Genomic DNA, 144,179 nt, shown 5'->3' on the forward strand with positions numbered 1-144,179 from the left:
ATTGTGGCCTACAGTGTTGCAATATAGTCATAAAAACTAGCATTGGTGATTGGCTGTAATTAGAGGATAACTATTTCCTTGTACTTTCAGCTTTAAAGTTATAGGGAAGTTAGCACCCCACTTCTAACCATTGTAAATGGAACTTGCCCCCTTTTTGCTCTGGGAACGTTCCTGGGATTGGAGGATTGGGGTGGACCTAAGACAGCAATTCCCCAATAGAACAGATCATGCAAAAACTGATTGAACTCACAGGAGTGCTCAGCCACCCAAAGGAGAGAGAGTGCATGGTGCCTTTTCAGGACTCACTACGCTTGACGTTCTTTCTTAGTAAATGATAAATTCTGCCACATTACCTTGGATGTAATTTGCATCATTCGCTTATGCCTGATATATAGATGCAGCAGATTTATCTGCCACGCTAAGTTCCCAGAATAATGATTTGTGCACAAGCACAGAGGGTGGCTTTTTAAAAAGCATTTCATTCTCATTCTGACTAAAAGTATGCTTCACATACAACGTTTTGGAAACACTGGGATGTTGACAATACTAGCTTCCTGGAAAAGTGGGATGGTTGCATTTTAATTTTCTGTCTCACCTTACACTATATGTGCAGGCTGTCTCTGACTCCACCCAACCCCCTGGACTTCATACAAAAGCAGTTGTAAGATTATTGCATGTCCATACAATAAAAATATGGCTGAAACATGTTAGAAGTATACATTGGTACTGTGCTTTTCACTAGGACGTCGAGTGATGGAAGAGAACAGGAGAAGACGAAGAGCGCCGCCTCTGAAAATGAGTGAATGCAGCCTAATTTTTGTAAAGTACATATTAAAGAGGATTATAAGGGTTTGCATTTGATAACTAGATCGTGGAAAGTTTAAAATAATTTTATAAGCATAGTATTTTAATGTGTACAATTTTTGTGGAGTTGTGAAGAGAATCTCTTTAACGTTTGTCTTTAAATATTTAAAATCCTGATAGCATTTGGCCCAGTATTAACAGGCAATACTCACTTCATATATAAAGACCAAGTTGATTTAGAGACTGAACAGTGCTTGTATGTTTTGGATTAGTACCGTAGCATATGTTTACCTGACTACTGTATGTTCACTTTTTAGTTAATGACAGAAAAATAACATTCTTTTAGAATTGCCAAATTGCTCCACTTGTATAAATCTATTTTCTTCCTGTTGTCTGTGCATAGTTTTCAGAGTTGTTGTTTGCCAAAGTGTCTGTTTGCTGTGTTTTGTAAGAAGCCAAGAGCATTTTGTAGCAGCTAAAATGTTACGTACGAGTATATTCAGTCAGTCCTTTATAAAGAAGTTGGTTTTGTTCTTGAAAGCTAATTGTGCCAATTTAATATGCTCTGACTTTCTGTGGTATGCTTTTGGTATTGTAGATATCTTACTAAGGAAACTCAAGTTTCCATTGGAATTATTGATGCACATTTGTCGCAAACACTGTCTTGAAGCATTTTGTTTTTAAAAAAATAAAGTTTATGCAGAAAAGGCAGCTCTGTATATTTTTAATGAGAAATCTTCCCTTTAGAACAGAGTCAGAGAGACTGCTCACTCAGTGAAAGAGGCTAATTTACCTATTTAACTGGTTCCTCATCTTTCATAGACTGCTATTCAAAAGGAGCCCTCAGAGGCACACATTCCTTTGCTTCGTAGCTGAGGTAAAGATTTGAACACGGTCTTTCTGGGCGCTGTGAGACATTCTAAGTACTATAACACTTTAGCTCTCATTTGGCATTTCTTTTCACAAAACTTAATATTACTGAAATAGTTCTGTATATCAGACAGTTAGAAGAACTTGATAGGAAAAAAATTCATGATGCAAGCATGTAAATTTACAAATCAAAATTCAAGCTAGAATGGAGGTTGCTAACCTTTCTGGGCAAGAGAGCATTGGGAATTTTGAGGAAGTGGGTGCTAGTAACAAGATGGCTACTGTAGGGTGTAGCAGAACACAAAACAAGTGTTGTGGCCATAGAATGGTGCAAGCATTGCCCTGGTCAGTGGAAAAAAGAGCCTACAAACTACTACTGCTGCTGCTGCTGCACTCGCTGACAAAGAGAAGCTCTTTGCACATTTCATTGCTTCAGAACAGAAGAGAGGGTTGGTGCCCAACCAGTGAACTCTGGGCATTGCACAATCATTTAAAAAATGTTTAAGGGGGGTTGTTAAGGGTTGAAGAGGCCGAGGCAGCACAAAAGAAGAAATAAATACTGAGAGCTTTTGTGAGTGCCATAGGAGGTACCAGTGGGCGTAAGGTGCCTGAAGGTCCTATAAAAATAAAAGGTAAAGGACCTGTGCTGGTGGCCCCAGCTTACAGAGCCATCTATAGGAATCCCAAGCTGAACACTTAGGTCTGGATTCAAATAAGTTGTTGCACTAGCAGAAGCCTGCACAACAAGTGCTGTTAGCACAATGAGACGTTTTCTTCCTCTTCTGCAAAACACTCCTCATCATCTCTGAAGAATCCCAGAAGAGCACATTGGTGATTCTGTCTGGCAAGCAGAAATGCTTGTGCTGATGGAATGATCTTACCATGACCCCAAATAATTTCCAAGGCTTGAGTAAACAGCTGTGATTTAGGCAGACAATCAAATGAAGAGTGTCAGGTTCAGTTCAGAGTGGAGGGGATTCCACAAGCACTGCAACCTCCTCTGCCCTTCCTGGTGACCTGATCCAGTGGCTTCATTTAGCTCAAGTGTGGGGAACCTCAAATGAAGCTCTCGCCCAGCACTGACTGGACTCAAACTTTCATAGCTTCATCGTGGTTGCTGTTTCATTTAATTTCAGGCCATCTCCTACAATCAATGTCTGATAAACTGTTTCAGGAAACATCCTAACGGGGTAACCAATATGGTGCTCCCCAGATATTGTTTGGACTCCCAACTGTTATCTTTGTTGATGCCGGCTGGGACTTTGGGGACTCTAAAAAAAGTTCTAACAACTTTTGGAGATCCAGAGGTTCCCCAGCCCTGATACAGATGTTAAATACTATGTGCATATTGATCACAGGTATCCCTTCAATATATGTTACCTTCAGCCTGTAACATGTTGGGGCACGTTACACATAGTTCTACATCAGTGATGGCCAAACTTGGTCCTCCAGCTGTTTTGGGACTACAACTCCCACCCCTAGCTAACAGGACCAGTTGTCAGGGATGGTGGGAATTGTAGTCCCAAAACAGCTGGAGGGCCACGTTTGGCCATCACTGGTCTACATGCTGTGAAAAGAAAACCGCGGCTAAAAGATATTAAAACAAAGTGAGATTCACTTGGGATAACACAATGCTCATATTACAGTTAAAATCTAGTATTCTGTTTTTATTTGAATTATTGTGATGTAGAAGTTGAAACACTGCGAGAAGGAAATCAAAGCTTTAGGGTTTAACAAATATCAAAACTTTGTGATGCCTGAAACCTTGGATATATTTCATCAATGCATTCTGAACAGGATTATATTCTGTAATGATATATAGTCGTACCTTGGATCTCGAATGCTTTGGCTCCTGAACAATCGAAACCAGGAAGTGATTGTTCTGGTTTGCAAACATTCTTTTGGAACCCAAATGTCTGATGGGGCTTCTGCAGCTTCCAACTGGCTGCAGGAGGTTCCTGCAGCCAATCAGAAGCTGCACTTTTGTTTTCGGACATTTTGGAAGTCAAACGGACTTCTGGAATGGATTCTGTTCGACTTCCAAGGTACAGCTGTATTCTAATATTGCTTCTGAGACAGCAGGTGGCACCATTACATTATAAGAAGTCTGTGCTTCAAAATACACACCCAGTGCCTTGAAATAGCAGCCATTTAAAGTAATTAAAATTTCCAACAAAGCTTGATTGCAGGTCAGGTTTTGTCTTCTCATCTCTAGTCAATTGCAGATGGTTTACTTCTCTCAGTACTCCATGGGTCTTGATGGATTCTAGGTTAGCTTCCATTTGTATAGACCCCAGCCTGTAATTGCATTGCTTATGGAACCGTGGAGCCTGGATTTTATGCATAATAGACTAGTGAAGAATATCCAGCAGCACTTTCTAACCTAGTTTTTCCACGTCCTGCAATCTCAGAACGACCAAATTTTTCATCAATTACTGCCTAAAGCTGGGGTCTGAATAAGTACTTCCATTGGCCTGGAAGAGAGACTTGTTATCTATTTCCATGGCCAGCATACGCAGAATAAATGGTGAAAACTTTAGAATCATAGAACACTGGAGTTCAAAGGGACCCCAAGTGTAAGTAGTCCCCCGAAAAGCAGGAATCTCAACATACCGTCCCCCATCCAATTTGACACCATGCATGTCTTCACAAGGGGCGCGGGTGGCGCTGTGGGTTAAACCACAGAGCCTAGGACTTGCCAATCAGAAGGTCGGCGGTTCAAATCCCCACAACGGGGTGAGCTCCCGTTCCTCGGTCCCAGCTCCTGCCAACCTAGCAGTTCGAAAGCACCTCAAAGTGCAAGTAGATAAATAGGTACCGCTCCGGCAGGAAGGTAAACGGTGTTTCCGTGCACTGCTCTGGTTCGCCAGAAGTGGCTTAGTCATGCTGGCCACATGACCCGGAAGCTGTATGCCGGCTCACTCGGCCAATAAAGCAAGATGAGCGCCGCAACCCCAGAGTCGGTCACGACTGGACCTAATGGTCAGGGGTCCCTTTACCCTTTACCTTTTTGTCTTCACAGAGCTCTGAGATTATATAGCTCTTTGTGTATAGACTGATTTGCAGTGAGAGGACACTCAGCCATGATTAGGAACAGCCATAGTTGTCAGGTGGACAGAGAAAACTCAACTGACAGTTCTTGATGAACCCAGAATATATTTTTTAAAGGTGCTATTTTCCCACTATATGGGCTTTGACTTTGTGACCACTTAAATGGTCATTAAACAAGTAGCCAAACACTAGTACCCAGCTGGTGTGAGAGAAATTTAATTAGAACCTGGCAGCTGGGTCCAATACCAGGTTTGACTCGGTGGACTCGTTCAAAAGAAAATACTAAATGAAAAACAGACCCATCTGTCCTGCAGAAGCTCCAGGGATTCATGGAATTAAGGGAGCAATGTTTCCCCCCTGTAATTTATCATTCATTGTGTAAACTCAATATAGCACTGAAGGTCACCGTATCTGGGGTGTAACAGGCGCAGCAATAAAATATGATTTCAGAAACGTACCCCTTTCGCCTTTAAGGTGATGAACGGTCCGATACAAGTGATTCTACCTCAGCATTCTAATGCCACGATTTACAAAACGTAAAGCGAGCTTCCCTGCAGAAATGTATTTTTGCCTTTTCCAGGTTTCTGATTTGAGAGGCAACTTGACTGGACTCGAGATGAAGAAACTCAAAATGTAACTTGAAAAAAGACACACTGCACATACTTTTGTAAACCAATAAATCTTTAATAAAAAATACGTTAAAAAAAGAAGATGTAGATTCTTCCAGCTTGTGTAGCAATTCTAATGAAATTCTAGCTGAAAAGAACAACAACAGTTTTAAGTACAGCACTTGGGCTGTTCCAGCAGCTACAGAAGCACATCACGACGCTGCCTGTTATCTTCCTTCTTGACAAAGCCTTAGTTAAAAATCCCTGGATCAACATAGGGATAAGCAAGGAAATCCCCTAATTTTTTGCCCTCGGCATCATAGTGCAGCATTCGGAAGCAGACGTCACAGAAGAAAGAGGGGTCTTCTGGAGCGAGGCTGTCATCGTTAGTCACCCATCTGTAAGTTCCAAGACAAAAAAAAGGGTTAACAGGCAATCTGTAACACAAGCACAAAACCCAGGTTATTGCCACTCCCTGAAATTAAATTATGCCCCCAAAATTAATAAAGAGCTCCTGAACAGCTAACAGCTGAATTAAGGACAAGAAATGAAGGTAGTACCTCCTAGACGCGGGTGGCGCTGTGGGTTAAACCACAGAACATGAAATTACATTGTAGTAAGGAGTGGTGACTCCTGCCAACCTAGCAGTTCGAAAGCACGTCAGATTGCAAGCAGATAAATAGGTACCGCTCTGGCAGGAAGGTAAACGGCATTTCTATGCACTGCTCTGGCTCGCCAGAAGCGGCTTAGTCATGCTGGCCACATGACCCAGAAGTTGTACACCAGCTCTTTCGGCCAATAAAGCGAGATGGGCGCCGCAACCCCAGAGTCAGTCACGACTGAACCTAATGGTCAGGGGTCCCTTTACCTGGTACAATTGCAAAATTAATAAAAACTGAACCTGTTAAGCCTTTTGCACTAGTTATTCATGGCACTTGTAACTTAACTAGAAAATGGAGCTTTAGCTGATGCGGATTTCTCCTGCCTGCTCAAGGAAGGTGGTGATTATAATGAGAGCTCTTAAATATCTAACTCAATAAACAAAAGTTTTAATTCCTTGATTGCCTGCAAATTTTGAAGCAAGGGTCCCAAAGGACTGAAATGCCAGCCTCACTGACTTTGCCCACAACTCGTACCCCTTCCCACTAAGGTGCAGAATTTTCAGCCATTGAATGTGGTAAATACGTAGCACTTTTTGTAACCTGCAGCTGGCTAGAGAGCAAGGCCGCAGCTCCACGTGTATAAAACGAAAAACTTGGCGTATGTATCCTATATTAGAGGAGCTAGTGCAAATAGTTTATTTACTAGCCATAGTAAATAACTGCAAAAAAAGATAATGGTTTGTTTTATTTGTTCTGGCACTATCAGAAGTCTGTAGCAGTTTGTGAGTGGTATTAAATGAAATGAGCAAAACCTTTAAAGAGCGCCGTGATCGAAACTTTATGCCTGAAGGTGAAATGTACTTCTGACCACTTACCTTGCTGTGTACATCTTGCACACAAAGCATTTCTTGGTCCAAAGCCAGTGTTTCTTGGTTAACAAGGGATAGAGGCTCCTATCTAGGCAGTCGTCCCGGTGAATAAGCCTTGTACAGAGAAAGACTGTGTTAAGGGCCGACTTAGAACACAAACACTCCATTGGTATCTATGTCTCCTCCCCATCTTCTATCTTAACATTTCTATGTTAAGAGAGTGGAGTGCTGACTGATTCCAGCAACAAAAGCTGAGGCTGTTGAACAGATTTTTGGGCTGGAGTATTGTTCACGGGAGGTCGACCCAGAGGCTACAGCTCTCTCACCGGTTTCCAAACCATCTAAAATCCTTCCTTGGAGGTTTGTACGCAGAGGCTGTGTGGCCATCTGTCCAGGATGCTTTAGCTGAGATTCCTGCATTACAGGGGGTTGAAATAATGACCCTCGGAGTCCCTTCCAACTCTCCAATTCTATGATTCGATGAGAATATGCTGCAATATTTTGTTGCAGGTTCCATTACGTCTATTCTGATGGCCCATGATGGATTAATAGCCCAATCCAGGCATAGGCAAACTCCGGCCCTCCAGGTTTTTGGGACTACAATTCCCATCATCCCTGACCACTGGTCCTGTTGATGGGAATTGTAGTCCCAAAGATCTGGAGGGTCAGAGTTTGCCTATGCCTGGCCCAATCTATGGATCGCCACTGGCACACAACAGCAGCCTATACACCAGAATCTCTGCAACGCCAACAAACTGGAATACCTGTGTATGGGATAATTATTGCGGAAGATTGTTGTGATTTCGAGGAAATAATGATCTGACACGGTCAACTCCTCCTGTCCATCTCTTCCTGGTTCTGTTTATCTATGTGTATTACATCCCTATCCTATCCTTTGTGAATGTCTTTGATAGATGCCTTTGATGTGTGGTCTGGTGGCAAATGGCTACAGGACTTCCCCGTGGCAGACTGATGTGCTTGCTTAGTAATGTATACAGTGGTATCTCGGGTTAAGTACTTAATTCATTCCGGAGTTCCGTTCTTAACCTGAAACTGTTCTTAACCTGAAGCACCACTTTAGCTAATGGGGCCTCCTGCTGCTGCCGCGCCGCCGGAGAACGATTTCTGTTCTCATCCTGAAGCAAAGTTCTTAACCCGAGGTACTATTTCTGGGTTAGCGGAGTCTGTAACCTGAAGCATCTGTAACCTGAAGCGTATGTACAGGTACCACTGTATACGGTTTGCTGTTTGGAATAAAATCTGTAATCTTCTCACCGCTTGCGTTTGTGTTTCTTCTGAATCTAATTTTAAAAGAACCACCTTGCATTTGGCAAGACATCATGGGACGGAGAAGGCAAGCTAAGGTATTATTACGAAGGGAGTTCCTAGCTGAAAGTGTTTCAGAGGCCCTGGAAATGAACGGTGATTTACCTGATATCTGTGATGATGACAATGTGCTCACAGTCTCCTTGGTGACAGTAAAGGTACGGGAAACCTATTTTGATGTTCAAGTCATTAAATGTGAAGTCTTCCATTTTAGCGGCCTGAAGATTCTCATAGCCTCTTTCACGAGATTCTGCCCACTCAATGATGGTCCTGGAAATCACGGTAAGCCAGTATTACTTCCGTTACATCAATGATACGATGCTGTCGGTGACAGAAACCATTTCTCTCAAGATACAAGGCAGGGCAAGCTCCCAGAATCCTTTTGCATTCTAAATAAGCCCAAGACCATGCAAACTATGCACCGGTTAGGCAGAGGGATATGTGCACACATTTATTATTAATGGCAGTTTTGTTGTCTTAGGGGCAGGCTCTGTATGACAAACCGAAGGCCCTTTGGGTCCCATCTCACCCCAAGAGTCTATTAAATTTTCTCCACTGCAGTATATTCTTGTGCTTTCAGAAACTGCTTGGGATGAATTCAGAGAGGCACTTGCTGATGTGCCTGGGTCATTTTATAAAAAATATCAGAGCAGGCACTGGGGAAGGGGACAAGATTTTCAGGGGAGATTGGTGGACAGAAGAAGGCTGCTGTTTAATCCTTCTGTCTGCTGACTCCTCCCTATAGATGTCCTCTTGTGGGGTTAGGAAAGGCAACCTCAAAGTAGGATGGGGCAGACAGGATCCTACCAGGCAAGCGCCCCCATTGCTCCCTTTCCCAGGTCTGTTGCATCATTAGTCAGGATGACATCTAGTTCTGGCTTAGCTTGGAAGCGTTCCAACTCCTGGCATCTCCTCAAGTCAACAAGTCAGTCCTACAAAGGCATACTGGGCCCTTGAGAATGGGATCTAACATATGAAAATGTAAAGGCTCTACCTGCTTAAGTCCCTGCACTCGGGGTACCTTCTGTCGTCGTAAAAAACACCTTCAAAATAAAAGAAGGCAGACTTGTAAAGGTCCTGGGGGAAAGGGAGAAATACAAAGAGAGAAGAGGGGAAAGTATTAGCTCGGCAACCAGCTTACCTCAAATACCACATCCTTCCTAATGTCTCATCTATATTCTCAAATACCAGTTAAGCGCATTATCTTAGCTGGGGGTGAGGAACCGGTGTTTCTCCTCAGGTTGTTGGACTCCAAGTCCTATCAGCCTCATCCAGCATCGCCCGTGGTCAGCAGGGATAGGAGCTGGGAGTCCAACTATAATTGGAGAACCGCAAGCTCCTCATCACAGCAACACCTTCTACAGCTCAAGTTGCAATCGCACAACTTTTCAAATATTTTTCTGTGTTGTTTTATTAGGCCCTTTCTAACTGTTCATTAAACAGTTGGTGCTGTGGGTTAAACCACAGAGCCTAGGACTTGCCGATCAGAAGGTCGGCGGTTCGAATCTCCGCGATGGGGTGAGCTCCCGTTGCTCGGTCCCTGCTCCTGCCAACCTAGCAGTTCGAAAGCACATCAAAGTGCAAGTAGATAAATAGGCAGGAAGGTAAATGGTGAGTCTTACCTCCAAATACTACAGGACTTTAAAAGACTATTTGATGCAACCATTAATGGAGGTTTGCAACCAGATTATGGGGGGAGGGAGGGCACCAGATACGTGGAAAGAAGCATTCATCACATTGATACCTAAAGTGGAAACTGAAAAGACTCAACTTAAGAACTATCGCCCCATCTCACTCCTAAATGTGGATTACAAAATATTTGCGGATGTCTTGGCTAACAGATTTAAAAAGGTATTAAATGCAGTAATCCATAAGGACCAAGCAGGCTTTCTCCCAGGTAGACATTTGTATGATAATACCAGGAACATTATCGATATTTTGGAACTTTTACAAACAAATATTAACACCAAAGCGGTGTTAATTTTTATTGACGCGGAGAAGGCCTTTGACAACATTTCTTGGAAATTTATGAAGAAAAACTTGGAAGGGATGGGAGTGGGAAGGGGGTTTGAGAATGGAATAGAGGCAATCTATTCTGAACAAAAAGCTAAGTTGATAGTGAACAATGTGGTGACAGAAGAACTTCATATTGAAAAAGGAACACACCAGGGGTGCCCCCTATCCCCTCTGTTGTTTATTTCAGTCCTGGAGGTTTTGCTGAAAATGATAAGGGAGGATCGGCAGGTACAAGGAATACGGGTCGGAGCGAAACAATATAAACTGAAAGCATTTGCAGATGACTTAGTTTTAACATTACAGGAGCCAGAATCTAGCACAAAAAGAGTTTTGGAATTGATTCAGAAATTTGGTCGGGTGGCGGGTTTTAAGTTGAATAAACAAAAGACTAAGGTGTTAGGGAAAAACTTGACGGTTACTGAAACAGAGGGGTTTCAGAGGGAAACAGAACTAAACATTGTTAAAAAAGTGAAATACCTGGGGGTCAATCTGTCCTCCAAGAACTTGAATTTATTTAAAGACAATTATGAAAAATGTTGGTCAGAAGTTAAAAAAGATCTAGAAATCTGGTCAAGATTGAAACTATCCTTGTTAGGCCGAATTGCAGCTATAAAAATGAACGTTTTGCCAAAAATGTTGTTTTTGTTTCAGGCTTTGCAGATCGTGGACAGAGTGGATTGTTTTGGAAAGTGGCAGAAGGATATTTCTAAATTTGTCTGGCAGGGCAAAAAGCCCCGAATAAAGTTTAAAATATTAACTGATGCAAAGGAGAGAGGGGGGTTTGCCCTGCCGGACTTAAGGTTATATTATGAAGCTGCGGCCTTCTGCTGGATGAAAGATTGGATTTTATTGGAAAATACTGATGTCCTAGATCTGGAAGGCTTTAACAATTCGTTAGGTTGGCATGCGTATTTGTGGTATGACAAGGGGAAAACACATGGAATGTTTAAAAACCATATTGTCAGAAAAGCAATATTTATGGTCTGGAAAAAATACAAAGACTTATTGGAAAGTAAAACTCCGAGGTGGATTTCACCAATAGAGGCCAAAGCTCGGAAAACATCCAATATGGAGGCATATTGGCCGAAATATTGGGAAATAATAGAAAACATTGGAGGTAATTGGAGGTTGCAGAGCTTTGAAAAATTAAAGGATAAGGTGCAAAATTGGTTACATTATGCCCAAATTAATGAGGTTTTTAAGCAAGACAAAAAAATAGGATTCCAGGTGGAAAAATCGAAACTTGAGACAGAGTTGCTAGAACCAAAGACCAAGGTAATTTCGAGAATGTACAACTTGCTGCTTAAATGGAACACTCAGGATGAAATAGTTAAAACAGCCATGATAAAATGGGCTCAAGACATTGGTTACAATATCATGTCAGAAGACTGGGAAAAGTTATGGACCACCGGTATGAAGTTTACGGCATGTAATGCCTTGAAAGAAAACATTATGAAAATGGTATACAGGTGGTACATGACCCCAGTCAAACTCGCTAAGATATACCATTTGTCTGATAATAAATGTTGGAAATGTAAGGAGGCTGAAGGGACATTCTTTCACCTCTGGTGGACGTGCCCAAGATTGAAGGCCTTTTGGGAAATGATCTATAATGAGTTAAAGAAGGTGTTTAAGTACACCTTTCCCAAGAAACCAGAGGCCTTTCTTCTGGGCATTGTCGGCCAGAAGGTGTTAAAAAAGGATAGAACTTTCTTTATGTATGCTACAACTGCAGCAAGAATTCTTATCGCCAAGTATTGGAAGACCCAAGATTTGCCCACACTGGAGGAGTGGCAGACGCAACTGATGAACTACATGGAACTGGCTGAGATGACTGCAAGAATCCGGGACCTGGGAGAAGAGGCAATGGAGGAGGATTGGAAAAAATTCAAAGACTATTTGCAAAAGTATTATAAGTTGTATGAAACATAAGATGTCGTATGATTTAGAACGTTAGCCCCAGCAATGAAGTTTAATTATTTAGGAAATTGTTAACATTCGGGAAAGAACCAAAGTTTAAATGGGTTAAATGATATCAGGTTATATTTTTAGAGTAAACGGAGAACAAGAGATTTAAACTTAAATTGCAATTGAAAATATAAAGAAAAACACGAAATAAGGGTATAATTTGCTGATGACTTTATTATCAAGAATGCACTATGCGGGAGACGTGGGGAAGTCCAATGGAAATCTGAAATAAGTTATTGAAATGGATGTTATTTTCTGTTCTTTTTTCTTTTCTTTTCTTTTATTCTGTCTTTTCCTATTTGTAATTTGGAAAAATGTAATAAAAATTATTATAAAAAAAAAGGAAGGTAAATGGTGTTTCCGTGCGCTGCTCTGGTTCGCCAGAAGCGGCTTAGTCATGCTGGCCACATGACCCGGAAGCTGTACGCCGGCTCCCTTGGCCAATAAAGCGAGATGAGCGCCGCAACCCCAGAGTCGGTCACAAGAGTACCTAATGGTCAAGGGTACCTTTACCTTTAAGCTTCTCATCACAGCAATACCTTCTACAGTTCAAGTTGCAACCGCACAACTTTTTAAATATCTTTTCTGTGTTATTTTATTAGGGCCTTTCTAACCGTTCATTAAGATTATGCTGGCCCTCTTGGCGACTGCCCCACAATTATCTGCCTCCCCTTCTTCAGGAAAGCCACCAGGGGGCAAGGCTGAGAATCCCTGGCAACAAAGGATCCTGGAACACTGTGTTCAAAATTAGCCAGGCGCCAGGCACATTTTGACCACTTGCGACCACGTGAAGATGACCAGGTGCCAGGATGGAGCCTGACATCTCCAGGATCTGGAGCTGCATGCCTGGGCAATCCTTGGATCCTGACCAAAATGCTTTTTTTCCTGTGCAGCCTGAGAAGGAACGGTGAGCAACGTTATATTTCATTGTTGTCGCTTGTCTTCACTTGCCTCGTCCAGCTGCAATGCTCACATTTGTGAAGAATATTCTTACGTTATGAATGATATGTGTCACCATTAAGAAAAAGAGGCCGGAGTTGGCCAATACAGTGGTGCCTCGCAAGATGAAATTTATCCGTTCCGCGAGTCTCTTCGTCTAGCGGTTTTTTCGTCTTGCGAAGCAACCCTATTAGCGGCTTAGTGCTATTAGCGGTTTAGCGGCTATTAAAGGCTTAGTGGCTATTAAAGGCTTAGCGGATTAGCGGCTAAAAGGGTATTAGCGGCTTAGAAAAGGGGGGGGGAGCAAAAAAAAATCGGAACACTCGCAAGACGTTTTCGTCTTGCAAAGCAAGCCCATAGGGAAAATCGTCTTGTGAAGCAGCTCAAAAACGGAAAACCCTTTCGTCTAGCGGGTTTTCCGTCTTGCGAGGCATTCGTCTTGCGGGGCACCACTGTACTGTATTGGCCTGAATATGAGCCTCATTTCCCCCCCTCAAATTCTGACCGTGAAAAGTTAAACTGGCTAAAAGTTAAACTGCGGCTGAAATTCCCAACCTTACAAAAATTGGCTTTTACGATATCGCTGCTGAAACAGTCATACGGTAAAACATAACAGGTGTGCCTGCGAAATTTTAAGGGAGCGGCTTATATTCAGGTATTGTCTCCCCCCCCCTTGAATTTTAAAGGTGCCGCTTATATTTGGGTGCGGATTATATTCGGGCCAATACGGTATATATGCAGACTGTCCCCGGATCAAGCAACTTTTCTTCTTTAAGTTCTCAAAGTTCCTAACCTAGCTCAAGGTAGTCCTCTGAACTAGCCAGGTGTTTAACTGAGACTTAATCGCAGTCAGTCTATCATTTGAAAAATAAAGCTTTACAGCTGTCTTGCCCCAAAATGGCAACTAGACCATCTGTTTGGCAACTGCAACCTTGGTTTAAGGAGCCATTTGCTAGCTGCAGTTCTGTAAGCACTGTACAAATATTTCACAATGTGGGTTACTAATAAGTAACTGTTATGTAAAGAGAACTGTGCAAACAAGTGTTTCAGAGAGGCATTGTCCTTGCTACATCAGCACTGAACTATCTTAGCTAACCCTTTTTTATACGACAGTAAAGGAGTTCAATAAACTCTAAACATCATTTTCTGTTGTACAATGGTACCTCAGGTTAAGTACATAATTCGTTCCGGAGGTCCGTACTTAACCTGAAGCTGTTCTTAACCTGAAGCACCACTTTAGCTAATGGGGCCTCCTGCTGCTGCCGCGCCGCCGGAGCACGATTTCTGTTCTTATCCTGAAGCAAAGTTCTTAACCTGAAGGACTATTTCTGGGTTAGTGGAGCCTGTAACCTGAAGCGTATGTAACCTGAAGCGTATGTAACCCGAGGTACCACTGTATTACTATTAATTTTTAATCTAATGACACCTTAGGTATTGAAGCTAATAAAAGTTCCAGTTCTTTATTCCAGTCCTCTTATAGTCTGCATATTGAACTTGAGTATTGCTAATAGATATCTATAAAAAGGAATTGCTGGATTTTTGTTTTTGAATGAGTTGCCAAATTACTCCAATATCTCAGGTATCTCAGAAGCTGAAAGGGCTGCCGGCCCAAACACACTTGTTAGGAGATGTTGTAATTGAAGATATCGCCACTGGGCTGCATTTGATAGATGATATTTTTTTACTTAAAATAGCAGAAGTATAACATTCATCTTCCCCATCTACCAGTTGGTCCAGTGTCAATACACCTGCTTCTATCCAATTTTTCCATATCACCCTCTTTTTTGCAATTCTTAGTACGGGGTTTCCCCACAGAGTAAATTTAGCATGTGAAAATGGATCAAATTAGTTTTTAGTAGCCAATATATTCCATATTGGAATATATTGCGCCTAGGACTTGCCGATCACATGGTCAGCGGTTCAAATCCCCGCGGCGGGGTGCGCTCCCGTCATTCGGTCCCAGCGCCTGCCAACCTAGCAGTTCGAAAGCACCTCCGGGTGCAAGTAGATAAATAGGGACCGCTTACCAGCGGGAAGGTAAACGGCGTTCCGTGTGCTGCGCTGGTGCTGCCTCGCCAGAGCAGCTTCGTCACGCTGGGCACGTGACCTGGAAGTGTCTCCGGACAGCGCTGGCTCCCGGCCTATAGAATGAGATGAGCACACAACCCTAGAGTCTGGCAAGACTGGCCCATACGGGCAGGGGTACCTTTACCTTTACCTTATATTCCATATTCTTCTAAGTGATTTAACTGTTTCCAGAGTCACCTGAAAGTTGAAATATTTCGATCTTAGTACCGTCCAACCAACCAAAGGAGCCATGTACATATATTCTAGGGTTGCTCACATTGGGAAATTAGGGCCAACTGTAGGATTCCAATATTTAGTACTTGACAGTAAGGTAAAGGTAAAGGGACCCATGACCATTAGGTCCAGTCGTGACCGACTCTGGGGTTGCGGCGCTCATCTCACTTTATTGGCCGAGGGAGCCGGCGTACAGCTTCCAGGTCATGTGGCCAGCATGACTAAGCCGCTTCTGGCGAACCAGAGCAGCACACGAAAACGCCATTTACCTTCCCGCCAGAGCGGTACCTATTTATCTACTTGCACTTTTTGGTGTGCTTTCGAACTGCTAGGTTGGCAGGAGCAGGGACCGAGCAACAGGAGCTCACCCCGTTGCAGGGATTCGAACCGCCAACCTTCTGATCGGCAAGTCCTAGGCTCTGTGGTTTAACCCACAGCGCCACCCGCGTTACCTACTTGACAGTAGGTAAGCATAATGATATAATTCCAAATTGGGGATTCCGAAACAAACGCTGCTTTCTCTGCAAGGATATTCTTGGTGTTGCTGAGCCCCAAAGACATTTCCTAAACCGTTCATGTGCTGTTCTTAGAATCATATCTCTGGTTTCAGTGCAGAGATTTCCGCCAATTAAGGCCAAGAAGTACTGTGGCCGTGAAGAGGCCCGCCATTTTCCACCCCTGCCTTCCTGTTAAGCAAATTTTAACCTTTCTATCTGTTTACTAACTACTCATGAAGATTCTCTTGGTCTTTAGTCATGGTCACAACACATAACACGCATGCTTTTTACATACGTCAGCACTGAAATACATACAGCACTTAGTGGTTCCACCGAGTTTCTTTGTGGTTCCAGCTATTCATAAAAAGTAGGCCTTTGTATAATTAAAACTAGCTTCATTGTCAAATTATTTTGGAATCAACACAAAAACCACACTGTTTCCAAAGCAATCAGTTTTCCATTCGCCATAACTATCAGCCTCCAAAGCCTGCGAAATCTTGCGGTGGCTAGAGAAACACTCAAACTAACCACTGAACATTCACGGTTGATACTGAAAGTCAACGCTCTAGAGCAAAGTTGTTCCCATTTTTCTCCCTCACATACAAAGGAGCTAGGATGAAGAAATCTGACAAGAGGAAGCCACAAATCATTGAAAACATTGTGCCCTTTCCACCGTGGCTGGCAGCAAATGAACACTCAGAAGGAAAGCTTCAGTTCATCAGTCCTGACGCAAAGGATTGCCCACATATATGCTTGTTAAGATGGGGCTAAAATATTAGCAACTGCTAAAGGATTTCAGCTGATGTTTAGCCTTGCCAAATGTCATAGAACTGTAGAAAGTAGTACATAGTAGAAGTAGTACAGTGGTACCTCAGGTTAAGTACTTAATTCGTTCCGGAGTTCCGTTCTTAACCTGAAACTGTTCTTAACCTGAAGCACCACTTTAGCTAATGGGGCCTCCCGCTGCTGCCGCGCTGCCGGAGCACAATTTCTGTTCTCATCCTGAAGCAAAGTTCTTAACCTGAAGCACTATTTCTGGGTTAGCGGAGTCTGTAACCTGAAGCGTATGTAAGCTGAAGCATATGTAACCTGAGGTACCGCTGTACATAAGAAAATGGAAATTTTCCTACCTTACTGATATTTTCTGGGGCCTGATCAGGATGACTGCTGAACTCCCCGCCAATCTGAAAGTCACTGACGCAGGAAATGGAGTCTCTCAGCTCTGTAAGTTTCTGGCTGCCTAGAACCAACATGGTCTGGTAGGGCTTGCACAGCTTATGCTGTATAGGACACAAAGAACGAAGATCAGCTAAAAATCGAGCATTTGTGGAGCTGTTGTTGCTACTGAATACCTAAGCGTGCAGCGGGCAAAAAAAATGAGAGGCACAAATACAAGATGGGTGACACCTGGCTTGAGAGCAGTACATGTGAAAAGGATCTAGGAGTCTTGGTTGACCACAAACTTGACATGAGCCAACAGTGTGACGCGGCAGCTAAAAAAGCCAATGCAATTCTGGGCTGCATCAATAGGAGTATAGCATCTAGATCAAGGGAAGTAATAGTGCCACTGTATTCTGCTCTGGTCAGACCACACCTGGAGTACTGTGTCCAGTTCTGGGCACCACAATTCAAGAGGGACACTGACAAACTGGAACGTGTCCAGAGGAGGGCAACCAAAATGGTCAAAGGCCTGGAAACGATGCCTTATGAGGAACGGCTAAGGGAGCTGGGCATGTTTAGCCTGCAGAAGAGGAGGTTAAGGGGTGATATGATAGCCATGTTCAAATATATAAAAGGATGTCACATAGAGGAGGGAGAAAGGTTGTTTTCTGCTGCTCCAGAGAAGCGGACACGGAGCAATGGATCCAAACTACAAGAAAGAAGATTCCACCTAAACATTAGGAAGAACTTCCTGACAGTAAGAGCTGTTCGACAGTGGAATTTGCTGCCAAGGAGTGTGGTGGAGTCTCCTTCTTTAGAGGTCTTTAAGCAGAGGCTTGACAACCATATGTCAGGAGTGCTCTGATGGTGTTTCCTGCTTGGCAGGGGGTTGGACTCGATGGCCCTTGTGGTCTCTTCCAACTCTATGATTCTATGATTCTATGATTCTATGAATGTTCCAGCCTAATTAAAAATAAATAAAGGGTGATCTCTAAAACTCGCGCAGCAAGGCACTTAGCCAAACCTTAGGCCAGGCATCCCCAATCTTTGGCCCTGCAGATGTTTTGGACTACAATTCCCATCATCCCTGACCACTGGTCCTGTTAGCTAGGGATCATGGGAGTTGTAGGCCAAAACATCTGGAGGGCCACAGATTGGGAATGCCTGCCTTAGGCTTTAGACTGGGCTTTTACTGGCTAAGTACGTCCAGCTTATCTCTTCAAAACTAACTTATTTGACATATACTTTTACTTTAAGGAAACCAGGTAAACTCTTCCTTCTAACCAAAGCAACTCCACTTTCTTACAAGATGTGCTCCAAGAGGAGTTTGACTTCACTAGTGAATGATGTCAAGCCACCCAACAAAGACATGAAAATAAGTAAAAGAAGCCACCAACCTTCTGTAATATAACAGGGTAGAAAATATTCAGGGTTAAAAGAAGCTGTCCCTCCTTGACTAAGTTTTCTGGATCCTTTGGCCTCTTTCCAATTGCTTGGGACTCCTGGCAAGGCAAGTTGTTAGAATATAATTCTAAAGCTTGCTGGATGCTTGCAAAGCAACTGAAGTTCAATATACACACATACAAGTTTATAATCACTGGGCACAATGCTAGTCATGTTTGGCATAGGCTCATTGAAGTCAACAGGCATAACTATCTTTGCTTCACTGCTTTGAGTAGGTCTATTCTGAAAATAACCTAGTTGGGATACAACCCCGTTTACCTTGCTAGCTTTAGAACTGGCCCATCTTGTTTCAGCAGAGTCCCCCTGAATTTTAATTACAGCTATCTACAAAGAGAGGTGGAGTCAAAGCATCGGGATTAGGAGACATTCAGACTAGAAAGGGATTAACAGAAGGATGTTCCTAAGCCATGGCCAATGAATGAACACCCCTGTTGGAGCAAACTGAGGGATTATCTGGTCCAGTACCCCATGTCCCATCGTGGCCAACCAGATGTCTATGGGAAACCCACAAGCAAGACACAAAGGCAATAGTTATTCCACAGCAACGGCCTCCGACCTTGGAAGTATAAACAGCCATCATGGCTGGTAGTGAATTACAGCCTTATCCTCCTAGATTCAGGTAGCTACCTGTGTTGGTCTAACACAGTTAAAATAAATAAAAATATTAAAAAATTGTCCAGTAGCACCTTAGAGACCAACTAAGTTTGTTCTGGGTATAAGCTTTTGTGTGGTATCTGAAGAAGTGTGCATGCACACAAAAGCTTATACAGTGGTACCTCGGGTTACAGACGCTTCAGGTTACAGACGCTTCAGGTTACAGACTCCGCTAACCCAGAAATAGTACCTTGGGTTAAGAACTTTGCTTCAGGATGAGAACAGCAATCGTGCTCCGGCAGCCTGGCAGCAGCAGGAGACCCCATTAGCTAAAGTGGTGCCTCAGTTTAAGAACAGTTTCAGGTTAAGAACAGACCTCCAGAACGAATTAAGTACTTAACCTGAGGTACCACTGCACCCAAAACAAACTTAGTTGGTCTCTAAGGTGCTACTGGACAATTATTTATTTATTTATTTATTTATTTATTTATTTATTTCGAGCCTTATCCTCCGTGAATTTATCAAAGCGCCTTTGAAATCTGTCTCAGTTGGTGACCATTGCCACACTTTGTGGCAGCCAAGACAAGGTTCAGATGTGCTATGTGAAGAAACTGTTCCTTAAATCATGCAAAGGATTGCATCATTAGTGGCGTTAGCCAAAAGTGCACTCAATAATGGAGAGAGGGAGAACACATAAAGGTAAAAAAAAGGTAAAGGACCCCTGGACATTTAAGTCCAGTCAAAGGCGACTCTCGGGTTGCAGCGCTCATCTCGCTTTCAGGCCAAGGGAGCCGACGTTTGTCCACAGACAGCTTTCCAGGTCATGTGGCCAGCAGGACTAAACAGCTTCTGACGCAACCGGACACTGTGACGGAAACCAGAGCACACAGAAACGCCGTTTACCTGCCCACCACAGTGATACCTATTTACCTACTTGCACTGGCATGCTTTCGAACTGCTAGGTTGACAGGAGCTGGGACAGAGCAATGGAAGCTCACCCCGTCACAGGGATTCGAACCGCCAACCTTCCCATCAGCAAGCCCAAGAGGCTCAGTGGTTTAGGCCACATAGTGAATTTATCAGCAAGGAAATTAACAATGTGCAAACAATGTCAGACTAGCAGACATGCTACTGAGGCGCCAACCCTGCGCTTGATAAGATGATTTAAATGCAAGCCGAAGGGGCTCAGTCATTTAGACCACAGCGTCCCTAGAGAGAACAAGTACAGTGGTACCTCGGGTTAAGTACTTAATTCGTTCCAGAGGTCTGTTCTTAACCTGAAACTGTTCTTAACCTGAAGCACCACTTTAGCTAATGGGGCCTCCTGCTGCTGCCGCACCGCCGGAGCACGATTTCTGTTCTCATCCTGAAGCAAAGTTCTTAACCTGAAGCACTATTTCTGGGTTAGCGGAGTCTGTAACCTGAAGCATATGTAACCTGAGGTACCACTGTACTCTAGGATGAGAGGGTGAGAAAAACCTCCCTCTTTCCATTGTGACTTGTTGAGTGCCCTGTTTGCCAACAACACTAATGGCAGTACAACCGTATGCAGGTCTAATCAAAAGCAAGCCCCACTGGCTTAAATGGGGCTTTCTCCAAGGCAAGTGTGTTGAAGACTGCAGCCGTCGTGTCTACTAAACTGCATCGAGGTGCAGGGCAGGCATGCAATATTTCTACTAAGCTTGACTAACCTGAACACTAACAGGCACACATGCCAGTGAAATAATTCTGACGCAAAGAGTTGTGGATCGCAGTACACAATAAAAGGCATAAATATAAACGCCTTATCGGGAGTTTTGCAGGTTTAAAACATTGTAAGCATTTTTCCATTTTAAAGGCATTATTTGCAAAAACAGCATTCGGCGGGATTTTTCCACTAAGGCTGTTGTACCTGTTAAGTTGATAGTCTAGACCACACGAAGTCCAAAGCACTCCAGTTTATTGCATTTGCCAGTTTGCCACATTATATTAACTGTTTTATTTTAGTATTAGTATATGGAATTAGGGACGCGGGTGGCGCTGTGGGTTAAACCACAGAGCCTAGGACTTGCTGATCAGAAGGTCGGCGGTTCGAATCCCCGCGACGGGGTGAGCTCCCGTTGCTCGGTCCCTGCTCCTGCCCACCTAGCAGTTCGAAAGCACGTCAAAGTGCAAGTAGATAAATAGGTAACGCTCCGGCGGGAAGGTAAACGGCGTTTCTGTGCGCTGCTCTGGTTCGCCAGAAGCGGCTTAGTCATGCTGGCCACATGACCCGGAAGCTGTTTGCTGGCTCCCTTGGCCAATAAAGCGAGGTGAGTCGGTCACGACTGGACTTAATGGTCAGGGTTCCCTTTACCTTTTATATGGAATTAGAAATTCTTTGTCTATAAATGATCAAACTCTGGCTCTGCTTTTTTAAAAAAACAAAAAAAGCACTTGCAATGGTTTCTTTGCTAGTAACCGGTACAATACTATCAACTCCCTTCTTTCCAAACAGTATATATTGAAAACCAAACCTATTACTTCACCCACAAATCTGTACAAATTATTACAACACCATCGCCCTAAACAAGGCAGAATGAAGCAATATCAAGAAAAGTACATTCCCATCATCTTCAAATTGCAGAAGGCTCAGCCCATGAAAGAATGAAGAAATTTGCTAACAGGAGAGGCAGAACTCAAGCGATACTGGGAATATTTCTAATCTGACGTAGCAATCAACCCGGATAGATGAGGCATAGGGAGTGGCAATCCATGCTTGCTTTCCATCATTATCCAAAGTGCTGTCCTGGCCATTACATAGCAGAAATTTCATTCTTGGCTAAGTCAAATTAAAAAAATGCAAAAAAATAATCGAGGGCAGGCTTTGTTTTTTGTGTCAGTTCTACCAAAGACATGGTAAGAGAAAAGAAAAAACCTGGTTAGCCACCCCGTGTAGGATGAATGACCTCTGTTAGGACCAAACTCTGCAACCACTGGCCTTGAGGCCCATTTTCAGTGCTAATAATAATAATAATAATAATAATGGTTGTTGTTGTTATTGTTATTTATATCCCGCCCACCACTCTGGGCAACCTCCAACCGAATACCTCTGGTTACGTACTTAATTCGTTCTGGAGGTCCGTTCTTAACCTGAAACTGTTCTTAACCTGAAGCACCACTTTAGCTAATGGGGCCTCCCGCTGCTGCCACACCGTCGTCATGCGATTTCTGTTCTCAACTTGAAGCAAAGTTCTTAACCCGCGGTACTATTTCTGGGTTAGCAGAGTCTGTAACCTGAAGCATATGTAACCCGAGGTACCACTGTATTAAAAACACGATACAGTGGTACTTCAGGTTGCATATGCTTCAGGTTACAGGCACTTCAGTACTTACGCTTAAGTACTCCTGGGTACTTAACCCAAGGTACCACTGTACAGCATCAAACATTAAAAAACTTCCCTAAACAGCCCCACAATCCATGCAGCCCCACAGGTGAAGCAAGTGTTTCCCACATCCACACAGCCTGAAAAGAGACCTTTGCTTATGATATGTCGCCATTATTCTACATGAGTTTGTCCAGTCGGCTTGAGTGTGTTGGCTGGGTGACGGCGAGGTGAGAGAAACCTTACCATCTCGTAAATAAACGTTTCCTGTCTGCATGCCCGATCGACAGTGATCGTCTCTTTTCGCCTGGTCAGAGCCTTCTGTCTAATCCTATGGAATAAGGGAAGAAAAGGGAGACGGGGAATGACGTATTGGAGTTGTATCTTCCTGGCAGCAGACAACAGAAACTTCAGGCACCTACTGAATACCTTTTTATATATTCCAGCAGGCATTTTTAATTGAAATCTGAGTTTAACGTGTACAGTGGTGCCTCGCAAGACGAAATTAATCCGTTCCGCGAGTCTCTTCGTCTTGCGGTTTTTTCGTCTTGCGAAGCACGGCTATTAGCGGCTTAGCAGCTATTAACGGCTTAGCGGCTTTAAGAAAAAGGAAACAAACTCGCAAGAACTCGCAAGACGTTTCGTCTTGCGAAGCAAGCCCATAGGGAAATTCGTCTTGCGGAACGACTCAAAAAACGGAAAAATCTTTCGTCTAGCGAGTTTTTCGTCTTGCGAGGCATTCGTCTTGCAGGGCACCACTGTATTTTTTTTGCCTTTTTCTGTATTGCCTTTCTTGTATGCCACTTATGGGACAACTGTAGTTAATCCCACCCGGCAGAAGAAGCCGCCATTTGGTCATTAAATAAAGTTGAGTGTTTCTCAACAGTTAGGAACTGAGACAAACCACTCAGCACCCCCAAGCAAGGCTTTGACATCCTCTGTCCCAAACAGGAGCCTGCAAATTGCTGGCTGGCGTTTCAAAGCGTTCTCCAAAAGCGACTGTCATCAGGGAATTAGAATAAAAACCAAATAACCAGAAAGTCTTCTATAAGCACCCACAACTCCTTGAGCACAGCTAATTAGGCGCCGCAGATCCCTGCCCAGATATGTTATTAAACTGGTTCAGAGTGGATGGCCAGCATATCTAAGTTATCTGTTGTTGTGTACTTCCTTAGCAAAGTTAATGAAGCATTCTAAACAGGAACACGAACTCCCGAGAATATGAAAGCTCTGTGCGCCTGATTACTCGGCGCAACATCAGCCCGGACTAGAGGATTTAGGGGGGGCAAGGAGATGTCGCTGCAATTCATAGAAGTCCGTTCTCTCTCACTAGACAACCTCTCTTCTTCACTATCTGAGCAAAGTTGTCTCCCGTGAGATGTTGGAGGAACTCAGGTCCTGGGTGACTTTGACATCCACGCTGAGGACATCTGAGGAGACTAGCCTCCAACTGTCTAGGACCACAAATTCCAGGCCAATTGTCAGGAATAATGGAAGTTGCAGCCCAAAGCACAAGGGCTCCAAACTGGGAGAAAGCAGAGCATGAGCAAACACATGTGGTGACAAGCAGTCACAGTTCTGATATGATGCTAATGTATCAGACAGCTGCCTTGTGGACTAACTGCAGTTTCTGAACTTCAAAGGCACCCACAGCCATAACTACAGATTGAAGTAATTACCATAAAAGGGCAATTTTCTCCAAATTTTATTACTGTGCTTTTCAAATGGGCAGCACAGGGTGTCACACGTTCCATAACCTGAATGGCCTAGTTTATCTTGATGTTACGTGATGTACTCAACTTCACATTTTCACTTCCTGAAATGCACAGTGCTCAAAACATCCCATTTTTAAGACGAGACCCAAAGGGACGGGACAGGATGTGAACTTTGCAAGAAGATCTCAAATTGATTGGATTTGCTTCTAAATAGATGGACCTAAAAGAGAGGTATTCAAGTCAATTTTATCGTAACGCTACTGATATACACACGGCAATCATTTTGCGTGTGTCCAGTTGATGCACGACTGCCAATGCACGGATCACTTTGGACCCAGAAGAGGGCAGAACAGGCTTATGCACACTCCGGTGGGACACGCAGGGGCTAGGAACAGGACCCCCGCAAAATGGCTGCCTCCTGTATTTTATAGAGGGGAAATTGGCTAACAACACTTTTCAAAGTGCATTTACTTGGCGCTGAACCTCAGACCAACTGCAGCATTTTGTGAATCCTATAAAATGCTGTTAACCGTTTAGATTAATTTTTTTAATCTGTTTCGTTAATAGTGTTTTATAGGCAGTTGTTATTTTGCTGATGATTTGTAATTGTTCTACAGATGATTTGTTACTGTTTTACTGACGATTTGTTAATTATTCCATAGGATTTAAGCCACATTTTCGATGTCCAATTATGTTTTTGCTAATTGTTTGTTTCCGTGGCTTTGCGATTCAAGCAAATGAACAGCAGCGTACAGATATAATAAATTGAATCAAACTTCAAGGACTGTGTTTCAACATGTTCCAAACTCTTTATGAGGACATGCAAGGCTTACTTAAGCCCATCAAAAGTAAGAGCGCGGATTAGAAAATGCCCCCATCGCTCCTCCTCTCCATCAACTCCAGCGCTGACATATCTTGAAGAGCAAAAAAGAGGTCAGCCCGAGACGCTGCCAGCCTGAGCTGGGGCACGCCTCTTTCCCTGGCTCGGGCTGGCAGCAGCGACAGCATGCAGAGCTGCCCGAGTCCAACCAACCAACCAATAAATATTAGCATCTAGATCAAGGGAAGTAATAGTGCCACTGTATTCTGCTCTGGTCAGACCTCACCTGGAGTACTGTGTCCAGTTCTGGGCACCACAATTCAAGAAGGACACTGACAAACTGGAACGTGTCCAGAGGAGGGCAACCAAAATGGTCAAAGGCCTGGAAACGATGCCTGATGAGGAACGGCTAAGGGAGCTGGGCATGTTTAGCCTGGAGAAGAGGAGGTTAAGGGGTGATATGATAGCCATGTTCAAATATATAAAAGGATGTCGCATAGAGGAGGGAGAAAGGTTGTTTTCTGCTGCTCCAGAGAAGCGGACACGGAGCAATGGATCCAAACTACAAGAAAGAAGATTCCACCTAAACATTAGGAAGAACTTCCTGACAGTAAGAGCTGTTCGACAGTGGAATTTGCTGCCAAGGAGTGTGGTGGAGTCTCCTACTTTGGAGGTCTTTAAGCAGAGGCTTGACAACCATATGTCAGGAGTGCTCTGATGGTGTTTCCTGCTTGGCAGGGGGTTGGACTCGATGGCCCTTGTGGTCTCTTCCAACTCTGTGATTCCATGATTCTATGAAATAAATAAATAAATACACCCCCAAATCCCGGACATTCCCTTTAAAACGTAAGAATCCACCCAGATGGGCCTGTTTGCCCTGCCCCCCCCCCCCCGCAAACAGAAAATGCAGGAATGCAGCAGCTAGACTGGCGACTGGGAGCGGCTGCCAAGACCACATAACACCAGTCCTGAAAGACTTCCATTGGCTCCCAGTACGTTTCTGAGCACAATTCAAAGTGTTGGTGCTGACCTTGAAAGGCCTAAACGGCCTCAGTCCCAATATACCTGAAGGAGAATTTTCCACCCGCATCGTCAGGCCTGGACACTGAGGTCCAGCTCTGAGGTGGTTCCTTCACTGAGAGAAGTGAGGTTACAGGGAACCAGGCAAAGGGCCTTCTCGGTAGTGGCGCCTGCCTGTGGAACACTCTCCCACCAGATGTCAAGGAAATAAACAACTATCCGACTTTTAGAAGACATCTGAAGGCAGCCCTGTACAGGGAAGTTTTTAATGTTTGGTGTTTTATCGTGTTGGGAGCCGCCCAGAGTGGCTGGGAAAACCCAGCCAGATGGGCAGGGTACAAATAATAAATTATTGTTAATAATAATATTTCCCGGACGTATGGCAACCCTAAGCAACTCAGAGTTGCGCAACATCCAGCATGTGTCTTCTTTGGAGAGCACTAGCCTTGTGCAAAAGTGCCAAGGGAGGAATTTAGGGAGGACAAACTGAGAAAGGAGAGCTACCAAGGAATGGGAAGGGAGAAGAAAAACAAGGTGAACAAGGACAACAGGGAGTGCAAAAGGAGGTGTGGGCGAGGAAAAGGAAAGAGAGAGAGAGGAAAAAGAGGGCGTTCTACTTTTAGGAGATGTGGGGATCCTTTGGCCTCCCCAATATTGCTGAGCTGCCATTCTCGCCATCCCTTGCCATCGGCCATGCTTGCTGCAGCTGATGGGACTTGGTATTTCAGCAACACCTGGAGGTCCAGAATTTCCCCACACCTGCACCAGAGGGTGGAAAAGAGAAAAAGGAGGTTCCGTGGGGTGCAGAGGGATCTGGAGGTGGGGAACGAGAAAAAGGGGAGCGACAGATGGAATGATGTAGTAAAGAAATAATAATCATTACATGGGAGAAGGGGAAAAGAGGGGATTTGAGAAAAGGGACTCCAAAGACACACAGACATGAAAAGAGAAGCAGGTAACAGATATCTAGGTACACCACCTGTTGTGGTGTAAAGAAATGTATCCCTTTTTTCCTACCAATTCTAAAACATTCCTATTCTCACACACAGTTAAATGCCACCATAGCATCTTCTCCAGACATTTGCTAAAAGAACGCCCTAAACAAAACTTAGTATAGTTACCAGAATTTTTCAGGATTGTGACAGTGATAAAATTCAGTATTACCTAAGAGTTATTAAGCTGGTGTCTTCAGGTATAACTTCTGTGTCTTCTTTCCCAGAACTCTTTAGTGCATCAATTCTAGAAGAGAAACAGAAAAATAAAAATCCCAGGTCTATTTCCATATAAAAAGTCATCATGTAAAAAGCACAGGAAAAGCTAGTCTTCAAGAAATAACTATTTGTGGGCTAGGATGGGAGTAAACACAGACAACTGCAAACAAAATGTTTTCAGGGCCAGGTGTTTGATTCTTCTCTCTACTGCAGACTTTGTATCTTGCAAATAGACATTTTATACGGGCTACAAGCAGAACTACAGCGTAGTTATCACTAAGAGCCAACAAGGAGGTTTTTAACATAATAGTAATATAATGTGGGTGGTGCTGTGGTCTAAATCACAGAGCCTAGGGCTTGCTGATCAGAAGGTCAACGGTTCGAATCCGGACGGGGTGAGCTCCTATTGCTCGGTCCATGCTCCTGCCAACCTAGCAGTTCGAAAGCACGTCAAAGTGCAAGTAGATAAATAGGTACCGCTCCGGCAGGAAGGTAAACAGCGTTTTCATGTGCTGCTCTGGTTCACCAGAAGCAACTTAGTCCTGCTGGCCACATGACCCAGAAGCTGTCTGCGGACAAACACCGGCTCCCTCGACCATTAAAGCGAGATGAGCGCCGCAACCCCAGTTGTCCATGACTGGACTTAACGGTTAGGGGTCCCTTTACCTTTACCTTTAAGATAACTGTAGAGACGTTAAATTTTGGAACAAGAATGTTTTGACAGCTGAACAAGACAGAAACCTGAGAAACCAAGAAATAAAAGAGTAGATGACTGAATACGACACGGAAAGAATAATGGGAGGAGCAACAAAAGATTAAAGAAAATTAAAGGCCTCTATTAGATTGGATTTTCGACGTTAAACATCATTAAGACAATCAAATCCGAAGAAAACAGCATGATGGACTGAGATAAATTTGGCTGTGGACTTAAGATCTCCAGGCCGACAACATACAGACAAATGGACATGGGGAATCAAAACCGGGGAAGGGAGGGGGAACCTTAGAATCCAAAGGCTTTGTAACCAACTTTTTGAATTTCTCTATACTTTCTATCTTATATTCTTTATAACTTTGATACTTTACGTTTCTGTTTTTTCTTTTTTTTTTAGAAAGGGGGAACTCGTGGAAGAAATGAGAGCGGATCTTGGGGAAAATTTTGTTCTATTATAAGACGAGGAGTGATGCTAAGATGGTGTAAATTTAAATTGGTTTATGAGTATAATATATTAGGTTTAATTGGGGATGAGAACTTGTGGAACCAACTTGGATAAAGGGGAATACAATCGGGAGGGGAAGGAGGAAGTCCCAGAAAGAAGGTTATGAAAAGAAGGGTCTAAGTTAGTTTCTCTTTTTCTTTCTTTCCTTTATCTTTCTTATTTTCCTATTCTGTTATTATTGGAAATTTTAATAAATATGATTAAAAAAAAAAAAAAGATAACTGAAGTTAGAAAATTAGCATGCAAGGGGAAATTATTTTTACTTAACCCAACTCTGAAAAGCTAGCTTTCAACATGCAAAGTTGAGTCTGTTTGATTCCCCCCCCCCAAAGAGCAGTCAATAATGAGTCCCATCAACAATCTGAAATAGCAGAGTTGAGAAATAGACTCAGGACTCAGCTACAGTGGTCAAAAAACAGTGTTTTGAATGCGTTATAAATATGAAACATCAGATGGTGGTGGAGAGTAAAAAAAAAAAATCTGTTAAGTTTTCCATAGCATTTTCCACCTCTCTTTTGTTATGATTTAATTTCTGACTTATTTATAGTGTGTGGTTTTTTTCCTGTGTGTATATCCACCCTCTGTATAGACCAGGGGTCAGCAAACTTTTTCAGCAGGGGACCGGTCCACTGTCCCTCAGACCTTGTGGGGGGCCGGACTATATTTTGAAGGGGGGGGGAATGAATGAATTCTTATGCCCCACAAATAACCCAGAGATGCATTTTAAATAAAAGGACACATTCTACTCATGTAAAAACACACTGATTCCTGGACCGTCCACGGGCTGGATTGAGAAGGCGATTGGGCCACATCCGGCCCCTGGGCCTTAGTTTGCCTACTCATGGTATAGACACTACAAGCGCCAACTGGCTGCAACTACTATAGCCTTTACCAACCTACTAGTCTCCAAATGATTTAGACTACAACTCCAATGAGCCCCACGAAGCACATTCTGGAGGGCTCCAGGTCAGTGAAGGCTGTTTGGCTAGTATAGTGGTACCTCAGGTTACATACGTTTCAGGTTACATACACTTCAGGTTACAGACTCCGCTAACCCAGAAATAGTACCTCAGGTTAAGAACTTTGCTTCAGGATGAGAACAGAAATCGCGGGGCAGCAGCGGGAGGCCCCATTAGCTAAAGTGGTGCTCTAGGTTAAGAACAGTTTCAGGTTAAGAACAGACCTCCGGAACGAATTAAGTACGTAACCAGAGGTACCACTGTACAGTGTTCCCGCTTTGCAGTACAGTGCTTGCCATTCCAAAGAGGGGAAATGTTCTTGCCGCGTCACGCCCCTCGCATAATCTGGATGTTTGGAAAGACGGGAGACATACTCACACCCCCTGCACAAAGCTGGTGGGCCCAACATGTTAGTAAGATGCTGACCATCTTCCATGCAGGAAAAAGCATAGGCAGGCATCAAAACCCTAAAATTTAGCACCGTTTTGTGATGCATTCCTAGAAATAAGAGAAGATTGGTCTAGGGGGTAAGGGTAAAGTATGTTATGATCAGACCGAGAGGAGCAACAAAGAGCTTTTTCTAAGAAAAGTGGTGTTTTTGTAAGATGTCCTTCTTGCATAAGCGTGCAATCCATGACGGATCTGCTGAAATAATATAACAATTTGTTTCATTCACTGGAGAGGACATTCGTATTGGAGTAACCTTTTATTAGAATCTCCTTTGTGACTGGAAATAAATGCTGGATTGGTGAAGCAGCTATGATTTTGCACCAGTGGGAATGAATGAATGGGAATGAAAGCTTGCAACCGGCACTGTGTCTAGATTTGGGGAGCCCTTCGGTCCAGATGCCCTCTTCCCTTTTGCCACTGCCCATTCACTCGCTTCTCCCTCTGGACCCAATGTGCGTCTGCTTCTCACAAGGAGAGCACAAGCTACGAGAAGGCTCCCACTGTGCTTTCTCCTTGCTTGTTTACAGGGGCATAGCATGGGTTGCTGGTGCCCCAGGGCGGGGCATGTGTTATACTCCTCCTGGTGGACTGGGCAGCAGTCAGTCCCTTCGCTGGCCAGCATCTAACCAAGTGAGCCTCTCCTTGCAAACCAGCCCCAAACCCAGGAGCAGAGAGAAGGCAGAGAAACTCAAAGCCAGGCACGCCACTGTGTCGCCTGGCCCTTCCGTTCTTGCAGAGAGGTCCACATGGCTCCACCACTGCTTGTTTACTCAAGGGGGAAAGTGCAGGTTGAAGGGACATAAGAGAGACAGGGCCTAGTAACCCCTAAGGAGCGGTAGGAGCTGTCCACTGGACCATGGGCCCAATGATGCCATCCCTGGACCTCAACCCAAACTCATGTTCCAAACTCGGGTATTATGTGCGAAAATAATCTCTCTTCTTTTTGGGGGTGTGTGGATAAACTTCAAAAGACCTGGGTAGAGAGTAGGCGCCAATAACTTTGTAATGCAGCAAGTCCCCCGCTCGTTGCACGGGTCAGAGGTATGAATCGGGCAACTTTAGATTTCCTGCCCCAAATCACCCCAAACCACCTCTTCCCTGCCCAGGTTGCTGTAACAGGCAGCTGACTGCTCCCTCCAACTTCCTCTCCGTTCTAATTCAGCTGTGGGGAACAGGACTGTTCTCCTTGAAGGCCAACAAGAAGCTGTGTTGAGATTTTAAAGGGTCCCTACTTAATGGGAGAAAAGCAATGAGAAACCTAGACAGCATCTTAAAAAGCAGAGAAATCACCTTGCCAACAAAGGTCCATAGTTAAAGCTATGGTTTTCCCAGCAGTGATGTATGGAAGTGAGAGCTGGACCATAAAGAAGGCTGATCGCCAAAGAATGGATGCTTTTGAATTCTGGTGCTGGAGGAGACTCTTGAGAGCCCCATGGACTGCAAGAAGATCAAACCTATCCGTTCTGAAGGAAATCAGCCCTGAGTGCTCACTGGAAGGACAGATCCTGAAGCTGAGGCTCAAATACTTTGGCCACCTCATGAGAAGAGAAGACTCCCTGGAAAAGACCCTGATGTTGGGAAAGATTGAGGGCACAAGGAGAAGGGGCCGACAGAGGATGAGATGGTTGGACAGTGTTCTCGAAGCTACCAGCATGAGTTTGACCAAACTGCGGGAGGCTGTGGAAGACAGGAGTGCCTGGCGTGCTCTGGTCCATGGGGTCACGAAGGGTCGGACACGACTAAACAACAACCATGAAATAAAACCCACAGTAAAAGAAAGACAGAGAGCAGAAGCACTTGTTGCTAAGGATAAGGGGAGATCACTCACTGCCTAGTCACAACAACAGCCAAGGCCACCATTCATTTGGATAGCTCCATGGCAACCAGACATTCAGCCTATCTGCAGCCTCTCTAGCCTTTTGCATTGCATATCTCCATGGGCCTGAGCCTTGATTCTGGCTTTAGGCTTGCAATTAGGGTTGCCACCTGTCCTGTATAATACAGGATTATCCCGTATTTCAGTGCAAAATGCTAAGTACTGTAGCACTGGTACAGTTTTGTCCTGTATTTCAGGTTCTCTCTCTCTCTCTCTCTCTCTCTCTCTGTGTGTGTGTGCCAAGTTAGGGATCATCTCCAAACACATGTGTCGGAAAGGGCATGCGCAAGGCCATGTGTTTAAGCTCTGGGTTGTCAAGCACAGGCAAAGTTGCACATTCGTGTGTGTGTGTGTGTGTGTGTGTGTAAAAGAGAGACAATTTCCAGAGGGGCCACAAAGGGTATCGAAGGGGGACTGGGAAATGTTTGTAAAATATATGAAGAATCACCGTAAAACGTTAGCAGGGTGAGAGTAAATTCAGCAGCATAAATCCTGCCGAGATAAAACAAGAGAGAGGGGGGGGGGTTATGGAAGGACTAGAATATGCAGCAGCAATGGATAGTTGGGGGGGAGGAGGAAGGCAATGTTTAATGTATTGTTTTTATGACTGTAAAGTACCTGTAACAGTGAAAACCATAAATAAAAATTTAAAGATTCCAAAGGGGCCATCCTGTTAGGCTGCAATAGATTGCAATGGATTGCTTTGATGTCACGGGGGGGGGGGGGGCAACTGCCCTGCATTTTGCCAGAACAAAGGTGGCGACCCTGTTGCAATCCTGTTTTGGAAAGCCAGCGAGACTTCTCTCTGCAAGGGGGTTCTGTGGGGTTTGGGAAGGCTGTGCGCACCAGAGCCGGACTGAGGTTTGATGAGGCCCTAAACTCCTGAAGGTAATGGGGCCCTTTATAGGTCCAGCTGTCCTTTGTCAACAACGAATTGTCCCTGTTTTTGGTGTTGGATATATGCTATATTGTAATTTATGGACCTAACAGGTATCTCAAGCCATTTGCACATGCAGAATGTAGGCACCCTATATATAGAAATGAGCAAACCAGTGATATTTTAGGAAGCGGGCTAGCAGACGGGGCCCATGACTTAAATCATAGGAGCCTACACAACACAAAACACTCTTGCTGTATGTAGGTTTTATTTTATTTGCTTTTTATCTTATATTTTGGAGATGTACATCCAGTTTTTTCCCCATTTAATTTTTTTTTTTGGGGGGGGGGGCAAAGAGTGGGGCCCTAAACTGGAGCTTGTTTAGCTTATACGTAAATCCGGCACTGGTGCGCGCCCTAGAGTCCCGCCATCTCCATGCTGGGTGAAGGGCGGGCCGAGGAACTTTGCAGCCCAGCTGTTCGGGGGCCGGAGCCCCGGACCCGGCCGTCCCACCTGCACACGGCCCTCAGCTCGGCCGCGACCTCCGACGTGCAGCCCAGCTCTTGCACCAGCGCGGCATCGTCCTCATCTGCGGGCGCCTCGGGCTGCAGGGAGAGCTCCGCCTCGCGCAGCCGCTCCTTCCAGAGATCCCCGAAGGTTCCCACGTGCAAAAGACGCGTGTTCAGCTCCGGCGTCTCGTACTCAGGGATGTCGCTCCTCCGGGAAGCGGATCCGTTGGTGCTGCTGCTGCATCCAGCCATCTTTGCAGCGGCAAGCCGGGGGTGGAGAGAGAGAGAAAGGCCCGGGGAATTAAAAAAAAACAACAAAGTCGTAAAGCAAGAGCGCGGTGGCTTGTGGGATTTGTAGTTTCTGATTCTTCCAGCGCCTCCCAAAAATAAAAAAAATGCATGCACGTATGTTGTCTGCTTTTGTACGACTCTCGCTTGCTTTTGCAGTGAATTGCAAAGGCAGCCAGCTCGCCGAGATCGCATTCCTTCCATAAGGAAATTAGAAATGTGTTTTAGTGTAAGCGTAAAGGCGCACCCAGATTCCAGTGCGCACATTTACGGTTTTGAACTAAGGGAGGCTGGGTATTTTTTTCCAGGAGGTGGGGAGCTTGTCATTGTTTGTTTTATTCTAATTTGTTTTCTGTTTTATGTCCATTTAAGCCGTCCTGATTACCCTAGGGCTATGAGAGCCATAGAAATATTTTATAAAGAATAGTTGGAAAACACAAGCATCCATTAATCCATTAATCACACTTTGAGGAAACGGTTGTTTCATTCTGTGCATCAAAGGGGTAAAGGGACCCCTGACCATTAGGTCCCGTCGTGGATGACTCTGGGGTTGCGGTGCTCATCTCGCTTTACTGGCCAAGGGAGCCGGCGTACAGCTTCTAGGTTATGTGGCCAGCATGACTAAGCCGCTTCTGGCGAACCAGAGCAGCGCACGGAAACGCTGTTTACCTTACCGCCAGGGCGGTACCTATTTATCTACTTGCACTTAGGCGTGCTTTCAAACTGCTAGGTTGGCAGGAGCAGGGACCGAGCAACGGGAGCTCACCCCGTCGCGGGGATTCGAACCGCCAACGACCAACCTTCTGATTGGCAAGCCCTAGGCTCTGTGGTTTAACCCACAGCGCCACCCGCGTCCCATCAAAGGGGTAGTATGCTTTTTAACCAAAACAGAACATAAGAGCTTCTTCCTTTGCTCTTGAAATCTGAAAACTAAATTAAATGGAATATTTTTGTTCACTTTTTTTTTGTTAAACATGTTTACAGGTTTGAACAATTGAGTTTTTTGTTCCTAATACCACTTCATATTTATTTCACACTGATTCACTGTGTGGGGTGTTCTCAGAATTCTCTACGGATCAATCTCATTTCTTTGCTTGCTTATTTGGATTTGGGATTGTGCTATTAATATATACCGTATTTTTCGCTCTATAAGACGAACCATACCACAAGACGCACCTAGTTTTTAGAGGAGGAAAACAAGAAAAATAATAATCTGAATCTCAGAAGCCAGAACACCAAGAGGGATCGCTGCACAGTGAAAGCAGCAATCCCTCTTTCTGTTCTGGCTTCTGGGATAGCTGCACAGCCTGCATTCGCTCCATAAGACGCACACACATTTCCCCTTACTTTTTAGGAGGGGAAAATTGAGTCTTATAGAGCAAAAAATACAATATATGTTGTTGTTGTTTAGTCGTTTAGTCGTGTCCGACTCTTCGTGACCCCATGGACCAGAGCACGCCAGGCACTTCTGTCCTCCACTGCCTCCCGCAGTTTGATCAAACTCATGCTAGTAGCTTCAAGGACACCATCCAACCATCTCATTCTCTGTCGTCCCCTTCTCCTTGTGCCCTCCATCTTTCCCAACATCAGTTGAATGAGGTGCAGCTGTCCTCATAGGCAAACCTGGTGCCCTGCACTAGGTGCTGCAAAAACTTCAGGAAGCTTATCAGCTCTGGAGAAACAAACACATTAAACGCCTAGGTGTGGCAAGCCAACAGCATTTCCAAAGATGGTTTACTCACTCGTGAAAAGGATTAAAGAGCTGGCAAGACTTCTGAAGAAGATGTGGAGAACTTCCTTGTGCAAAGGACAGGCAAACTTGACCAAGACCAATTTAATTAGTTTGTAAAGAACAAAACCAATCAATGATGTTACAAGTCATTAAACGCTGGCATAATTTGGTTTGCTCAATAACCAAGGCAGCAAAGAAAAAAGGGTGTGATGAAAGCAAAGGCAGAGAGATTCTAGGGTTGCCTGGAATTTCCTGGACATACACGGAATACTGCACCCGCAAGCAGTGTCCGGGTGGGAATAAGCAAAAGGTCTGGGAAAATCCAGCCGTATGGCAGTCCACGTCGGAAGTGTTGCTTTTGCTGATTTCCCCCCAAAATAAAAAAAGCTCAGCAACTTTTCTTTCCGGATTTTGAAATATGGCAACCCTCCCAGACGCAAAATTCCATTGGTTCACAAAGAGCGACAAGAGTCACACATCATGCCAAGCAATAGTTAAACCAAGTTCTGTGAGCAACCAAGAAACCATGGCTTAAGGTTGTGGTTTGGTGGCAATAAATGAACTATTGTTAAGCCTTTGGACAGGGCTCAGGCTACCAATGGAACTATGATTTAATAAACCATGGTTTAGCATTACGTGCAAAAAAGGCCTATGGATATCTGCCAACCTGATTAAATGCCTAGCATCTCTACCTCATGTGTAGTCGTTGATGGAGCTGCCAAGTTCAGATTCTGAGTAGTGGTAACAGGGCCAGATTTAGGTTTGATGAGGCCCTAAGCTACTGAAGGTAATGGGGTCCTTTATATGTCCAGTTATCCTTTGTCAACAACAAATTGTCACTGTTTTTTGTGTTGGATATATGCTATATGGTAATTTATGGACCTCATAGGTATCTAAAGCCATTTGCACATAACAAGATACGTATTTTATCAAAGTACCGCATTTTTCGCTCTATAAGGCACATCAGACCACAAGACGCACCTAGTTTTTGGAGGAGGAAAACAAGAAAAAAAATATTCTGAATCCCAGAAGCCAGGACAGCAAGAGGGATCGCTGTGCAGCAAAAGCAGCAATCCTTCTTGCTGTTCTGGCTTCTGGGATAGCTGCGCAGCCTGCATTCGCTCCATAAGATGCACACACATTTCCCCTTACTTTTTAGGAGGGAAAAAGTGAGTCTTATAGAGCAAAAAATACGGTAATTGTTGAACTGAAATACAAGTAAGAAGAAGTATATTAATAGTGAAATAAAATTAAGAAGAAGTACAGTGGTACCTCGGGTTACATACACTTTAGGTTACATACGCTTCAGGTTACAGACTCCGCTAACCCAGAAATAGTGCTTCAGGTTAAGAACTTTGCTTCAGGATGAGAACAGAAATCGTGCTCTGGTGGCACTGCAGCAGCAGGAGGCCCCATTATCTAAAGTGGTGCTTCGGGTTAAGAACAGTTTCAGGTTAAGTATGGACCTCCGGAACGAATTAAGTATTTAACTCGAGGTACCATTTCCAGAACAGATTAAGTTTGAGAAGCAAGGTACCACTGTATATAGAAATGAGCAAACCAGTGATATGTTAGGGAGCAGGCTAGCATTACTTACATCACCATGACTTACATCATAGGAGCCTACACAACACAAAACACTGTTGCTGTATGTAGGTTTTATTTTATTAGTTTTTTATCTAATATTTTGGCAATGTACATCCAGGTGTTTTTTTCCCTTTAATTTTTTTGGGGGGCCCAAGAGAGTGGGGCCCTAAACTATAGCTTGTTTAGCTTAAACGTAAATCCGGCACTGAGTGGTAATGTCAAAACATTGGGCTGGGGTTGGGGAAAAAATACCCCATGTCTGAAATTAGTTATGCAGTTCCTGGAAACTAATTAGAAGGCATGGAAACACGCAGGTAATATATCCCATAATAAAAGTAGGGCATACACCACATATTTGAGCCTGCTGCAATCATCTGGGGTGTGGTTCCTGGAAACATCAGTAGGGAGTGTGACTGAAAAACAATGCAAACAAAGGCTGGATCTGCCGAACTATTGCAGTTGAAATTGAAGATGTGAGATTGACAGAAGCTGAACATGAAATTACATTGTAGTAAGGAGTGGTGACTCCTGCCAACCTAGCAGTTCGAAAGCACATCAAAGTGCAAGTAGATAAATAGGTACCGCTCCGGCGGGAAGGTAAACGGCGTTTCCATGCACTGTTCTGGTTGGCCAGAAGTGGCTTAGTCATGCTGGCCACATGACCCGGAAACTGTACGCCAGCTCCCTCGGCCAATAAAGCGAGATGAGCGCCGCAACCCCAGAGTCGGCCATGACTGGACCTAATGGTCAGGGGTCCCTTTACCTTTTTAAGGAGTGGTGAGGTCTTTCTCAGGAGAATTTTACTAGCCGTGGATACTGAAGTCTGCTCTTAGAAGTCTAAGACTGCACCGCTCATTTTTTTTATTTATTTTCAACACCTGGGTGAAATGAGAACTGAGCGAGAATTAGGAGAAAGCTTTCCCATAATTCCTTACTGAGTCCATCCCTCACCTGAAACAACACAGGTGTTGGATTGCAGCCTGAAAGTTTGCAAAGTAAACTATTGCCGTTTTGAAGTTAAGCAAGCCTGGTCCTTTTAAGAGAAGTGGGAAGGTTGCCTGGGAATCTTACACACGATTCCCTCAGCTGTTGGGAATTAGGAAACAGTGGGGTGTGTAAAAAGAGCTTAAAACGTGAGATAAATCAGTCTTGCACAATATAGAGTTAAGTAGCTGATGAAAGCTTGGACCTGAATCATAGAATTGTGGAGTTGGGGTCATTTAGTCCAACCCCTGCGATGCAAGAATCTCAGCTAAAGCATCTGTGGCAGACGATTCTCTAGAAGAGAGGAGAAGAAAGGAAAGGAAAAGGCTGTGCTACCCACAAGGGATGAGGGTGAATTTTATTTGTGCTGCCTTTTCTCTTCTGCTTATTTTTGATCTTATGAACTTATCACTTCAAGCGCAACGCCTATCTCTTTCATAGCTGCAGATCCAATGGGATCAAGCTTTATTATGTGAGTGATAGAAACCGAGATATGAAAGCTAGGAGCTAAATGGCAACTTAAACTTAGGTTATGGGTGCAACAACGGAATGTCTAGGTGCACTTTTTATATACAATGGTACCTCTAGATACGAAGGGGATCCATTCCGGAGCCCCGTTCGCATCTAGAAGCAAACGTAACTAGCGACGGCACGTCTGCCCACGCGCGTGTCGCTTTTCGCCGTTTCTGCGCATGTGCGTGATGTCATTTTGAGCATCTGCGCAAGCGGCGAAACCCGGAAGTAACACGCTCTGTTACTTCCGGGTTGCAGCAGAGCGCAACTCGGACGCGCTCAACTCGAAGCGTATTCAACCCGAGGTATGACTGTATATATATATATATCAAGAATACAAAGCTGAAAATGAATGAACTGCAGCTAAAATATTATGTTCGTTTTTCACACAGTCTAGGCCAGGGGTCAGCAAACTTTCTCAGCAGGGGGCTGGTCCACTGTCCCTCAGACCTTGTGGGGGGCTGGACTATATTTTGGAGGGGGAAAAATGAATTTGTATGTCCCACAAATCACCCAGAGATGCATTTTAAATAAAAGCACACATTCTACTCTTGTAAAAACATGCTGATTCCTGGACTGTCTGCAGGCTGGATTTAGAAGGCGATTCAGCCGGATCCGGCCCCTGGGCCTTCGTTTGCCTACCCATGGTGTAGTCCTTCCCCTGCTCACCCCCCTAATATTCTTAATATTCTTCTCCAGTCTTCAGAGAGTAGCTGGAAGTGGGGAGGCAGAAAAAGGTCCTCCTTTCTTTCCACTCTGCATTTTTAATCTGAAATCTTAGGCGCAGTACTGCACCCAGAGCTCAGAAACTCCTCGTGCTAATGAAATTCTCTGTTGCAAAATGCGCCCAGAGCAAGGGACGTTTTGAATGCTGGTGAGAGTCTGGTGCAGCTTGTAAGAAGGTAGGGAATGCTCAGTGGAGGGAACCTTAATGAAGATCCCTTTTTTAAAGACCTGAGAATTCCACACAGCCCGAGAGGTTCTGCTCTGGCATCAGTTTGAACTTTGAAGGACATAAAGAGCAGAAGCAGGAGGGGATCAGTCCAGGACAGCTAGCATTTAAAAATCCCAAGTTCAATATTTTAAACCACACAGTCTTTCTCTAAATTGGAAATTAGCATTTTAGATATTCGGTGGTCTCTCTTGTAAATATTGGGTCTCTTGTATGGCATTACGGAGACCATTAATAATTGCACTGTAATCTTAACAGGTGGGACGCTGCAGGCACACTCCTACAGTGACGCAAATTAAGATCATTATGAGGCTGCCACCAAAGGAATACGCAACCCGCGCAAACTGCGCCGCGCTTCCCCGCGCGCCTATAGGAAGCAATGGCGGAGCAATTCTACAGGCCGGTCCTGCTCGTCATGCAAATGAAGTGGGCGGAGCCGACATGGGCGGAGGAGTCGAACTCGGATGCCGGCAGGAAACCCACGACGCGCTTCGCCTTCTTCTTTTTTTAAAGGACACGGTGGGCGGGGCATGATTTGCAGATAACGAGCGCGGGGGCCGTTTCTATAGGTCGGTCCTGCCCGTCATGCAAATACAGTGGGCGGAGTCGGGATGTTGTGAGTGTGTGTAGAAACAGAACGTCGGCTGCCGGCAGGAGACAGACGAAGCGCTTCCTCTTTTTCTTTTCTTTTTTAAATGCACGGTGGGCGGGGCGTGAAATGGAAGCGGACGAGCGGGCGCTTCCATTGGTCGTTCCTGCTCGTCATGCAAATACGGTGGGCGGAGTCGACACGAGGCAGCGCTCGGTGTGCGTATGTAGTAAGTAGATAGAACGTCGGTTGCCCCCACTTTTTGTGTGTTTTAAATGCGCGGTGGGCGGGGCGTGATATGCAGATAACAAGCGGGCGCTTCCATAGGTCGGTCCTGCTCGTCATGCAAATACAGTGGGCGGAGTCGACACGAGGCGGAGCTCTGGGTGTGTGTGTAGAACGTCGACTGCCCCCACTTTTTGCGTGTGTGACTTTTAAATACGGTGGGCGGGGCGTGATATGCAGATGAGGAGCGGGCGCGAGCCGGGCGGGTAGGAGGACGCCGGCAAACAGCCGCCTGAGGTGGATTCAGTCAGAGAAGAGTCGCTGCCGCCAACCGACCTGACGGACTCAGAGCTGGAAGCGAAGGGCTGAGGGAGGGTCTTGCTGCCACGGCGCTCCTGGATCCCCTCACATCCTGACCCGAGAGAGAGCCTCACCGCCCTTCACACGAGACGAGCCCGGCCCCGCGGGGAATATGGCGAGTGTCAGAAATGGAACCGAAGGGACGAGCGCAGGAGGAGGAGGAGGAGGCGAAGAGGTAAAGCCGTGGGCGCGGGGGGAGGGGGAGAGGAGGCGAGAGTTCCGTGTCACACACGCGTGAACGTGTGAACGCCGTTACGCCAGTGCCGAACGCGTGAATCCCTTCCGTAGGTGATGGATGGGCAAGGCGCGTCGGGTTGTTCGTCGAGTTTCCGATATGGGTCGAAAGGAGATGGAGATGGAGGTGGGGGGGGGGAAGAGAAGGTTTTCTCCTCCTCTCACTTTCTCGCCTCCTGGCGACCAACAGGTGCTGCTGTGTTGGATTTACGTAAAAGCTAAACAAGCTAGAGCCTCGGGCCCTACTCTCTTGGAGACCCAAAAAGAAAGAAATAAAAAACAAACCTGGATGTACATTTCCAAAATATAAGATAAAAAACAAACAAAATAAAACCTACATACAGCAACAGTGTTTTGTGTTGTAGGTTCATATTTGTTATGTGAAAATGGCTTTAGATACCTATGAGGTCCATAAATTACCATATAGCATATATTCAACATTAAAAAAGACAGTGACAATTTGTTGTTGACAAAGGACAGCTGGGCATATAAAGGGCCCCATTACCTTCAGTTGCTTAGGGCCTCATCACACTGAAATCCAGCCCCGATGTGATCCCATAAATATCAAATGGTAAGTTCAATAATGGTAAATTCAAATCCCGCCCGAAAGGATTGGGGGGGGGGAGGAATAAAAAGACAAAACAGAACTCTTGCATCTTTTTTTTTAATGTGATGGTCAGCAGCGATGCTGTGTTGCAAAATTACATAGAATCATTCAGAAGTGAGCTCTCATTATCCCTCGAGGTGCTTTCGTTATTTATTAGGTGTACAACACCCTTTGTGTCATTATCATAATTTGTCTAGGGGTGTAGCCAGGATTTACGTTGGGTGTGTGTGTGTCACGGGCAGGACACCCACCTGTCATCACCCTCTGTCTGGCTCTGTCTTAGCAGATTCAAAATGAAACGTCTCGGCCACAGTTGTTTTATTTTCTTTTGAGCCCTAGTGCTCAGGAGAAAAAAAACCCTGTCAAGATCTTCCTACCGTTTCTACATTTAGTTAAGTATTTTTATTTATTCATTTGATTTGGCCCAGGGCAGCTGTCCCCTGAATTCATCTGTTCAGGAATTGCTTTGAAGCGCAGAAAAGAATTCCAGAGCTGCAGCTTGCAAATAAGTGATAGCAGTAGTTCATGATACAAAGCTTGCAGACATCATGCCCAAGTATCCTCGTCTCTTTTTATTATATTTACCATTACACATATATCCCACCTTACTTCCAATGGGTTAAGGGTAGCATGCGTGTTTTCTCCCTCCTGAATTTTATCTTCCCAACAAATCAGTGACTGAGAGACTGTGACTGGCTCAATGAGGATTTGAACCCAGGTCCTGGTTCAACACTTTAACCACAATGACTCCCACAGTCTCTTCTAACCTGATATGTTTGTGGCTGTCAGAATGCCCCTTATCTGGGAAGACCCCAAAGGTAGATCAGAGAGAATATCTCTAGCAGCCTCATGTTAAGTCGTCACTATATATGATTCCTGCAGCTGTTTTAAGCTGAAGTCATGTTGTTGCTTTTATGTTTTTGAAAGTAGTCTAGAGTGGCTCTTTTCCATTGTACATTTTATTTCCTTATGGGAACCATGACTGCAATGTTTTAGGTCATTTAGGAAGTCAGTGCTCGTACCATTGAAATTCTACACTCTGTAATAATAAACCACCTACATATGACCCCTGTCACCCAGATACTGTGCTGTAAAGAGCAGGAGGAAATAGAATGCCTCATGCTAGAGGTGCTTGCATAATTCAAAAGATAGTTTAGTAAAACAATCCAGATGAGCAAGTGGACAAATGATGCAATATGAAAAATATGGAACCAGATATAGTAGGCATCTATCCTGAATAGGAGCAATCAGAGATGAATTTTAGTTTACTTTTATATTATAGCTGGATTTCTGTGTGTTTTGTCTGAGCTTTTTATTAGTTTTAACCTGTAAAAATGTAATTAATGGCATTATGTACAACCTGGAGTTGGTACTGGGGGTTTGATGAAGGAGATGGTTCTTATCATGGGTCATGCATAGCAGCAACACTTGTGCATGAGATCCTGGCCTGCTTGTAAACTGTGCCTTGCCCAGCATAGGTACAACACTGGTATTTATCTAGATTTTTGTCAAGACTTTATCAGGAGAAGAAAGGTGACTCAGCAGTCATGCCTAAGCAGCCTTTATGGTGGTGCTGCAGGCTTCCTTCTCACTTGGCGAATTGCTTGATATGCCAATTCTACTATATCCTAGCCATTTTATTGAATGAGGATGGCTATTATAACTGTTCTGACTGCTTTTTAATGGCTATCTCATCACATAAATTTCTTTGCTTCAATGAATCTTTTAAATATTGGGGCATATAATAACACTAAGTAAAAAGTAAAGGTAACGGACCCCTGGATGGTTAAGTCCAGTGTGACTGTGGGGTGCGGCACTCATTTTGATTCAGGCCGAGGGAGCCAGAATTTGTCTGAAAACAGCTTTCCGGGTCATGTGGCCAGCATGACTAAACCACTTCTGGCGCAATGGGACACGGTGATGAATGCCAAAGTGCATAGAAACGCTGTTCATCTTTCCATCACCTCAGTGCCTATTTATCTACTCGTACTGGTGTGCTTCAAACTTGTAGGATGGCAGAAGCTGGGACAGAGCAATGGGAGCTCACCCCATCATGTGGATTCGAACCACCAACCAATCGGCAACAGTGGCGTAGCGTGGGGGGTGCAGGGGGGGGCTGGTCGCACTGGGCGCAACATCTGGGGGTTAGGGTTAGGGGGCGCAAATCCACGGGTTAGCGGGCGCAAATTACTTGCCTTGCTGACAACCCACGCTATGCCACTGATCGGCAAACCCAAGAGGCTCAGTGGTTTAGACCACAGCACCACCCACGTCCCTTTAATAATACTAGTAGATCATTTAGGAATATGAAAAGTAACAACGGGAGTATTGGTTATTTTAAAAACAGTGTCTTTTGGATACTGTCCAGAAAGATTCAGTAAATTGTCTTTTCCTTCTAAATCTGTGCAACACATATTTTTCACTTTGTGAAGTTAACCATACTGTGGTGTTTTGTTTTGTTTTAACTTTCCCCCTAATTTACCATTTTCTCTGGGATTCTATTCTATGTCAAGCTTCCCCTTCAGGTCTCTTGTAAGTTTGTCAAGCTATCCAGGGAGTGAAAGTTCAGCAACTTGCCTTTCTGCATATCTTCTTAGTCAGAATCCATTCATATGCTAGTTTTTGGTAGGCAGTTTTATGATGCTCTGCTGGAGTAGACAGTGGTCTAAATGTAGCTCTTTAATGTTAATTTGTCAAAGCTTGTTTGTAGCTCACCCTAGATCTCAGGCCTCTTGCATCTTCCTATAGGACAGACACCCACACTTAGAAACTGGTGGACTGCCTTCACCTGGGCTGGGCTAAATCAATATAAAACAGGATCATGGTGGAGTAGACCGCCGTTTAAAGCACTGCACAGGCAGGAAAGCTGTACCCTCACCACAATATGAGTTTTCTTGTTGAAAACACTTCTTCCAAGTTGTCTTTTTTGCAGATGGGATTCCCAGACTGGAAATATCCGCCACTGAGGGGAAGAACAGTTGTCTCTGCTTCCCTCCCTAAACCTGCCACAAGTTGAAAGTTTCACTCCACATCCCAACTGCCTATGGAATACTTAAAATGTACCCAACCACCAGTCTTATACAAATTAAGACCTGGTTCCTAGACCACATTTGGATTACCGTGTTTTTCCGTGTATAACACCCCCCTCTATATAAGACGCCCCTTGTTTTTGGCGACTCAAAATTAAGAAAATGGGGGGGGGAGAGATTGCCCCCGTGTATAAGACTACCCCCCCTTTTAAAATTATTTTTAGTAAAAAAAACACCCTAGTCTTATACACAGAAAAGTACGGAATATCTTATCTCAGTTGAACGAAATGAGATAGGCTTGTGACTGTCTTTTGCCATTGTGATGCTCCTTTCTTTCTTGTAGTAAGCCAGGAAGTGTTCAGTTAGCCATACTTTAAAAGTTCAGTGGTTCCAAACCTGTTAACTACTCCTATCGAGTTAAAAACAAGGCAGGATTCCCAAATTGTTCCGAAGCTGGTAACTATTGTTTTTTGGTTCAGATATAATGAGAAACTATGGTTAATTGAAGAGTTCCAAGTATAATTGCAGGTTTCTGGGAAGAGTCTGCTTATGTAGGCATGCATGAGGCTGATTCATGGCCATGCACACAATTGTGATTCCATAATGTCTTATTTGCCTCTTGGCTTTAATGGTGAAGCAGGTAGAAAGTAGGCTGCAGTTCCTTCTTTTTTCTAAGAACGCTTTTGACTGGAGAAATTGAAAGATGTAAGGATTGGTTATTGAAATATATGATTTTGTGTGTGTGAGAAAGAGAACTTGAGTCTTTGAAATACTCCCCCCCATTTAAGAGTTAATTAATGAGAGAATTGACAAAAGTATCACTAAAATGAAGTATACAGGATGTAGTTGCCTAAATTAAACTTATTTTGACTTCTGGACCTTTTGGATAAAATGGTGCCATGAACATTTCTAGGTCCTGAATGTTAACCTAACCCTGAGGCTAACTTACACAATTTTTATTCACTTTCTCACGGAGATTACATATATCAACTTGCACAACACATTGAACAGTGCAGGCAACACTGGATCCTTTGGTAATTATTACAAGGCTTATGCAAGAGTAGTGTGTGAACCTAGCGGCAAGAAAAGGCAGCCATGGGGAGACACTTTGAGCAGAGAAAAATGTCATGGCTAGGGAGAGTGTTAACCACCACCCCTCTTTCCCCTCCTCGTCTGTTCCTCTTATCATTATTTTTAATCTAGGCTCTGCTACATGCATTTTCATATAAAATGTAGTTAAAAATACGTTTTGCTTTTTAGGAAATGCATGTAATAAAGCCTTGGCTATTTAAAAATAAAAAGTAGCAAGGGGCTATCAAAGAGAACAATAAATGCCTACGTTGCATTACTACAATATATAATACAGTGTTGATTATGTCCGTTGAGCATCATACTAAGGAGTATATGTTTGTGACATGCAATTGGTATCCAGGGGACAACATAAAGATTCCTCCATCTTTAAGAAAACTGAAGCCTCTTGATGGAAGCATTACATATCTTCAGCTCAAATTAGAAAGCAAATTAAAATAGCCTTTTACCCTAGTGCAATGCATCTATTTGTCCAATACCAAGTTGACTTGCCTGCTATGAACTATTTCCTACAAATTAAATATCATGGAAGACACAATCAATAGTGCCAAGGTCATTTGAGGAAACTGCCCCTTTGAAGTTTAAAAAGACACCTTGTGTAATCTGTCTTTAAACTTTTCCCCTGTTACAATTAACTAGCTGCTGCCACCAAGCAGGGGAAATGCTCATGTCCATGAATCCTGGACTCCTGTCTTATTATCACTGACACTATGTGAATATAAATGTGTCAATCTACTTGCTATTTGCTCACAATACATTTCCAAGGCAGTTCCCGGTGCTTGGACAAGTTGAAGTTGAGTTTAAGCTAGATGGTCATAAAACTGTCTGGATTAAAGAGAAGGCTCAAGAGATGGGAGGCAGACATAGCATCTCTTTGCATAATGACTTGGATCTGATGCTCTACATGTGAATAAGAAGTCCAGAGGAAAAAATGTATGAGAGAACAGCTCTAAAGATGTCTCTCTGTTGGAGTAAAGGTTGAAGTACATAAGAGCCTTTCAAAATGAAGTAACTGGAGAACAAAAGCAGATGGAACTGGAAAAGTAAAAAGGCAGGTTTTCATAAGGCTCTTGGAAATGGTGTCAAAGGTAAAATGATGACAAGGCTGAGGATAGTATCCTGAGCTTTAGAAAGGAAGAGGAGTCATTTATGCACAGTACTCCGTGATTTGTCTTTCTCTTCTAAAGTGAATTTTTAATGAAAGACAAGTAGACTGATCTAATGTTAGCATGAACACTTTCTACTTTTCTGCTTACCATTAACCCAGTTTGCACACAACGCTAAGCCAAACCTTGGCTTAGCTCAGAGTCGCATTGCAGCAGGAAGACTGGGGGAGGACTGAAGAGGTTGTGTTTTTTGCTGGGAGTACCCACACACGCATTCATGCTTTGCTGTAGCTTGGTTTAGAGTTCCTTGGTTGATTTTAATGCCTGAAATTGGGAAACAAGATGTGCTTGGGCTGCATAAATTACTTTGAAGTGGAAGTAATTCTACTTGCAGAATAAAGTTCAAGACCAGTTTTGCTACCACACTCCAGTTAAAATATGATGGTTTAATGGCAAGCATAGGACCCCTTCCCTCCTTTCTAAAATATATAGTAAATCTGCCAAAAGAACCATCTTTTATGCTGCTCTTATTTTATATTCTTAATGTTGTTTTATTTTGCTATTTTTGGTAAACCGCCCAGATAAAATATGCCGGGTGACTGTAGATCATAAACACATAAACAAAGAAAGGTTTTCATTCATATGTCTTAAACTGCCAAAGGGTTGGTTTTATTCAGATTTCATAACTCGTGGAGTCTATAATTAGCATAAATCCTGAAATTGTGCAGCTGTATAAAAGTGCTCTAGCAAACATCCCTATGCACTGAAGTGAGAATGGACTCAAGACAGTGCCCCTTTGGCACTGATGTACCATTCAACCATCAGCTGGCAACTCCATCTTCAGCCTCAAAGAAAACAGGCCCTGTGCATGAAGGCCCCACCATGCAAAGGAAAATCCTGGATTCCCCTTCTACACGTGTAGGGCCCATTCTCCATGTGGCTGAATATATCTGTGCAACTGAATATACAGCCATCCGGGTGTGTCTCTTTTATAGAAAATGTACACTTTTTGTGCATTCTGTAACTTCCATTTCAAAGTGATAACTCAAATAGCAAGGAACACCAGTTTTGGAAAACTATATAATTTTATCCTGCTCTCCCTTAAAGTAGCTCAAGGTGATTACGTAGTATTATCCCAATAAGCTTTATTGGTGAGGGAGAATTTAACCTGGTCATCCCTGCTTTATGTCCCTTATTCTAACACTTCTCTTAATGTAATAGTTCTTTCTTTTCTAGAAGGAAGTACAAGAAATATTTTGATGCTCCAAGAATGTATTTTTAAAATGTCAGCCAGCACATTGCAGTTTATTATGCCAATGTGTACTATGCCAGTGTTGTATGGGAGGTTTCATGTGGCAATAATTGGCCACTAGGGGATTCTCTTGTGGTGTAACTGAGCAGCTTGATATAAAATAATTGGAAGCCACAGAGAACTTGTGTAGTTCAGCCTTGGTTAAAATGTACTGCCTGCTGGCCTCTGTTGAAGGCTATTAAAGGATATTTTTGGACCCAGTTTTTGTTTTTGACTAAAGAATGTTCTACATGGTGTCATTTAAACACAATATATGTCATTTAAGGCTCTCTGAGTAACAGTCTCTGAAAAGTCAGAACTGCGTGAAGCTTCATATTTTGCAAAGGTTTAGTAAAAACTAAAAAGTAACTGTCATAGAATCGCAGAATTGTAGAGTAACCCTCATAGAAACATAGTATTGTGGAGTTCAAAGGGACCCCAAGGGTCATCTAGTCTAAGCCCCCGCAATGAAGGAATCTCAACTAAAGCATCCATGACAGATGACCATCCAATCTCTGCTTATAAACCTTGTACTTTGTATTTTGGGTCTATGGGCCGCAATAAAGCTTTGTGTGTGTGGCTTAAAAACCGCCAGTGAAGGGGAGTCCAGTCCACCACCTCCTGAGGGAGACCGCTCCACTGTCAAGCAGCTCTTACTGTCAGAAAGTTCTTCCTGATGTTTAGTCAGAATCTCCTTTCTTGTAACTTGAATCCTTTAGTTTGAGTCCTAGCTTGCAAAGTGGGAGAAAATAAGCTTGCTCCATCCTCCGTTTGACAGCCCTTTAGATGGCTGTCATATTTCCTTTCAGTCTCTTTTCTAGGCTAAACATGCCCAGCTCCCTCAAGCATTCCTCATAAGGCTTGGCTTCCAGACCCTTGATCTTCTTGGTTGCCCTCCTCTGCACACATTCCAGCTTGTCAATATCCTTCTTAAACTGTGGCGCCCAGAACTGGACACAGTACTCCAGGTGTGGTCAGACCAAGGCAGAACAGAGTGCTACTATTACTTCCCTTGACTGGGACATTAGACTTCTATTGATGCAGTGTAGAATAGCATTAGCTTTTTTTTGGTGCTGCATCACCCTGTTGACATGATTAGACTGGTCTTGAGAAGAAGGATTCTAGGCCAATGCTGCAAATCCTATACAGTGGTACTTCAGGTTACATACACTTTAGGTTACATACGCTTCAGGTTACAGACTTCGCTAACCCAGAAATATTACCTCGGGTTAAGAACTTTGCTTCAGGATGAGAACAGAAATCGTGCTCCGGCGGTGCAGCAGCAGCGGGAGGCCCCATTAGCTAAAGTGGTGCTTCAGGTTAAGAACGGACCTCTGGAACGAATTCAGTACTTAACCCAAGGTACCACTGTACCTTGTTTCAACTAAAATAACGTTTGTACTGCCTTTTTTGTACTAACCTTATTTTAAGAACCTGTTAAAGTTGCCCTTATTTCTACCTCTTTTTGACTTCACATGAAAGTGCATCAATGTACAAAATGTGGAATATAGGATTTTCCATTACAGAAACAGTGTTCTTCTTACATTAATGAGTACAGAATATTTGATTCCAAAACTGCTTCAGCACACTGGGCTTTTTATTTATTGAGATGAAGCTCAACATTCCTTTATTTATTTATTTATTTATTTATTAATTATACAATATGTGAAGCTAAAAGAGGTAAGAAATGTACAGTATATAAAACAAGTAATGAAATTGTTCTGACTGCTTTGGGACTGGTGTTATACAGTGCCTAAATGAGAAGCGTAGCAAGATTTTCACAGCTGCATTTTGTACTAGCTGCAGCGTCTGAACTGTGTTCAGCAGCAGACCCATATAGAACACATTGCAATAGCTCAAACACAAAGTTATTAGAGCACAAAGCACAGTGACCAAGTTGTCCCTGTCCAGCAAAGGCCATAGCTGGTGAACCAGGTGAAGCTGGAAATCACGTGTATCTAGTAAAATAAAAAGCTAGATCGAAACATTGCAGAGCAGGTTGAATTTATATATTCAAAAATCGTATGGGGGGGGGGGAAGACCCATGAACCTCACTCTATTTTTATCCATCTGTTCCTCCAAAAGGGGGGGCTGCCAAGAAATTGTGAGGTAGCTACATTGCGTGGCAAGTCCTGACCCGCCCCCCCCCCTTGGTTGAATAAAGACACATGACTCAAATATTTAAGGTTAATGGGCTAAAAAAGGCCACAACTTTATTGGTTACAGATGATGAGCAGTATTGGCTTAGGCATTGGATCTAACTGACTATATCTGACTCCAGCCTGTCTACAGGGAGTCTGGGAAGGGTTAACCACCAGTAGGGGGAGTCCTGCTGGTGCACATCAACTAGGAACTTTCCCAGGGTCACCGCTAGGGGTCGTGCCTTAGGCCCTCACCTCCCCAGGCTTCGGACAGGGCCACGCCCCCTGGAATCCTTTAACGGAATACCCTTCAATATGTGGGGCAGGTGATGGCGCTACCTCCTCTCTTCTCTTCTCCAGAAATATTCCAATGCCTAACCACCAAACCTTAAAAAGTTGTGACAATTTGCTACGAGGAAGGCGAAAACCAAGTGGCTGGTGCCAATTTGCCAAGTGGAAAAATTCCTACCAGGCCCCTCAACGGCGACCAACCGAAGTCCATAGCAAGGTCAAAAGTGATGAAAACCTTAAAGGGCAGGAGGGTGGGAAAACCGAAGCAGCTGGAAGCCAGGAAGAGAGAGATCTCCCAGCTGCGTCCTGCCTTTATTGGGCAGGCCACACCCCCAGACCAACCAGATTGGTCGGCCTGGCCAGTGACACAGCCGGGAATCCCCCAGTCGCACAGGGCTGGCCACCCACCCCCTGCGCATGCGCGTGGAGGGGTCATGAGAGCCTGCAACACCACCACCTCCTTAAGGCGGAAGTGGCCTTGCAGTCAAGCACAAAGGCTCATATGAACAAGCTTCTAGAGCAGCATGGCCTATGGAGATCCAAGGGAAGACAGGAAGGAAAGATGCTGAAAAGCCAACATGAGGGTGTGGGTTTTTTTTTGTTTTTTTTTTTTTTTTTGCAACATGCAATACAGTGTAGTGGAAGGAGAGGAGCAGAAAACAAGCTGTGCAGTATTTCATGGTCTCCAAAAAGTCGTTCATTCTCTCCTCTATGCAAACAAGCACCCAGAGGATATTTTTGCATATCACCATGAAAGTTGTCTGCTACCCAGCTCAGAAAGGATCAGATGGAATAGTTCTCATGCAAACCAAACACAGTGGCAAGAAAGCCCCTTAGTAATATTTAACTTCTGTAATGTCAATGAATAATCATAGCCTTGACTAAACATTGCATGTTTGGAATAGAAAAAAAGCTTTTTGCATAACCGACCTGCAGTGTCTACACTGAAAATACCCCAAAATCTGTAGTACCCCCTGTGGCTTGGTTCCAGATTTAATATATTTCAAGACACGAAAGCTTCCCTGCTGCCATCTATATTTTCGTTTTTATATATAACAGGCTGGCTGGGGCTGATAGGAATTGCCCAAATCATCTGGAGGGTAACAGATTGGGAAAGGCTGCCCTACTACAATACAGAACTGACCAAAGTTGTCCATTAAATAGAGCCAACTCACCATTTATGTGGGGGTTGCATTCCGAGGCACCGCACACATTGGTGGGATGTGTGTAAGCCCACGCCATTCCGCACCCGCCTGCTTCCGGGGCCAAAAATGGTGCATGTATCAGTGGTCACATGTGGCTCGAACACATGCAGATGGTGGGTTCCATGTATTCCACATCAATATTCAGTCTGGCCATTTGATGATTAAGGTGGTCTGACTTTGGTTCCTCTCTAACTTTCCTGCTCCTATCTGCTCATTCTCTGCACAAAGGCACGGGGGGGGGGGGGAGGGCACACATGAGCCTGTTTTTTTGCCCAGCTCCCAGTTCAGCAAATGTATAACATAAATTTGTGGTCGTCATCTTCCAATGCAACCATAAATCTATTTAGAGATTTTTTACTACTGGAGGGTAGAAGACAAGTCTTGTTGTCATAACAGCTAAAGAAAAATGTGGATAGAGCTGGAAGCAGATGACATGTATAAATAGGCAATGAGCTAAAGTAAAACATGCGAAGAGAAACAAACTTCTGCTGTTTCTCTGCACTCTCAGACTGACCACACTGAATCTGTGCCAAAATCAGCTGGCTATTCTTTGCTGTTTCTTGACAAAATCAAAGCTGTGTCCAGATATAGTGCTTTAATCCAAATTACATTAAAAGACACAGACATTGAGCTGTAACCATCCCTTCCCTCAAGGTTTTAGAGAGACTTTTGAGCTTAGCAGAAGAGCTTAATAGTGCCAGCTACTTTAGTGTTAAGTGTCAATTAGTGGCACACAGGCAGGTAGGTTTAACAGGATTTTTACAGTTGCATATGCTCTTCATACAGATTGTCTTCCACTTGAAATGTCCAGACCAATATAACAAAATAATTGGATAGTAAATGGACTATATTCTAAGACTCTGAATTTAAAATTCAGGCTAATGTTTTGAAAACAATGATTTTAAGCAAAAATGATATACAGTCTATATTAATCTGGAAAACTCTTAAGTTGATTTTCACTGTGAACGTTCTTTAAAAAAAAAGCAAAGAATTTAATCCATCAGAATTCAATCCAGTTTCTAAATCTCATTAGAGTCAAACACATGCCTGAATTCATCCTACTCAAAATCAATGGGACTCAGAAGGTAAGATTGCAGTCCTAACCCCACTTACCTGGGAATAAGCCACACTGAGTTCAGTAGAGCTTACTTCTGAATAGACATGTTAAGGATTGCACTGTAAGTCCACAAAGGTCATAAATTTTTTCTAGTCCTTTTTCTGATAATGCATTATTGGGTTGGGTCACTGATGGCACATCAGTGGCTAAAAATCTGGACATTTCTCTCTGAACTGCCTGGGATTGTTCTTATTCAAATAAACTAATAATAATTTGACTAAACCATTCCGAGGTAGTCTTGCTGGTACTGCCTTTAAACAAAAGTCAACAAAAGAGGTTTAAAGACTCTCTCAAGGCAATTTTTTAAAAAAACGTAGTATAAACACCAACAATTGGGAAACACTTGCCTGCAAGCGCTCCAATTGGAGAACAGCCTTTACCAAAGGTGTCATGGGCTTTGAAGATGCTTGAACTCAGGACGCAAGGGAGAAACGTGCTGAGAGGAAGGCACGCTTGGCCCAGAAACCAATGTCCCCACAGTGGAAGGACATGTGGATCCAGAATTGGCCTCCACAGTCACTTACAGACTCATTGTTAAAACCGTGTTTATGGAAGACAATCTTACTTGGCTATGAGTGATCGCCAAAGAAGAAGAAGAAAAAGCCCTTTAAAAAAAACACCAACTGCTACATAGAAACATGAAAGCTGGAGTAGGTAGTACATGTTCAATCTTTAAACTCTGTTAAAAGTTAGAAGATACCATTGGTGACTAATGATTCTTACTGATACTAACGTTTGACGTTTGCACAATTTGTTTTCACGCAGCAGTGAAGATGGATGGGCTCTGTTGAATGTGATGAAAGGAATGGGGAAGTATTAAAAATTGTCGTGTGAGTGCTGCAAAGGGCTGCTTCAACCAGGCAACATTTGGGCAATTGTTGCATAAACACATGGAGTTACAGTGTTGAAAGTCTAAGTGCCTTAGGTTGCCATCCAATGCACGCTTGCATCAGAGTAAGTCCCATTGGACTCAATGGGCTTTACTTCTGGGTTGGCATGAATTTCACTATTTAGTTTTACAACAGGTTGCTTGTGCCACAGTCCTCTGAGGGAGAAGTAAAAAGGTTGACCACAAGGGAGCACTCAATGCAAAAGGATTTGCTTCTAGTATCTCCGTAGTAGAACAAAGTTCACTCAAAGAAGGCATACAGCAATTCATAAGCAATGAAGACCCATATGCTCTTCTCATGAAGATGGCAACAGTCTTTAGATCGGGGGTGTGGAATATGTGGCTATCCAGATGTTGCTTGACCACAACTCCCAACATTGCTGACCATGCCGGGCAGGAGTGGAGGGAAACCAACAAATCAGAAGGATCACAGTTTCCCCACCCCTGGTCTAAATGCAGAAATGTACCTTGGATTTGAGTGTTGTCTATGTCTACAGTGGGGGTGGCTAACCTGTGGCCCAGATATGACCCCACAAGCTACAGGAAGAGACCCACCAGCGCCCACAGCTTTATTTCCTAATCTCAGTACTGTAGTGCTGAACAGTGAGATCCGAAGATAGAACTGCCTTCTCTTTAGAAATTAAAAGGCAGCACCTACTTGAGCATTGTTCCTGGAAAAACTCTCATCCATTTGGTCTAGTGCCTCAGACTGGATCCAGCTTCTTCCAATCTCTTACCGAGACAAGACAACGATCTAGCACATCCGCTGCCTCACCTGAAGATGTAAAGCAGAAGTAGGCTGAAGAGCACTCCCCAAGCATCACCCTCTGGAAACGACTAAGTAGGACCAGAACCATTGTAAAGTGGTACCACCCACCGCCAACTCAGACAGCTGCTCCAGAAGAATACCATGGTCGATGGCAGTAATGAGACACTGCAAACTTTGGACTTGCTCACTTGCAGCTCCTTGCAGCCACACCAGAGAAGAGTGGAAGCTTTTGCTTCTGATTTTCTACAACTCAGCATGTCATCCAAATCCCAGACAGTGAACCGCTCTGATTATTCTGTGAACCGCCCTGAGACCTGCCGGGGATAAGGGGGGGATATTTAAATTCAATTTTTTAATTCTTATTCTTATTAATGGTAACTGGTTTGTCTGAAATAAGCAATAATTAAGATTAAGCACAGTTTGTTGGTTTTGCATGACGTAAGCAAACTGCCAAAACCCCTTCAGCTGCAACCACACTGAGCTATCAGTGGTGTCCAAAGTCTCAACAAATGAAACTGATATGTAAAAAGGTTACATGGAAAAAATACGAGAGACATTACACATAATTCTGTAAAACAAGAAAATCTTTAATAAAAAAAACAAGAACAAAAAAGAGGGCCACATTTGATGAAATGAGGGGCTTTTTTTAGGATTTTACTCCAGGAAATTAAGGGCCTGGCGGGCCAGATTAGGCCCCTGAAACGGACTTTGGACATGCCTGTGTGTGATACCTGAAGCAGGTCATTGGAATGATCTTTCGTATTCCAGTTCAGATCTTCACTTAGGTTCTCATTATTTCAGTTGGGTTAAATTTAGAAGATAAACTTAGACTGTAATCTGAGATTGAAAACAGTTTGAGTTCATGTTTTTACAAGCAAGTAGTGTCTTCCTTTCCCCCCCTCATGTAAATAGTAGGTGCTCAAGATAACTATTATTTTAGTCCAATATTTGGAAAGAACTGATTTCACTATAACAATTTTAATTTATAATAACACTGCTACCTAGGCTGGTCTCTGAAGATACTAGAAGTTTGCAATGGAGACGAAACAATGTTATGGGGCTGCAGCAAGAATTGCATCATAGCAAGAGCATCCATGAGGCATTATTAGTGTGTAGCGAGAAATGTGCATAGTAATAACATGTTCACTGTGTTAGAACAAGTAGATTTTAAAAATCATATTGTATGATTTTGTTTCTGCTTCATGAAAGAATCTTATCATTATGGACTGTATGGACTCTCCATGGTAGCCAACTCTTTGTTAGTCCTAGGCATATTTTTGTAAATGGCACATTAAGATGATGCCGCCAGCCCATTAAGAGGATACCAAGAAATGCCCACCGTCCCCTTTGGACATTAATGTATCGTGTTAGCCAGATATGGTGTCAGCATACCCTCAGGACAGCATACCTTGCCATGGGCATGGTGAGGCAACAAGAAGGGTAGATAGAGAACTTCATACATCATCGTTCCCTCTACATTTCCAAGAGTCTCTACTGCTGAGAATTCAGAGATCTAGCTCAGTAAATAATTCACAGTAAAGCCAATAAGACTCAAAGGTGCGCGTGACACTCTAGCAAAAACATTAGGATATTTTTGAATTGTTGCCCAGTTTTGTTATGTATACCCCACTGATAATACTGATAATTCTTGAAAGGCAGGATATGAGTATTCTAATAAAAACAATACTTTGTGTTTAAAATAACATCAGATAAACACATTTACAGACCCAGTTTTAAAAATTTAATATGGTGTTTCATCATAGGATGATGGAACTGTGGTTTGAATAAGTTACACAACTAGAACTCTTGCTAATTTCCCCATCTTATCAGGAAGAATAGTTCAACCCCAGTAATTGGAAACTAATCACTTGCTTCAGTTGTTCCATTAGATCTTGTGACAATGCACCTTTAGAAAGTAGTTCAATTTCCTGCCTGGTGCAGGGGTGGAGCAAGTTTTTCAAGGAAGCTCATTGCAACAGAGATTCTCAGACATGGTGAGCAATAGCCCTGAAGGCTGCAGGTATAGCCCAGGGAAGGAAAAATAAACCCTGAAAGTTGTATTTGGAGTGTTTTAGGGCCAACAATCTGGGACGTGGGTGGTGCTGTGGGTTAAACTACAGAGCCTAGGACTTGCCGATCAGAAGGTCGGCAGTTTGAATCCCCGCGACGGGGTGAGCTCCCGTTGCTTGGTCCCTGCTCCTGCCAACCTAGCAGCTCGAAAACACATCAAAGTGCAAGTAGATAAATAGGTACCGCTCCGGCGGGAAGGTAAATGGCGTTTCTGTGCGCTGCCCTGGTTTCACCAGAAGCGGCTTAGTCATGCTGGCCACGTGACCCGGAAGCTGTACGCTGGCTCCCTCGGCCAATAAAGCGAGATGAGTGCTGCAACCCCAGAGTTGGTCACGACTGGACCTAATGGTCGGGGGTCCCTTTACCTTTACTAGGGCCAACAATAACAATTAATTGTTGTTAATAATACGGTTTTTTAAAAAGTGTGCATAAACTGAACACACTAATTGATGGAACATAGCTATGTCTCTATGCTGTATCTGATAGTCTCCTGACTACAGAAGTTCATGACACAATAAATTAGTTTATTCTTTAAGCTTGGGTCTTTTTTAAAAGCATCCTTGTAACTCTCTATGAAACCTCTTCTATTTTTCAGTATCCTTCTTGAGCTTTCCTGCCCAATATTGTATACAATGTTGAATGAATATGCAGTCTCAACACAACAAACATAAATCCCTATGTATCTACTTCAATCAGATAGCAGTAACTGGTACCTAGTTTGCATATAGAGAGCTTGCCAAGTTTAGAATTCTACTGCCAGCTACTTGGTAGCCAGTGTCGATAATTTCTTGTGACCCAATGGTGTGTTCCTACTAGGGATGTGAATGATGTTTGTATTTTTCAAAATTGTCAATGAAATATTACAAAATTTGCTATTTTGTGCGCACATTGAGCAAGATTCCGTGAGCGTTTGTTGGATTATGATGCGTTGGTTCATATTATTTTCAAAAAGAAATAAAATGGGGGGGGGACCTTTTTTTGTAATAATCCTGCTACATTACTGCCACTTAATGCAAGTCATATCCTTTCCAAATGCACATACATTGTATGTCTGTAGTAAAATTACACAAATCAAAACATATCAGTTATGTGGCCCAAATACATGTTGCATAACACACATAATTTTTGAAAGCAATTATGAAATTTGATGAAAGAGAATCAAAAGAGAATCAAAAGAGAATGAGCTGTGAAACAACATGGGCTCAGTAATTGGCAAAAAATGAAAAGTGAGAAAACATCACGAGTTACATCACTTGTCCCTACTCACTGTTTAGTTAGTTAGTTAAAATCATGAATTCGCAACAAAAGGCTTGAAGAGATTTACAGCAAATTTTTTAAAATAAAAATACCCCCAAAATACCTCCCTAATTAATTAATTAATTAATTAATTAAAAAATAATAAAAATACCCGAACATAAACATTACTTAAACATGTTTAAGTAATGTTGCCATAAAACTTTATTACCCATTGTTGTAAACATATATTCTTACATTTCTATCCTTGGAAGGGAAAATTGTGCCCTGATTTAACAACAAAGATATGCCAAATGAATGAACTGTATGTTGCCCTTATGTGACACACTCATCCAATTGTTGGCACACCAGGGGATGGTATCTGTAACAGATTGTCCTGTTAGTCAAGTTCTTAGAATTGCTCCTCTTTTTTTAGAGCATCTGATCTAAGTTCATAAGAGGTGAAATGCAGTCTAGGTAACATAGCAATGCATTATCCTATTCTGCCTTTAAATACAAAAGCAAACAAATCCCAGATTACTTGTGTGTCCCCAGCTTGGTCTTTTTTATGAAGCAGTATTAAATCTAAGTGTCTCTAGTCTAAGACAATCAATACATTTATAAGCTGACTGCTATGTGTACAAACCCTCTGAAATTCAAGTTGAAATGGTTTAATAATTTGCTAGAGTGCTAATAACTAGCTGTTGTTGTGTGTCACCCGCACTTGTCCATTCTGTCAATTGGGGGATAAATAAGATCCACACATCTGATGCACGTTTGTGGCTTTTTTTAAGAGAACCATCGGTATCAGTGTTAGAAACTGAGATATGAAAGCTAGGAGCTAAATACCAGCTTAAACCTAGGTTATGGGTGCATCAATGGAATGTCTAGTTGTAGTTTTTTATAACAAGAATACAAAGCTGAAAATGAATGGACTGCAGCTAAAATATTATGTTCATTTTTCACATGGTCTAGTCCTTCCCCTGCCCACCACTCTAATATTCTCAAGATAATCTCTTCTCCAGTCTTCAGAGAGTAGCTGGAAGTGGGGAGGCAGAAAAAGGTCCTCCTTTCTTTCCACTCTGCAGTTTCAATCTGAAATCTTAGGTGCAGTACTGCACCCAGAGCTCAGAAACTACTTGCGCTAATGAAATTCCCTGTTGCAAAATGCGCCTAAAACAGTGGGCATTTCAAACACTGATCAGTATGCCAAAGACACTCAGCTCTGCATTTCTCTTTGTCATCTGAGTCTGGCATGGCTGTGAAGGTGCTGAGTTAGTGCCTGGATATAGGAATGGTCTGGGCGAAACCCAATAAACTATATATAGTGGTACCTTGGTTTAAGAACAGTCTTGTTTAAGAACAATTCGGTTTACAAACTCCGCAAAACCGGAAATAGTGATCCATTTTGCAAACTTTACCCTGGTCTAAGAACGGAATCCAAACAGTGGAAGGGCACTGGAGGGGGAGGCCTTATTAGGGAAAGCGACTAAGAATGGTTTCAGTTTAAGAACGGACTTCCAGAATGGATTAAGTTCGTAAACCGAGGTACCACTGTATAGTTGCCAGATCCAGTGAACTGGTGTTCAGCTGGTTCTGAATGAGTCTGTTTACACAAACTGAATGTCAGCTCGGGCCAACAAGAGTTTGAAATGTAGTGTAACCAATTTCAGCTTACTAACAATTTATCCTTACTAATTTGCAGGAAAGCTTTGAGGATGCCTTTGAAAACATCCCCGTGTAAGTATGATTTTTTAAAAACCTCATTCTCCTAATAGAGATGCTGGGAAGAAAGGCGGAAGTGAGAAGTATACATTTAAATTAAATGTAGTGTTATCCTTTCTGCTCTTCTTACATCACCTACTTCCAACACTGCTTCTCCTTAACTCCTCATGTTCCCGCTACTTGTTTCCTTCTGTATCTGCAGAACGTAGTTAACCTACTGCTTCTTCCCTATTTCGTCAGCTTATTATTGTAATGACTTTTAACTTAGGGCTTCTCAGCACGGTCCCAGTCTCTCTTCATCTCAGCTTGTGGTTCAGAGAAGAGAGAACAAAAGCCACTTTATAGTGTCCATAGGTCTGCTCAGCCCCTTTTAGGGGTGTGGCGGCCTTGTGGGATGGCCAACACCTCCCTCCCACCGAAGATACAGGACTGTGTGTTCGGGTCTGATCCTTGCCGGAGCACGAGCTTTGGCTCACACTCCCGGCTTGAAATCCTGCTCCACATCAGCCTGCCAAATTGGACAATGGCAGGGTGGCACGGAGGGTGGGGCTCTCCAGGGGTGGGCCTGAGGGAACAATCAGACTTCCCTCAGGTACGCTCCCAGGGGGTTTAAAACAGCCTACGCCAGCCCCCGACACCCACTCCTGTAATTTTGCACTTACTCATTGAATTGACTTTGCTATGGCTGCAGTGGTCACTGTATTTTTGCATTGAATTGACTTTGCTATGGTTGCAGTAGTCACTGTAATTTGGGGGCTGAATAGGAATTTGCCTATCAGGTGAATTGGCTATGCCCTGGAGGTTTTGCTTACCTTGTAGCAATCATCACAACTTTGGCAGTTTAGGCAATGGGTAACCTTAGTATTTTGAGGACGTGGGTGGCATTGTGGGTTAAACCACAGAGCCTAGGATCAGAAGGTCAGCGGTTCGAATCCCTACGATGGGGTGAGCTCCCGTTGCTCGGTCCCTGCTCCTGCCAACCTAGCAGTTCGAGAGCACATCAGAGTGCAAGTAAATAAATAGGTACCGCTCCGGCGGGAAGGTAAATGGCATTTCCGTGCGCTGCTCTCGTGAACCAGAAGCAGCTTAGTCATGCTGTACGCCGGCTCCCTCGGCCAATAAAGCGAGATGAGCGCCGCAACCCCAGAGTTGGCCACGACTGGACCTAATGGTCAGGGATCCCTTTACCTTTTAACCTTAGTTTTGGTTGGAAGGGTTGTTGTACTCTCACTTTCCCCTCCAGAAACAGGTTATTCCCTTAAAGGGATTCATGATGGAGTTGCTTCTGTCCATTTTCCCTTGCGGGGGCTGGGCCTCAGCGCTCCTAGAGGTGGTGACTTTATAGTGTCCATAGGTCTGCTCAGCCCCTTTTAGGGGTGTGGCGGCCTTGTGGGATGGCCAACACCTCCCTCCCACCGATGTTACAGGACTGTGTGTTCGGGTCTGATCCTTGCCGGAACACGAGCTTTGGCTCACACTCCCGGCTTGAAATCCTGCTCCACATCAGCCTGCCGAATTGGCCAATGGCAGGGTGGCACGGAGGGTGACTCAGCTGGGTGACTATTGTATGGGAAAGATTGGTGGGCCCCCAAGACAGTAGGGCCCTAAGCCATAGCTTGTTTAGCTTATACATAAATCTGGTACTGGTTGTAAGCAGCAGCAGGGTGTTGTGGGTGGAGGGGCACCTCACTTCCCAACACCATGCTTTGATGCCACTTCAGTGAGATTGTGGTGCGGGCACAGTGGCAGAATTCGCTATGTCGACACTACACTGAGCTCCTGGAGTCTTGTCCCTTCCCCTTTCAATAAACAGCAGGGACATGCAGTGTTAGTAAGCCAGGGTAGCAACACAGCCCCAACTGCTCCACCCACTCCTATTGGTTATAAGGATTATTGAGAGTGTATTTGAGGCACTTCATGCATGGAAAAAGTGCCATATGATGCTAAATATTCAGCATTAAAAATTTCAATATCAGTGGCTTTAAATTGTTTTTTATTGCATCTATACATTAAGTAGAAATACAGATATATCATAAATATTTTTTTTTAAAAGTAGAATTTACTGTAAAATCACAAAGTGCAGGTATGAAGAAACATTAGAAGTGCCTTTCCCTCTCCCTCTCCTTTCCTCATACTGAAGTTGGATATTCTTAATCCTTGATCCTACCCAAGCTGCTCTGTGTGGTATTATTGCAGAGATAGAAGCCAGAAGTGTTTAAGAAAGGTTAGCCTTTTAATCTCAAAACTGTGGTTAAAGTTTTAACTATTATCTCTTGATAAAGGAATCCATATTAAGGTGTACAAAATTAAAATACCATCAAGATTGTGGAGTACTGTTCCATTACTGGTTAAAGTATTTGATAAGCCAAGTTGTGTTTGCCTGGTACTCAGGTTTTATGAGTGTGTGTTTAGCTTTTCTGTGCCTGGATTTATATTAATAAATGTTCGTGCTTATAGGAGTCCTGGATGTATTGCAGTTTGTCTAACCACATGCATAAGCTGCAGACATAATAAAGAAAAGTGAAAAGAACCCATGTATTGTACCCATATTGTAATTGCATTTATATAACTGCTTTGATTTTTATATTTATATTTTTATGTTGTGTGTACACATTTGACATTTGTGTTCCATGTTGTATTGGCATCCCTGTGATTGGCATCAGAATCTGCCTGTCCGGTGGATCCTGCTGCCTGAAGCGGTCTCCTCACCTTGCCTCATGGTTGGGCCAGCCCTGGCTAGAGAGTTCAAGCACAGGATCAGGAGTCTGAGACTAGGCAAAAGCTTTGAAGATGTCACGATAAAGGGCATGTTTTGTAATGCCACCCTTACTTGCTGCTTGCTTAGTTTTTATAGCAACCACTTAACCCTTAGCAGCTATGGCCCCCGGGAGGACAACTGGGCTCAGCCCTCCACCTTCGTAAAGTGTTTCAAGGCTGCCAAATTTGCTTTGGTGGAGGCCACTTTCAGTAAGTGCTCCAGCAAATGCTGTTATTGGGGTTTCCTTCCACCCACGCTCAGTGATCCTGCTATTGGACCCCTTTCTTGGTTACATCACTCCTCTGCCTACAAGACATGTTATTCTGGTCAGCAAGAGTGAAGCTCACACAGAGAGACTTTGGCTTCGCTTCTTCTTCTTAGCACATTCCTTCTCTGCCAGACTTTCCTTTCTTGCTCTAATCTCTCTTCCAGCCCCAACCAGCAAATCTAGAATCATAGAATTTTAGAGTTGGAAGGGTCATCTAGTCCAACCCCTTGCATTGCAGGGAAAATCTAGCTCCATCACAATTTTCCCCATTAATTACTTGCCACTCCTTTTTCCACCATGACAGCCAATGTGGTGCCACCACCATAACTTGCTATTGTTGTGGGATACAAATGCAACATGGGTTTACAGATTTGGGGCAGTACCAAATAGTATGGAAAGAAAAACCAATATGCATCTGCCCATCTTTGAGGAGAGCACATTTTTGGACACAATCATGTGAGAACCTAAAATGCTTGTAATGCAGCAGAAGAATCTGGAGCTTGATAGCACTTGAACCAAATACTTAACACAGGGGTCAGCATACTTTTTTCAGCAGGGGGCAGGTCCACTGTCCCTCAGACTTTGTGGGGGGCCGGACTTTGTGTTGTTGTTGGTTTTTTTGGGGGGGGAAATGAACGAATTCCTATGTCCCACAAATAACCCATAGATGCATTTTAAATAAAAGGACACATTCTACTCATGTAAAAACATGCTGATTCCCAGACCGTCTGTGGGCCAGATTTAGAAGGCGATTGGGCTGGATCCAGCCCCTGGGCCTTAGCTTGCCTACCCATGACTTAACATGGCTTGTGAAGACTTCTAGAAAGCTCACTTGCTCTCTCTGTAGTTTCTGAGGAGAGCATGAAGCTCTTAATCCCAGGGCCCAAGGGGTTTGTGCCCCATTCTGAGTGAGAGATTCCTGCATTTAAGGGGGTTGGGCTGGACTCTTGGGGTCCCTTCCAACTTTGCAATTCTATGATCAGTGGAAGAATATTTCATACTGTCGGCTTCTTCAAGTTTCCATGCCCTCTCTAACATTTCTCCTTAGATATATGTTGTATTGCATGCTATATAGTTATCCAACTCACTATCTTGGATCATACTTCATACCTACTTAAGAGAAATTCAAACATAAAGTATAACAGACTGAATTTCCAGTAAATAACTACCGTTCTATACTTCTTGCTATACTATTTTTAGAACAGGCAATGAATTATTAAATCGCTCTGTTGTTTCTAGCGCTCTGTTCTGTTTAAATGCGGTGTAAAATAGCCTGGTTCTCCTTTTCATCAGATTTAAAACATTTAATGTTAACTGGAGCACAAAAATCTGGAGCACAAAAATCTTTTTCATCCTTCAAACACAAATCATTCGAGTTGCATTTGGTCTTCATTTCCCCCTTTGTAGTTAGGCAGTGATGGATTAGAATTAGGCTGCAGCATAGATTGGGAAAATCTCCCAGCATCCTCTTCCTGCAGAGGCATCATCTAGCAGCATTGCTGTAGCTGCAGCTATTTCAACTGACATTTCTTTTTAAATTGCAATATGGAGGGCTCCTGAGATGACAGCTGCTTCTGTGTGAACTTTTATATCTTTTTTCTGCCTGATAACTAATTAATAAGAGCCTCGTGAGTATTGAGGAATAAAACAGAGGAAATGGGATATTATCTAGGTGTTTTTTGCTGCCTTGTCTGGCTCTTGACGGAAACAAAACGTGCCTGAGAGAGGCTTATCTTTCTGTAGTAATTGCAGTTATTCATCTAAAGTTATCTACTCATTTAATTCTGTGAGTATATCATGTCTTATCTATTCTAAGTGGCTACTACAATTGATGGCAAAAGCCAGGGTGTAATTACAATAATTTTATGGGGAAATTGCTTTATGAGGTTGTCTTAATAAAAATTTATTGCATTCTGTAAAAAAAAAGCAAGTTCAGCATATCTGTGAACTCTTTCGTGGGAGAGATTAACATTCAGAATTATTTCAGAAGCAATTGGTTTTCCTTTCCATTCATAGCTTATTTCTAGCAGTTATCACTGTGTTTCTGCTGATGCCAATCTTATAGGTTGCAGAATACTGCAAGGTGTGTATAGCAGGATGCATGCCTGAAATTGTCACACCATTAAAAAAATAAATCGGAGCCATCTATCATGTATGAGATTTATTTTGATTCCCAGGGAACTATAGCTTCTGTTATCTGGTGACTTTGGTCTTTAGTTTTAGTATAGCTGTTTATTTGTAATGCATCGGGGACGGGGGGGGGGGGGGGAGAGAATAAGCCTGAAATGACTTTGCAGCAAATTTAGAAGGTGATTCACTACAATAAGATTCGGTTATAGTAAACTTAATATGAACTACTGTGAACTTGCAGGAAGCCATAGAAAAAGGATCATTTGGCCTTAATAAGGTGTCTGGATCTGGGCCAATATTTGAATGACGCAGTCTTGGTACCAAAAACATCAGGCCAGATTGTGTTGACTTCTATGTAGGGTAACAGGATTTCCCCACCCCCACTCTCAATTTTAAAATGAGCTCAGCTGTAGGTACTTTCTTCCCAGCCCCAGCTGTTCATCAGTATAAAGTTGCATTAGTGGTGGTTGTTGTTGTTGTTGTTTTACATCAATTACAATATTTACTTTTAAGATCACAGGACTACTTGGTCTCAGTGGCATGTGCAGGTCCCAACAGGATGGCTACAGTATTTTGAAAGAATAGTTAAAAAGGTTTGGTTTTTCTCCTCCCGGCAAAACAGAAAGGAAGCAATTTGGGAACAATCTCAAGCAAAAGTTTTGCAACAAAAAACAGAGCACAATTTATCATGGAGATACCTCCTGCTCAGTTCTCAGAGCATTTGTGTTGGCTGAAGCTCCACCCCATGAAATGCTTTTATGCCACAAAAATTCTCTATGGATGTGCTTATTTTAATTCTTTCTATTTCCTTTTTGTATTTTTTATATATTTTATTGATTTGTTAACAAAAAAGTGCATTTCCCCGCTTAATTGGTGTACTGTATACATATGAAGATATATTGTTGTGATTGTATGATTCTTACTATCACCTACTGACTGCTTCAGGGTGATAAGGGCTAGGCAGGGTTTCCACAAAGAACCAAATCATCACTAAAGGAAGTGCCAAAGTAGTACTAATTTTATGTAGGCATGCTTCAGAAATCCAGTCTTTGTGAATTTCAGTATGGACTGACCTCATTCATGCCACCCAGACTCATGTGAAGTTCTGAACTTACTTATCCACCCTGCTTTTTACACTTTCAGAAGGTTTCAACGCAGCTCTTGGATCAAAACAAAGTGCAGATACATCCTCTCAAGCAGCTATCATTAGTGTGGATGGGAAACAATGAGATAGAGTTCAGTTGAAAGCACTCCAGTGGACGAACATGCACAGAAATGCACCTGGAAAAAATGGATCTATGCAATCCATATGCATATTAACCCTCTGCCTTGGGCATATACAGCTTTGGGCATATATCAGGAAAAAAGCAGATTTTACAAACATACTCTAGGGTACCCTACTGCCAGGGCTTGAACTGGGAGCCTTGGGTTTTCTTGTTGCAATGTGTGGTAAACCGCTGAACTGTATTTTGCAATAACAGCCTAAGCAGTTCAGTGTCCTCGGGCCATGGACCAACCAAACCATTGGGTTCCACTGCATCACCAGCCCTCTGGAATCAGTTTACCATCTGGTTAACCTGGCATCTAGTGTATTGATGTGTAGGCAGCTACTTTTCCCTGGAGTGTGACCCAGTCATTTCAAAGAATACCAATTGTATAATTTTATTATTGTTTTTAGAATAGGCATCTTTTGTATTTTATCTTACTGCATTGATTGCTTTGGCTGTGAAACAGTTGATAAATCTGATAAATAGTAAATACATTACAGAGTTGTCATTATTCCCTCTCAACTCCCCCTCTTTCCAATGCTGCGGCAGTCTTAGTGTAGCAAAGCTGGGGTACTTTGTAGGGATGATGTAAACCATGCTTTCTCAACCACAGTACCCCCCCTGCAATATAAATATACTAATGATTTATAAAGTAGCACTAGCAATACTATGGTTGTTGTTGTTGTTGTTGTTGTTGTTGTTGTTGTTGTTTAGTCATTTAGTCGTGTCCAACTCTTTGTGACCCCATGGACCAGATCACACCAGACACTCCTGTCTTCCACTGCCCCCCGCAGTTTGGTCAAACTCATTTTAGTAGCTTCGAGAACACTGTCCAACCATCTTGTCCTCTGTCGTCCCCTTCTCCTTGTGCCCTCCATCTTTCCCAACATCAGGGTCTTTTCCAGGGAGTCTTCTCTTCTCATGAGGTGGCCAAAGTACTGGAGCCTCAGTTTCAGGATCTGTCCTTCCAGTGAGCACTCAGGGCTGATTTCCTTCAGAGTGTATAGGTTTGATCTTCTTGCAGTCCATGGGACTCTCAAGAGTCTCCTCCAGCACCATAATTCAAAAGCATCAATTCTTCGGCGATCAGTCTTCTTTATGGTCCATCTCTCACTTACATACATCACTACTGGGAAAACCATAGCTTTAACTATACAGTACAGACCTTTGTTGGCAAGATGATGTATCTGCTTTTTAAGATGCTGTCTAGGTTTGTTATCACTTTTCCCCCAAGAAACAGGCGTCTTTTAATTTAGAAAGTAGATAATGAAGACTATCCCGTATGTTTTCTGTTGGTTTGAGTTTTCAGTTTGCCAAAAGAAGTTACGAACAAGTTTCAGCAGCAGTGTGGAAAGTCCATTTACTTTGGTATTTAAAAAACCTGAGTGTATCCAGCAATTGAGCTGTACCGTGACATTTGTCTGCTAGTTTGAATGCAATGTCAGTGGTCACTTAGGCATAGTGCAATATTCTAACTATTCTCCCAATCCTTCCATTAGGGCCACCAAGATGGATCTGAAGTGTTCTCTGGAAGAGTGCACGATGGCACTGAACTTATTTCTGAACAACAAATTCTCGGAAGCTCTGGAATTGCTTCGTCCCTGGTGAGGTTATTTTGTTTGCTAGAAGCAGTACAGGGAGATGCTATAAGGCATGCCATCTGTTTGGTGGAGATTAAAGCCTCTGAACAGAGTAGCTTTCATTATTTCTAGCTCTGTTCCCCTCCCCAAAGCAAGTCTTCTGCAAGTATTTCTTTAAACCCTCTAAATTGACCTATTTTTGGTCAGTGGCTTTTAGTTCAAAATTTGAGGTGTAATAAGAGCCGTTGTGCATGTTAACTTGAAGAGGAAAAATGTGCAGACCCATTTGTAATTTTATCAGAAGAGAACTAGGTTGCAGAATAAGCATAATTATAGAAGAGATTTGAGGGAAATCATCTTATGTGCAGAATACATTGAAAGATGTATAGCATTTAAAAGTTACTTTTATGAAACATGTAATTTTGTGTTCGAAGAATACTCATTTTTTTAGTGGAACTACCATTTTGATTGAAATGCCCATTTTATTTTATTTTTCAAAACAGGTCTAAAGGTAGCATGTACCATGCCCTAGGGTATAGTACTATTTTAGTTATGCAGGCTGCTATGACCTTTGAGCAACAGGATATCCAAATGGGAATTGCTACAATGAAAGAAGCTCTACAAACTTGCCAAAAGTAAGCATGAATAATTTTTTATTTGTTGAATGCTAGGTATCGGAGGGCTGTGCAAAATCACGTGTACGTTTTTTCTTAGCAAGTAACAGGAAAAAAACTAGTAATGAAAAGAGATGTAGAGAAAAGTTACTTTTTTGTAATTTTGATATGCACTTACTCAATAGGGAATATGATCCTGGTCCTTGTCGTTTAGGATTACTAGAGCAGTACTCAGTCAGAAGATATCCAAAGTTAGTAGTCCGGCTTGCAGTAAGCCCATTGAAATCCATGGGCGTGACTAAATTCAGTTCATTTTGGTGAATCTGGGAATAACTTAACTGGATACATGTTGGCTACGCATTATATAGTTTGGAATTGTGGTAGTAGCCATAGTGTCAGCCTAACATTTAAAAAGGGTGTGCAGTTAGTCTTGCAAAGAAGAGCTTAATCCTAACCATGCTTACTCAAATGTAAGTCTTGTTGAAATTCAGTGGGGCTTACTCCCAGGTAAGTGGGGTTAGAATTGGAGCCTGAGTCATGTGTGATGTCAGAGGATGTTTGCGGTCTCATTGGCAGCCAGAGGGCACCATGTATGTATGCATGTATGTATGTATATTCACACAGCCTCTGATGACTTCCATAGCTTTGTACAAGTTACCATTCCACTCAAGTCTCTTTCAGAGCCTTGTACCAGTTTTCCACTTGGAAGTAATGAGCAAATCATTAAAATTCCAAAGTCCAGCATCTTTTGCTAAATTAAAAAACAGAAGTCATGTATTCACACTAAGAGGTTTGGATTGGGGCTAGATTAATTGACTTATTTTGGAGCCTGTGCTGGAAATAGACAGACTTCCTGACTGCTTCTGCAGTGGTTGTCTACAGAATATTATTATTAATATTATTTATTACATTTCTATACCACTCTTCATCCAAGGATCACAGGGTTGGTTTACAATATGAAAATACAACAATACATTGGCAATTAGCTAAAGGCTTGAGAGAAGACCAGTGTTTTTGCCTGGTGCCTAAAGATATGCAGACACCAGGTTGAAGGAATGGGTTTCCCAAACCCCAAAACTGACTGTGCAGTCAGCTTTTAAACTGCACCAAAATCCCCATTTCTCCTTAGCTAAAATGCATAAACTTTAGCCATTGAGCAAATGCAAAACAAGAACACAGCTCTCTCCCTTATCAGTTTGATGGCCTTGACTTTACCAGTAGAACAGACACAGACATATCTTATGTCCTGACCACAAATGACGCAGAGACCCAAGTCTGGGACTAACGCCAGAGCATGTTCTCTGAAGTAGTGACCTCTTGCTCCAAGATAGGAGTAGGAACAGGAATATCCTTTTATGGACAGAAGTACAGGAAGGAAGATCCTTTTATGGTTGAGAGTACCAGAGCAGGAACATATGTGATGTCAACCTGTGTACGTACGCCAACGTGGTTGGGCTCCTAGGAGAGGAGTGAGAAGGGTGCCTGGAGGATATATAAACTTCATGAAACCTGTCATTTCTTTGGACTTGCTGTAGACTTGATCACGCAAGTGCCTTCTGCTATCCAGAGAGCAGAATAAACTCTTTCTTTGAACCAAACTCAGTGTCATTTTGACTTCCTTCCTCCTGTCCCGGAGCAACGCAGACCCAATCGGTGAACTCCAATAAGGCTTCAAGGTGAGCCTCCCACAAATGGGGGGGGGCCACCACAGAAACGGCCCATTCTCGTGTTGCCACTCTCCAGACCTCTCATGGAGAAGGCACATGAAGAAGGGCCTCAAATGAGGATTGCAGGGTCCAGGTTGGTTCAGACGTTATGTCTGCTGTAGGAAGTAAGTGGGGGGAATCACATAGATTTATTCAATTTGGCTGGAAGAATAGGTTATTTAGGCATGACCAGAATGATATCTAGAGATGTGACATACTGTATTCTTTGTTAGATGGAATAGCTGATAAGAAACTGATAAATATAATCTTTTGGCTTTGTAGCAGAGACATAGGATAGAATCTGAATAAGGTCTGCAGTTAGGGTCACCTTCATGTACTCGTTCCCTGGGACTGGTGTGATTTGTGTTAGATACACAACCATGGTGTGTTTTTTAATTGAAACTGCTTTTTTAGAAAGCGACCTAAGCCATTTAAACAACTATATTATCTAACAAAAATTAAGATGCTTTAATACACAAACGTATTAAATTACCATTTATCTTAGAAAAGTTCACATTAATCTTGGATGCGAGTATCATTTGGAATGCCTTCTTTGTATAGAGGAGAGAGGCCACTCTGCACTGATTTTTGGTAGTTATGTGATCAGATAAAACAGAGAGGCAATTTTCAGATATTCTCCTTGATTCTCTGTATATGTTTCCTTGAAGAACGACCTTGTAGGTATGGCTAGATACAAAGACGACAAATAACATTTCACATTTGCATGGAAGCTACATGAATGACCCTTTGGTGTTTAATATTTACTTTTCACTAGCCTCATGCACTTCTAGGGAATCAGCTACATTCCCAGGGCAAGAGCCAGGGGCAGGAGGTGCTCAGTTCTTCCCATGTTTACTATGACAGGTGGGCTGGATGACTGAGTGGTTAGAGCCCTGCTTTCTGGACACTAAATTATTGGACGTTGTTTGTGCAATACAGTGGTACCTCAGTTTAAAAACAGCCCTGTTTTTGAACAATTCAGTTTATGAACTCTGCAAAACCGGAAGTAGTGTCCCGGTTTGTGAACTTTACCTCGGTATAAGAATGGAATCCGAATGGTGGAAGGGCACCGGCGGCGGAATGCCTCATTAGGGAAAGCGCGCCTCGGTTTAAGAACAGTTTCAGTTTAAGAACGGACTTCCAACACGGATTAAGTTTGTAAACCGAGGTACCACTGTAATATTGTGGCCTATTGTATTAAGGTTCTGTAGAATGCATACCTTTTCTTTCCCAGCTATGGCACAAATGTCTGATGTCTGATTCAGTTTCTTTAGCTAAAATTAAATGCTTGCCTCTTTCTCTTTCATGTAGATTCAGGAAAAGGAACACAGTAGTAGAATCATTGTCCAGTTTAGTTTCAAAGCAGTCCGTAGATCAGCTGAATGAAGGTAAGAAGAATATGGGGTGGGGGTGTTTTCTCTGTAAGCTTATATACTCAGTGCTCATTTTTGTGAATTTATAAGTAACCTATTTCACAGTATTAGGGGCAAAGAATTGTAGAAAGACTGTACAGCTTAATACATTGGGACTCAAAGAAGCACAGTGTTTTGGTTTCTCTTTTTTTGCTGTCTTCTCTCAGTATGGAAAAAACTTGATTTTTTTTTATTTCCTCCAAAAGTACTGCCTCTGGTAGCAGATCAAATTATGTCAATTATGGGAGATATCTATTATCTTGGCCAAGGGTGCCCAACCTGGTGCCCATGGGCACCATGGTACTCGTAAAGGCTTCTGGTGGTGCCCCTGGGCAGATGCCCCAGATGCTGAGCTTTAGTTTTTGTTTTTTAAAAAAGACTCTAGTTATGGGGCAAAATTTGCAGGAAAGTATTTGATAACATTTGTTATTACCATTCCTTTAGTACTATTCATTGCTACTATTTTAGCTTTGTATTAATTTGTTTTATTTTATCTTTAATAGAGGAAATGCATGCAGAAATCTGCTATGCTGAATGTTTACTACAGAAAGCAGCACTGACATTTGTACAGGTAACGTACAAACTACCCTCCCCTGGAATATTAGCCAGACACTGTCTTTGCTATCTTTTTGGCATCCACTGAAAAACTTCCTCTTTCAGCAAGCCTTATAAGCTGAGATATTTGCCAGTCTGCATCTGTATTATAATGTTTCTAATACGTTTAATTTTTTTTATTTGTGTTTATCTCTTGGTTGTTTACTGCCCTGTTCTCCTTCAGAAGAAGCGACAGAATATAAATTTAATTGATAAATAATGAATAACATTAGAGTCCCACATCAGCAGAATATGGGAAAATGGGGTTTTCAGTAATGCTATGGAACAAGTTCATTTCACAAAAATCATGATTATTGTGTCTTAAGAAAGAAAGATGCACTTCCTGCCCCTCTCTTTCAAGACATTCCACTGTGTGCATTTGATAAAAATCCAGAGCCTGAAATACTATATTAATGAAAACTGTTGAAACTTGTCCCCATGGTATATTTTATCTCCGAAGCTAACAATGACGCTGAAATTTGGTGCTTTTACATGTGTTTTAATGATCACACAGGAAAACCTTTCCCCACATCAATCAAAGTGCATTACAGTACCAGCGTTCACAAACCAAGCTTTTCCCACTTTAAATGCCACCTTGTTGCCTCCGGTTAGTGCAGAAGAAGAAACTCCTGCAGTTTGCCATGCAACTTGACTCTGATGTATTGTCATGGATCTCCTTCTAGCAGGCAGCGCTGACTTTTCCTTTACTGCCTCTCGGCCTTTGGTGACCCTGGCAAGATTGAGGAAAAGCCTTGTCAGTTTTGCTGACAGATTGTCAGATTGTGTTTTGTTTTCAAATGAAAGTAGTACTCTGAACGTAAGCACTTGAAGGAAAAGACTAAAGAACTCCCATCTTCCTTCCATAGAGCAGCCTGAGAAATGGTGTCGGGGAAAGGGATCGGAAGATTAAGTTTTCCCAGCAGCAGTGAAACTGATAAGGCTTCACACACACACACACACACACACACACACACACACACACATGTCCAGAAAGGAGAATTAAAAAAACCCACACACTTTTCCAATTCTGTGAAAAATGGAACACAGGGGACTAAAAATACATTTCAGATAGAGTACTTACAGGCAAAAAATAAATAAATAAAAGAATTTATTTGCAATTGCAAAGCCATTTTCCTGGCTATCAGTCTGTGTTAAAAAAATTATACAAGTATATTTAAAACCGTGTTTCTGTTTCAGACACACACCACTAAGAGCAGGTCAAAACACTCTGGTTTAATGTTTAAAATGATACAGGTTTACCACATGCAACATTTTAAACATTAAGATGATGCGGGTTTTCAGAAGCATAAGTGGCCTCTGCTTCTAACTGTCTACTAATGTTAATTAGTATCTGCTCATGCATCCATGAGGTTCTTCCATTGGTCAGTAAAGGAAGAGTCTCAGAAACAATGATGCTATGTGCAATAATGTTCAAGAAGATCTATTTCCAAGAATGCATTTTGCAATTATCGGCACACTTTGCCTGTTTAGTCATTCTGTTAAAAAACGATTTAGCAGAGTACCGCAGGTCCTTGCTTTTCTCTTATCTTTAATTCATATGCATTTGTGCAGTAAATGTTGCCATCTCTTGTTCCAAACATTATTTAATAAACCTTAACAAAGTACCGTATTTTTCGCACCATAGGGTGCACCTAGTGTTTAGACAGGGAAATAATAATAAAAAAATCTCCCCCCCCCAGCCCCAAAGAGCAGTGTACAGGCTGCGCACAACCTCTCCCTGCCGGAGGGGTTGTGCGCGGCTATGTCACAAGCCAAGGCAGCCAGCGGGATGGATTGCGCTGGCTGTTTTGGCTTCCTCTTTAGCCCCACGCAACCTCTCCCTGCCGAGAGAGGCTGCGTGGAGCTAAAGAAACCATAGCCCCGTGCAGCCTCTCCCTGCCGGAGGGGTTGCGCGCAGCTATGGCACAAGCCTGCATTCGCTCCATAGGACGCACACATATTTCCCCTCAATTTTTGGAGGGGGAAAACTGCGTCCAATGGAGCGAAAAATACGGTAGGTCTCTAAAAAATGTTTTAGAAGACTTAGCTGTTTACCGTTATCTTTGCAAAATAAGGATCACTTAACATTTTCATAGATCACAGCTCTTGGCATTCTGCTTCCTATTGATAATGATGCATGCAAAGGCTGTTACATACCCCAGAGCCTTTGGTTTTAGACCTTCAGTAAATTTTATTTTATTTTGTCAAATCCCTGCCATATTCTTCCACATGATCTTGTACACAAGTACACTACTGCATGAAAAAGACTAGCATGGATTGGGCTGTATGTGTGGGGAACTGGCAGCCAAGTTCACAATTGTTGAGAAAACTGCCGCCTCAGTTGTGGAAATGGCTCTCATCTTCCTCTATACAGCTTCATTAATGCTAGCTCTCCCCCCCCCCCATATGCAATAGTGCAGAAATTTTTAATAATGAGAATCAGCACTACAGCTTCAAAGTTCAGCTTGCAGGCGGTGCTCTTGAGGAGGCTAGCCGTGGCATAGATAGCGAGTTCAGACCCATGTCAGCACTAAAAGAGGTCAGCATAGCTATATGGCAAGGTCATCTGTTGCCTTTTTATGCACTCAGACGCACAGTCTGGCTAAAAAAGACTGCTCAGCTGGGAACTAGTGTTTCACTGTATGCTGCAACCTGGCAACAACTGAAATTTCAGGCGAGCAATAATATTGATTTAATAGAACTTGGGGACTTGTCCAGAGTATTAAAGGATTTTGCTCCTTTGAAATGGCTGCTTAGACCTTATACTGCAAGGGAAACTTATTTAATGCACATTAACCACTAAATAAATAGTCCATTGCTATTTATGAATCATTATGCTGCTGTTTCCAGTCTCCAAATCATGATACAATACCTGTTGGAGATGTAGTAGGTTCCAGTATTCACACCGGAAGGATGCAGAAGAGTGCAGAACAAGGATGATGCATGCACTTGTTGGAAGCACTCAATATTTATTACGGTGGATGATGAAGTCTTCAGAGTGGGCTATTCCTCATTCAATTTTTGTGTACTGCAAATGTACCACTGTAGGATTCCATTATTATCCCAGTAACGCATCAAATTATTGTTGGATACTTGTAGCACCATCTAGTGGTTTTTCTTCAGTTTTGCTTGATACACATAAATGCTTCTTTCCCGTGAAGTTTTGTTTTGGAAATGTTTGTATAAAGCATTTATATACAAATAGTGTTCCGTTGATTAAGAGTTGCATGCACAGCCTAATAAATACATTCAGCTTCATGTATACACATTTTGCATGTTTCCAGTGTTTACATTACACAGGTAAAACTGTTCAAGTGATAGAGGTATGATATACGCAATGGGTTGCAATAAATGTAACGCTAAGTAGTATTTTGCATCCCCTTGTGTGCCCCTTGAATCTCTTATGGGGGTTTCTTCAACCCTCCACAGCAGATCTGGGGACAGCATTGGAGGAGGAAGGAGAAGGGGCAAAGTCCTGTTGCGCAAGCATTAATCCTTACACAAAAACCTAGTTGAATATCACCTAATGATTTGTTTAATTTCATCCCCCCCCCCCCCAGGATGAAAATATGATCAACTTCATCAAGGGTGGTCTCAAAATCAGGACAAGTTACCAAATATACAAGTTAGTTTCTGTAACATTTTTTTACTTGTGCTTTTCTGTTTATATATTTCAGCAATTTAATTCCCTGCTAACTGTTTAGACACAGGTGGCGCTGGGGTCTAAACCACAGAGCCTAGGGCTTGCCGATCAGAAGGTCAAAGTGCAAGTAGATAAATAGGTACCGCACTGGCAGGAAGGTAAACGGCGTTTCCGAGCGCTGCTCTGGTTCGCCGGAAGTGGCTTAGTCATACTGGCTACATGATCCAGAAGCTGTCTGTGGACAAACACTGGCTCCCTCGGCCAGTAAAGCCAGATGAGCGCCACAACCCCAGAGTCACCCGTGACTGGACTTAACGGTCAGGGGTCCCTTTACCTTTTTAACTGTTAAGATATTAGAAAAATTGACACCAGGTTTTTAAAATCATTTGGCAATGAACTTCAGTCTTGCCTCACCCCACCCCAAAAGAGACATGCTTCCCAGGAGGGGCATTAGCAAGATGGCAGAGGAAGGATGTGAAACAGCAATGGAAGAAATAAAAGTGGGAAAGACAACATATTTACCTGTGCTTATAATTCTTAGTCTGCAATCTTACACATGCTTACTTAGAAGTAAGTCCAATGGCTTTCTGTGATGTTAGAGACAGTATACAAAAACTTAATATAGAAGGTGGGGATTTGTTAACAGTGAGACACTGTTACAGATACTATATCTGTAAAATATCCCTGATATCATATATTGTGGAAGTAGAGGAGCAGGCAGGTTACTCTTAAATCCCTGCCCTTTGTTGTTAGTCTGTAAAGCACCATGCACTCTGACGCTGCTTTTAAAATAATATTAGGCATGCGAGGAGAAATACTTTTGGAGAGCCTTGTTTTAGGCAATATTGAATAATAAGCTAAGCCTCAAAATAATTGCAGTCAGTTAGAGACAGGTGCAATTCTGTTAATTTCCAGTTACATGTCATAGTAATTGCAGTACCTTTCATTCCATTTAACATGAAAACTATTCTTCTTTTTTTACTCAAAAAGAGAATGTCATCAGGTTCTTCAGATGACCCAGGGCAGCAAAAACAAGAATGAAACCTACTACCAGTTTGAAGGGGGCGTGCAGCTAGGAATAGGAGCATTCAATTTGGTATGGGTTTTTATAGTTTTTGGTGTAGAAATTGTGACGTAAAACATGGCCTGTAATGCTGTAATTTTAAAGAATAAAAAAACTAAAAGCTGATTGTAATTGTAATTTTGCAGACTTCCATCATAGCAATAGAAAATTTTTGTGGTTTTTATATACACATCTGCTGCAATTTATAATTTTATTCTATCAAAGTTAACTTGAACACAGAAATATTAGAGTGTTTTGTTATTATTTTATGCTGTTTAGGTTTTTAAGATATTGCAGTTTCTTTTAAATATTTTAGTGATTTTGTGTTGCTGATTTGTTGCAGATGCTGTCCCTTTTACCAGGAAGAATCCTCCGACTTCTAGAATTTATTGGGTTTTCAGGCAACAGGGTATTAAAATTTCTTTCCACCATTGATGTTAAAATGTACCTATAGCATATATCATGGATTGGGGAAATATAGGAGCAGGCTGCTGAATGTGGAAGGCATTTTTGTAAACTTTTAAGTAATTGATTTCATAACTATTTGAGTGCCATGATTAATTACAGGCAAAAGCAGGGGCAGCTGCCCCCCATCAAGTAAATAAATAAAAATTATTAACTAAAAGAAATTGTAGAAAGATTTTGACACATTATTCTGAGCACTTGGGGTTGAAAGAAAGTAATTTAAAACAAATGTCGTTGATATCTTTCATTCCGAATCTGCTAGACTGAGCCAGACAGAGGATGATGGCAGGTGGCCTCACCCTAACATAAACCCTGGGTACGCCCATGGTAAAGGGCATTATTCTGTAGCAGCCCCTACATTGTGAATTTGCTTCCCTACAGTGGTGCATCTGGCACCTTCATTGTCCAGCTTTTATTGTATGCTGAAGATGCATCTCTTCACCCTGGCCTTTGAATTTTGAGATGTGTATTCCAGGACCCGGGATGCGGGTGGCACTGTGGGTTAAACCACAGAGCCTAGGACTTGCCGATTAGAAGGTCGGCGGTTCAAACCCAGCAATGGGGTGAGCTCCCGTTGCTCGGTCCCAGCTCCTGCCAACCTAGAAGTTTGAAAGCATGTCAAAGTGCAAGTAGATAAATAGGTACCACTCTGGCGGGAAGGTGAATGGTGTTGCCGTGTGCTGCTCTGGTTTGCCAGAAGGGGCTTAGTCATGCTTGCCACATGACCTGGAAGCTGTACACCGGCTCCCTCGGCCAATAAAGCGAGATGAGCATCACAACCCCAGAGTCGGCCACGACTGGACCTAATGGTCAGGGGTCCCTTTAGCTTTTTATTCCAGGACCCACTTGGGTTGTGACTGAATTTCATTTAAAACTGCTTTTAGAGCTGCATTTTATATTTCTATAACTGCCCTGGGACCTACCATATTGGCCCGAAAATAAGCCACACTCTCCCCCCCCCCCCAATCAAGTGCTGCTTAAAATGCGACATTACAAAAATTGGCTTTTACGATATCGCTGCTGAAACAGACATACGGTAAAACGGAACAAAAAAAATGTTTTGTTGCCGATTTGCGAGCTTGAGACTGTTGTGCAATTAATTCTAATGTTATTCATCGCTTTCCTTGTATTTTACAGTGCATTATTGATTCTTTATTTGCATTTACGGTGCTACGAACAGGTGTTTAAACCACTTGCGGGTCTTCTCTAGTCCCCGTAGGATTTTCTTCTACATTTGCCATTTATGGGTGTGAATGCCTGCAGAGTTTTAAGGGAGCAGCTTATATTCGGGTATTGTCTTTTTCTCTCCCCCCCCCCCTGCATTTTAAAGATGCAGCTTATTTGCAAGTGTGGCTTATATTCGGTTTAGGTACTGTTGAAGGGCGGTTAAAAAAACCCCAATATCTTCCTCTTGCAACCCTTCCTTTTTTCTGCATCTTGAAATAATTAGTACTAGTGCTGCATCTTATCTTGTGCGATCTTTGGTTGCTTTTAGGAGGTGGGTCTCCAGCAGTTACGGGAAGGAGCTTCCGGTGCCAGTCTGAGAGCCATACTGTGTACTTTCACCTTGCTGCTATACCACACTTACGTTTCATTAATCCTAGGTAAGAACTGAAAAATAAATTCCTGGGTGAGATACATGGGAAAACTACAGCTTTTAATCCAACCCCTAATATATTTTAATGGGGCATTTACTTGTTTTCTTGCACTGTATTTTCATCATGGTAACCCAGGGGTTGGGGTCACCAAACTTGGGCTGCCCACGTGGCCATTTTGGGCAAGCCATGACCACCTGCCCTATACCTGGAGTCATGAATGACTTCAGGTGTTGAGTAGGTAAGAACAGGGGATGAAAGGGGCTTTGCAGGCGCTGCTGACTGGGCTGCCGGAAGAGGTTTGCACGGAAGCAGAGGGGGAAACCCTTCTGCTGTGCCTTGCTGAGAGTCAGGGCTTCAGAGCAGCAGAGCAGCTGATGTCATTTGTGATATTGGGTGATTGACAGGTGAGCAGCGCCATGAAGCAAATCCTGATAAGGATCTGGCCTGCAGAGCAAACGCGATTCTCTACCTCTGTTGTAGCCCAACAAGTTCACCGTTTGAAGTGGGGTTGAGATCTTGGATTAGTTAGCCTTAACAACAACAACAACAACAACAAATTACTTATTAATTTATATGCCACCCATCTGACTGGCTTGCCCCAGCCACTCTGAGCAGTTCCCCCCCTCCCAAATAGAAAAAATACAACACAACATCACACTGAAAGCTTCCCTGATCAGGGCTGCCTTCAGATGTCGTTTGCGAATCACATAGCTGTTTATCTGTTTGACATCTGCTGGGAGGGCGTTCCACAGGGCAGGTGCCACTACTGAAAAGGCCCTCTGCCTGGTTCCCTGTAACCTCACCTCTTGCAATGACGGAACCACCAGAAGCGCTAGTGAACTGCTTTGCAGTATTTTCTTCCTTTATTTAAAGCTTTTAAAAATAAATAAATCCTGCTCTTTGGAGAACCTTACAAATGCCAGTGAAAGGACGATCCATATCTTCAGGTTGGTAATTTAAAATACCGTATTTTTCGCCCCATAAGACGCACCGGCCCATAAGACGCACCTAGTTTTTTTGGGGGGAAATAAAGGGAAAAAAATTATTTCCCCCCCAGGTGCGCTGCGCTACACCAGGAGCTTGGGGCGTGCGGAGCTCAGCGCACCCCAAGCTTCTGCGTGCCGGCAAGGTCTCCGCTAGCGTGGGAGAGCCGGGCGCCTCTCCCAGGGCTAGCGGACCCCTGCGCTAATCCAGAAGCTTGGGGCGAGCTGAGGTCAGCGCGCCCCAAGCTTCTGCGTGCCGGCAAGCAGTCCGCTAGCCCTGGGAGAGCTGCGGGGCTCTCCCAGGGCTAGCGGATCGCTGCGCTACACCAGGAGCTTGGGGCGTGCTGAGCTCAGTGCGCCCCAAGCTTCTGCGTGCGCGCAAGCAGTCCCGAAGAGCCCGAAGCACAGGCTGCCGCCCCAAGCCTCGCGCACCCGGTGGGACCTCCTGCCGGGTGCGTGAGGCTTGCAGACTCTCGCCCGAAGCAGGGGGAGCCCTCCCGAGGGCTCCCCGTTCTTTCGGCGACAGGCTGCCGCCCCAAGCCTCGCGCAACCGGTGGGACCTCCTGCCGGGAGCGCGAGGCTTGCTGACACTCGCCCGAAGCAGGGGAAGCCCTCCGGAGGGCTCCCCGTGCTTCGGGCGACAGGCTCCCGCCCCAAGCTTCGCGCACCCGGTGGGACCTCCTGCCGGGTGCGCGAGGCTTGCAGACACTCGCCCGAAGCAGGGGAGCCCTCCGGAGGGCTTCCCCTGCTTCGGGCGAGTGTCAGTGCTTCGGGCGACAGGCTGCCACCCCAAGCCTCGCGCACCCGGTGGGACCTCCTGCCGGGTGCGCGAGGCTTGCAGGCATTCGCCCCATAAGACGCACCCCGATTTCCCCTTCATTTTTGGAGGGGAAAAAGTGCGTCTTATGGGGCGAAAAATACGGTATATACAGTGGTACCTTGGGTTACATACGCTTCAGGTTACAGACTCTGCTATCCCAGAAATAGTGCTTCAGGTTAAGAACTTTGCTTCAGGGTAAGAACAGAAATCGTGCTCCAGTGGTGCAGCGGCAACAGGAGGCCCCATTAGCTAAAGTGGTGCTTCAGGTTAAGAACAGTTTCAGGTTAAGAACGGACCTCCAGAACGAATTAAGTACTTAACCTGAGGTACCACTGTAACAGAAAAGGAAAAGAGATTGGTAGAGAGGATGAAAAAAGCAAACTCAGAACACTTTATAATGACCAGTGGAGTGATAGGATTTCTAGAAGGGAATAGTAGTAGTAGTAGTAGTAATCATAATAATAATAATAATTTTATATGCTGCCCTCCCCAGCCAAGACCGGGCTCAGGGCGGCTAACATCAAATATATAATATAAGAGGAGCTGGTTTTTCAGCCCACAGCCCCATCATTTCTAACAGCCTGATAGAATAGCTGCTCCAGGTGAAAGCTGAGAGAGAAGCCTGATGGAACTGCTCCACATTGCTCCAGGGAGGACTGAGAGCACACATTCCCAGGGCTTCTAATTATTTAACTGCATTTTGGTCAGAACCTGGTTGCACCAGCCCCTCGAGGATAAATAAGATAAGCATGGTAAAGAATGCAGAATTTCAGTGCAGAAATAATTGTATGTATTCTGCTCCATTTCTGTCCTGTTCATTTACTGTACAACTTATTGATAGCAGTTTAATATTTTTATTGTTTTGTTTGTTTATTCATTCATTCATTTCATTTCTATACCGTTTTATATTTTTAAGAAAAATCTCAGAGCGGTTTACAGAATTTTAAAACATCAATAAAACAATAATATAGGTTTTCATGTCTTTGGGTATGCAGATTAACCCGCAACTTTGGGCTCTGACAGAGACTTTTGTTATTTTCACAGGAACAGGGGAAGCCAACCTTTTAGAAGCAGAGGCCCTCCTTCAGCCTTACCTTCAGAAATTTCCAAAGGTTGGTTTCTTTTATTTTTTTCTTTTACCTTATAACATGATATTTTTGTTGCAATTAAAAACATTCTAATGTGTTGCTTTTCTTTCTCTCAAGGGTGCCATCATTCTGTTTTATGATGCCAGAATAGACATATTGAAAGGAAATTTTGAAAAGGTAATAAATCCCCACTCTTTTTTAACAGTAAAATTTGAGGTGCTGTTTTAAAGCTGCTTTTAGCTTTTTGAGCTCGTTATATAATTCTGTTGTCTTGTATTCTAGCTTAACGGAAGCTTAACTGAAGCTAGAGGAAGCCTGTTGCCTCTAACGTGACTGTTAATTCATTTAAAAAAAAAACAAGTGTATGGGAAATTATTCCCTGCCAACGAGTGGGCTCAAGTCTGGTTACGAAACATGAAGTAGACGTATTGGGCAGAAAGTAATCCTATTCTACAACACATTCACAATTCTGCATTTCTAGGGGTATTCAAGGATGCTAATAGCTTGCAAGAGCAATTCACAATGTACATGTTGAATTTAATAACCTGTTCTCTGTTTATTCCACACCTGGAATATTTTTAAAGTAAAGACAGCATAGTCCCCACTATGGCTATTAGTTCAATTAATATAAATTGGGCCGAGGGCTCCAAAGTTCATCATCTGTACAGAACTGCCTGTGCTATGAACATCTTGCTTATACTTTGAACCCGATCAATTTAAATAAACTTATGTATCAAACATGTAAGATCCTTGCTTAGGTTTTGCCAAGTGAATCAGAGTCTTTCATGTTGCTCTTCAAAACTCTTTGTTCAAGACCCTGTTGGATCATCAAATGGGCCTGTACTCTTCCTGCCTAGTGTGCCCCCCCTCCCCACTTCCCATTCACTCCAGTTTTGTGAAGGCATGGGCTATTGCAGGTGTGGTGAACCTTTGGCAACGGGATGTGCTGGCTGCAGCGGATGGGTGTTGTAGCTCACCAACCCCTGGAAGGCCAAAGGTTCCCCACACCTGGGCTATTAAATAGTTATCCTTTATTAGGCATAGCAAACCACACATTATCAAACAGATACCATATACAAATCGTGCAAAACACGAGCTCAGCATAACAAAGTTTGTCCTGGTCAGATCTTTAATTCCAGAGAAAATCAATTTGCACAAATAATACAATACAGCACTACCGGATCCCCGATCAATTAAGAATCACTAATTCTCTTTATAATGGCCCAGTCTTTCTACATGGACAGCACTCAAAAATTCAGCCACTATTAAAGTAATTTGATCATTCCTGTCCGAAAGCAGGTCCTGAACCGTTGGTGGCAAAGAAATCAGCCTATTGAGTTGTAAGGCCTCTAATAATTGTCTTCTGGCATAAATGCCAAAATCACACGAAAAGAAAATATGCCCAAATCATCAGCTTCCTGTTTACTACATTTACAGAGACGCTCTAATTCTGGGAGAGCTAAATATCTTCCTCTCACTATCATCAAGGGAAGTATATTAAATCTGGCTAACATAAACAGCCTGCACAATTCATGATTCTTCAGATTTGTCATGTATCCCTTTTGAAAATCTCTGCACAAAGGGAGATTTAAATAGAGAGGAGAGCAAGTGCTGTGGAGTGGAGACAACACTTTTTTCTGTAAGATTCTTCCTGATAATTTCCCAAGTTTCTTTGGGGTCAGAACACCTGGGCTATTGTCTTCCTGTTCAAAAACAAGTAGCTTGACAACTTCTGTAACCTTTTATTATCAAATAAAAACCAGAATAGGAGCGAAAGGCTTTGTGTCGAGCAGAAAGGCAGCCCTGTTTAGGGAAGCTTTTAATGTTTGATGTATTACGGTATTTTAGTATTTTTTGGGAAGCCGCCCAGAGTGGCTGGGGAAGCCCAGCCAGATGGGCGGGGTGTAAATAATAAATTATTATTATTATACAGCCTGCAACTTCTGTAACATATTTTTGAATTCTAGGCTCAGGTCACATTCCAGGAATGCATCGCAGCCCAGCAAGAATGGAAGCAGATCCATCACCTTTGCTACTGGGAGTTGATGTGGTGCTATTCCTTCCAGCAGAACTGGCTTCAGGCATATCGGTATGCAGATCTGCTTTGCAAAGAAAGCAGGTGGTCAAAGGTAAATGGGTGATCAGATATCGTTATGAAGAGGCGAGAGCCCCTTCATAGTTACAGCTGATGCTTGCTTTCCCAGCATATGCCTTTTCTGCGAGTTCCACCTATTCAAATTGGGTGTTGAAATTCAGATACAGTGGTACCTCGGTTTAAGAACAGCCCTGTTTATGAACTATTCGGTTTAATAACTCCGCAAAACCAGAAGTAGTGTCCCGATTTGCGAACTTTACCTTGGTCTAAGAATGGAAACCAGCCCTGAGTGCTCACTGGAAGGACAAATCCTGAAGCTGAGGTCCCAATACTTTGGCCACCTCATGAGAAGAGAGGACTCCCTGGAAAAGACCCTGATGTTGGGAAAGATGGAGGGCACAAGGAGAAGGGGATGACAGAGGACGAGATGGTTGGATAGTGTTCTCGAAGGTACCAGCATGAGTTTGACCAAGCTGTAGGAGGCAGTGGAAGACAGGAGTGCCTGGTGTGCTCTGGTCCATGGGGTCACAAAGAGTCGGACACAACTAAACGACTAAACAACAAAAAAAGAATAGAAGCTGAACCATAGAAGGGCACCGGCAGCGGGAGGCCTCATTAGGGAAAGCACGCTTTGGTTTAAGAACGGTTTTGGTTTTAGAACGGACTTCCGGAACAGATTAAGTTCATAAACTGAGGTACCAGTGTACTCAGATGCTCCAGCTAGCAACTCTTAAACTTCATCTCAGCTACACATTTAACTCAGCACTGACCTGTGCTGCAGTTGGTTGAACCAACAACTGAGTTGCAACAACTGTCTGTTGAAAACAGTGGGAACAGAGCGGAAATTGGCTTTGGGGCAATTGGAGGTTGGGACTACATGGTTCATTGCACTGCTAGAAAGGGGGGGCCATGCTACCCAAATATCCCCTGTTAAATATTGCGAATCAACTCCTTATTCAACGAATTGGCCTGTTTTTGTAAACTCTTGCCCCACTACTGCTGACTATCTCCATTCTTTCTCAGAAAAACAGTTAATTTTTTTGCCGGGGGTGTGGGAGGGGATGCAAAGGGGATGCTTTGCCTGTATTACAACCCTGATATAACAAGTTCTAGAAAGATAATTTTGTTTGATATCAGTATAGCCAATTCTATTTACTTTACACTTAATAAATAACTTTTATTTTATTTTCTAAATACTTCTGAGTGAAGTGTTTTCACAAGAAGAAACCCAAGGCAAAACACAGAATATCAATATCTAATTTCTTAGCCGTAACAGTTTGTCAAAAAAAAGGCCCACTCTTAACAAGAAGACTGTTAAAGACTACTTTTAAGAAATGTCTTCAGCCCTGAAAGTAACGCAATGGCAAGACATTTTAGCGTCCTTAGTTCTACTTCAACATACTTCTCTCGATGAAAGCTACGGGCAGCTTTTAAATAAACTTCTTTTTTATGGCCACCAGCATGCCTGTCCCCATAGCAGCATTTTAGGATTCATGACCTCCCCACAGCACCCTTCTGCTGCAGACTTCCTGTCACCACACTGGAGAGGCCTTTGGGGGTAGACTAGGTGTGTACTTTCGTAAGGCTCCTCAGCTATCCTTCTGGAAGTGATATGAATTGGAATTGTATGGGAAGAAAATGTATAAAATAAATTCAAATAGTTTGTAAACCTTGCAGTTTTATTTAAATATTGATTGGTGTACAAATGATATGAATAGGGTAGACACATCGACAAAATGTATTACAATAAATGATAAGTATTTTGATTGGGTTTTTGTTTGTTTGTTTGTTTTTTATAGGCAATATATGTGTTCCAGAAAGCTGCCATTTTGTGTATGCTTTCAGATGCTGAAGTGAGAACAACAGGAGAAGACATTGTAGCTTTGTTTAGGTATTTTTTTAAAAAAAAAATCTACCTTTTTGTTATGTCATTCTCACAAACTATTCTCACAACACTGGTGGTGTTGTGGTCTAAACCACTGAGCCTCTTGGGCTTGCCAATCAGAATGTTAGCTGTTTGAATCCCTGCGACTGGGTGAGCTCCCGTTGCTCTGTCCCAGCTCCTGCCAACCTAGCAATTTGAAAGCACACCAGTGCAAGCAGATAAATAGGTACTGCTGTGGCGGGCAGGTAAATGGCATTTCTGTGTGCTCTGGTACTCATCAGAGTGTCCCATTGCACCAGGAGCGGTTTAATCCTGCTGGCCACATGACCCGGAAAGCTGTCTGTGGACCAACGCTGGCTCCCTTGGACTCAAAAGTGAGATGAGCACTGCACTCCATAGTCAAGTTTGACTGGACTTAAATGTCCAGGGGTCCTTTACCTTTACCCAGTGCTTTTTTCTAAAAAAAAATTAAAATGTTTAGGGGCACTCTTCTTTTGACTCAAGAAAATCACCATTTTATAGTTCAAATTTGGAAAAACAAATACAAAAGGACAATGAACAAAAGTACAAAGATTCACAAAATGCATACCCCCAGAAGAAAGCACTGCCTTTACCTAATATTTGTGTCTCTTGTTTTAAAAAATAAGGGGGAGAAGAGACACTATGTTCACCATCTTGTAGTCCTTAAAAATGAGATAAATTCATAAGCCTTAAAAACACCTTTCTCACCTCGCCTGAAATTTTGCATGCATATTTATTGCTAAGAATTCTACTGGTATATAGAGTTCAATTTTTAAGAAATAGTTACAGGTTTGGAACTTGCTGGTTTCGTCAAAATATCTTGACAGCAGACCATTGAACTTCTGCTGTCAAAGGTTTGGTTTTCGTACTGAGAATTCCACGGTTCCGTCTCTTTCAGGCAAGTAGAAGGCCTGAAGCAAAGAATTGCAGGAAAATCAATCCCAACGGAGAAGTTTGCTGTGAGAAAGGCCCGGCGCTACGGGGGCTCTCAGCCTGTGAAGCTCATAGTGCCTGCTCTGGTATTTACAGCCGACTTACTTCAATCATCTTTTGAGTGGCAGAGTAAATATGTGTTTGTGTGTATGTGTTTCTGTGAATAATGTAGGCTGAGTACATTTCCACTTGACTTTTTCAAAGAAGCATCAGCTGTTTACGTTTTTACCTTTTCACCTCTGATTAAATGAAAGGCAGCTATAGACACCTTCGTCTATAGATACAGGTAGCCTTACTGAATCAGGTACAGCATGAATGTGCCTTTGCTTGAGGGATTATGAGCACTTTGCAACAGCTCTGTTCTAGATATAAACTGCACATCAGTCATGGGCAGGCTTTTGGAATCTAGAACCCTGAGATCCACTAGCCAGAGCCATAATGGTGGTGATCAGGGGCAAGATTAGCAAAATATGCTAACCACATATTGAGTCCCCTGAGCTGGGATGAGCTGCAAACATTAAGCCCACATCAACATTTGAGATACTACAGCTCATAAAGGATTCTAGCAGAGGAAAGAAACATCCTTTTGTCATTGCCCTTGTTAATTAGGAGTCGGAAGCACTGCCTGATCTCCTGCAGATCATCCAGGGATTGTTCAGACACTCAAGTCAATTGATAGATATTTATTACTATATTTGTTTCTTATTCTTCTCAGGAAATGATGTACGTCTGGAATGGCTTTTCAATTGTTGGCATGAGAGCTGACCTCACCGAGAATTTACTAGTAACAATTGAAAAAGAAGAAACGGCTTTAAAAAATGAAACCAGTGAGTAATGTTTTAAATGAGTGATTTGAAAACTACAAAGAGGTTTTTGTAATGAATCCTACTGGGGCCTCGTAACTATATCCTGCAAAGGAAGAAGTGACTAATCTCAATGGATGTCTGTTCTGTGCAGCATAGTTTCATCAAAACTGCATTGGTTGCCATGATAAATAGAAAGCTGTCCTTTCCGTATAATCCCAGTCCTCATATAACCCACAGAAATTCACACTCACAAATCCCCATGATACCATACATCCTTTGTTTGACAATATGCAATACTTGTGTGAAGTGAAGCTGAGTTCAGAACTTGAAGAACACCAGTCTTCCAGAAGTTTTGTTAATAAATTCTCTTCATTCCTGCATAGGATGTAAAATTTCAGTTCTGCTTTGCTGTCACTGTGAAACAGAATTCTGTTTATCCAGGGTAAAACAGGTGCTGGGGTGCAGGGGAGAGAGAGAAATTCTTAACAGTCTGTTAAGTTTCAAGATGTAAAGTACTGTAGTCTTATATGATAGACAGCCTCTGTGTACAACAGGTGATTTGTCTCCTGAATTGTTGGTGCGTGTTCAGCCTCTTTTTCAGCTTCTTTTACTGTCCTTTGTAGCTGACAAAATTCAGTTGCGGGAAAATAATATAATAATAGTTTATTATTTATACTCTGCCCATCTGGCTGGCTTTCCCCAGCCACTCTGGGCTGCTCCCAACAGGTATTAAAAATACAATAAAACATCAAACTTTAAAAACTTCCCTAAACAGGGCTGCCTTCAGATGTCTTCTAAAAGTCGGATAGTTATTTGTTCCCTTGACATCTGATGGGAGGGTGTTCCACAGGGTGGACACCATTACTGAGAAGGCTCTCTGCCTGGTTCCCTGTAACCTCACTTCTCACAGGGAGGGAACTGCCAGAAGGCCCTCGGAGGTGGACCTCTGTGTCCAGGCTGAACGATGGGGGTGTAGATGCTCCTTCAAGGAGCTAGGTTTTGACTAAGTTTTTAACAGTTGCATAGATCCCTGTGAGGCAGTGCTATGAATATTGCATAGATAACTTTGGCATACTCATCAACAGATCTATTTTCATTCCAGATCTGACATAATAATTAGTTATGTATATCTGCAGCTACTGTTCTATCATATTAGCAGTTTTTACCAATACTGCCCAGGTTTCAATCAGTTAAAAGGCTGGAGTACAGGTTCCCAGGTTTCAATGAGTTAAAAGGCAGGTGGGAAATGTGGAATGATATATTTTACATTGCTATGTCAGAATATTGCTAAACAAGCAGTTTATTCATTTAATTGCTTTTGATAAGAAAAATAGATAGTTAAATATATTACACATTTCTGTTAGGTCCACTGTTGCCATTTGACATCATTTACAGATGAGCCAGTAATTCCCACCCATCCCACGTACACATCCATTATTGTTAAGTTTGCAATTTTAAATGTTGTGCTCCTTTATTTTCAGATCACAATGAATACTACATGGATGACATCTGTCTGTTACAACTGCTAAAAGGTCTCTGTTTGAAACATTTAGGAAGACGCTTACAAGCAGAACTCTGCTTCAATCAAGTTATTCAAAGGTAAAAACAGGAAGTTGTATTTTTGGAAACTGTGATAACCTGTGACATCAGAAAGCATCCAAGAACATTTGCTGTTTGCTTGTTTGATTGGTTGTTTTGCACCTAAATTAAGGGTAATTGGATTTTGTGGAAGAATCTTACTTTAGTTTCTGAAATAGACAAAACTCATCTTCCCCATGTGGTTCAATGGTTGTAAATCCTTCTTCACTGTTTGAAGGTATAACACAAGCGAAGATGTTGAATAAAAGGAAAAGAAGACCCTCTTTCTCACATCCCATTGACTCCTCTGTGCTTTCCTGAACAATGTTCATCTTTGATTCCTAGCAGGGTAGAGTGGGGGGGGGGCATGGCTTAGGGTTCCTAACATTTCCCCCGCCAGAGCTTCCATGCATTTTAACAACTGTCAGACAAGCAGGAATTAAGCAGTTGGAGAGAAATATACATACAGTGGTACCTCTGGTTGTGAATGGGATCCGTTCCGGAGGCCTGTTCGTAACATGAAAAGAGTGCAACTCGCAGCGGCGCGTCTGCGCACGTACGGGTTGCGATTTGCCACTTCTGCGCATGCTCGTGATGTCATTTTGCGCTTCTGCGCATGTGCGAGCGGCGAAACCCAGAAGTAAACCTTTCTGGTACTTCTGGGTCGCCGTGGGACGTAACCTGAAAGAACGTAATATGAAGCGGATGTAACATGAGGTATGACTGTACATGGGGAAAGTTTTACCTGCTAAACCATAAAGCAAGGAAGCATGGGGGCTTTGGGCTTGCCTGGGTTCTGTGCTATGTTTGGTTCCCCTGGAATACTGACATGATGTCCTATTGATTTCTTAGTGAGAAGCAGCTGAAGTATGATAATTACCTGATACCATACACAATGTACGAATTGGGTCTTCTGTACAAACAACAGGATGAAAGAGAAAAAGCAATAAGATTCATAGAAGCTGCAAAGTAAGTGCTGATAATCTTTATACAATTATTAGCTCAAAACAGATGAGCTTATTTGCTTTAGCTCACTTATAGTTAGTATATCACACAATCATAGAATTGTAGAGTTGGAAGAGACCTCAGGGGTCTTCTAGTCTAACCCCGTGCTATGCAGGAATTGCATGTCAGATGGCCACCCCACCTCTGCTTTAAGAAGGAGAGAACCTTCTGTGGGTGTCCGTTCCACTGTTGGAACCGCTCATACTGTCCGAAAGTTCTTCCTGATGTTTAGTCAGAATCTCCTTTCTGATGATCCCTTTGTGGCCTCTTCCACCTTCTGAGAAATTGTCAGCAAGGCTCTTGAGCAAATTGTTGGACCTCGCAATTCTTGGCAAATTTTGAGTTCCAACAGATCTTGATGGGTAATTGAAGTCTCCCATGACCACTATATCTGTCCTTTTTGAATATTTGGTAATCGGCTGTCAGAAGGCATCATCCAAATCTTCAGTCTGGCTTGGAGGTCTATAGCAGACACACATAGTAAGGTCATTGTTGTTTCCCACTCCTACAGCATATACCCATGTACCCACAATCTGCCATTAAACTCAGACCTGTGCAGGAGTCGATTCTGCTGTACAAAACAGCAGAACAGCTTATACCCCGAATGCTTGTCCCAATTTCCACAACCCATCTGAAGGCGGGAACCTGTTGAAACTACTCATGGAAGGATCTGTTGGGAAAATGCCCTGGGGCTGCCTGCAAGCCCCCAGAACTCTGAGCGTCCTCTGGTGTGCGCAGCACTGGAAAAGGCATCTCCCTTCTTCTCCATTGTGCTCAGTGACATAAACCAGCTTGATTTATGCACACTAATCTTCTAGCATAACACAGCAAGAAGCATGAAACATCGTAGATCTAATCTACTATTGATTTACACACTATATACAGACTACAGCATAATGGTGACCGTTCTCTCCAGCTCCGAGAGAACAGACAGGAATCTAGTAAAAGTGAAAGTACATTACATAGTACATACAGATAGGACTGTATCTGGTTCTCACGCATCTTCTCAGACAGGCATGTGAATTACACCAATCACAAAATGCAGCATCGGAGGAGTGAAATACTAACAGGATCTTCCATAATGTTGGCTCACTAATAAGGAGATCTTAACCCTGGTGCCCGCCAGGCATGTTTCCAGTGGCAGCTGGTCAGACTCCAAGGCCACATACTTATTCTGTCATTTTCTCTCTCCATTTTTCTTCATTTATTTCTGTATGCTCAATGACCCCATGACTCGGGACAAATAGAAACAGGAGAGCGTGTCCTTCTCCATTGCCTGCATTACAGAGACATTTGTATTAACCTGATTTCCCCACTACTCCATAAGTACTCAGGGCACACAGGACAATTCTATACCTCCCTGCTGCTCTCAGATACCAATCCTGCTACAACATACAATGTTGCTAGATTCCGCGCAGCAGCGCTCAAAATTCATCGGAGGATGACCTGTGCCACAAACTACCGTATTTTTCGCCCTATAGGACGCACCGTCCCATAAGGCGCACCTAGTTTTTTGGGGGGGAAATAAAGGGGAAAAAATTATTTCCCCCCCAGGCGCGGTGCTGGGGCGGGGGAGTCCCGAGCTTCCCCCGACCCCAGCCCCCAAACAGGCAGCTCTCTGCAAGCCGTGGGAGCCCAGCGCTGGCTCCCGCTGCTTGCGGAGAGGTCCGCGAAGCCTGGACGCACTGATCTCAGCGCGCGCAGGCTTCGGCATGCAGGCAACTCTCCGCAAGCAGCGGGAGCACTCCCGCTGCTTGCGGAGAGGTCAGCGAAGCCTGGAGAGCGAGAGGGGTCAGTGCGCACCGAGCCCTCTCGCTCTCCAGGCTTCAGTGAAAGCCTGCATTCGCCCCATAGGACGCACACACATTTCCCCTTCATTTTTGGAGGGGAAAAAGTGTGTCCTATAGGGCGAAAAATACGGTAGATTTGTTGTTGTTTAGTCATCTTAGTCGTGTTCAACTCTCCGTGACTCCCTGAACCAGAGCATGCCTTGGAAACTCTCACTTTCTTCTCCAAGCTTCTCCTTTTTTATGTCCATGGAGTTTTCTTGGCAAAATACTGGAGTGGGTTGCCTGTTCCTTCTCCAGGTGGATCACATTTAGTCTAAACTCTCGGCTATGACCTGTCCGTCTTGGGTGGCCCTGCACGGCATAGCTCACAGCTTCTTGGGGTTATTCATGTAAATCAGAAATCATGTAAATTCAGAAATCATGTAAATTCAAGCCCCTTTGCCATGACAAGGCAGTGATCCACGAAGGGGAAAAGTAGATTTAGTGCTCTACAAATTAATAGTTAAAGTCTTTTGTATATCAACCTTTTATGCTCTTCCACACCTGCCCAATGCTCCTATCCCTTCTTTTAGCCTATTTGCAGTTCTTACAGACTTTTATAACCACCTTCTGTTTTAGTACCTTTTAGCTTTCCAAAACGCTTCTAGATTTTAAATGACTGTATCCCACCCTTTTATGCTGGTCTTTGACTGTAATAAAGATTTGAATTGAATTTCTGTATTATTATTATTATTTTTTAAAAGCCCAGCAAAAAACAACAGGGAATGAAAGGTTAGTTGTCCAACTAACGTTTTGTCTCTTACAGAAACAATTACAAGGAATATTCCATGGAATCTAGGTTACACTTCCGAATCCACGCAGCTCTTAATAGTATGAAAGTGACTCCTGCTCCGACGCCTTGATGTCATTTGAGGGTGATGCATAACACAAGTGTCTACAAGTTACTGCTTGGAAGCCTACAGAAATCATGTAAATGATGTAACAAAAGAGATGTAGTTTATATTTTCTATCATTTGTGATATTTGAATGTTCGTCACCCCTTTTGAGCTGCTTCTTTTTTCTATGGCGCACTTCCATATCTCCGCTTCACATTTTAGACGGAAAAATCTTATATTTTGTTTATAAACGGATTAATTTAAAGCTTGACGTGAAAGGAGAGTATTTTATAAAAATAAAAAAAAATTGCTGGTGCAATAAAAGAGGAATTCAAACACTTTATTTTTTTATGCAAAGACTAATATTGTTTATGTGCAGAACTATGTGATGGTTCTGTTCATAGTTTCAGCAGTCCATGAAGGCTTGAATGTCTGCAATACTTTTATTATGAATTAAGACTGAGAAAGTTGGCTGCCGGTAGCCATAGTTGTATATTTGGATTTAAAGCTTAGATTTACGTACCAAAGACATGACTTTTCATATTGTAGCCAAAAGGTGAAGGACTTACAAGTCATTTCATGAATGTTAGCTTGAATTCTGTGCAATATACTGACAATATTCAGCTAAACAAAATTAGGGAAAGAGATGGGGGTTTCGCAAGGTTGCCCTCCAAACTGTGTTTTTTTTACAATACACAAAGTCAGTTGTGTAGAGTTAAAGGGGGGCAACCCTTGGATAATGGTAGCAATTCAGTCATTTCCCCCATATCTAGATATATTTAAGTAAGGGATGTCACTGGGAGTGAACTGTACGATGAGAAAATACATTTCTACTGTCCTGTGGACATTTGACAGCCCCTCAGTTCTCACCACCAAATGTCATTTGATTCTGAGATTCCTGTAATTTTTTTTTTGAGGGAAATTGCAATTTCATTGTGAACGATTGACAAGGAAATTGACGCTCATAAATACAGCCAGCATTGCTGTACCTTTTTAAATACAGTTCTATGGTAATACAATTAAACTTTCTTATTTTCCAGTTCCAGTTCATAGTGTCATTAATACAACCATCTTATGTGTATTATGCTATGGAACCTGGAGACAGATAGTGTGCACATTCTCTCAGAAATGTCTCTCTGTCATTTTTTTTATTTTTGGTCTTTTTCTCAGTATAATTCAATATGCCAGAATGCAAGTCCTACTTCTGTTAGTGTAAAGGACCAAAGTCGTCTGTCGTGAACATACACTGTTTATTATTGTGTATTTACAGTGTTATGGTCAGCATCTGATTATATCACACTCACTCAATGAACTTAAGTCAACCAAGGCTAAATCCACATATTTCAATGGGTCTCCTCTGAGTAGGATGTAATCAGATGCCTCCCCATAGTGTCATTATGCAGTTTAAGGTAACTTTTTTCTTCTTCTTTGGAACTCTGTACTTTGGTTATTAATTTATAAGCTGCTAAATGAATGGCAAAGTTGGACTATTAATTTATGAGCTGCTAAATTAATGGGGAAATTGGACTATAAGAGATTTTTATTTTTAAAAGATGATCTATGATCGCAGTTGTGCTAATTGATACTGGACCCACAGTCCACATTCATAAGCAACAGCTGCAGGAGTCAAAGGACAATTCAGTCTAGGTTTCTCAGCACAGCTTCCTAAACTTTAACAAATAGGTTTTCTGTTGAAAGCCAACAGCTTTTTTTCTTTTTTTTGCCATGTTCTGCAATAACTTTTGCCACCTGCTCCTTTTCAACTTTTAATGTCCTCCGTTTGGTGGCATTCCTATTTCTCTTTGGGCATTTTAAGATGACTATAATAGAATTTCAAGGTAGCGGGTCTGCCTAGTAACATTCAGGATAAATTCAAATAGGAAAGAGAGTTCATGCCACATCCGAGGATCACTTTGCAAACCACCTTTTCAGATTTGAGTTGTTCATACTTTTGCCAAGAAAAGCACATACAAATTCTGGCGCTTATGGCTTTTTTGGTTTCAATCCATGAGACAGGCTTCATGTTCATCACATTATTTTCAGTTCCAATATGAGGCTCGCAGGCAAGCAGTTGCGATCTAAAAACACATTTTATTATGTTTGCTAACTAGTGGCTGTTTTAATCTTACTGTTTCTGAACGACTCATGCCGTATAAGCATTCTTAAAATATCATTGCGAATTAGAACTCTTTTATGTGTCCAGGGTTTTATGTACAAAATCTCATTAATATCACTGGGTTATTTAATCCATCCTATTAGACAAGAACATGGTAAACATGTGGAGTCACTTTTAGTTTTAAATAAATGTGCTGTTAAATATACGGATGTAGTTATTCAAGATGCTTAAATCAATCCTACTTATCATTTTGCATTAAATTATTATGACAATTATATGCTTATTAATATTTAGAAGTTTGATTCTTTTAGTGACGTGTTGCTTCAATATATATATATTATATATACGCACACACTGCATTGTGCTTCTAATAACTGGCAACTGTTTTTACCTTTTAATGGAAATATCAATGAAATTATCAATAGTTTATTGAAAGTTTATTGAAGGGTTACATTGGTGTAAATTATAATGGTTATGTTTTACAGCTCTCTTGTACTGTTTTTATCAAGGCCAGAAAATAATACAGTAAATAAATTTAGAACGTTTTGCCAATTGCAACATAACAATCCATAAGGAACGAATTCACGCTCTGTATCCATTTTTAATTTTGGATTTGACGGTGAATGTAGTGGGGGTTTTTTGCTTCTGTACTTCTTAGCTCAAAATACTTTTTTGTCTCGGTTTTATTTTACAAGCTGTCTAAGAATTTTCACTTTACCTGTAGTAGTTTTTTTTTTTTTTTAAAAAAAAAGAAACTCTGAAGAGATATGCAGTCCAGTGATACACATATTTGCTTGGAAAACAAGTCTGACTTGGTCAAGGGGAGCTTACATCCAAATAATTTTGCACAGAGTTGCAGCTCTAGCAAGCATGAGGTTTATAGTGCAACTGAGCAGAATTTAGGCAGAAATCATATTCATATATCACTGTGAATTTTGCCATGGGTTCTGTTACCCTGCCCTCCTTTGAAAGGAAAGGCAAGTGACAAGAGCAGTCATAGGCAAACTCGGCCCTCCAGCTGTTTTGGGACTACAACTCCCACTGTTGCTAGCTAACAGGACCAGTGGTCAGGGATGATGGGAGTTGGCCTCAGTCCAGTATACCCCCTTCGTTCTGCCTGGACACTGAGGTCCAGTGACCTTCTGGCGGTTCCCTCCCTGTGAGAAGCGAGGTTGTAGGGAACCAGGCAGAGGGCCTTCTTGGTGGTGGTGCCCGCCCTCACATCAGATGTCAAGGAAATAAACAGCTACCTGACTTTTAGAAGACATCTGAGGGCAGCCCTGTTTAGGGAAGCTTTTAATGTTTAATAGACTATTGTATTTTAATATTCTGTTGAGAGCTGCCCAGAGTGGCAGCTGGAGGGCCGAGTTTGGGGATGCCCCGATCCCCCCTGCTAGAAGCGCTTGGGTGAGCGAGAGGTGTCCTTCTGTCTGGTTGTGTTGGGCTCTGCAGACAGGAAGGCTGCGCCCCTACAGAGTTATTCCTTCTGCCCAATGGAAGTGCGGACAAGTGCGCATATTCACACTGACGGTAGTCGTGTAGAGCCTTGAAGCACCATTTCAGAACAGGTATGGCCGGGATACAGCCAAGGAATCGCTGGATCCAAGGCTGGTCCAGGGATCTGCAAGTTGTAGCAAAGGGGCCAGTGCTGAGCCTAACTGCTGGGCCCTAGTGTAACAACCAGCTTTCTCTGGGAGGAAGGACTTCAGATGGCGGTCGTGGGTCTACGTTAAGCCCCGTTGTTTCCTGGCCAGGGTTAGACTAGTGCCCCAAAGAGAACAGAAGCATGAATGCAATGAGATTTGAATTCTTCCAGTGGGAAAAAAGCTCCCGACCGCAACCGCACGCACCCTGTGTCTCTTCCTCCCACCCAGTTGCGCTCCCAGTGCGTCCTTACGATGACGCACTGTTAGACACAACGCAGATTTGATGTCAAAGTGAGCTCCTCCTCACGTGTGCTGAACACATGGCCCACGGGCGTTGCTAATGAGGATGGGACCGAGAGGGGCGGCTCCGCTGTCCCAACACGTGAAGAAGGGTGTTTGTGTGAATCTTTCCGTCGTTTGCCAGCGAGCTTATGACCAAGTTGATGCTAAATGTGCTTAATGTCCACAGGTAGAAACATTAGCCCTGGTCCATAAAACCTAACTTACTGCACCAGGCTGTTCTTCTGAACTTCAGAAAAGAAATAGCCATGGCGAATCGTTGTTTAACCATAATGATGATAATAATATCAATGGGGTTTCAGAATCATTGTGGTATGTGCTGGGGGCAGTTTTAAAGGGAAACAGCCTGCCTCTGAATATGTACAAGCCTCCCAGCTGTCCTGGTTATGGGTACTGATGCTGTCAGCCTCTCCTAAACTTTCGGGTCTTGTTATCTTTGATAGCAGTTATTTTTGTATATCTCTTCCCACTTAATTCAGCTTCAGTCCTAAAGCATTTGTATCCGTTTGTATAAGAATACCATGTAGGGTTTTATTTTCTTTTACATGATCATTTATGCCTTAGGAATAGCAGGTCCTGACATGTTTATATTATTGGGCCGAAACAGCCTGAACTACGGTATACTGTATGAGATCTTTGTGTATTATTTAATGGCATTCATTACAATTCATGAAAAATAAAGGCGAATATGTTTTTTTCTCATTGTACCTTTGCTTTTCTCCATATGCCAAGCTTATTCGCTGTTCTGCAGCTCAGCGTGATTTGTGTGGTCTCTTGAGCTTGACTTTTTCTAAATATAATTTCCAGCGGAAACCATTCTAAGATCTCAGAACTTACTTCACTCATCCAATACTCACATTCAGTTTCTGCAATTACAAAAATATGGTTCCCACCACCCTGCAAAAAAACTAGGGATCATAGGAGGCCAAAAACATCTGGAGGGCCGAGTTTGAGGAAGCCTGCTTTAAAGGTCAGCACCAACACTTTGAATGGTGCTCCGAAATGTACTAGGAGCCAATATAGGAACATTCCGGGATCAAATCAGAAGGCTTTTGCAATTCTGGGACTGTCCCTGGAAATTGGGACACTTGGAGGATATGAAGATGGAATCCAGATTTCTGTGGTCCTATAGTCCATTGGGTGGACCAAATTTCAGGCTAATGGAATCTACTTAAATTTACTCATGACAGCCAGGTCCAAAGCAGGGTAATGAAAAATGAGAATGAAGAACAGAGCCTCCCTCTGAACGGAGGACAAAAATCCACAAATGTATTTCCTCCACAAAGTTTCCTCCCCACAGTCTTATTTCGGGTGTGCATGGGATTGTTGGCAAGGGAGAGTCTTTTAGCTATTTGACAACTGGGAGTTAGAAATCCTCTCTGAACTGCAAATCACACCACTAAGTCACAGCCTCCCTTTTGCCTGGCACACTTCTTCCTCTCCGGTCCAGGGCTGAGTCATTCTAAAACCATGCAGGGTGTTCTGAAACTGGGCAGAGTTAAAATCTGAGGTTGTTTAGGTGATGTGTATAGAAAAATGATGGTAAGTGCAGGTTTGGGCATAGACAATGGGAGGCGTTATTTTGGAATTCTCTCCCAGGAATTTGGAGAGATGATAGGCATCCTGAAATAAAAATGGAGGGGAAAAAGTGTTATCCTGAAAGATGGGGAAATCCCTCGATGTGTTTGAATTAAAGAGATATTGGGGAAGGTGTCACCACCCTATCACTGGGGTGCTGTTCAAATTCCGCCCCCCTTGTTGGCAGAGTGGGGTGCCATTCAGGGCTGGAGGGTTGGGAGGTCAAAAAGAGAAATATAAGTGAAGGATACATTGTTTGTGAAGTAACTTTGTTAAAACCTTTGCAAATTCAATAAAAATCAACATTTAAAAATATGAAATAGTAAAATAAATACAGTGGTACCTCGGGTTAAGTACTTAATTCATTCTGGAGGCCAGTTCTTAACCTGAAACTGTTCTTAACCTGAAGCACCACTTTAGCTAATGGGGCCTCCTGCTGCTGCTGTGCCGCCGGACCACAATTTTTGTTCTCATCCTGAAGCAAAGTTCTTAACCTGAAGCACTATTTCTGGGTTAGTGGAGTCTGTAACCTGAAGCATATGTAACCTGAAGCGTATGTAACCTGAGGTACCACTGTATATGATTCTGGCCATCACTCGTAGCCAAGTAAGATTGTCTTCCATAAACATGGCTTTAACAGTGAGCCCGCAAATGACTGGAGGCCAGTTCTGGATCCACACGTCCTTCCACAGTGGGGACATAGGTTTCCGGGCGGGAGTTGATCACGGTGTGGTTTTGCCAAGCGTGCCTTCCTTTTAGCATGTTTCTCCCTTTTGTCCTGAGTTTGAGTGTCTTCAAAGCCCATGACACATTTGGTAAAGGCTGTTCTATTAACTGCTTCACCCTATATGAGAAAAAAAGATATGATAATGGACATTTGGCTGGCGTAATACGATTTCTGCATGCGTCGATGTTAAAATCCTGGTAATTTTGGTAAAGGAGCACCAGATGGCGCTAACGACCCTTTCACAAACAATCTGTGGGAAATCCCAGAGTACAGAGGCACTGACACAGCTGTGAGATTATGCAAAGATGCACACAAAAATATGCATTTATGAGGAGCAGTTCACACTAAAATGATGATGGATTTTCATGAGGACTTCTTTTTAAAACAATACTTAACGGTAAAGAGATCCCTGACCATTAGGCCCACTTGTGACTGACTCTGGGGTTACAGCGCTCATCTCGCTTTATTGGCCGAGGGAGCCAGCGTACAGCTTCTGGGTCATGTGGCCAGCATGACTAAACCGCTTCTGATGAATCAGAGCAGCGCACAGAAACGCCGTTTACCTTCCCACCGAAGCGGTACCTATTTGTCTACTTGCACTTTGACGTGCTTTCGAACTGCTAGGTTGGCAGGAGGTGGGACCGAGCAACGGGAGCTCACCCCGTCGTAGGGATTCGAACCGCCGACCTTCTGATCGGCAAGTCCTAGGCTCAGTGGTTTAACCCACAGCGCCACCCGCGTCCCTACATCAGAATGCAGTCAAGAGGGACTAGGGGTAGGTTAGGCTGATGGTCCCTACTCTTTAACATTCCTCCGATGAAAACAGGGACGTCCTAAGGGAAAGCAGGACATTCCAGGATCAAATCTGGAACTGGGACGGCTTCTGTAAATCTGGGACTGTCCCTGGAAAATAGGGACACTTGGAGGGTCTGTCCCTCCAGTACTTCTGTCTTGTTGGGGTAAATATAGAATTAATTGGTTCTGCCGCCTCATGTTGTTCCCTCACCCTTCAGCCCTCAATGGTCTCAAGCCCATGTGGCTAGATGTCCGTGTGGCTATAACCAGGACCGTAATAATTTTATTTTGGTCAGCGCTGTGACTCAGCACTTACAATATAAAGTCACATTTTGTACGGCAAAGTTCTGAAACCCTCAGTGCCATTGGCCAGCATGCACTTTGGGGTACATCAACGGCCGTGTCACAGAACGTGACATTTTCCAGCGCCGCCTTCAACAAATCCTGCTCCCCCCCCCCCCCTGTTTGCACAGCAATTACGATTGAGATGTCATTGCAGGACAAATAGGTATACATTTAGCAGCGTATGAAGTTACTTGCTGGAAAAGGAATGCTGTATTTTCAACCACTAGGAAAGATACACTTGTGAGATGTTTCCCAACCAGTATAAACATCTCTGTCCATGACATCATCTCATGGCCCACTCATTCGACTCTACAAAGAAATGACTGTAAGCACCAGTTCGCTTTCCTCCCAGTCCCCCTCACTTAACAGAATTTCAAACCTTTCCGTATCACTGGATGAATTATTGTGATGAGTGGGACCCACCATCTCCCCCCCCCCACACCAGTGGGTACAAACACCTAAAACTGAGTAGCCAATTTGTTACTATTCAGGGAAAACACAAGGACACAGGGAGAGGGGAAGCAGCAAATTTGCAGTGGTTTCTGCAGGGAGGCTCCAAAAACATTTTGGAACAAATTATGCATCACATCCCTTCTGGTAAATGATTATAAAGTCTGGGTGAAATACACACAAAACCCCTTTCAGCTCAGCCTGCAAATTGAAGTATATTGAGTTTGTAAATCACATACAGACATTTAAACCTTCTGTTCCCTTTGGTAGACGATAGGGTTTTCAAACACATAGCTACAACAAATTTAACGTAACACAATGTGGAAATAGCAGCAGCAGCAGCAACAATCCAACAATGTTGTCACATTTCACCTCAGTTTTGTCCCTCTCTACTATGCCTTTTGGCATTCTGGCCTCCTAAAGGAGGGCACTCAACAGAGCAAATTCATAATGAATTTAGAAGGTGTCTAACTGTACCTATAGGGATGCGGGTGGCACTGTGGGTTAAACCACAGAGAGCCTAGAACTTGCCAATCAGAAGGTCGGCAGTTTGAATCTCTGCGATGGGGTGAGCCCCCATTGCTCAGTTCCTGCTCCTGCCAACCTAGCAGTTCGAAAGCACATCAAAGTGCAAGCAAGTAAATAGGTACCGCTCCGACGGGAAGGTAAATGGTGTTTCTGTGCGCTGCTCTGGTTTGCCAGAAGCGGCTTAGTCATGCTGGCCACATGACCCAGAAGCTGTACGCCGGCTCCCTCGGCCAATAAAGCGAGATGAGCGTCACAACCCCAGAGTCAGTCACGACTGGACCTAATGGTCAGGGGCCTCTTTAACTTTAACTTTAACTGTACCTATAAATGCCCACAGCTTTAGGTATGAAAAGGGGGTGGATGTAGCACCATAGGCGCATAGGAGCATTGGAAGCCTTATACTGAGTTAGACTGTTGGGGTTGCCTATGAAGGTGACTTGCAAATTATAACTGATCCAGAATGGGGCAGCTACACTGGTGACTGGGAACAGCCGCTGGGACCATATAACACAGGTCCTGAAAGACCTGCATTGTATCCCAATATGTTTCTGAACTGACCTTTAAAGCCCTAAACAGCCTTGGCCCAGTATACCTGAAGGAACGTATCCACCCCATCGTCCAGCTTAGACACTGATGTCCAGCACCGAGGGTCTTCTGGCAGTTCCCTCATTGAGAGAAGTGAGGTTACAGGGAACCAGGCAGAGGGCCTTCTCAGTGGTGGCACCCACCCTGTGGAACGCCCTCCCATCAGATGTCAAGGAAATAAACAACTATCTGACTTTTAGAAGACATTTGAAGGCAGTTCTGTTTAGGGAAGTTTTTAATGTTTGATGTATTATTGTATTTTCTATATATGTTGGGAGTGGCTGGGGCATGATGATGATGATGAAGCTCAGTATTGTCTACTCCGGTGTTCTTTAACCTTGGGTCCCCAGAGTAGAGCCCTCGCTGCAAGCGCAAGTGGAAATCTCCTGCAGACTTTCCCCATTCAACACAGGGACAGTCAGGGCAGTGGCTGAGAGGGTAGGGATGCAACACATGAAGATGGGGGCTCAAGGTTGGCACATGCCTCTCTGCTATCATCCGCACCTCAAAAATTCAGTTGTTCAGGTGATCTCTCCAAGCCCATGAGCTCGCCAGGTGTTTGATGTGGTGGCAGATGGTAGTCAGACAAAGTTTCGATGGAGGTGCCAATTCAAAATGGCGAGAGAAACTGGTACAGCAATGCTGTGTTAAACTTGGGTATGCGCATGGAAATTTGCATGTGCAAATATGTGCATAAAGATGTTAGGCTTATGCATGTACAGTGGTACCTCGGGTTAAGTACTTAATTCATTCTGGAGGTCCGTTCTTACTTAACCTGAAACTGTTCTTAACCTGAAGCACCACTTTAGCTAATGGGGCCTCCAGCTGCCGCTGCGCTGCCGGAGCATGATTTTTGTTCTCATCCTGAAGCAAAGTTCTTAACCCGAGGTAATATTTCTGGGTTAGCAGAGTCTGTAACCTGAAGCGTATGTAACCTGAAGCGTATGTAACCCGAGATACCACTGTATATATTTTGTGCCAGTCTTGCATGGTGCTGGTCTTCTTGCATGGAAAACATCTCACGTAGGTCCCGCAGAGTCAAACTGACTGCTTCTGTTTGATATGAATTTCCAATCCATCTATGTCTGAGAGGTAAAAGGGCAGAACTTGAAACTTAATGCTGTTCTGATCCATGGACCTCATTTTTGCATTGTCAGTCAATGCCATGGAATGTCACATCTCACCAAAAGATGAAATACTAGAGCCATGATGTATTTCAGAATCAACATTCTCTAGGACGTTTCATTGCTAGCCATATCCTCTAACAAAGAACCTACTTTCAACTGGGATGAAGGCAAACATTTTTCAGAGGCCTTGTAGACACTTATATGTACCTCACCTTTCCAAAACAGAAAAGGCTAAGGGCATTTTTACCTCTGAGGTGTAAAGCTCTCTTGAGCTATTTATGTTAACATGTGTTCAGGGATAATACAGAGAAGGAGGAGCATAGGAAATGCCAACAAGCATTTTGGACCACGTTGATTTTAAACTTGCATTGCAAAGGTGTTTTGGACACAAGTGTTTGGAAACTTGTGTGTGAGAACACCCTTAGGCTGTATTCCCATAGTGTCAGGAGTGCATGCAGGAACCAGGCCCTGTGACCAGTAGGACTTTGCAGGACTGGGGCCTTCCTAAGTTTGTTCTGAAGAGGCAAGGCGTGACCTCACAGGTGAGGCCGATTGGTAACTCACAGCACCTGGTGGCAAGAGCCGGGAAGGGGTATAAGGTCAGCATTTCCTTTCGGTTCTTTGTCATAGCAACACGTTTCCTGCCTTGCTGCGTTTGGCTCCTTGACTCCTTGCTTCTTGATACTCGGACCCTTGGCTTCTTGACTCCCAGCTCTCTGACCCTCGGACTCTTGGTTTCCTGACTTCTGGACTCTTGTTCCTGCTCCCACCTCTCTATCTTGCCCCCGGTCCTGATGTCCTCAGCTGGGACGTTGATCTGCTGTAAACCAGACTGTGACACAAACTACATAATGATGATGATGAAGATGGTGCCATAAACATGGGAGAGTGATCACTGTTGCCTGGAGGCTCATTCTCCCCCATCAGGAAGGAGTACAGTGGTTCCTTGGCTCCAAAACAGCTTAGTTGTCAAACAAATTGGCTCCCGAAGTGAGTGTTCTGGTTTGTGAACATTTTTTGGAAGCCAAACATCCGGCGCAGCTTACGCAGCTTATGATTGAGTGCAGAAAGCTCCTGCAGCTAATCGGAAGCTGTGCCTTGGTTTTCGAATGGTTTCGGAATCGAACAGATTCTTGGAATGGATTAAGTTCGACAACCAAGGTACGGATTCTTGAAACTCTTGAAGAAAAGGCCACCACAGGGTCTCCCGTTCCCTTCAACATTTCTCCGATGAAAATAGGGACATCCTAAGGAAAAGGGGAACATTCCGGGATCAAACCAGAAACTGGGACAGCTTCTGTAAATCCGGGACTGTCCCTGGAAAATAGGGACACTTGGTGGTTATCTGGTCTCCTAAACCAGTCAGAAGTAGAGGGTTGGGCGAAGAAAACTGAGAGGATGCCCCCAATGTCCTTCTGAGATACACTCTCAGGTCCAGAACCCACTCAGCTCTTACTGGGCTTGATTTCAAAAAGCAGCCAAAGGTGGGGGAGGTACTGGTAAGCCAAACAGCCCCCAAGATGCTCTTGTATCTGTTGAGTACAGTGGTACCTCAGATTACATACGCTTCAGGTTACAGACTCCGCTAACCCAGAAATAGTGCTTCAGGTTAAGAACTTTGCTTCAGGATGAGAACAGAAATCGTGCTCCAGCAGCGCGGCAGCAGCAGGAGGCCCTATTAGCTAAAGTGGTGCTTCAGGTTAAGAACAGTTTCAGGTTAAGAAAGGACCTCTGGAATGAATTAAGTACTTAACCCAAGGTACCACTATATTCTGAATTATGGCAGATGGCGAACTCTTTCTCCCCCAGAATTTTAGATCAGGGCAGGAAAGTCCTAATCTCATTTCAGGTGAATATATGAACTGAGCTTGCAACTCGCTCTAATTTTGGTTTGCTATTGATGCCTGTAGGAATTGAGGCACGGGGAGGGATAGGCACTCCTCTGTCACCCCAGGCACATTTCCCCCTGACTTAAAACCAGTATACCTGAAGGAGCGTCTCCACCCCCATCATTCAGCCCGGACGCTGAGGTCCAGCTCCAAGGGACTTCTGGCAGTTCCCTCCCTGAGAGAAGCGAAGTTACAGGGAACCAGGCAGAGGGCCTTCTTGTTGGTGGCCCCCGCCCTGTGGAACACCCTCCCACCAGTTATCAAGGAGATAAACAACTATCTGACTTTTAGAAGACATCTGAAGGCAGCCCTGTTTAGGGAAGTTTTTAATGTTTGATTATTTATTGTGTTTTTACTATTCTGTTGGGAGCTGCCCATAGTGGCTGGGATATAAATATTATTCTTATTCTTATTATTCTTTAAAATGCTTTTCTGAGGCTGCAATCCTATGCCGTCTTTCTTGACAGCCTGTTGAACTCATTGGGATTCGTTTTGGAGGAGACATGTACAGGATTGTGAGTTCAATCACCTTTGCTGCCATTCTGTTTCATGCAAATCCAGGAACAGACCTTTTTAAGCTGCTATCCCTTTTTGTTCTTAGCACATTGGCATATATATATATATATATACAGTATATATATATATGCAGGTTTTGGTGTCTTCGGGTGTCTTCCCGTGTAAGAGTCGGGGTGTCTGGGCGACGTTTCGACGAGGTCTCACTCGTCATCTTCAGGTTGGTGCTTTCGGCTTCTTGTAAGAAGCCGAAAGCACCAACCTGAAGATGACGAGTGAGACCTCGTCGAAACGTCGCCCAGACACCCCGACTCTTACACGGGAAGACACCCGAAGACACCAAAACCTGCATTCCTGTACCCGTGAAAATCTACGAAAGCATATATATATATATATATATACTTTCGTAGATTTTCACGGGTACAGGAATGCAGGTTTTGGTGTCTTCGGGTGTCTTCCCGTGTAAGAGTCGGGGTGTCTGTGCGACGTTTCGACGAGGTCTCACTCGTCATCTTCAGGCTGGTGCTTTCGGCTTCTTGTTACTGGAACAGAGCAGAATCTGGTGTTTGAGTTCCTATAAATACTGTTGAGGGGTGTGGTGTATAGCCTCCAACGTTCTGGGCAGAGAGGAAGTTCCTAGATTAGTGTGCCTCTTCTTCTTTTGTTCCTTAATTACTTGAGGGATATCTTGAGTGATTTCATGAGTGATATTCTGAATACCACTGGGTGGGTCATTAAGTGTAGATTAGTTGCTAAAGCTTTTGTGTCTTGACCTCTTGAGCTTGTGAAGAGTTCTTCTGAGAAGATGGCTGTGCTGCATATATATATGGTAAAAGTTAAAGGTCTGACTGGCTAATTAATCCAACAATCTCCTCTTCATTATTTCACCTAGCGGAGGTGCGACTTTGGCCCATCGAGCCTGTAAATGCACTGAAGCACATTCATCAGTGGAACGTAATTGCTTGTTGTTGCCTGCAGACTGGCCCTGCATTGGATAAATGGAGTGAAGTCTGAAATTAGCCCTGGGACTGTCTTTCCACTTCCAGCTTAGCCAACGGGAAAATGAGCATTAAAACAACAGAGATAATGACTGTCTTGGGCCCTGCTGCTAGCACCGTTGCCAATGGTAAGTGAATGCTATTCTATTGCACCACTTTTAATTTTCTTAACTATATTGCGGGATAAATAGCTGTTTGGTGTGCCAGGATTTACAACAGTAGTCGGGAACTTGCTTGATTCATTAGTACAATATAAAGATAGATAGATGATAGATAGATAGATAGATAGATAGATAGATAGATAGATGATACACACACACAAACACAAAACATACCTTCCAACATTTCTCTGATTAAAATAGGGACGTCCCATTCCATAACGATAATTTTACTATTTATACCCCACACATCTTACTGGGTTTCCCCAGCCACTCTGGGCTGCTTCCAACATATATAAAAACATAATAAAACATTTTTAAAAACCTCCCCTATACAGGATTGCCTTCAGACAGCTCAGGGGTCGAATAACTCCATGCCCTCCAATATTTCTCCACTGAAAATAGGGACATCCTAAGGAAAAGTGGGACATTCTGGGATCAGTCAGAAACTGGGATGGCTTCTCTAAATCAGGGATGTCTCTGGGAAACAGGGACACTTGGAGGGTCTGTATTTACAGACCAAACTCAGAATGCACTTGGAACGTGAAATGAAAAGATCACCTAAAGCCAAGCCTTCCTTAAAAAGAAGCTCACCAACAACTTTTGGGGTGTCCTGGTTTTTACTTTTTGAAACATGGCAACCCTAATTTAGAGCGCATGGATTTACCCTGGGATTTATAGTTTATGCATTATAGAGCTACATTTTCCAAAACATGTAACAAACAACAACACCCCTGCCCCCATGATTCTATGGGCAAATCCATGTGCTTTAGAAGTATGATGTGAACGCGATCTTCTTGTTTTTGCTGCAAGAGAGGAGTTCTGCCTGCCACCACCCTGAGAATCATTTATGTGTCGTTCTAGACGTTAGCCAGCAGGTGGAGGTATGTTTTAATAAACAATCTGTTTTGTCTTTCTAAAAAGTCTTCAATGGATTACTTTCATTTCCCTAGTATACAGGTTCTAAGCATAGATTCTGGCCATACCAATAGCATCGGTTATGCTTAATCTTAACACGAAGCATGCATATACAGTAATGGACGTTGGCTGTTTCATGAGAAAGTGTCATTTACATTCAATGTAATATTGAGTACATAATGTAGGGTTGTAGACAGGCTGCGTTTTTGCCTTTTATCTGTGCATTTCAAAAAGTTCCAACCTGAGCCCATTCTGTGCTCTTTCCATTTTAATCTGTGTTTCAGGTTAGGAGCTGCTCTGTCTCAAAAAAAGAGAAGAAGCTTTGCATCATTATAATGGATAATTTAAAAATTAGATATCACTTTCTCCCCCTTTGGCCAAAGTGAATGAAATGTGCAGGCACCAGTGGCGTAGCGTGGGGGGTGCAGGGGGGGGCCAGCCGCACTGGGCGCAACATCTGGAGGGGGGGCGCTCGCACTCTCAGCTCTCTGCCCCTACCTGGCTCACTCACTCTCTCTCACTGCAGTGCTAGCTGTGCGAATCCGATCCGAGCCGCCGGGTCGCCGCCCACTGTGTGTGTGGGGGTGCCAGGCGTGCAGTGCGGAGAGAGAGCGAGGGCCTATCTGGGGAGGGACAGTGCAGCGGCCGCCCAGTGCAGCGCTGAGCGCGGGAGAGAACCACACCAGACCAGCCCAGGCAGCAGCAAGAAGAAGCTGGCAGCGGCAGCAGGTTAGGGGTTAGGGGGCGCAAATTACTTGCCTTGTCCCGGGTGCTGACAACCCACGCTACGCCACTGGCAGGCACAGGAGCCACTCTAGAGTGGATTAAGCATGCCGCATTGCAGACAGATAGGTCCTCCATAATTTATTTTAGGGCAATTCCGTTGTTAGCCCAACTAAAACGCCATTAGTTTCACTCCCCGCCCCCTTTACAGGTCACGATGGGCTTTGCAATTTGAGGTGGTCTGCAGGACACTGCCTCTGGAGTTCCAAAGACTGCAGAAAGTTTTAAAGTGCAGGCTTCCTTCTCTCATTCCCCTCCTCTTCTCCACTGCCATCAGTGGTGGCAGCGACGGCAGTGTCAACGACAAAGGGAGAATGGAGAGGCCTGCCTGGGCTGTCCACTTGCCTGCTGACTTGCTCGCTCACTCTGTCCGCTCAACTATGTCCACCTCCTGGCTCACCTGCTTCACCTGCTTGCTCTGCCTGCCTGCAGTCCACTTTCACTCTGAAGTTTGCATGGCTGCCAATAGGTGGCCACATGAACTGCAGCGTGACAACAGCCTTACAATCTTATTATATACTAAGAAATACTTTTTTTCTTGTATATTAATAAAATAGGATGGATCAGGAAAAAGTCAAAAGTAAATAAGAATCAAAAGGCAAATATTAATTTAACTGCTTTGTATAAGTCTCACATATGAATCCTAAAGCAGGCAGACCTACAGAACTCTAAGGCACATGTGTGTGTGTTTCATTTCCTAGTCATGGGCAAAAGACTTTGGGCATTGTTGTTGTTGTTTAGTCGTTTAGTCGTGTCTGACTCTTCGTGACCCCATGGACCAGAGCATGCCAGGCACTCCTGTCTTCCACTGCCTCCCGCAGTTTGGTCAAACTCATGTTGGTAGCTTCGAGAACACTGTCCAACCATCTCGTCCTCTGTCACCCCCTTCTCCTTGTGCCCTCAATCTTTCCCAACATCAGGGTCTTTTCTAGGGAGTCTTCTCTTCTCATGAGGTGGCCAAAGTATTGGAGCCTCAGCTTCATGATCTGTCCTTCCTGTGAGCACTCAGGGCTGATTTCCTTAAGAATGGGCATTACTGTGTTGTTATCTCAGCCAGGCTAAACTGGTGGTTTTCCAGAGGGCAAGATCAGACCCAGACCTGGAATTCTCCAAACATTCCTATGAGATTCACTTGGGTTGCTTATTCATCATCTTGACTTTCCTTTGGCTTTCCTTGGAGACCAGTTCTCTGAAAGGGGGATAAACACAAGGAGGTTCATCAGACCTGCCTTGATTGTAGAACCTGAGCTCAAAATATCTGCTTGGAGTAACTGGACTTTTGCAAAACTCAAGTCTCACGGCAAAGATGACCGAGTGAAGCATGGCTTTGTGGGGGGAAATGGAGGACAGGGAATGGGGAAGATAAGGAGATAAGGAAACCCTTGAAGCCAACTTCTTGATGATAGGAAGTCCAACAGAAAGGCTGCTTGGCTTTCCAGTAACCACTTCCTGCATAGCTTCACATTTTTCAGCCATGCGTTACACAGTGAGAATTCCTCATTGCGCATGGAGCATTAATCGTTGTTCAAGTCAGGCTTCTCCATAAAAAAGGCAAAACTTACATTTACTTGTGATTACTTGTGACATGTTTACTCCAAAAGCGATTTCCCGCCCCTGTTTGTTAGAACAGTAGGGTCTTTATCATGTACATTGATTGAGACTAATGGATTACCCATGTGAATTGTAGCTTTTCTAAAGGAAAACAAAAGGGAATGATGGTGCTTTAGTACTAGAAGCAAACAGGCCATGTTTCCAGCTGGATGCTGAATCTGACAAGTGATGTTTTGTTTTCCGTTGGGTTTGAGATGCTCGAAATAATATTTACTGAAGACGGATAGGTAGAGACCAAATCAAGGAAGGAACTAGGGAAGAAAGGCAGGGATTGCCTAATTCTTTCCAAATGGTGCTGCTAATATATATGGACACATATGAAATGTTGAAGCAGTGGAAGAGAGCTAACATCAACATCACATTGAAGTATGGTACTCGAAAGGCAGTGTGACTGTTTAAATGCCTTTAACTGCATGTGTGCAGTGCAGAGATTGCAGGGACAGAGGAAAAGAAATCCTGACCTGGTTCACACGTAACACTAAGCTATGGTTTGTTAAACCATGGTTTATTAATCAAAGTGTTATGTACTGAGTTGAATAGGATCCAAACTGCAGCAGTCTGATTGGTCCTAGAACAATAGGATTCAGAATGCAGCAGTCTGATTGGTCCTAGAACAATGCAGCAGTATGATTGGTTGGCAGGAACCACCCAATCCTGCTCCAGATAAAAGTGAATCCACAACCTGATTGGCTTACAGTAGAATTCCGGAATTAGCCAATCATGTGCAGCCCATTGTGTAAATAATGTATATAAAGCCGATACTGTGAGGGGACTTCCACTCATTCCTCCTCACCACTATGAGCTGAATAAAGAGCATGAAATCACTTTGCGACTCTGAGTATATTTCACAAAGTTTAACAGATGGGAAGCCTGATGCCGTCCAAGTGATTTTGGACCCCATCTCCCATGGCCATGGTAGCTGTTGCCCAACAACATCCAGAGAGCCACAGGTTCCTCACTTCTAGCTTTGTGTTATGTGTGAGTCCTGCCCGTCAGCTTAACTATGGTTTGTCAATGTTGGTGTTGGCTGGGCTTCCCTGGGGAGGGAATTGCACAAACAAGTTGTTGCCGTCGAAAAGGTTCACCCTCTGGTTGCCAACCTGCCTTACCACCAGTGTTGGGGATATCTAGGAGCACACAAAGATTCCCTCAATACATGGGCAAGTTGGCAGGGGAGCAGGTTTTCCTTTAGCTACCTGGGTTTGAAGCCATGTAATCCTTAAGAGGAAATCACCAGCACTTTTCTCGGTGCTCAGAAATGGGCCAGAATTTACCAAAGTTCTTCCAGTGCTGGCAAGACGTTTTCCCACTAACAAGAAAGTCGAGAATAATAAACCCTTGCATTCATGGAACTCGACTTCATTCATGTTATGTACTGAAGTTCTCACCCTGGGCCAGCAGGGGGATACTGTAGATAGTTTTCACTCAGGTCCACATATGCAAATAAGGAATTGAAAGTGACGTTCAGTGATTGGATAGTTACAGAAAGTTGCTACTGTTGCTTTGTAGTTGAGCTCTATATAAGCAGGTTGGCTGAACCCTTCAGTTCTATTCCGTTCTGGCCTGTGAATAAATAAGAGCTGTTTGAAGAATCACTGTGTTGTCTGATATGTTCACCCACAACCTAACAATTCATTTATTTATTTTGTATACTGCCCTATCCCTGCAGGTCTCAGGGTGCCTACAACAATATAAAAAGACAAAATACATAACAAAAACAAATCAATAACACCCCCCAACACATTTTAAAAGGGCATTGGATGTCAATGAGCCAAATACCCCACTGGTCTGATCCAATAGGTTCTTTTCAATTTCTTACATCTGCACTCAAAAGTAACCTTTCTCTTTACTGAACATATGAAGTTCTAGGTGTGCTCCACAGCCAAGCAGAGCTTTGCATTATATAAAGAGGTGTACTTTGAGAAAGAACTTTATGTTACTTCCCAATCCTTATTTATTATTTGTATTTTAAGTCACCATCCAGGAATTTGTCCTAAGGGGGGAAGTGTTTGCTTCAACCATGTCGTATAATCCAAAGTAGGCCGCTCTGGAAAAGAAAAAGAAGAAGATGGCTGATGTTGGTTGCTCCAAAACAAAATGTAATCTGTGCTTTATGTCAATAGCTGTTGTGTCAATGTAAGCCTTCACTGTAGCAGACGCTCTTCTTGTTGGAAATAGCCACGACAGAAGATAACAAATAGTTCGCCACTGAATGCATGACAGTGTTCTCTCCCGAGAAAACACGATAATTGGGGGGGAAATTAGGAAAGGGTGACTCTGAAAGAGTGGCTGGGTAACATACAATGTAGCTGCTGTTCAGATGCATATTCATCACTCCCGTGGACATAGCTGCGATATTAGCTAACATGTAAAATGTTGTGTTAAGGAAACGGGGAATCTGTAAAGTACAAGTTACAAGTTAGGAGGAGAGATGGTTGTCATTAAAAGTTCCTCGCTAATTGGGATTGCCAGCTATTGCAAGCTGGCTCAGCCCACTGACGTACCAAGCAACTTTGGCTAAATGGATGTTTGGAAGTCAAGTGTTTACCTCAGAGAAACACAAAGTCGCATTCAATTAGCATCCAGAATCGGAGGCTGCAGACTTAGGGGATATAAGGAGAGAGAGAGATTCGTTTTCTCTCCGCAAACAGGATTACAGAACAGAAAAAACATTGAAGCAAGTTGCTTTCTGTTTTACAAACCCAAAATGACGTTTCAAAGTAACTCGGCAAAAAAGACCATGTCTGTCTTTTGACAAAATGCTTCAATGGCGCCCAAGCAAGTGGGCAAGAATGTAGGTTTACAGCTCATGTTTATGCCAGGAAAACAGAATTAATATTTTGGCCTTGAAATTAACCAACTACCTCATCTTCAGCGAGCCGAATTTAAAGTTTTGCACTTTGATTAATCAACTGCTCACTTAGAAAGTGTGCTTGTTTCTGGGTCTTACACCTCAGAATGGATGGATTGATGGCGGCGTTTGGAGACACAACTCCTATTGAAAACCAAAACAGCACTGTGTAGACTGAGCTGCCATTACCCCTGTGTAATAAATAAAATATTATCTGAATTACTGTTAACTATATAAATCAGAACTATGTCAAATCCTGGACTTGATCTTGAAGAAAATGGCATGCTTTCTTCAGCTGGAAAATGTCAGAAACTGGACCATTTTGAACTGCTTGTCTGTGGAGACAACAACAATAATATTGTTATAGATTGGGGGTTAGGTACGGACACCTTGTTCTCTTGAAGGTTTCATATCTGTAAGATGGGATTCTGCAGAGCTGGTCTGGGGAATTGGCTCTATAGGGCAAATTTGACAGGATAATGTCAGGTGATTTCAGTGTGCCCACTGCTGACCCCACCCCACATATAGCCTTTGGGAATGTGCCCCTCCAGCTGGAAAAAAAATGCTTCCTGTTTATGAAAGAATGGGTAAGCACTGGGAAAGCCTCTCAGGACAGAAGGTGAAAGTGCTTGCCCCCCCAAATTTGAAAAGAGATGCAATGTTTGTGTATGTGTGTGTTGCAATAGGCAGTAATTGACTGCACAACAGGTAAACCAGCAGAAGAAGCCCAAAGAGCAATGATTCATGATAGTAAGCAATATGTAAAGGTAAAGGGACCCCTGACCATTAGGTCCAGTCACAAACAACTCTGGGGTTGTGGTCTTCATCTTGCTTTATTGGCCGAAGGAGCTGGTATACAGCTTCCGGGTCATGTGGCCAGCATGACGAAGCCGCTTCTGGCGAACCAGAGCAGCGCACGGAAACGCCGTTTACCTTCCCGCCGGAGTGGTACCTATTTATCTACTTGCAGTTTGGCGTGCTTTTGAACTGCTAGGTGGGCAGGAGCAGGGACCAAGCAACGGGAGCTCACCCCGTTGCGGGGATTTGAGCCGCCGACCTTCTGATCGGCAAGTCCTAGGCTCTATGTGGTCAACCCCAAATTAACTATCTCAAACAGGTGTCTCCATGATCAGCAAACTTATCTCCCCTTGTACACTGAGGACACTGTCTCCCATCAATTAGTTCTTTTGAGGCGGAGATCTTTCTTTGCACATAATTATATCATTCTTAAATGCACTTAAATGAGAACAATGGTGTCAGCATCGTCACCATCTGTCCATAGCTCAGCGACCAAAGATCTAATTGCTAAGGGGAAAGTATTACCCCCCTTCCCTATTGAAAAGGAAAGTGCATTTGCTCTATAGAGAGGCTAATTGTGGAAAAGAGGGTTGTTTCTAAAAGCTTGCTGTATACTTATTGACCAGCGTGGCTGAAAATAAACAGGGTAGTGGTGCAAACAAACGTTGTAACATCTGTGATGACAACTTAGCCTCTTGGAATAATCCATATTTAATATCAAACAGGTACAGAAGATCATTGATTTGAGGTGTAGCACAGCACTTTAAGTTCTCAATACTCTCCCATTATATATTCTGAACAGACAAGCTGCTGGAGATGGAAGGGATAGAATTGCAAGCCATGTAACTGTATATTGAAAACTCTTTTAATGTGTGGCCTGCCTAGGAAACTCCTTCCAATAGTCACTGACTTAAGCTAGCAAGATCTAATTGCAAAAGGATATATGAGTTGTTATTGTACTCAAGTGCATCAATTGAAACACAGGCTCACTTTTTGCTGGGTGCTGTTATGAATCTGTACCTCTAACCAGCCTACAGCTCCTTGGATGGCAAAAAAGGAGTGTCTACCAACACAACACAGGACTATCCTGACATTTTGTGTGTGTCTCTCTGTGTCATCGACTTACACAGACTTACGTTGGAAGTCCTGAATTCAGAACAGAAAGGCTTTATATGTTACATACTGCAAGGGAATAGGAAGTGCAAGAGACCCACGCTTCCTGCTCTTAGCACCTCTTTGGATATTAATTTCAACTTTTGCCACTATATGTAAACCTCTTATATGTGGAGAATACAAGGAAGCGCAGTGAACAGGAAGTTCTCTGCATTTTCATATCCGTAACTATTGTTTTACTGGGACGCGGGTGGCGCTGTAAGTTAAACCACAGAGCCTAGGACTTGCTGATCAGAAGGTCGGCGGTTCGAATCCTCGCGACGGGGTAAGCTCCCATTGCTCGGTCCCTGCTCCTGCCAACCTAGCAGTTCGAAAGCATGTCAAAGTGCAAGTAGATAAATAGGTACCGCTCCGGCGGGAAGGTAAACGGCGTTTCCGTGTGCTGCTCTGGTTCGCCAGAAGCGGCTTCGTCATGCTGGCCACATGACCCAGAAGCTGTACACCGGCTCCCTCAGCCAATAAAGCGAGATGAGCGCTGCAGCCCCAGAGTCGGTCACGACTGGACCTAATGGTCAGTGGTCCCTTTACCTTTAAGTATTGTTTTAAAAAGAAGTCCTCATGAAAATCCATCATCATTTTAGTGTGAACTGCTCCTCATAAATGCATATTTTTGTGTGCATCTTTGCATAATCTCACAGCCATGTCAGTGCCTCTGTACTTTGGAATTTCCCGCAGCTTGACATTGAGAAGCTGCTATCAGGGATGCCAATAGGATTTATTGTGCCTGGTACACTGTATGTGGACCACTGTACCCCCCTCACTTTAATTAATTCTCATTAATTGAGAATAGTCAGAAGAAAAAACACAGTAGATGTTTTTGGCGCAGCATTAATATTGCACTCGGCTACAATCTGTTTAAAGGTAAAGGTAAAGGGACCCCTGACCATTAGGTCCAGTCATGGACGACTCTGGGGTTGCGGCGCTCATCTCGCTTTACTGGCCGAGGGAGCTGGCGTTTGTCCGCAGACAGTTTTTCCGGGTCATGTGGCCAGCACGACTAAGCCGCTTCTGGAGAACCAGAGCAGTGCACAGAAATGCTGTTTACCTTTCTGCCAGCGTGGTACCTATTTATCTACTTGCACTTTTACCTGCTTTCGAACTGCTAGGTTGGCAGGAGCAGGGACCCGAGCAATGGGAGCTCACCCCATTGCGGGGATTTGAACCGCCGACCTTCTGATCAGCAAGTCCTAGGTTCTGTGGTTTAACCCACAGTGCCAGCCACGTCCCTTACAATCTGTTTAGGACATATTTAAAATCCCAATACCTTCTGTGATAGGTGGAATAGAAATTATTCATGGTCATAGTGACTGACTGGAATCAGCATGCATTCATAAGCTAAGATTAGATTCAGTTCTGACCAACACATAATGAATTAATGCTTAAACCAGGCTTCCTCAACCTCAGCCCTCTAGATGTTTTGAGACTACAATTCCCATCATCCCTGACCACTGGTCCTGCTAGCTAGGGATCATGGCAGTAGTAGGCCAAAAACATTTGGAGGGCCAAGGTTGAGGAAGCCTGGCTTAAACCCATTGGAATCAATGTTATTATTCATGGATAGTGCCTTTTTTGAATTGAAGTCCTAAAATGGAAATCTGGTGATATCCAAATCCCATCAAATTATTCCATATTTGAATATGATTTGAACCTTTTAGGGAAGCTTATTAAAGAAGGCTGATCGCCGAAGAATTGATGCTTTTGAATTATGGTGCTGGAGGAGATTCTTGAGGGTCCCATGGACTGCAAGAAGATCAAACCTATCCATTCTTAAGGAAATCAGCCCTGAGTGCTCACTGGAAGGACAGATCCTGAAGCTGAGGCTCCAATACTTTGGCCACCTCATGAGAAGAGAAGACTCCCTGGAAAAGACCCTGATGTTGGGAAAGATTAATCGCACAAGGAGAAGGGGTCGACAGGGGACGAGATGGTTGGACAGTGTTCTCGAAGCTACCAGCATGAGTTTTATCAAGCTGCGGGAGGCAGTGGAAGACAGGAGTGCCTGGCGTGCTCTGGTCCATGGGGTCACAAAGTCGGACAATACTAAACGACTAAACAACAACAACAAATTTGCATATTGTATTCGCATAGAGAGTTGCTCCTTTTGACGTCACGTTTTATGACTTTCATACTTTGGGGATAGTATTAGAGCTTTGCGACTCAAAATATGTGGCTTAAGAAAATGAATGAGTGTAGCACACAAAGGACATCATTCCAAATTCTTCCCAAAGCAAGAATCCACCCCAAGACATGCAACTGCACATCTATACACAAATAAAAAGCATTCAAGGTGTGGGTTGTCAAATTCTAACTTCTAAACCAGAAACTTTGAAGCCTCTGCTTGAGATTCATGTTGTGTAGCTTTTAATGTTCATTCATCATGCTCAGTAAAAATACATTAAATGCACCACTGGATGAAATGTATTTAATATAATATTTAATGCAAGTGCTTGTGCAATGACTTCTTCCAGTGCAATGGAACTTCCCTTCCCTGCATACACTAAAATGCTAAAGCATTCTCTGCTAGCTTCCCCAAAAAGAAATCTTGGAAAACATATATAAAACCGTGCAGGTTCTAGACTGAACAAGATGCTGAGCCTTATCATACTTTTGGGCTGCCAACATATATCTTGTCTTTCCAGGTGTTTCCACCTGTGAAACAAAAGAAGATTTAGAAGTGTGTTTTTCATTTCCTAGCCTCGAAAGTTTTTATGCTCAGCGTGAGATTATTGCAACAACTTAACAAGCAGCTTTTCTCTCTCTTTCTTTCTTTCTTTCTTTCTTTCTTTCTTTCTTTCTTTCTTTCTTTCTTTCTTTCTTTCTCCTTTTAAGTCCATTCAAGCCTTAGGGAAACATTTAGTACTTAAAGCACAAGGTTTTCAAGTTCAGTCGGGTAGAAAAATCTTAACACTCATGTGTGCACAAATGATATTGCGGTGCAATGGGGAACGGCTGAGCGGCACAAAGCCCAGGGAAGAATATGAGTGTCCGGGCCCCCGAGAGCTGTGTTTGAATTCAGTTTCCCAACACCAGCCTCAAAGTTTTCTCCCAAGATTCCTAGGTTTCAAAGTGGTCACAATGCTTTCATTGTGAGGAGTGTTACTTGGACAATATGGGAAATGGCAGTCCTTAATTACGCTTTTGGCTTCTGGGCTGCTTAAAAGTGTAATATTAATCCTGAAATTGGACAAAGAATGTGTTCGGCTGACCATAATTGCACGGTTTTCAAGGAAGCATTCGCCATCAATGCTAATTTGGGGCCTGATATTGTGTAGTGACAGATGCTTCCTAAGAAAGGCTAATTTCTCTCGCCATTCAATGGCAGACAAAGGAATTTAGCTTCTCACAGCGGCACCCAACACCTTTTGGGATTGGGCTCCCTGTATAATTTGGCGTGTTGGTGCATTCTGTGATTAGGGCTACTGTCGATAGGTTGTTTTAGGCAATTAAATGACTTATGCTAAGCAGCAAACTCTGAATCACAGGACTGAAGGGGATGGAAAGAGGGAGAAAGGCAACTTTCTGAGCCATCACAACTTCTGTCGTGGCCAAACATCACTCATCAAACAGCTCTGGTTGTGCTGAATGGACCAGCGAGCTGTGAACCATCAGCTGTAGGCAACCTCGTGCCCTCCATAGATCACTTGACTACAAGTCCCATCAGCCCCAGCTAGCAATGGGTCAGGGATGATGGGAGCTGTAGTTCAGCAACATCTGGGAGAGATACCAAGTTGGCTCCCCCGAGATACATCACATGGAACAAAGTGGTTGAGCGTATCCAAATCACTCAGTATTTGATTTAACCAGAGGAGGAAAACCTTTATGATCCCAGCCAAGGCTAGTCCAAGACATTTTGACACCTGAGGCGAACCACAAAATGGTGTCCCCACTTACTGCCAGAAAAGAAGGGCGGAGTAAAGAGCTATGTCAGAAACAAGGGGGGAATAAGGATCTAGGTTGAGATCTGCTGCCACTGTGGATTCCGCCACCTGAGACAGTTGTCTCACCTTGCCTCATGAGTGGGCCGGCCCTGACCCCAGCATATCAAGCTGTTTTGTGTAGAAAAGCAACATTCATCTACTGAGGCCTTCTGTGACATTTTCCCTGCATCCCATCTTCAGCTTTGGCCATCTTTGATATGCCTGGGTGGGGAAAGAAAATAAAATAGACTTGCTGATTTCCAGTTGGCACAAATGCTTTATTAATATTCATTTCATTTACGAATCACTTCCCATTTGGCACCCCGATGCGATTTAAAACGTAAAAAAAACATGCATACAACAGTAACACGTATAGGGACTTCCGGGGTTGACGCGATCTGGGAATGGCGGATTCCCTCCGAGCTCCGGAGGGAATCGGCTCAGCAGGGGATGGGTCTTTGCCGTGCCGGTGACACGGGGACCCTTAAAACCGCAGGCGCGGAGCCTGCGGACTGAAGACTCGGTGGGTGCCTTAAGCGCTCCCCCTGATTCGCGAAGAGCCTTTTTAAAGGCTGCGGAGGGGATACGGGGGGGTGGCGTGGCACCGAGAGTCCATCGCTACCTCTGCTGAGCGAAGCCGCGAGCCATGACCGGAGAGCGCTGACTTCCTTCCTTGAAATTCGGCTGAGAAGAAGAACCCGTGAGTTAAATGAATTTGGACTTTAAGAATTTTACCCATTGAATTTGAGACGATCGGGGGATGTGTTAAAAGGAAGTCCGCACCCCCCCCTTGCAGACAATCCAGAGCAACGATAAAAGAACTAAGCTGGAGTACCTACCCTGTAAAGGGTGAGTTTAAAAAGACAGTAACTTCCAAGATTTGGAAAATAAATTTTTGAGCAGGAGAGAGGAGTGTTGGAAGGGGTATATTTCTCTTGTAAACAACCCCCCCTCCCGGGCCCGGGAGTGTCCTATTTTGGAGCTTGTATAAGAAGTGCAGAGTTTGACAGCTGTCAAAGCTGTCAAACGGACTGTTAATAGTAGAAAAATCGCTACTTAAGACCCCTCTGGATTAAAAGGAGTTACAATTGAACTAAAATTGTTGGAAACAAAGAAACAATAATAAGACAGAGGACTGTTGGAGAAAAGAACACTAAGTAACCAGATTCCCTCTAGGGGGAACTCTGTGGAATTACAATGGCTGTGGATGGAAAGATACTGGGAGAAATCGAAAGGATGTTTTATTTGGTAGGAATTTTACAGGAACAGACTACGGCTATGAGTGAACAATTGATGACCTTGACTTCTGAAACAAGTAGTTCTGCTGAATGTAATGAGAACCTGGCTGAGAAAGAATCCACAGCTGAACCGGAAATGATAACCAAAGAAGAGGACAAGACAAAACAAGAAAGAGAAGAATTGAAATGGGAAAACATTGTCCAGAAGCTGACACCTGTGGAATATAAACAAGGAGACTATTGGACTGAACCTACTATAAATCTACGAAAGATTCAGAAGATGAAAGTGGAGGCCCTGGGAATCTATGAAATTAAGGAATTTAAAATAAAGAAATATAATTGGGGCCTCCACATAGACTCTGATTATGTTCAAAATTCATGCCTTGTGGAAATTCCTCAGCAGCCGCTTGCAAGTATGGGAAGAGATTTTGGACTGACTGTGAAAGAACTCTTTCGAGACGTGACGACCGGCATAAAGGATTACCAACTAGGCCGGCGGAGAGGGAATGAAAGAGACTTGAGAGCCTCGGACGTGAGGAACCCGGGCTAAGAACTGTTATTTTGGACATGTTTTTGGAAGGGACGCAAACCGGGGAAGGGAGGGAGGGAAGAATCTAGTTTTAACAACACTCAAGACCATGGGATTTAGCAAACAACATTATTACTTAAGACAAAATGGGAAATCGATGGAAGAGAACTGAAGTCCAACTTAGAAAAAAATTAATTTTGCTTCTTTTTATATAAAGGACTAATATTAAGATGGATAAGGAAATGCCAATTTGCTGATATAAATTTGGGAATAGGGATGCAAGGGAGGGGGTGGGGGGAAGTCAATGACCAGGGTTAGAAAATAACTTTTTTGGAAACTATATATGTTTGTTGTTTTATTTTTCTGTTTGTTTGCTTTTGTGTCTTTTGTGTTTTTGTCTCTGTCTATATAAAATGTGAAAACCCAATAAAATTTTTTATATATATAAAAAAACAACAACAGTAACACGTATAAAAACAGTTCACACAGCTGCATATATAAAGCATTTTTTAAGCAGAAACATGCACATGCACACATTAAAACAGCAACAACACACACATAAAAGCAATTCCTATCATGTACACATACCAGCTGGTTTTATATGGCGGCTTTTCAATCTGTGGCAATGTTCTGCCACCTTAGATTCAAGATTTGGCTCTAGAGTCATCTGAATAAAACTTCAATGTCCCTCAGGTCTGTCTGTTATGGTTTTCCGGGCAGTAGGATTTTTTCTGCTGCTACTTAAGCTCCTTCTCAGAGTATTACTTGTGGGACTACAACCCTAATAACTCCCTCAGCGATATTTTTCCAGCACTTCAGCAGTCTGCGTTCAGCTCTGGGACAGATGTTCAGATCTTCCAAAAGATGATGGACTCCCAGTTGGCTCTCGGATGAAAACTACCCCATAATAATTCAGTCAATTTGTTTCCAACTTCTAGCAGCTGATGTGTATGTGTGGGTAGGGTTTGTTGTGTTACTTCCAACACAACACAAAGAGACTTCTAAAGGCAAGCAAGCAGGGGAGCACTTCTGCCTAGAAATGTGGGCATATGGCTTTCCCAAAGATGTGTCTAGGAATGCAAACATAGGAACTTCTTCACTGATACACCAAGAGACTGTGACGGTTCCAGTGTAACATTTCCACATGCAGGACAGACTTGTTAAAGCAACCCTGAAGCTCCAGAAATTATATCAGAAGCAGCTTTCTGCATGTGTGTGCAGTTGCCAAAAGAGACAGGCCTCTCCCACTTTCAGGGACCTGTGTGTAGCAGTGTATTGATGGTAGGTCATACCTCGGGTTACAGGAGCTTCAGGTTGCATTTTTTCAGGTTACGGACCAGCCGAAACCCAGAAGTACCAGAACGGGTTACTTCTGGGTTTCGGGGGTTGCGCATGCACAGAAGTGCTAAATCACACTTTGCGCATGCGCAGAAGCGTCAAATCACAACCCACCCATGCGCAGACACACCGCTGTGGGTTGCGAATGCTGCGGGTTGCAAGCATGCATCCCGCATGGATCACGTTCGCTACCCGAGTGTCCACTGTACACCAAATGTAAAGAAACAAAACAAACAAAACTGAAACCAAACCTCAACAACTTTGCCCCAAAAACTTTTCTGCCTGGATTTTCACTGTTGGAAATATGGCAACCCCAACTAAGGGGAGACCTCTCCCCATATTTATTTGCTGGTTTTATGAAGTCCCTGGTGGCTCATTCTTACCTTCCACAGATCACGAGTGCAATCTCTCTCTCCAAATGCGAAGTGTTTGTGTGGAGTTGCTGATTTGCGCAGCTGAATTATTGTGCACACAGATACGCAGACTCGACAATCACTGAACTTTACATGTGAATAATAACTGTACAAATGTTCATCTCAAACAGTTGTTTGCACAGGCAGACCATCCATTTGTCCCTGTTTTCCAGGGACATTCCTGGATTTACAGAAGCAGATCCGGTTTCTGATCTGATCCCGGAATGTCCTGCTTTTCCTTAAGATGTCCTTATTTTCCTCAGAGAAATGTTGGTGGGAATAGAGTTATGTGACCCCCGAGCCAAGGTGATAAGTAACTATACAACCTTTAGAAGACATCTGAAGGTAGCCCTGTATAGGGAAGTGTTTTTTTAAAAAAAATTATTATGTTTTTATATGTTTTGGAAGCCACCCAGAATGGCTGGGGCAACCCAGTCAGATAGGCGGGGTATAAATAATAAAATGATGATGAGGATGATGATGATGGAATAGGATGTTCCTATTTTTATGAGAGAAATGTTGGAGGTTATGCACAGGCACACATATTGTACACTCATTGAATGTTACCAGTGACTATCCTTTGGGATTATTAGAAATACACATTGTCCTGTGCATAGTCTACAGTATGGCTTCAGATGAGGCTTCCAGAATGAATTGCTCACACGATGCTTTAGATCATGACCGAGCCCTCTGTCCACTTGGCTGGGAGTGGCCACCAAGACCATATAACACTGGTCCTCAAAGATCTTCATTGGCTCCCAGTACGTTTCCAGGCACAATTCAAAGTGTTGGTGCTGATCTTTAAAGCCCTAAATGGCCTTGGTCCAGTATACCTGAAGGAGCATCTCCACTCCCATCATTCAGCCCGGACACTGATGTCCAGCACCGAGGGCCTTCTGGCGGTTCCCTCACTGTGAGAAGTGAGATTACAGGGAACCAGGCAGAGGGCCTTCTCAGTGGTGGCACCCGCCTTGTGGAACGCCCTCCCATCAGATGTCAAGGCAATAAACAACAATTTTACTTTTAAAAGACAACTGAAGGCGGCCCTGTTTAGGGAAGTTTTTAATGTCTGATGCTGTATTGTTTTTAATATTCAGTTGGAAGCTGCCCAGAGTGGCTGGGGAAACCCAGCCAGATGGGCAGGGTATAAATTATATATTATTATTATTATTAAAACTGCTGCTGGTTTATCCTGAAGACAAAGCTCAGTGGTCTCCCCTATCTCAAGTGTAAGGAGAAGCCATCTTTCGCACCTCTGCTAGACAACTTGACAACTCTCATTCTGTGGCACTGCTTGGGCCTGGATTGCATTTATTTGTATTTCTTCTTGGAAGCAAACAGAGATAGCTGTGTCCTTACCGGTGGAAAAAGAAATATTCCATGCAACTAGGGTTTTTTTCCCCTTCTTCTTCAGTTTAAAAGTCAGCAACATTTGGAACATTTCCTTGTTGCATAATAATAACTGACAGAGGGAGGATTCCTAGGAAATGTCCTACACTGGGGTTATTTTTAATAGCCGTAGGAGTTTATGTTTTATTCTGGATTAGTTGTAGTTTCTGGGTCACCTTCAAAGGTAGCCTCACGTAGAGTGCATTGCAGTAGTTCAAGCAGGAGATAACCAGGGCATGCACCACTCTGGCAAGACAGTCCACGGGCAGGTAGGGTCTCATCCTGCATTCCAGATGGAGCTGGTAGACAGCTGCCCTGGACACAGAATTGACCTGCACCTCCACGGACAGCTGTGAGTCCAAAATGTATATATAAATCAGAACAGCCAACCTTCACGCAGGTTCTGTTTGCCCAGTGCTAGCATGTGTTTCATGCACACACATTCTAGGAATCTCATATATCAGGATCTTTAAGGTAAAGGTAAAGGGACCCCTGACCATTAAGTCCAGTTGTGGACGACTCTGGGGTTGCGGTGCTCATCTCGCTTTACTGGCCGAGGGAGCTGGCGTTTGTCCGCAGACAGTTTTTCCGGGTCATGTGGCCAGCATGACTAAGCCGCTACTGGCGAACCAGAGCAGCGCATGGAAACACCGTTTGCCTTCCCGCTGGAGCGGTACCTATTTATTTTTAGACAGTGGCAATAGTCTGTCCTCACAGATTTAGCTGGTAACTTACACTCACACAGGTCTTAAAAATGAGAATATTTATTGAGTGTGCACACACAAAATCAAAATATACACTTGGTAGCTGGTGGCCATGACTGCATCATGTAATCATTGTGTTCCATAGTTGGACCATACATTGTGCTATAATCACATTCTGGTGAACAGAAGTGGAGCCTTGACATTCAATAGCAGATTGCACACATGAATCCCTGACAAGAACAACCCATCCATTGCAATGTGTTTTCATGTCCTGTTGCAAAACTGAATCACACTATTTCTGAAATTGTAATCTTATGTCAGGTGCCTTTCAGAGTTTGTTATGGCCCATGGGTTTAACCTGATAAGCTGTCCCTGCAGTGCGAAACTGAAATGCCATATTTAAGAATGACTAAAGAATATGACATAAACTGCATTTGTCCAACACCTTCTGCAAAAACCCACAGGGCAAAATAAAAGCAAATGAAATGAATGGATAGAAGGGTAACAAAGTATTATCTTGATTTTGAACAAATATCACTGCGGTCAGTAAAATTACTGTTACTCAGGTCCCAGGAGAAATGACTTTAAAGTTTTAAGGAAATGTGATGTAGAATAGGAAAAGTGACTCACTGTGTCTTTTATACATCAGGCAGAAGACCTGTTAAGACCTGAAATGAAATAAAACTCACTGAGCTCATGAATCAATGTGGGTGATTTATTTACAACAACGAAGATTGCAATCTGAAATTTCAGTGTGTGGCTGCTGTACTGTAACTTTAGCTCCTTTCAGTGCTGCAGATCATTTTGTAAAAGAATCATGTCAGATGGCTTGAATTCCTAAAACAAAACATGCTGAATGCAACTGTGATGAAGTGTCACTTTTTCCGTGTGGGGTTCAATCACATATCAGGAGATCCATGTTGTGGGGAGACAGCTGATAGGCAGAACTTGCACAACAATTGCTCCCAATATTGGACATTATGCAGTAAGGAAAGTGACAGGAAAATGAACTGCGAAGTGTAGAACGCTTCTAATAATAATAATAATAATAATATTTATACCCCGCCCTCCCCAGCCAAGGCTGGGCTCAGGGCGGCTAACAAGCAATAATAAAAACAAGTTGAATGAATACAACTTAAAAGCAAGATTAAAATACAACATTAAAATATTGAAACATTAAAATATTAAAATGCAGCCTCATCACAGGAGGAGAAAGGAAAAAGGAAAAAGAAAGAGGGGGAGGGAATCAAACTGATTCCAAGCCAAAGGCCAGGCAGAACAACTCTGTCTTACAGGCCCTGCGGAAAGAAATCAGATCCTGAAGGGCCCTGGTCTCATGAGGCAGAGCGTTCCACCAGGCCAGTGGAGCCAGTGTTGAAAAGGCCCTGGCTCTGGTTGAAGCTAATCTAACTTCCTTAGGGCCCGGGACCACTAGGGTGTTGCTATTTATGGACCTTGAGGCTCTCCGTGGGGCATACCGGGAGAGGCGGTCCTGTAGGTATGAGGGTCCTAGGCCGTGAAGGGCTTTAAAGGTCAAAACCAGCACCTTAAATCTGACCCAGTACTCCACCGGGAGCCAGTGCAGCTGGAAAAGCACTGGGTGGATACGCTCCCATGGCAGAGACCCCGTGAGGAGCCTCGCTGCAGCATTCTGTACCCGCTGGAGTTTCTGGGACAGCTTCAAGGGCAGGCCCACGTAGAGCTTTTGATGCATCATCAACTAAGCCGCTCAGAAACAAATCCAAATTAATACTCACTATGTAGCCAACATCATCAAATCTCCCTGGAAAAAGAAATCAGGATGAATGCTCAACAAACAGGTGATCTGGAAACACCCCAGTTCCATCAGCTACATGCATTTATTGCTGCCCATTGATTGCGAAGTCTACATTTTGAAATGCTTGCTGAGTTTCCCTTGTTAGACTGCAAGCTATTTGTTGCAAGACTTCTTTCTTTCTCTGATCACTTCCAAGGCTGCCAACATGTGTCAGGTACCAAACATGAACCAGATAGTAATTGCAGACATGTTGTCTACTGTTGTTTTTCTGCCTGGAAATCCTGCATTGATATTTTCTGGGACGTTTCCCCCCGGAATGATCAATACCCCCCGCTCTCCAAAATCAATAACTACTCTTGGGTAACTATGGTCCACAGCTGCTTAGGGGAAAAGGGGAAACGCAGGAAGAATAGAGTTGAGCGCCATTAAAGTGAACGGAAGACTTGTGTAAATGAGGTGTGTGTACAAATGGACGAAGGGAGGGGGAAAACTTATTTTCACTTAAAGGCCAGGAGGGGCCCTACATAGCAAGAAACAATCTCACAGAGACTCCTCATAGTTAACCTGTTGGTAGCTTGATATTCAGTGGAGGTGGAAGATAAGGTTTTAATTCTAGATGGATAATTACCATCTTTTGTTGTTTAGTCGTTTGGTCGTGTCCGACTCTTCGTGACCCCATGGACCAGAGCACGCCAGGCACTCCTGTCTTCCACTGCTTCCTGCAGTTTGGTCAAACTCATGCTGGTAGCTTCTATGACACTGTCCAACCATCTCATCCTCTGTCGTCCCCTTCTCCTTGTGCCCTCCATCTTTCCCAACATCAGGGTCTTTTCCAGGGAGTCTTCTCTTCTCATGAGGTGGCCAAAGTATTGGAGCCTCAGCTTCAGGATCTGTCCTTCCAGTGAGCACTCAGGGCTGATTTCCTTAAGAATGGATAGGTTTGATCTTCTTGCAGTCAATGGGACTCTCGGGAGTCTCCTCCAGCACCATAATTCAAAAGCATCAATTCTTCTGCGATCAGCCTTCTTTATGGTCCAGCTCTCACTTCCATACATCACTATTGGGAAAACCATAGCTTTAACTATACGGGCCTTTGTTGGCAAGGTGATGTCTCTGCTTTTTAAGATGCTGTCTAGGTTTGTCAATTACCATCTATGATTCTTCTAATGACTAGAATAACAAACTTGGATCAGAAGGCAGTGTATTTAGAATACTAGGTTTCATGCGTCTTGTTCTTTCATGCTGTGACTATTTTGCTTCAATCTTGTTCAGCAAACATTTCTTTGCTTAAATCTAAACGTATATGGAGATTTGAGAGAGTTTGCCTACACCCTGTGGTTTGAGATTCACTGCATTCTCTTTGGCACCTGCTAAAAGCATTTTTGTTTAGACAAGCCCACTCATATATTTAGATTGTTGGTGTGTGCGTTCATCTGTTTTTAGCTTATTGTTGATTTTAATTTTTGGAAAGTTTTATTAACAACACTAGCAGGGTTGTCTGAAGACTTGTCATGAGAAACTTTCTCCCTTTTTATTCTAGCTTAAATTTTAATTTCTTTTCGTAATCAGTGAAATTAGAATTGGAAAATGTATAAAATGCAATGATATAAAGGTTGATTTTGAAAGCCTCGAGGTGGGAGGGAAGTAAGTTGGGGGGCTCCAAAGAGCCATGGAGGTAAAGGGGATAACAATGATATGAATGTATATTATTAAATGGAAAACTAATAAAAATTATATACAACAATAATAATAATTTTTGGAATGTTTTGAACCTATATAGTCTTCATCAAGGACACAGATGGCGCTGTGGGTTAAACCACAGAGCCTAGGACTTGCTGATCAGAAGGCCGGCAGTTCGAATCCCTGCGACGGGGTGAGCTCCTGTTGCTCGGTCCCTGCTCCTGCCCACCTAGCAGTTCAAAAGCACGTCAAAGTGCAAGTAGATAAATAGGTACCGCTCCGGCGGGAAGGTAAACGGCATTTCCGTGTGCTGTTCTGGTTCACCAGAAGAGGCTAAGTCATTCCGGCCACATGACCCAGAAGCTGTACGCCGAATCCCTCGGCCAATAAAGCGAGATGAGTGCTGCAACCCCAGAGTAGGTCACGACTGGACCTAACGGTCAGGGGTCCCTTTACCTTTACCTATAGTCTTCATCAGCCAATATTTTTCACAAAATATGTAAGTAAGATTCATGCTATGGATCAGTGCTCACTGTCATATCAGAATGTAAAACACATGGCTTGACGTTCTGCACCACTAGTCTGTTCCATTGTATATATGAACTCCAATAGATTTATTTCTATCTTTTGAATGATATCATTATTCTATTACATATGATTTAATAGTTATCAGCCTGCATGTTGTGTCTCTATTTCTGTGATTGATCCTTTCAAATATGGCAGGGGTGGCCAACTCCCAAGAGACTGTCATCTACTTACAGAATTAAAAACTCGCAGTGATTTACTCCCCCTTTTTTAGGGGTTCATCAACACAGTGCCAGGGAAAAAACCACCCTCATTGAGTAAGCTCTATCTTCCGTTCTGGAGATCGTGCAACAATGGAGGGTGGGGCCGGATTCGATTTTACCAACGCTAAGGAAAAAGACCCAGTGCTCGACCGTGATCTACCAAAACCTCCTGGAGTTCTACCAGTAGATCACGATCAACCTGTTGGACATCCCTGGAATATGAGAACAGCCTGTCTCTACATGTTTGGGTTGTTGTTGTTTTTTTTGTTAGACAATGATATCAATATGGTAAAGGTAAAGGGACCCCTGACCATTAGGTCCAGTCGTGGCCGACTCTGGGGTTGCGGTGCTCATCTCGCTTTATTGGCCGAGGGAGCCGGCGTACAGCTTCCAGGTCATGTGGCCAGCATGAACCAGAGCAGCGCACGGAAACGCCATTTACATTCCTACCGGTGCAGTACCTATTTATCTACTTGCACTTTGACGTGCTTTCGAACTGCTAGGTTGGCAGGAGCATGAGAAAGCTCATTTGAATTTAAAACGTTTCAAAATAGGCAATGAGAAGAACCCAGACAAGAATCTTGACCAAATGAATCAGGAGCAACATGACATTTATTTTTTATGTAAACAAAACCAGCGTATATTTCATGAGCCAACAAATAAGGCAATCAAATCACAGGAACAAGTGAAACGGATAGAAGTTTTTACAACTTGGTTTTGTTAAGAACAGACCAAATATGCTGTCCTGCTGGTGTGATTCAACTCCAGTACAATTCAGGAGTGCTTTTCAAACTTGCAGATAATTTGCTTAGAAGAAGCACAGGTTGTGCTTTTTCCCTATTTATTAAATTGACTTGGATGACATGGCAAGGGCCTGTTTTCAACTGTGTTTGTTAGACTTTTATTCAGCCGTGAACTATAGTGGAAGGTTGACCATCTGGAAAAATAAACTACTCAACAGCCATGTAATTTGTCTTTTGTCTGGCTTCTGTCAGTGGATTTTTCTGTGGATTAGCACTGAACAAATATAGAAAGGGAGTTTTTCTTCAAGCAGACTCCCTTCTTTGAGAAGCGTTTTCATAATGTTACAAATTAACCAAAAGTGTAATGCTGTTAAAAGATTTTGTCATCGTGCCTGCACAGTGTGTTATTAAAAATCTCATGCGAAAAAAATGCCAAAGTTATTTACACTGCTCAGGGAAATGTATATTTATTGAAAAGAGGGAACAGCTACTTACAGCCGTAGATCATCAAGCGCATTAATCAAAGCAGCTGTGAAGTAAGTGAATGTGTTTTTTGTGATTTTACCCATGAACTATAAAATGTATGCAGGAAAACATGATATGGAATAAATTCCATGAATATTCCCTTCAATTTCAGCATGACTAATCATCTGTTATAAGGGATCCTGAGTGTGCCATATTGGAGAGGATTATTCAGGTGTGTTTTTTTTCAAAAAAAGAAAACACACACATCACAGAATGGCGGGGTAGATGTCATCCAGACAAATTTCCATTTCAGTCCATTTTTTTTTGAGGCAACAGAATCTCGGTTTTACTTTATTAAATAAAATAAACATTGTTTTGGGTGTCCAGCTATTGGATTCTCCCTCGAAAAGATTTTGGATTCGTAATAAATGATATGGGATGGTGTGAACCAGCATAACTGGGATTTCAATTCTCATCCTGATGCAATCCTTTCCGGAAGATCCCTTAAAACAGACAGCAGAGTGTCTGTTCACAGGACATGCTCTTAGGGCCACACATGGTATCTTCTGTCCTGCCGAGGCTCATATATAGTACTTTTCTTTTAACTTAGTGCCTCCAAATGGTCTGGAGGGAATTATGTCAGCTGCCCTCATGACCTAGAGTGTGTGGCACTGGGCCCTGCTGCCAGATCCCACAGTTCAATCTTAGCAGGAGTGGGAAACCTGTGACTCCTCCCAGAAATGGTTGGACTACAACTCCCATTGTGACTGGAACCGATGGGAGTCAGAGTTCTAAAGCACTTGGTCATTGGGTTCCCCATCCTTGTCTTCTAAGGAAAATAGCACAGTGGTCAAAAGCTGCCAATAAGCAGCCAATCGACACCAGCCACTGGATATTCCCCCATGTCAATCTCATACCCTTCAACATTTCTCCAAGAAAAATAGGGATGTCCTATTCCATACTGCTGCTACTACCATTACTACTACTAATTTTAATATTTATACCCTGTCCATCTGACTGGGTTGCCCCAGCCACTTTGGGCACCTTCCAACATATATTAAAAACATAATAAAACGTTAAAAAGCTTCCCTATACAGAGCTGCCTCCAGTTGTCTTCGAAAGGTTGTATAGTTCCTTATCTCCTTGGCTCAGGGGGTTGAATAACTCCATGCATTTCTCCAATGAAAATAGGTGTGTCCTAAGCAAAAGCGAGACATTCCAGAAACTGGGACAGCTTCTGTAAATCTGGGACTGTCCCTGGAAAATAGGGAGACATGGAGGGTCTGTAATCTCTAGGCACAGTTCATCCACCAGAGCTGCAATGCTCCTTTCATCCTCAAACCCGTTCTGAGAAGCCAGATAGCAAAGGCTGAAGAAGGGTGCCTACTTCAAAGATTCCTAGAGTTTGTCTACCACCTATTATCTATCTATCTATCTATCTATCTATCTATCTATCTATCTATCTATCTATCATCTATCTGTCTATCTATCTATCTATCTATCTATCTATCTATCTATCTATCTATCTATCATCTATCTATCATCATCATCTATCTATCATCTATCTATCATAGGGACGAGGGTGGCGCTGTGGGTTAAACCGCAGAGCCTAGGACTTGCTGATCAGAAGGTCGGCAGTTCGAATCCCCGCAACGGGGTGAGCTCCCATTGCTCAGTCCCTGCTCCTGCCAACCTAGCAGTTCGAAAGCACGTCGAAGTGCAAGTAGATAAACAGGTACCACTCTGGAGGGAAGGTAAACGGCGTTTCCGTGCACTGCTCTGGTTCGCCAGAAGCAGCTTAGTCATGCTGGCCACATGACCCGGAAGCTGTACGCCGGCTCCCTCGGCCAGTAAAGTGAGGTGAGTGCCGCAACCTCAGAGTCGGCCATGACTGGACCTAATGGTCAGGGGTCCCTTTACCTTTACCTATATATATATTTATCATAAAATAGAATAGAGTCCTATAACTCCTTAGTTGAATAGAGTTTGTCTTTCTTAATGGACAGGGGCAGTTGATAAATTAAAACAAAAGCCCAAACCCAGATGGGTCTTTACCTTACCTTCCTCTAAAGGCAAACCCATCCAGAATATCTAATTTCCTGGACCTTCAGAGGCTACAAAGATCTAGAACACAGGCTGTAGCCTTCTCATTCCTCACCATCATTGCTACGAACTTTGGGAGAAACCATGGGCTGAAACAAAGTGAGCAACTGTGACAGGCAGGTACCTCTGACAGTTCTGCTATGGGCCTGGTACCCATAAGGTAAAGGTGAAGAACCCCTGGATGGTTAAGTCCGGTCAAAAGCAACTATGGGGTTGCTGCACTCATCTCGCCTTCAGGCCGAGGGAACCGGCGTTTGTCTGCAGACAGCTTTCTGGTCATGTGGCCAGCAGGACTACACCACTTCTGGTGCAACGGGACACCGTGATGGAAACCAGAGCGCATGGAAACACTGTTTACCTTCCCGCCACAGCGATACTTATTTATCTACTTGCACTGGTGTGCTTTTGAACTGCTAGGTTGGAAGGGCTGGGACAGAGCAACGGGAGCTCACTCTGTTGTGGGGATTCAAACCACCAACCTTATGATCAGCAAGCCCAAGAGGCTCAGTGGTTTAGGCCACAGAGTGAATTTATCAGCAAAGAAATGAACACATGAGAAATGTGCAAAAGATGTCAGACCAGCAGATGTGCTACTAAGGTCCTGACGCTGTGCTTGATAAGATGATTTAAATGCAATGGGGCCACATCCAATGATTTCATGGACAAGTAGTTTCACCATTGCTCATCTCCAAATTACCATGAGCCTTCTTAGACGAAACATCCAAATGTGATAATTTTGTGGACTTGTGCCTTAGAAATTCCCAAGCGGCCTGGGCTGAAGTCTCTTCCTCCTCCTTGTAGAATCCTCTCTTGTAAGGAGCTGCTGTTCCTTGTTTCCTGGCTTGCAGATGTCTGCTGTATTTGCCCCAGGAATGAGGTGAGGCTGCCAAGATATACTCAGAGATTTGTTTTTATGCTTGTATCTCTACATAAAAACCTTTGGCTTAGCTGGGGGCAAAGGCAAGCAAACCTCGCTGCCAAGAAATGCTTGTCTTTGTATGCTCAGAAGGGTTTTGTCATGGTTCCACATTGTTCCAGCAATGAATACAAAATGTGATACCTTCCCAGCAACTAATAACCTATAAGGGAAAAAAGGGTAACTCTAGCATTTTAATTCTGCTAACATTGTTCGTCTGGTTGGAGTACTGTTACAGTCTCTCACTGCTGGCTGTAAAGACTATAATGAAATGGTATTTTCAAACAGGTTACTTATTAAATGAAAAGCATTTCACTTGCTCGTATTTCCTAATAACTCTTCAGTGCAGTATTTAAATTTTATCCTGGATTTTTTTTTTTTCTTATTAAGAACTTGGCGAATCACAGATTTGTTTTCTTTTTCCATGTTGCACTAGTTGATGTTTTAACAAGTAGCACAAATCTGAAAACCCTGCAAAACCTCTTTCAGGTTAAGAGTATATTTGCTCACACCCACAAACCCACACAAGATGGCATTTAAAAAGAGAAAACATTTCTTTGCCTTACATGGTTGCTCCACTCGCACAACAACAGCGCTTAACTTTTACTCCTTCTGTGCTCATAAATGAAGACTCAGCACTGCAGAGATATCTTAATTCAGGTTAAAAACGTTGGATTTTGGTCTTAAAGGTCAGTACGTTTTATTTAGGACCCTTCGCCAAGCGTTTATTGCATGAGATCCATGAACTAAGAGGATGAGGCTAGGGTTGGGTCTTTCTCTCAAACTTGGTTTTCCCGCATTGCTCATTATTCCAATCTAAAAGGGCTTATCCTCACTTATCTTTTGCCCTGCCCTTTCCAGGCCCAGATCCATACTTTAAAGCTCTGTGTCTGAACGTTTCTTTTCTTCTTTTCTCTTTTCGCCCCACACAAAGCAGCTCTTTAAAGCTGAAGCACAAAGGACGGCAATTTGGGTTTACCACGGATGGCTGTTTGTTCCAGTTTAGCAGTAAAGAGTTAGTTTTTGTCGGGAAAGCTCCAGGAACACTCAGAAACAGAGCTTTAAAGTGCAGGCCACACCCGGAAAGTGAAGAGGAAAGGAAAGTGAGGATAAGCCCTAAATTCAGTTCTCCATGTTTCCACATCAGTTTGCATTTTTTTTAAAAGCCCTTATGAAAATCTATCATCTTGGTGGCTCCCAACAGAATATTAAAAACAAGGTAAAACATCAACCATTTAAAACTTCCCTAAACAGGGTTGCCTTCAGATGTCTTCTAAAAGTCAGATAGCTGTTTATTTCCTTGACATCTGATGGGAGGGCTTTCCACAGGATGGGTGCCACCACCAAGAAGGCCCTCTGCCTTAAATGCAAACTCATTTGAATTCCCCCCCTATCCTGGGGGGGGGGGTGTGTGTGGCTATATACATTCAGTGCGTAAATGAAGCTAGTAAACCTCAAGGTAACTTATGAATTTTCCCCATTCTTTTATGAAGTTTTCACCCTCTTGGTTTCTGAGTTTTCCAGTCAGCTTTGCCATCTCAGCATAGTCCACCAGCTTGGTTTGCCATTCTTCTCTGGTAGGGACTTTGTCTTTTTTTCCAGCTCTGGGCTGTTGTTCCACACATAAAAAGTACTTTCTGCTCCTTTGGCATATCGGTACCTGTAACTCCTTCGACTTGGGTACCGTATAATCAGTGAACCAAAGGGGGATTTGGTAGAGAAGGGATCTTCATGGAAAGCCAGTGGTGAATGAGAGAAGCCTAGATCCTACTTACATCTGCAAGATCCAGCAGGTTTAGTCTAACTAATTGGTTGTCATTGAGTTGATATGGTGGACAAGGGGTATCTTTTCAGCCTGTCATCAGTGACACCGTTTTTTAAGGCCGCTTCTTTCATCCTTGCCCCCATCCCCCCCAGTGACCTTTGTCGTATTCAGTCAGTGTCAAAAGTAGGAAGCGATGACTTTGTTGGGCTCACAGCTTAGGGGATTGTTCACATTATCGAAGGCTCGGGGAGGTTTTTTTCTCATCAGCAGGCTGCCTTGCCCTGTCATTAGGCTTCGTTTAAAAATTAGTCGCATTCTCACCAGCTGACCCCTGCTACTCATAGGTCAGGGCCCAAGTGTGTAGGTTGTTTTTCTCCTGGGGTTTCTGGGCAGGTGTGAAGCCTTCCTAGTTTGTTATAGCCCTTTGGGCCCAGCAGGGTTTGGGGGAGAGAAAGCTGCCCAGAGAAAGTGTGGGGAAGGGAGGCAGGGATTATGGGAGAGCGAAATTTAATTAACATAAAAATGAGGAGAAAAATACATTGCTTGAATTGAAACACACACACACACACACACACACACACACACACATTTGATATAGATAATAATTTCAAATAATACCCCATATCATACCAATTTCACAAAAAAAGTTGTGGATTGCAGCAATGCAGTGCTAAAAATAAGCGATTGCTTTGCTTGTCAAGTTTTTATTAAATCTAAATCCTTTAGATTTAGCTAAGAATAACTGGAACAGATACTTGGAAAGTAATCCCACTAAAGGTGTAGACTAGACATTTCCTCTCTGATATTTTTTTTAAGGTATCCTTTTGTCAACTTTTTGTTTTCCTTTTTTTAAATAATAAAAAATATATACTTTTCAATTTTATACATTTCATAATTTTACAATCATTTTGACATTTCAAAACTTGACTTCCTTCCCCCTCTTTCTGCGGCTCCTGAAATTTATTTTTAATATCTTCAGCTTCCCAGGTCATGTGGCTAAAACGGCTCTTCTGCTAACGCAAGGCAGGCTCACCAAATTCTTCAATTTTTCCCATTCTGCACTGGTCTGCTGAAAACCATTCCACACTGTGCAAGAGAGTCCCTTGACCCCCAGAATCAATTTTTTTTGGAGGGGAGAAGGAGGAGAAGGAGCCGCTGGAGAGCTCTGCTTGCTTTTCTCTGATGAAATCCAATACTTTCAGTCAGAGTCAAATAAGCATTTGTTGGATCATCAAGTGAGGAGGTAAAGGTAAAGGACTCCTGGACAGTTAAGTCCAGTCAAAGGCTGAGGGAGCCGGTGTTCGTCTGCAGTCAGCTTTCCAGGTCATGTGGTCAGCATGACTAAACTACTTTGGCGGAACAGAACACCATGATGGAAACCAGAGTGCACAGAAACACCATTTACCTTGCCACCGCAGTGGTACCTATTTATCTACTTGCGCTGGTGTGCTTTCAAACTGCTAGGTTGGCAGGAGCTGGGACAGAGCAACAGGAGCTCACCCTGTCACGTGGATTCGAACCGTCTACCTTCTGATTGGCAAGCCCAAGAGGCTCAGTGCTTTAGATCACAGTGCCACCCATGTACACCACCTCCTCTCCGTGAGCAACACCAGCACCTTCAATGCGCAAGTGTTAAATGGGCTAATGTAAAACCTGGTAATGTAAATGCCACTAAAATACTGTATGGTGAATCACTGGGAAAGAATTCATTCTTCACAACACAAGGGAATCAGCTACTGCTGGCTGCGGAATGGGCCAGGTTGTAGCAAATGTTGATGCTGATGTGTTTATCAGCCTCCATCTATTTGAACTTCAACAGGCTCATCTTTCAGTCATGCACCCATCAGTTGCACTGAGGCGATGATGCCTGGAAGGGGCCTGTCTAATTCTGAAAGGTGAGCAAACAGCAGCGGCGCCTCTCATTCTTGTGTCTCCTGTGACTTGTTATTGATGCCCAGGCGAAGATTTCACTTACCAATTTGGTTAAAAAGAGCTTTCAACTCCTCATTGGAGGCACCCGAAAGTCCTAGCCTGTGCGTGCACCTCCTTGCAGCCCCGTCAACTTTCACGTTAAGATGTTTAAGGGTGTGGCTTTGCAATAATGAGTTTCTTTTTCCTTCTACTGGTTTGCAAACTTCTAAGAGGGTAAATGGACATTTTCCCTAATTGGGGAAATGGCAGCTTGAGGGGAAGTGGTGGTTGTGGTGTTGATATCAGGAAAATAGTAAAAGGTAAAAGGTAAAGGACCCCTGGACTCTTAAGTCCAGTCTTAACAACAAAGATTTTGGGAAAGATGGAGGGCACAAGGAGAAGAGGACGACAGAGGACGAGATGGTTGGACAGTGTTCTCGCAGCTACCAACATGAGTTTGACCAAAGTGCGGGAGGCAGTGGAAGACAGAAGTGCCTGGTGTGCTCTGGTCCATGGGGTCATGAAGAGCCGGACACGACTAAACGACTAAACAACAACAACAAAACAAAAATCCATGGGAAGATTCAAAACCAATTTCCTTCCTGAAGTCTGCAATCCATTCTACCATCCTATTTTGTTGTATGTGTAGACCAAGCTGGGCATGAATACACACATTATGACTCTCAAGAAATCAGAAAGCTTTCTCCCAACCATAGAAGAAAACTGGAGAGGTTTGTCTTAATAAAAAAGAGAGGCAGCTGAGCCTCTCTTAGCTTTCGATCTGTTTTTTCCTCTAACTAGCCCACTCAGCTAATCTCTCCTGCTTGTCAACTGTTAGGGGAGATTAGCTGCCTGATTAGCTGCCTGATATAACAGGGGATAAAAGTCTGCTCCTAGCAGCTTCTCTTTCCTGCTCAGGGTGACTTCAAAGCAAACAGCTCCAGTTCTCCTGCACCATCAACAAGTCAGGAGGGGTCCTTCAGTAACCTCAGTGATCAGATCTTGCTTCCTCACAAGAGGAAAATAATGAATAGCCATGCTATTAAGATACTGCACCCAAAATAGACTGGAGTTGTGTGGAGTGCTTAAACAGGCTGGAGCGATCTGTTTCGGAGCTGTGACGGCAATTCACTCAGGTGGAACTTGCATACTTTAAATGCCAAAAAAATTATGTTGTGAGTGAGGAATGTGGTCCTCCAGCTCATCTGAGCTTGACGCCTCTGTTGCAGAGGTGTTTATATCAACCACAGTCTATATTTCACTGTACACACATACAAAGTTGTATAGAGGGTGTTTTTGTTTTTTGTTTTTAAAAGGGCAAATCTACTGCCAGCTTTCATGTTCTTCTGTACCAAGTGGTGATTTGTGCCTCTTCCAAAGGACTTGCAAGGCACTATCATTAAAAGATGCCTGCTTCTTGGGAGAAAAGCAATGACAAACCTAGACAGCATCTTAAAAAACAGAGACATCACCTTGCCAACAAAGGCTTGTATAGTTAAAGCTATGGTTTTCCCAGTGGTGATGTATGGAAGTGAGAGCTGGACCATAAAGAAGGCTGATCACCAATGAATTGATGCTTTTGAATAATGGTGCTGGAGGAGACTCCTGAGAGTCCCATGGACTGCAAGAAGATCAAACCGATCCATTCTTAAGGAAATCAGCCCTGAGTGCTCACTGGAAGCTGAGGCTCCAAGACTTTGGCCACCTCATGAGAAGAGAAGACTCCCTGGAAAAGACCCTGATATTGGGAAATATGGAGGGCACAAGGAGAAGGGGACAACAGAGGATGAGATGGTTGGACAGTGTTCTCAAAGCTACCAGCATGAGTTTGACCAAACTGCGGGAGCAGTATAATACTACTGCTGGTGCTGCTGCTGTTACTACTACTACTACTACTACTAATAGACACAAATGACAGTTCCCAGGAGTCTGCTTTGGGGTGTGGTAAAGGTAAAGGTAAAGGGACCCCTGACCATTAGGTCCAGTCGTGACCGACTCTGGGGTTGCGGCACTCATCTCGCTTTATTGGCCAAGGGAGCCGGCGTACAGCTTCTGGGTCATGTGGCCAGCATGACTAAGCTGCTTCTGGCGAACCAGAGCTGTGCACGGAAACACTGTTTACCTTTCCGCCAGAGCGATACCTATTTATCTACTTGCACTTTGGCGTGCTTTCGAACTGCTAGATTGGCAGGAGCAGGGACTGAGCAATGGGAGCTCACCTCGTGGCGGGGATTCGAACCACCGACCTTCTGATCAGCAAGTCCTAGGCTCTGTGGTTTAACCCACAGCGCCACCCGCGTCCCATTTGGGGTGTGGTAAACTGGTATAAAACTCTCTCTCTCTCTCTTTCTCTCTGATATGCCTCCTCTGAGATAATGGAAACTAATTTTCATGAAAGTGTGTTTAGGGCTGTAGCCTAAATATTGAAGGTAGTGGTAATAAAAACTAGGACATGCTTCTGAATCTGAACTTTGTAACTCCATTCTTTCCCCCCTTTTCTTAATCTGCCTTTAAGCAAGAAATGCCCCTTTTCCAACCCATTTCCCCTCAGCCATCAGACAGGGGAATCTGTCTTGTAAGTATATATTGGATGTTTGAAGAAAGCTAAACCACCAGCACTCAACTGCCGATGATGTTTTGAGATTGGTGTGCAAACATCCAAGGTGGTCTTCTGAGAAAGTAAGAGGAATGTGTCAAGTTCCCTTTCTGGTCCTGCAAGCTCTCCCATCAGACATCTCTGAGCGCTTGAGTGAAAAGTTACAAAGAAGCTGAGAGTGGATGGAGCAGTCACTGGAAATAAAGCTGATGTTTACTCAAGGTGTGCTTTTATGTTGCCTGTTGATCTGTCACGTTGTGAGAACCTGGGATGGAATCGTGCCAGAACTAAAATGTTACGGAGCAGAAACAGTGACAATGGCCTTAAAGTGATTATTCTGTAGCCTATTTCAACGCAACAAGGAAGCAACACTTTTTGATCTCCATCAGATAAGCAGAGAGGACTGCGGAAGAAAGTTCAGTGAGAGTTTTAGGTATTGCTCTTAAGAAGTTGAAAGTGAAGAATCAAACTGCCATCGTCATCAAGATCAATGCTTCGTGTAAGAGTCAGTCCACTGGAATTTCTAGCACATTATAGTCCACTCTGACTGGTCCACCCCAACCTGGAGAGGCCAGGGGTTCAATTTGGGACCTTCTGCATGCAAAGCTCACAAGGGGTGTGTCAGAGCTGCTTCCAGATCCCAGCTCACAGAGGATCACGCTAGCCAGCGTTCACTTTATAAAAGTCTTTATTGAGTTACAGTTTCCATTTCCAAGCTGCAGCGTGCAGCCCTACGTCTTAGAAGCTAGACCGGCGAAGCTCCGTCTGAGTCCCCGCCTCCTGTACACCAACTTAATACCCTAGCCTTACTCCACCTTTTCCGCCTGACCGTTCTTCTCTGGGTCCCTCTGCCCCCCGTGGTCTCTTCCTTCCGGGACTCTTCTGACGCTGACCCCCCGGACCCTTCTGTCTCCTTGCGGCGGGCTTTAGGACCTGGCTCCCTTTCCGGGCTGCTTACTGCGCCGCCTTCCTGTGCATTTGAACTTGGCGCGCGCGCCCAACCTTCCACTTTCCGCTTGACCGTTTCTTCACTCCCCGATGGAGGTGTGGCCACTCCTGACTCATACCCTCCCCCCTGTGGCGAGCCGCCGGATCTCGATACCTGGCGCCCTTCCTCTCCACTGCGCTCTGTTGGGGACGCTGGCCCCGATTTCCAACTGCTGCTCTTTGAATCCCCTCTGGTCCCTTCTTCCTGGGGTGTCCCCCTAGGCTCCCCCCTTGCTCTGGCCACTGGCGCTCCTTTCTGTGAATCTTCCGATTCACTGGAAAGACTCGGAGATCTCGGGTCATCGTCATCACTCATCTTTCCTTCGGACTCCTCCCCCTCGCTCTCTGTTTCCTCCCTTGCCCTCGCCTCTGCTCCTGAACCCCTGACAGGGTGCTACTCACAAGGATGGCAAAATGGCCTTTACCATATTGTTCGACCCCATCATGTAGTGTTTAAAATAATCATGCACCTGTATGTGGGACGCGGGTGGCACTGTGGGTTAAACCACAGAGCCTAGGACTTGCCAATCAGAAGGTCGCAGTTCAAATCCCCGCAACGGGGTGAGCTCCCGTTGCTCGGTCCCTGCTCCTGCCCTCCTAGCAGTTCGAAAGCACGTCAAAGTGCAAGTAGATAAATAGGTACCGCTCCGGCGGGGAGGTAAATGACGTTTCCGTGCGCTGCTCTGGTTCGCCAGAAGCGGCTTAGTCATGCTGGCCACATGACCCGGAAGCTGTCTGCGGACAAACGCCGGCTCCCTCGGCCAATAAAGCGAGATGAGCGCCGCAACCCCAGAGTCAGTCACGACTGGACCTAATGGTCAGGGGTCCCTTTACCTTTACCTTATGTGGGTAGCCTATGCATTGATCAAATTAAGCTCAATCCCAAATCCACCAAACAGATGAAACAGACTTTCTAAAGAAAATCGGATGTGTTCTGTGAAAGAGGCAGGAAAAGGGAAATCTCTTTTCATTGCGATGGACTAACTCTTTCTTTTAATGGTTCATAGAAAAATCCCCCCACATTTCTATCTGCCACTATTGCAAGGAAGGGATGAAAATTTAGTTGGGACTGTCCCCAGGGTGAAATGGTGAACCCCCTCTCAGTGTTATGATCCAAATCCTGATAGGCGCCCAGGGATGTTATTTATCAACAACATAAATGGGAGACATGGGGCGCATTTTGTGTACCATCTATTTTGGCTCTGAGATTAGAAATTTAGGACTTAACACGTTGAAATGACCAAGCTCTTTAAAGAGACGTGCAACATCTTGGATAATGTTATTCTTTACTCACCCATGCTTATAGATTTTAAAGAAACTTATTTCAGGAACCACCTAGATTTAAGGATATTAATTATGAAACATATTAAAATTGCCCATTTCCTGCCACATGCAGCTATACTATACGATTTAGATGTACAAGCTTTGCTTTATTTAGCTTTCTAAAATGCTTTGCTTGGTGCTATAACCCAACCCTTGACTTTGAAGTCATTCATCAAAAAAACTGCCGTCATTCATCATGTACAATAAATCTGCCAGAGGTCTGGCAACCCACTCTTGAAAACGATCTTATACTCACAAAAGAACAAGTTAAAAGGGGGACATGAAACCAAAAGATGTGTCCCATCAGGTAACTATGGAGCAAGTGGCTTTGCCTTTTCATCAAAGCCCTCCTTATGAAAGGCTAACCGCTTTCCCAATCAAGCAGATCCTTTAATTGGAAAGAAAGAAAAAAAACAGCTAATGAAGACACCCTAAGCGTCTCCCGCAGAAGGAATACTGGCCAATTCCTGAAGACAAAGCGACAGGGACACTCTGTTTTCCACAGCAGATGTGGAACAGCTCACGGATGCTTAACAAGGAGCACGAAAGGAAGCCAAATTCCGAAGTTGTTCTCCGGTGATTTCACTTACGGAAGCCTTCCAAAATAACAGAAGTTGGCTGGCTTCAGATTTGCACGGCCTGCTGATTTTCTTCTTCTTCACTAAGATCTCTGTCCTCAATTAACACAACTTTGAATTAACACAACAGCCAACTCACACATCCAGGATCTTTTCGCAGTAACCAGCCTGCATTTTCAAAGGGAAGCTGTCCAGCTTGTTGCAGCAAAGCCAACTTTTGTGGTGGCCCTTCGTGGAGAACGTCCCACTGAAGTAAGACATGCTTCTGAGTAGATATGCATAGAGTTCTTTTCTTAAAGATTAACATTTATTATTATAGCAATAGTTTTTTTTAACGGACTAAAGTCAACTTCACAGACTTGGATCAAGTTCACTCATTCCGTTGAATTAAATAGATGAGTTTTGAATAAATGTGCAATTAATTGCTACTGCTTTGGATTTTATTGCTGCCGCCTTCCTCACTGGGTCCTGCAAACCGCTATTCTGAATAATATTTGTTTTAATAGTGTGACCACCTTATGGAACCAATGGGGAATTGGCCCCAAAAAGTTTGAGAACCACTGGTCTATAGGTTCAAGAAACATTAGTAGTGATTTCAGGGAAGAGCTTTGCTTGCTTTTCAACACATCAGCCCTGACCATTTGGCTCTACTGCCCTGGGGCTGAGGAGAGTAATAACGGGAGGTGGGGCACGTCCAACGAAGTGCTGAGTGTGCGCTCGCAAATCACAGGTACTCATTCAGCACTGGACAAGGGATAAGCCCAAGATAAACAGAGAACCTCAGAAAGTGTTCAATAGAGCTTTCCAAACTTTTCATGGTGGTGACACACTTTTTAGACATGCATCATTTCGTGACACAGTAATTCAGTTTTAATTGGAAACTGGAGGTCAAGCTAACCCCTTTCCAACCCCAGGAGGAGTGCGGGGAGCAGCGGCGTATTTAGTAGCTTGGGCACCCAGGCAGCTGGGGGCAGGGCAAGCTGGGGCAAAGGTAAAAAAAGGTAAAGGACCCTTGGATGGTTAAGTCCAGTCAAAGGCAACTAAGGGATCGCTGTGCTCATCTCTCTTTCAGGCCGAGGGAGCGGGCGTTTGTCAACAGACAGCTTTCTGGGTCATGTGACCAGCAAGACTAAACTGCTTCTGGTGCAACAGGTCACCATGATGGAAACCAGAATGCACGGAAACACTGTTTACCTTCCTGTCACAGCAGTACCTATTTATCTACTTGCACTGGTGTGCTTTTGAACTGCTAGGTTGGCAGGAGCTGGGACAGAGCAACAGGAGCTCACCCCATTGTGGGGATTCAAACCACTGACCTTCCGACTGGCAAGCTCAAGAGGCTCATTGGTTTAGACCACCGTGCCACCTGCGTCCCAGCAAGCCGGGGCAGGGCAAGCTGTAGGGTGGTATCCTGAGAGGGAGGCGGTGGGCAGATGCAAGCAGTACACTGTCCTTTCGGGCACGTGCCTCAGCCACAGCATCACTCCCAGGAGAGCCGTGTGGCTCGGGCATGCTGCAGGCCCCAGGGTAAGTGCCACCCCCTGCAGTGTGGCACTCAGTGTCCCCCATCCCCCTCTGGCGAGGAGCGTTTGCACAACACACCTACACACTGCAGCCGACACACAAAGTCGTGAGCGGTACACAATTTGGAAAGCTCTGGTCTACAAGCTGGAGAAATATTCCTAGCATGGGCGTAGCCAAGGGGGGGGGCAGGGAGCGGCAGCTGCCCCCCAAAATCAATAAAAATACATAGCAAACTGAGGTTCTGCCCCCATCCCTAACGGAAGACCTTCCCATCCCCAACAAAAATCCTGATTCCTAGTCATTTCTGCGAAAGGCTTCCTTTGCCTTTCAATCCGCCCGTCGAGGGCGTCTCTCTATCTCTCTCTCTCCCCTCGGGGGAGTTTCCCCGCGCGCCAATGGGAGTGGCAACTAGAAGACCACGCCCACACGGTGTAGACCCCGCACGACGGGCACAGGAGAGGTTTCGACTCTGGCCGTCGGGTCCCTCCAGTCTCCGACGTGCGCCTGGCGCGCAAGGACGCGCGTCTCGCCTGCTCCATGGCGACTGGCAACTCCCCCCTGCTGCCTCAGCCGGCGCTGTCTGCCTCGTCGCCCAGGGCGCCCCCTTCTTCTCCGGCGCTGCCCGTGCCGTCGGGGGTGCCCATGCCGCCTTCTTTCCTCCGCCCGCCGAGCCTCTTCGTGCGCGCGGCGGCGGCTGCCGTAGCGGCTGCTGCTGCCGCCGCTGCCAGCGCCGGCCCGTCGCCGTCGGGGGACAGCGGCGGCGGCGGCTGCCGCTCCTTCTCGCGGGCGTCGGGGCTGGAGCGCGGCGGCGGCGGCTGCTACCCTCGCACGCCCAAGTGCGCGCGCTGCCGCAACCACGGCGTCGTGTCGGCGCTCAAGGGCCACAAGCGCTTCTGCCGCTGGCGGGACTGTGCGTGCGCCAAGTGCGCGCTCATCGCCGAGCGGCAGCGGGTCATGGCCGCGCAGGTGGCGCTGCGGAGGCAGCAGGCGCACGAGGAGAGCGAGGCCCGCGCCGGGAGCCAGACGCCGCCGCTGCCGACGGCCGTTGCCCTTCGACGGAGCGCAGACGGACCGGGGAGCGCGAGCGCAGGAGGGGAGCCCGTGCGCCACGGCCACTGCCCGGAGGTTCCGCGCGGACGAAGAGGTGCGACTGCGGGGGTGATGGACGGCGACGGGTCGGGTGGGGACAGGGATTGATGCTGGGCGGGGGGCAGGATTAATGTGGGAGGGGGAGGCAGGGCACCAACCTGTCATCCTCCTCTGGCTCAGTCTAGCAGATTCAGAACGAAATGCCTCAATAATAATGCATCTACGGTGTTCCCATGACACTCCCAAATACATAGCATCATATATTGAAATTGGATTCCTAAAGCTTATCGTTAGGAAAGCCATAATACCTTGCACAGTATGCAGTATTACCGAAAACAATGCATAGTACAGGATATTCATTATGGCATAGTGCCAGAAGTTACTATTCTCTATCAGTGATGTAAATTACTGACATTCAGCTGAACATTGTTTAGGCCAAGTAAGT

The 144,179-nt window shown here is 43.7% G+C and overlaps 3 protein-coding genes and 1 long non-coding RNA gene across 7 annotated transcripts in view; 3 read left to right on the forward strand and 1 right to left on the reverse strand.

Moving 5' to 3' along the window:
• Nucleotides 1-5,388: 5,388 nt before the first annotated feature.
• Nucleotides 5,389-33,390, reverse strand: SNAPC3 (small nuclear RNA activating complex polypeptide 3). The gene is made up of 9 exons (XM_082205004.1): nucleotides 33,073-33,390; nucleotides 27,134-27,208; nucleotides 22,661-22,745; nucleotides 18,410-18,514; nucleotides 16,982-17,131; nucleotides 9,125-9,207; nucleotides 8,236-8,400; nucleotides 6,811-6,918; nucleotides 5,389-5,731 (listed from the first exon to the last, which is right to left on the reverse strand). Exons 1-9 carry the CDS (start codon nucleotides 33,318-33,320, stop codon nucleotides 5,584-5,586), a joined length of 1,167 nt encoding a protein of 388 aa, XP_082061130.1. The 5' UTR covers nucleotides 33,321-33,390; the 3' UTR covers nucleotides 5,389-5,583.
• LOC309522212 lies at nucleotides 22,754-23,411 on the forward strand. The gene is made up of 2 exons (XR_014214984.1): nucleotides 22,754-22,884; nucleotides 23,166-23,411. It is a non-coding gene; the product is annotated as an uncharacterized lncRNA (long non-coding RNA).
• Nucleotides 33,391-40,157: 6,767 nt separating the features above from the next.
• TTC39B (tetratricopeptide repeat domain 39B) lies at nucleotides 40,158-94,925 on the forward strand. Of its 4 annotated transcripts, XR_014214786.1 has the most exons (20): nucleotides 40,158-40,473; nucleotides 59,075-59,109; nucleotides 67,018-67,122; nucleotides 67,602-67,733; nucleotides 70,730-70,806; nucleotides 71,334-71,401; nucleotides 74,985-75,049; nucleotides 76,058-76,163; nucleotides 76,474-76,539; nucleotides 78,091-78,199; nucleotides 81,041-81,108; nucleotides 81,202-81,261; nucleotides 83,052-83,213; nucleotides 84,979-85,070; nucleotides 85,984-86,104; nucleotides 86,734-86,845; nucleotides 88,306-88,423; nucleotides 89,255-89,371; nucleotides 92,003-93,210; nucleotides 93,449-94,925. XR_014214786.1 is itself a non-coding variant. In XM_082204920.1 (19 exons), exons 1-19 carry the CDS (start codon nucleotides 40,411-40,413, stop codon nucleotides 92,097-92,099), a joined length of 1,773 nt encoding a protein of 590 aa, XP_082061046.1. In that variant the 5' UTR covers nucleotides 40,158-40,410; the 3' UTR covers nucleotides 92,100-94,925. The 4 variants fall into 4 exon arrangements, 3 of the variants coding, with proteins under 3 accessions (XP_082061046.1, XP_082061047.1, XP_082061048.1); XM_082204920.1 differs by having other exon boundaries at nucleotides 92,003-94,925; XM_082204921.1 differs by lacking the exon at nucleotides 59,075-59,109 and having other exon boundaries at nucleotides 92,003-94,925.
• A 47,883-nt stretch (nucleotides 94,926-142,808) lies between these two features.
• DMRTA1 (DMRT like family A1) overlaps nucleotides 142,809-144,179 on the forward strand; it is a 3,639-nt gene continuing 2,268 nt past the window's right edge. The window contains exon 1 of the mRNA XM_082205333.1: nucleotides 142,809-143,789. Within this exon, the coding sequence (XP_082061459.1) occupies nucleotides 143,183-143,789 (607 nt within the window). The 5' untranslated portion in view covers nucleotides 142,809-143,182. The remainder of the gene's footprint in view (nucleotides 143,790-144,179) is intronic.

Source organism: Podarcis vaucheri (genome assembly GCF_965113315.1).
Source record: "Podarcis vaucheri genome assembly, chromosome: 17".
In the NCBI taxonomy this organism is placed as follows: domain Eukaryota; kingdom Metazoa; phylum Chordata; class Lepidosauria; order Squamata; family Lacertidae; genus Podarcis; species Podarcis vaucheri.

Bases quoted from the DNA above. Each gene is read 5' to 3' on its own strand.
- SNAPC3 (XM_082205004.1), bottom strand. From the start codon at position 33,320: ATGGCTGGATGCAGCAGCAGCACCAACGGATCCGCTTCCCGGAGGAGC. The intron at 27,209-33,072 runs GTGGGACGGCCG...TTTCTCTTCTAG, and splicing joins GAGCTGAGGGCCGTGTGCAG to AATTGATGCACTAAAGAGTT. The intron at 5,732-6,810 runs GTAAGTGGTCAG...TGGAACTTACAG, and splicing joins TGCAAGATGTACACAGCAAG to ATGGGTGACTAACGATGACA.
- TTC39B (XM_082204920.1), top strand. From the start codon at position 40,411: ATGGCGAGTGTCAGAAATGGAACCGAAGGGACGAGCGCAGGAGGAGGA. The intron at 59,110-67,017 runs GTAAGTATGATT...TCCTTCCATTAG, and splicing joins GCCTTTGAAAACATCCCCGT to GGCCACCAAGATGGATCTGA. The intron at 67,123-67,601 runs GTGAGGTTATTT...TTTTCAAAACAG, and splicing joins CTGGAATTGCTTCGTCCCTG to GTCTAAAGGTAGCATGTACC.